Genomic DNA, 139,993 nt, shown 5'->3' with positions numbered 1-139,993 from the left:
GACTCCCATCTGCCTCTGGGCATGGAGAGGAGGCGGCTTTGGAGTCTCCTTCTCCATCGGTCCTGGGCAATGTTGACTCGGAGCTGTGGGGGTTTTAGAGCATCACCATCTGCCAGGTTCCTGCTGGGGGCTGGAGGCTGTCACCCTGAACACTTCTCTTTGAACCCCTCATAAACTGTGGGAACAGCAGAGTCTTCCTTCAAAGTCAGTTTGATACCAAGTGTTGGTACCAATTCCCTGGGTTTAGGCACCAGCTGAAAATTCCTGGGAAAGGCATCACCTGGCAGAGTCTTCTGGGAAAATGCTTCTCTAAATACTGAGGGGCAGCAGGCAGGGGTGAGATTCCAGCAAAGCAGGGTGTCCTCAGAGGCTCCAGCCTGAGCTGCTCATGTGTCTCTCCAAGGCATGTGGTTGTTGTTCCTTTAATTATTAATCCTTGCATTGACGTAATCAAATATGCCCAAGCCTTTAACAAATGCCTCAATGTAAAAAATGAAGAATAAATTTCTTTCCCTCCCTGAAAACTTGTTTCAATCCCATGACCAATTTTATTGCCGTTCTGCTCTAATTTTAAATATAACGAGAAACATTAAGGTTTTCAATTAAAAGATCCCTTCCTTCAGATATTGGAACATAGCCTGAAGTGCAGACCACGTGTGATATTTTTCATTGGGATGGTGTGGGCTAAATCTGATTCCCAGATCAAACACAGTCAGGCTCAGGCTTGCAGTTGGCCAGGCTGAGCTGTTCCACTTTGGGAAGAGCCTCAGCCTTGTTTGTGTTTTTAGCTGACTCCCTGTGTTTCTGAAATAAACCTTGAATTTATTCCTTCTCTTTTGTCAGCCTGGGAGTCTGTGGTGAGGGGCAAATGGATGTCATGATACCACCCCGGACTCATGGAATTTTTGGCTTTTGACTGATACATTTGTTTTTTCCCTTTTCTTTAGAATGAGCTGATCCATGGTCACAACTGAGGAGATGTTCCTTGTGCAGTGAGCTCAAACCTCAGCTTGATGCCATCCTGGAATCATGGAATTTTGGCTTTTGACTGCAAATATTCACTTTCCCCTTTTCTTTAGAATGAGCAGATCCATGGCCAAAACAGAGGAGATGTTCCTTGTGCAGTGAGCTCAAACCCCTCATTTGCCACAGTTTCAGTGTTGGCTTCACTGGGCACCACTAATGTGAAGTTTGGGTCACAGGTTTTTTCATGTGTTCTTTTCCACAGACCCTAAATCTTGCACTTGTCCTCCACCCTAAATCTTGCAGGTGGCCCCATCTGAGCCTGTCTCTTCCCCTCTGGAAGGGTTTGCAGCTGGGCAGATGCTCAGCCCCAGCAGCAGTCGGTGTTTGCAGGAGCGAGGTGCCAGCTGGGCTTGCTGGGGTCAGCATCGTTCCCTCAGCCTTGCAGGAGCTCATTTCACTCCTGGTGGGTTTTGGTTTCCCAGTGGAAGTGGCACCACTGATTTTACTGTCCCTGAGCCTGCTCAAGGTCTGTTTCTCATGGAAACATCAGGTTTGTGCAGATGAGATGGAAAGACAGAGACTTCCAAAAAGCACCAAGGGAAAGGCATTTCAGGTGAGAGGAGCTGGAGCAGAGTCTGGATCAGCCCCTGGTCCCACCTGCCTTGCCCAGAGCCCCCAGACTGTGCTGGTCCTGCAGGAAGCACCTCTCGTTCCCAGCAGCTCAGCCACCCTTCCCCAGGCCCGGAGGGGTGGGAAGGGCCCCGGGGCAGGGACATCACCCAGAGCCAGGCAGTGGGGTGGCACAAACCCATCCCTCAGGGGCAGAGCTGGGCAGGATCTTGTCCAAACACCACATCATGCTCCTGCTCCATTCCTTTTCCAGCTCACTGAGGCTGCTTGGAAAGCCCAGAGTGGCTGAGCTCACAGGAGAGCTAAATTTTCCACTCTTGAGCCAAAGAGTGTTAACTTCGTCTTTCCTGAACCCAAGAATGTTAACTTCTGCCATTCCTGAGCCCAGGAGTGTTAAGTTCTGCCATTTCTGCAGATTTTGATGTGTCAGGATGCATCTTGTCTCACTCCATCAGGTTTTTTGGAGGCCACACCACCTCACTTGCTCTGGATTTGGGTTAGGAGAGCCCCTTGCTGCCTCCCTCATTCTGAGTTCCCACATCACAGAGCAGGGGTTCGCTGTTCAGTCCTGCTGGCACAGCCTCCCTCGGACTGAATCAAGGAATTCCTGATTCCCAGAGGTGTTCCTGTGAGAACCCTGCTGTGCTGCATGGAACAGGACCCCAGGGATCTGCTCTGGGCAGACAATGGCCTCTCCAAGTGCAAAAAGGTGTTCAGGCCAAGGAAATTGCCAGCTGAATTCACAATGAATCACCCAAATTACAGCCCTTTAATAAAGATTAAAAGCAGAGAGAATGCAACACACTGCAAACCTATGGGCAGGGGTTGGTCTCCTGAATCCAAAGGCAAAGCTTTGAAACCCATGTTTGCTTGCACAGGGAGATTGTTTTGGAGAACTTCAAAAGGAGTTTGGAAACAAACAAAAAACTAGTTAAACATGGGGAAGCTGATAATCACAAATTTTTCCTTTTTTCCCCTGATTTGTGAATTAAACTGCATTCCTGCCACATGGATGTGGCTTTTCCCCATCAAAGGCTTCTGCCTTCCTTGATCCTGCCCAGCCCAGGACAGGCTTCAGCCTGATCTTGACCCTACTCAATGCCAGGTTGTCCTCTAAGGAGAGACCCCTTCAAAAACTGAAAATCTGGCAAAAAAACCCTGCTTCACCTGTGTTTGAAAGGCAGAAATCAGCATCAAATTAATCTTTACCAGGTCTGCTGTGAGGGGATATGATAATGAAAAATAAAAAGCAATATCTGGGTTCCAGATATGGAAAAAAAGGGGTTTTTTTCTTTTCACAGTTGGTGAGTGTGCAAGACACACTGAGAGCCAGAGCTGGGCAGGACCTTGGAGGACTGTCCATGGACAAATGACAGGAATCCCCACTTCCACTGGCAAGCAGCTTGGAAGAAAAATGTGAAGGAGACCTAAATCATCCTGTTTCAGGACATAAATCAGCCTCTAACTGACAGTGGGAACAGAAGAGCCCTTATTGATGGGCCGAGTTAGGTTCTCCAAACATAAAAGAAGAATTGAGGAGCTGTGAACTGACAGCTTTAACAAGTGCTGCTGCTCCCTGGCTGCTTGCAGCTGCAGTCTCAGGAAAAACCAAGGTCAGGTAGCCAGAGCCCCAGTTCCTGAACTGTCCATCCTGCTCCCTCCTGCACACACTGCCCAGCTCAGACTCCATTTCATCCTGGAGCAGAGATCCCAAGGGTTTGCTCTTCCAACAGGTTTCAGGACAAGTGGTTGAATAAGCCCAAAATAAAGTCTGTGAGAGGAAGAGACAAACTCACTTCTGCCATGTGCAGAGACAACATCACTGCCCAGCCCAGCATGGGGCTTCAATCCCTAAAATCACAGATCCAGTGAGGCTGGGAAAGGCCACAGCCAGGTGGATTTCAAACCCTTCTGGGCATGGACACTCACCCCTGCCCTGGGCAGCTGTGCCAGGGCTGGACAATCCTTTCCCCAAGGCAAGTTTTCCTGCCAGGCTGGTGGGGGCTGAGGGAAGGAGCTGAGAGTGCTGGCTGAAGATTTGAAGGCCATAACTCCATAGAAAGCAGGTCCTGTTGGCTCTGCTGCCGACAGAGTTGTTTCACTGTTTTTTCTTGCCTTCAACTGAGTCAGACAGAGCTGCAAAATTCCAAATTGCCTCAAATCAGGAAAAGCTTCAAGTAAAACCCCCCAAGGTTTTGTCCCTGCAGTCTGCTCTGCTGCTGACGTGCCCTCCCTGCCCCACACCTGCAGGCCTGGCTGCATTGGCAGGGCTCCTCCAGCTCAGCAATTCCCACCTGCCAGCCCAGCCACGTCCCTCCATCCATCCAGGCAGGAGGCAAAGGCAAGGAGAGTCTCAGCAAAGAGCCCGCCCTGGGCTTGCTAGGGTCAGCATCGTTCCCTCAGCCTTGCAGGAGCTCATTTCACTCCTGGTGGGTTTTGGTTTCCTAATGGAAGTGGCACCACTGATTTTACTGCCTATCCCCTATTCCTGATGCATTTTTCAGGCTGTTGGTGTCTTTTCCTCTTTCAGAAGGACACAGAGCCCACATTTAGGATGGAGTGAGCCAGACTTTGTTACAAGGCCCAGCAGCCACATCCCGCTGTGTGTGGTTTTCCCATGTCCCTGTGTGGTTTTTCCATGTGCCACCATATTCTCCTTCCAGTGCAGCCAAACCAGTCCAAGCCCAGCTCCAGGAGCCCTGTCCTGGGGCCACCAGTCCTGCTGGGTGGCCCTGACAGTGCGGGACAAACGTGGCTCTGAGCTGGGAACCCTCAGCACTATGGAAGCTCAGTCCCTGAGCCCAGGCACTGCCCCCTCCATCTGAGATCAGTCACATGCCAAAGGAACTTGGCAAGTATTTCCCATATTTTCTTGCATCTCCGTGCTTCCCAGCCCACCAAGAGCCAGGGGAAGGGGTTGGTACCAGGCTCAGGTGCTCAGGGCAGCAGCCCCTGCCCAGGAATGGGATCCTGGCACAGAACAGGGACCTGGTCCCAGTGCCCAGCCCTGGCTGGGGGAGTGTCCCCAGAGGGAAGGAGAGAGTTTGGCTCCCAGTTCACAAGAGAAGGAAAACAGCCATCCATGTGCACTGGGAACAGCCCAGAAACCCCAAATCCTGGGCTGATCCCAGTGTAATGGCAGGGGTGGCACTGGGTGGGCTTTAAAGTCCCTTCTTACCTAAACCACTCCATGATTCTGTGATTCCATAACACCGTGTGGGTTTCAACCACATTCCAGCCCCTCCGTGCTTCCCTCTGCTGTGATTTCGGGTGGATTTTTGGATCGCTGGGGCCGTGGCAGAGGCTGCTGTGCCCTCGGGTTCCTTTCTGCCCCTCGAGCCCTCCCTGGCAGCGCTTGCAGAGCCGCTCCTGCTCTGCTCCGGTGCCCGCGGCCCCGGGGCTCGGCGCAGTCATTAAAGCGCTCTTTGAAGTGCAGCTTTTCTTCCCTGAAATGCAAGGCACGATTTAGCGCTGCCCCACTGTGTCACTGCCCCGGGGGGGACCCCGCCCGCCCCTCCTGTGCCCCGGGGCGAGCACACGGGGAGCAGAAGGGAAGGGTTCAGCCTGGAATGGAATATTTACGTGCCACACGGAGCCGAGGCAACACATAAAATAAAACCACCTCGCCAGCGATGCCAGCGCGCGTTTGCAGCCGGGAATGTCTGTCCCCTGCCCCCGCTGCCCCAGCGGATGCTGCGGGATCGGGTCCGTGCTGCCGGGATGTGCCAGAAGCAGCACTGCCTCCTTACCTTGGCTTCTCGTCTCCATGGCGATGCTGTGCGTCATCCTCCGAGCGCCGCGGCATCAGCCCATGCCAGAGCTGGGCTGCTCCGGGGATGGGATAATGGCCTGAATTGTGGCCTTGCAGGGCCTGAAAGGAGTCTGCAGGAAACAGGGAGAGACTCCCTGAGAGCCAGGAGGAGCAGCTGGGCAGAGGAGCTCAGAGAAGAGACCTTCCCCATGAAGTCCTCCCAGCCTGGATTTCCAGAGGGATCATCCTTAGCTGGGAGTGTGACCCTGAAGAAAGACCTGGAAGGACTCCCAGGGCAAAAAGGCTTCTGGAGGTGGGTGGGGGGAGAGGCTCAGGATCAGCAGGAGGTGGGAAGCCCTGGATGGGCTGGTTCCCATGGTCACCCCTGCTGCTCCTTCCCAGCCCCTTCCCAAAGCTCAGCCTGAGCCCAGACCCCAGCTGGGCTCTCCTGAGCCGCAGCCCAGGGCCCTCATGTGGGAGCTTGGGAGGTTTTCCCAGGAGGATTCAGAGGCCAGGCAGGAGCAGCCCCAGGGATGAGCACAAGTTTCCATGCAGGAAATGCCCCAGCCAGGACAGTGCTCAGGAATGATCCCCTGGCCTGCTCCAGGGGCAGAGAAGGGAACTCCCCTCCGCCCCCCTCTCCGAAGGATTACCCAAGGAGACATCAGCAGGACAGCCTCACAAACACCTCCTCCCCAGGAGGGTTTTTCTTCCTGTGCTTGTTCAGTGAGTGACAAAAGGTCTCAGGATTTTGCCACAAATAATGAAAAACAGGTGCAGGAGCAGGTTCCAGTTCCAAGACTCCTTTGTGATTTCTGGCAGCTCCCGAGGCTGCCTGGCTTTGGACAGAGCACGACTGAGGCTGCTAAAAACACAAACCTGCTCCTGCAGGGTTTATTTGGATTGCAGGAATCCTCAAGTTCAAGGGAAAAGAGGCAGCACTAATGGCATGGGATAATGGGATGGGATAATGGGATATGATAGGATGGGATGGGAACGCTGCTTAGATGTCTGGCCGTGCCCAACCCTCCCCCAGGGAAAGGCTGGGAAGATGGACAGACCCCACTGCTCCAGGAGCCCTGCAGAGCCCAGTGGAGGGGCTGCAAAGTCACCTCCAGCGTCACCTCCTTGCTCCCCACCCCTGGCACAACACAGAGGTGACCACGCCGAGGAGGGATTTTGTCACCCTGCCACCCTGTCCCCCGCACAGGCAGTGCCAGGCCCTCCATGGGGACAGCTCACCACAAAGACCAGCTGCAGCTGGGGTTTGCTCCTGTGCATGCAAAGAAACCCTCAAATCAAAGGCAAAGCCCTGTGCCCACCTGGCACCCCGAGGAGTGCCCAGAACCTCGGGGTGTCTGTCGGGGTGTCTGTGCTGCCCCTTCCTTCCCCACGGCTCTGCCCAGGGCAGGGCTGGGGCCCTCCTGCGCCAGCAGATCCCAGCAGGAGCAGAGGAGCTTCTCAGCATGGCATGAGATGGAGTAGGATAATGGGATAATGATGATGGCTCTTCACCTTGCACCTGGCCTGCAGGCAGATGTGGTGTGTCCACACTCACCAGCCTTAATGCAGCCCCCAGGGGAGAGATGTTCTGAGGCAAAACCAGAGACAAAAAAAATCTGCTAAACCCCCAAATTTGGGATGAAGAGCTTATTAAGGGGTCTTGGAAGGGAGAGGAGAAAGAAGAAAGATGTGATGGGTTTATTTGAAGAAGACACTGGGAACCACTGTGGTTGTCCAAGGCTCCATCCACCCCCAGGCTGCTCCCTGCCTTTATCCTTCCCTAAATCACCTCCCCTCAATCACCAGAGAGAATTGTTTGAAGGAATTTTAGATTAAAATTAAAGAGTGAGAGCTTCTCCCTCCTAAAACCTCATTTTGGGTTAATCCTGTATTTATCCTAAATGTGAATGAATCAAATAGCTGAAGGACAAGGACGTGAACAATGAGTATCATCATGGAGAGGTTCCCATTAGCCTGTGTGGGATTACATCCATTCCATTATGTGCTGGAGAACGTGGATTAACCCTTCCTGTGCCCCATGAGACCCTGGGAATCCTCTCTGCTGCTGTCCCTTGCTGGCCATGCCCTGTGCTGGAGGAGCAGCTGGAGGAGAGCAGCCCATGGAGAACCCCTTTGGGATGGAGAGGCAATAAATAACACAGTCCTGGCAGGTCCTGAGGGGGAGCAGGGCAGGTGGCAGGATGGGGGGAAACTGGAGAGAGAGATGGGAATAAAATGAAGAGGACAAGCAGGTGCCAGTGTGCCAGTGGCACCTTTGCCTCGGCTGGCTGGTCACCCTGCAGCCAGGCAGGAGCTCCTCAGGGATGGAGGGGGCAAGAGGGGCCAGCCTGCAGGAGAAATGCCTTTGAACATGCCTGGAATGTTGGTAAATGCTGTTGGACACATGTGGAGTTGTAGTTTGGGGAACTGCTGGTCAGAGGGGATCCTTCACACAGGGTCCACCTGTGGAGCTTCCTGGAAACTCCTGCTGAAACTGCTGGAGGAGCCCAGAGGAGGCTCCAGGATGAGCAGAGGGATGGAGCAGCTCTGCTGGGAGGAAAGGCTGGGACAGCTGGGAATGCTCACCTGGAGAAGAGAAGCACTGCTGGGAGGAAAGGCTGGGACAGCTGGGAATGCTCACCTGGAGAGGAGAAGCACTGGGGTGACTGAATTGTGACCTTGCAGGACCTGAGGGAGCTTGCAGGAAACAGGGAGAGACTCCCTGAGAGCCAGAAGGAGCAGCTGGGCAGAGGAGCTCAGAGAAGAGACCTTCCCCATGAAGTCCCCCCAGCCTGGATTTCCAGAGGGATCATCCTTAGCTGGGAGTGTGGGGGCTGCAGGGATGCCCGGGCTGTGGGACGAGGCCGGCGGGCACAGCTGAGCGTGGCCAGCCGGGGCTGCAGGGATGCCCGGGCTGTGGGACGAGGCCGGCGGGCACAGCTGAGCGTGGCCAGCCGGGGCTGCAGGGATGCCCGGGCTGTGGGACGAGGCCGGCGGGCACAGCTGAGCGTGGCCAGCCGGGGCTGCAGGGATGCCCGGGCTGTGGGACGAGGCCGGCGGGCACAGCTGAGCGTGGCCAGCCGGGGCTGCAGCCGTGCCCTCCCCAGGGGAACGCAAACGCAGCGCTCTGTGCAGTGCCCTGTGCTGCACGCCCCGGCCAGGGCAGGGCTCTTCCCTCCCCATCTCCTGCTTCAAACATCATTCCCGAGCCAATTCAACCCTCACTTCAGTTCAATTGGAAAAAAACCCCAAACTAATCCAAAGGAATCTTTTTGCACGACCTCAATCCATTTAAGGCGGGATCTTTTCCAGAATGATAGAAGCCATTTATCATTAAAAAAATATCTGTGTCATATTATTGCCTCTGTGACTGATGGCATTACAGACGCTGATGGACCATTAGATGTGACATCACAGATTTCTGTTATTTAAAGGGACAAAGCCAAGTTAAATTTACCAGTCAGGGGGATGAGACAGGGAACAAATCCGCTTCATTAAAACTGCTCCTGACTCCTGTCAGAGTGCTGTGATTTGTTCAAATACACATAATTTCCTTTCCCATTCTGTTAGTACTGGAGAGAGAGACATGGTGTCAAAATCCAGATCAAAATGATGGAGCGCTGCCAGAGACACCCAGGGTTTGTCATCCGGGGCTGCCGATCCCTCCAGGAGCTGAGGAATTGTGAGGAGTTGTGTCCTGCTGCTCCCCAGGCTCCCCCAAACCTCCCCAGCACCCACCTGGCTGCAAAGCCTCTCCTGGAAAAGCCTCAGGGGAGCAGGGAAAAACCCCCAGTGTTTTTTGCTTAGCTGCAGAAACATTCCCTGATTTCTGGAGCCCCAGCATGGAGCTCGTGGGGCTGGCACAGGCTGCAGCTGGAGTCAGGATATAAAGTCAGTGAGCCAAAGGGAGCAGAAATGTCTGATGGGATGGAGGTGGGAAGGAGAGTGAAGGACCAGGCTGCTCAGAGGCTGCAGCACTTCATGCTGTGAGGAAAATAATGAACACCCCAAATGAGAGAGGACCACAGTCTGTGGATGCTGGGAGAGGCACAGAAAGAAATGTGCCATGGAGGGTCCAGGGAAACAGCAATAAAGGTGCAAGTAAAGATTTTCAAGAGTGGTTTAGGAAGCTTAACTTTCCTTTTATGCAGGACTTTAATTTGCATGGGCTGCCAGTGAGATCTGAGCTACAGAGAGCCTGACCTCAGGATATTTAAATACCTCAAACACAGTTTGGGCTCCGAGGATGGAAGGTTTTCACTCTGAAGAAGTCCCCCAGCATGACCAGCATCTTCCAAAGCCTCTGGCCAGGCTCCTGCAGATCCATCCCGGGAGCCTGAGCCACTGCAGGAATGGGATTGGAGGCAGACTGCAAGCTTTGCCCAAAATCCCATTTCTGGAAGTGAACACAGCTCAGTTTGGCTAAGGAGCCGTCTGGACCAGGAGCCAGGCCCTGAGCAAGGCCCAGCACAGGCTGGGGGCTGGAGAGGAGGGCAGGAGCAGCCAGCGGGGATCCAAACGGAATCACAGGCTGTGGGAGAGGCTCATAAAACATGGAAAAGGAGAAGAAAGCAGCAGCAGGGAGCCCCCAGCCCAGAAGGGAAAAGAGGCAGCACCTGCAACCTGCACTGAGCCATCAGAGCTGTCTGGCACCAGCCTGCCAGCACCCCTTCATCCACGGCAAACACATTTCCCAGCTGGAACTGACAGTGGAAATCCCTGGGCAGCTGTCCTGTTCCAGTTTCCACCTCCTCTCACTCCCAGCTGGGATCACCCCTCTGCTCTGCCCGCACCTCCCCTGGCAGTCACACCAGGAAAGGTGAAGGGCACCAGTTTCTGCAGTTTAGGGGGAAAGAAATGAAGTGGTGGCAGCATCACAAAGAGCTCAGATGTTAAAGAAAATAAATAAATTTAAAAAGAAAACTTTGGAAGAAATGAAAGGGAAACAAATCCCGAAGCTGGGGCTGTTCCTGTGAGGGGCACTCTTAAGAATGAGCAGCACTGAATGAAAATGGATTGAGGGAATAAGAGCAGAGACCAGTCCCAGTCATGGAATCACAGAACAGCCTGGGTTGGAAGGGACCACAGGGATCATCAATCTAGCCCCTGTCCCTGCACAGACACCCCAACAATCCACCCTGGGCATCCCTGGGAGCTCCTGGAGCTCTGGCAGCCTCAGGGCCATGCCCATTCCCTGGGGAGCCTGGGCAGTGCCCAGCACCCTCTGGGGGAAGAATCTTTCCCTGAGATCCAGCCTGACCTGCCCTGGCCCAGCTCCAGCTGTTCCTGTTCCTGTCCCAGGGAGCAGAGAGCAGCACTGAGCAGGTGGAACCCAGAGCCCTCAGCAGCCCCTGCCCAACCCCAGCAGCTCTCCCGTGGGTGTGGTGCCTGGGTTTGGAGCAGGAACACTTCTCCCAAGAAGCTTTTGCTGGAAGCAGCTTCTTCAGTGGGCAAGAGATGGGACAGGAGGGCACGGGGTGGGGAAGGACCTCAGGAGCCCGAGGGGTTTGGCTACCCCAGCCCAGGGTGGCACAGTCCGGGAGCTGGGGTAGAGCCAGGGTGGGAGATGCCAGCAAGGAGCTGCTGGCACCATGTGCCGTCCTCTCGGTGAGCTGGGACTGGCACCAGCCGGGGCTGCAGGGATGCCCGGGCTGTGGGACGAGGCCGGCGGGCACAGCTGAGCGTGGCCAGCCGGGGCTGCAGCCGTGCCCTCCCCAGGGGAACGCAAACGCAGCGCTCTGTGCAGTGCCCTGTGCTGCACGCCCGGGCCAGGGCAGGGCTCTTCGGCCCAGCCCAGCCCGGCCCTGCCCGGTGCCAGGGACGCAGCAGCACGAAGGGACAGTGCAGAACCAGTGGGGGTGCCCAGCACAGAGGGGTTTGGGGGCACAGGAGGGGCAGGGCTGAGAAGGGCACTCTGGAGCCCTGACCTCAGGATGGCCAGGGAGGGAGCCGGGCACAGCACTCTGCCCCAGGGCCCAGCTGGATTTTACCCCTCGGTGAAGCAGCTCCCAGGAGAGGCTCCCTGTAATTCTGCAAGGAGAACAGCTAAACCCTTCCAGTGAAAGGGCTCTTCTTTTCCATTCCATGCCTGCAGCCAAGGAAACATTTCCAGCTCCATTTGATCTCCCCTTATCACCCAGCCCAGGATGGACAGTGCATTCCACTCCACTTTCCATGTCCATTCATCCAGGCGTTTTCTCCTCACAGGAACCCCCTGGCCCATCCCTGGCCAAGGTCCAGGGTCCCCAGGATTGCTGTCCAGTGCTGTCCAGCAGGGACAATCCCTCTCCCCTCTTCTCTTCCACAGCCAGCTCAGCCCAGTGCCAGCACCCTGGGAGGGAGCTCCACACCAAATTCCTCATGGGAAGCTCCTGGCTCCCTCCGTGGTGGCATCTCCTCTCCAATGGGACACCCTAGTGAGTTGTCAAACCCCTCCAAAAGTCCCCTGAAGACCCTCCCTGGGTGGGTGGGTGGGGGCTGGGAGTGCCCCTGGGCACAAGGCCCTTGGGCACCAGGACATGGAGCCCATCTGTGATCCTGGATTTCCTCAGGAGGCTCCATCCCCCAGGAGCAGCAGCTGTGCAGCACCTGGAGGGGCACAGAGGGCAAAAAAAGGGCAAAGAATCAAATGTGACTCACTTCAGGGTCTCCAGGATTTTGGCTGGCTCTGGCTTGGAGCTGGCTCAGTGCAGTTCTCCCCCTTGTCCCAGTTCCTGCCCAGGCTTTATTTTGTCATCCCCAAAGTACAGAATGAACAGAGAAGCTCTGGAGGATTCAGGCACTTGAACACATCACAAATGTGCTGCTTCATAAATCCTGGTGTGGCTGAGGGCTTGGAGCTGCAGGAAAGGATTGATGGATGGGTTTTTCCATTCTTATTAAGCCTAAAAAACACTTTCCCAGGAGCCGTAAGGCCTTGAAACCTCCTTCCTCCTGTCTTTGGGACACCGAAGGGAAAGGAAAAAATAAGAATATTCCTTCTCCTGCAATTTCCTCAAGTGGACACGGAACAAATCCCCTCAACTCTGGAAGGTTTTGTCTTCACACTTGTGCAGGTGGGGCTTGGTCAGGGAATTCCTGCTGTACCTGGGGATCTGAGGGAGGGCTGGCTGTGCCAGGCTCTCCATGGACACAGGACCCACCTTCCTCTGCCCCTTGGAGACAGAGCCTGGAGTCCCAGGGCTGTGATGGATAAAGCTTCATCCTGAGCTCATGAGCCAGCAACATCAGTCTCCCAAAACTTCATACTTTTGTGCCTCCAGGTGAGGATAGAATGTCTCCAATCCCTCATTTCCAGCAGAGCAGGGAGGATGTGGCTGCAGTCCCAAACTGTTGCTCTGGGAATGGTGTTCATGACTCAGCCACCTCTCCTGGTGTGGAACTGGACAAGAATTAAACCCTCCCTTGTCCCTTTACCACCTGCAAGGGCAGCTCTGAAGGGTCCATTTTGCTCCCAAATTTTTGCTGCTCTTCTGTTCTAAAATTGGAAACTGCCATGGCCAGAGATGGTTGAAAAAGTCACAGAGGCTGAAGGCTTTTCTTGCACAAATCACTGCAGAGTCTCTGCAGCTAAAAAACTCCTCTGAGACCATCGAGTCCAACCACCCCAGCACTGCCAAGGCCACCACTGCCCCATGTCCCCAAGTGCCACATGCACAGGGCTGTTAAACTCCTCCAGGGCTGGGGACTCCACCCCTGCCCTGAGCAGCTGTGCCAGGGTTGAGTAACCCTTTCCATGGAGGAATTTTCCCAGTATCCACCCTGAGCCTCCCCTGGCCCAGCCTGAGGCCGTTCCCTCTCCTCCTGTCCCTGTTCCCTGGGAGCACAGCCCGACGCCCCGGCTGTCCCCTCCTGTCAGGAGTTGTGCAGAGCCACAAGGGCCCCCTGAGCCTCCTTTTCTCCAGGCTGAGCCCCTTCCCAGCTCCGTCAGGAGTTCTCCAGCTCCTGTTTGTTTCCACCTGGATAATCCAAAACTCATTAGTGTTGACTCAGCACCTTCACTCAGTGACTGTCACAGCCTGGGGTCTCTGAACAGCCAGCCCTTAATCTCTTGGGATTTCACCCACACAAAAGCCTCAGTGAGAACCCTCAGCCACTTGTCATGGGTTGATGGCACCTGGTGGCCATGAGGCTGTGCTGAGCTGTTTGGGCTGTGACAGGTTTGGGAGTGACAAGAGACAGAGAACTCAAAGGAAAATGTCCAATCTCCCAACTGATCCAGTCCAGCTCCTATTAGAAATGCAAGGAAAGTAACCAGGCATATGCAGGTAGCAGCAGGATGATTTATTTTATTACCCCTACAATTATTATTAGAGCTCAGAAGCTCCTGAGGCACAGCAGGACTATTGGAATAAAACATGGAAGCAAAGTGCAGAGAAGGAATGGAATAGAATAGAATAGAATAGAATAGAATAGAATAGAATAGAATAGATAGAAGTGAGGTATGCAAACACCCCATGCACCAGGAAATAGTGTGATCCAGGATTAACAGTGTTCTGGAAATGGGAGCCTTCCTTGGGAAAGCCAAGGAGCAGCTGTTGGAACTGAAGAGTTTAAAGCAGGCAGCACAGAACAGTTCTGGATTTTGGAGGGAATGCCAAGACTGGGGGATCACAGGGAGGAGAGTTCACCTTTGGTCACCCTGGGGTTCTGCTGGAGATGGAGCCTGGATGGATGAAGCCAGCTGTGACCCCAAGCTGCCTCTGCAGCCTCCTCCTGACCCAGGGCTCCAGGGGGTCCCTGGAAGGGAACAGGATGGGGGTCCTTGGGTCAGGAGCAGAGGTGAGAACACCTCCCTGCCTTACCTGCATCCCCTGCACTCGGTGCTCCCCAGCCTCGCTGGGCTCCTGCTCGCTCCAGGGGCCATGGGGATCCTCCCAGATTTGCTTGGGTATCCATCCAGGATCCTCTCCCATCGAGTGCCCTGGAGCAGCAGCTCAGCCCAGCTCACTAAACTCATCAAACCCATCAAATTCATCAAACTCATCCCACACCTCCCTGTGGCCTGAGCAGCTGCAGGGCTGGTGGTGCTGATGCCTTAAGGAGCTGGAGCAGAGGCTAGATGGAGTTCAGAGGAATAAGGTGGATATTTATTGAAGGGCCTTCAAAGGCCAGCCCCTGGCAGTACCCGAGCCACAGTTGTGCCTCTGCCTGGATGGCTCCAAGATAGGAGCAAAAGAGGGCTTGGTCACAAGATCTTACATTTTTATTAGCTTTAGCCATTTGCATATAGGAGCCAGCTGTCCAATTAATAGCTTCAAATGATGAAATTTCATCCTCCTTGCCCGCCCTCCTCTTCTCACGTTGTTTATGCTTTGGGCCTGAAGTTTGAAGAGATTGTCTTTGAGTCTCCAGCTAGAATGGGATTGTTTTGTCTTCACTACTCTGTGGAAAGATCCCAGGAACACTTAATATAAAGCTAAAAGCTGCACACCAAAACAGAACAGAAAAACTTAAACCCCGAGGTATCAGTGCCAGCCCAGGCAGGGGTGACACCCACACAGAGCAAAGGCCACCACAGGTCACCTTGTGTGGCTTTTCACCCCTCCAGGAGCCCATGGCCTCAGCAGGGCCCTGACTGCTCAATGCTAGGGATCAGAAAAGGAGAAGAGATGGAAAACCAAAGGGCTGGGACATCATTCCTGCAGCAGAAGCCTGGGGTGGTTCCAGACCTGAGCCTGTAGAGCAAGGGACTGAAACAGGACAGGAAAGGAAGGACTGGCCAAGCAGGACTCTCTTGGTTATCCTGGACAACCCCAAGCCTCTCTTGGCTCCTTGTTATCCTCTCCTGGTTATCCCACTTTTCTCCCTGGGTTTCCAGTGCGGGCCTGAACCTGCTGAGCTCACAGCAAAGCCCCTCCTCCTCCCAGCCGAGCTCAGGCAGACGTGAAGCACCTCTTTCAAAGCAGGGAAGACATTTGGTTTTGCAGAGATGTTCCTTGTGCTCTGCACAGGAGGATGTGGTTGGGAGGGTGGTTGAGAATTCCCTAAATCCAAATTCTGAAATGCATCTGCCATGGAGCCCCAGCTGCCCAGGGCAAGGTGTTTACAGCAGCTCCTTCACTGGCTGGTGGTTTCTCCCTTCTCTACATGTGCCAGCAAGACTATTTCTATTTTTCAGTCAAGTCTCCATCAGTGTTTTTGCCTTTTTCCTGAGTTTTGTTGGATTTCAGGACCTGCCAACGCAGGCTATCAGTAAAGCTTTCCTCAGCTCGTTGATGTGGTGCTGAGGGCCAGGTCAGGGTGGGGTTGTCATTGCAGCCCTTCCCTGCTGGCTGATCCAACAGGAGGCAGAGAACTCCAGAGTTCGCTCCTGGCCCTGGGATGTTGGGCAGGGCTTTACTTTCAGCTCAGCTGCTGCTGCTGCAAGCTCATCACACTGGGGTGGATTAAGGGCTCAACTCCATTGGTTTCCCAGGGAATCAGGTCACCTCTGGAACAGCTGGATTTCCCAGGAAAAGAGGAGGCTGTGCTGGGAAGGGCTGGGGGCGATTGCCCCAGTTCAGTGAGGATGAGAGCAGGTACAGCTGGGCCAGGGAGGTCTCATCCTTTGGCCAGGCACCAAAAGCAGCCTCAGCATCTGAGCCCACAGGCAGCAGCCTCTGGAAGGAGCAGCAGACAGGTGTCCACGTGCAGAACGTGCACCAGGAACCGGGAAACCTGACCTGCCTGGCCTTAACGGGGCTCTCACACAGAACTGAGGCAGAGGACAAAGTCAGGAAACGGTTCAGGCAAAGACCCAGAAGAAAGAGAACTGCCAAAGGTGCTGGCATTGCCAAACTGCAGTGGGAAGGGTGAAGGGCAAGGACTGAACCCAACCCCTTCTTCCAGAACTCAATGCTGAGCTCTGAGCAGTGCTGCAGCTGTGGTTTCCCTGTGCCTTTAACTGGAGTTTTGTCCCGCAGTCACCACAAACCCCTGTCAGGGTGATGAGTGTGAGCACTAAAGGCTTTGCATTTTTAATCGAGGAGCAGAGCTCTCGCTGAAGGGAAGCTCTGGCCGAGCAGCCCTCCTGCCTTTGGAGCTGGCTTTGGAGGGGAGCTCAGTTTTGCCTCGTTTATTCGTGTAGAATGTGCTGTGCCCGCTGCTCTGCACGGGGGGCTGCGGCTCCAATCCCACCCAGCAGAGCACCGAACTCAGAGTCCCGAGCAAAGCCTGCCCAGCCGAGCTCCTGGGCTGCCCAAACACTCCCCAGACAAAGGTAAAGCCATGCTGTGCCACCGCCCTCCCTTCCTGAGGAACTGATGAATAATTAATGCAGCCACTTAACTCCACTTGACCCCTATCGTTAATATTTACAGCCGAGGAAAGGCAGGGCAGGGCTGGGGATCCTGCCCTGGTGTCACCAACCTGACACAAAACTGGAATAGAGATGGTAAACAGCCCCCAGGCAGCCCCTGGGCCTGCAGGATCCAGGCTCCCAGAGGCTGTGCCCATACAGGGGCTGCTCTGCACCATCCCTGGCAGAGGTGGCTCCAGGAGGGCTTTGGAAAAGCCCAGCAGGGTGGTCAGGAGAGGGGAGAGCAGACCCAGCTCTTGCAGCTGCTTTCTCACTCACACCATGGCATCCCAGGCCTTTCTCCCAAAGCCTGGCCTTGGTGTTCAAGGTTTAACAGCAGCAGAACGAATCCATGGCCAGCAGAATTCCAGGGAGCACTGAGGGCACAGGAGTGAATCCAGGCCAAGGGGATAAAGCCTCACAGCATTGCTTTGTTTGGGTCAATTCCTTGGCTGAAGAACACTGGGACAGGACCAGGGCACACGAGGGCAGCCCCAGCAGGCAGAGCTGGGGCTCAGGAGCTGGGACCATCCTCCAGGAGCTCCTGGAACCCTCTGGAGCAGGGCTGTATCCACTTGGGATGTGTGTGAGATCCCGGATAACCTGGAGCCACAGCAACACCAGGGTTTCTGGGGATTTTTCTGGGCTCCTGCCCGTGGAAAAGGAGCTGCTGAATGTCCTGGAGCTGCCTCTCCTTGCTCTGCACAGCAGATTTACAGCACAGCCCTGCGAGGACAACTCCCTGTCCTTGGGAAGAACAGGCACTGCCTCTCCTCCTCCTCCTCCTGCTGGCCCAGCAGCTCCTTCCCTGGCTCTGAGACCCTTTAACAAAGCCCCAGCCCTGGCTCTTCCCTCACCTTCCCCAGGCTCAGCTTTTGTCAGCCCAGCTCCCCCAGCCCATCCCTGCAGAGCCAGCCCAGCAGCACCAGAGCCAGGGTCACTCCAGCCTCTGGTCCCCTGCTTTCCCTCATTCCCAGCCCCTGAGGCACCAAATCCCTGCTCTGCCTCCCAAACCCCTCTGCTGTGGCCATCCCCATCCTCCTGGGCTCAGGTCCCTGAGGAGAGAGGGTTCTGGGAGCCCTTCCCTGGCCCCTGCTCCTGCACACAAATGTATTCCCATGCTCCCAGAAATCCACATCATTAACCATGATGAGATTAAACATTTTCAATTTCACAATTTCCAAGTGCCCGAAGGCTCTCAGCTCCCTTTGTTTTCCCTCTCCATTCCCACTCCTACAGCCCAAAGGACCCTATTTAGGGCAGACCCACCCCTGCTGGCCTGGCTGGAGGGACCTGGCCCTGCAGGGCTCCTGGAGCTGTTTCTCTCTCTGGAACACAGAAAACAGCTCCAAGTGACGCCGTTCATGTCACCAGTCCCTCCCACCCTCCACGATGCTCCTTGAGGCTGGAATTTTTGCACAAGGTTTTTGGTTTGGTTTCATGTGTTTATTTTCTTTCCCCCCTTGGAAACACAAAACTGCTCCTGATAAATGCTGTCCCTGCTCTTCTGGCTCTTCTACTCGTCTCTCTCATCCATTTCCCCATTTCCACCACCCTTCCTTCCCCCTCCCTGCTGTGCCCAGGATTTTATCTCATGCATCATTCATCCCAGCTTAGTGCCTTCTTTTAGGGCAGCCTTCTGGGAGCTGCAGATCTCCTTGAGTTCCTGCTCTCCTCCTGCCTTGCCCTGGTTTGCACTTACACACACTTTCCCCGGAGTTTTCCTGGGAATGTTGCATCCAAGGCAGAGCAGGAAGGAGGAGAGCAGCCTCCACACACCTTGCAGCAAACCTGGGGAGACTTCCATGAGATTTTGATGTGCAGAGCCTGGCCTTGGGCTGGCAGCTCTGGCACTGACACATGGCCAGTAGGAGGGGCCAGGGTGACACTGTGGTGTCCAGCATGGTAAAACTCCAGGTGGAATTGTCCAGGAGCTGCCGGGAATGTTCCCCAGGCTTTGGGAATGCTCAGGGATGCTGTGCTGATCCTGCTCCCAGCAGCACCTCTGGGAACAGCCGCTACAGATCCCATCCTTGCACCTGCCAGTTGGAATTTTAACTGGGATCCAACACCCCCAGGCCACTGAGGTGTCCCTGCAGCTGCCACCACAGCAGTGTCCAGCACTGAAAGGGACAATATTTGCAGCCTGGATATTTCCATTGCATTTCTCTGCTGTTTGTGGCTGCCCCTGGATCCCTGGAAACCCAGGCCAGGCTGGGTGGGGCTCTGACCAAGCTGGGATGGTGGAAAGGGTCCCTGCCCTTGGCAGGGGCTGGAAGAGAGGAGCTTTAGGGACCCTTCCAACCCCAAATGCTCTGTGGCTCTACAGTCACCAGTGACAGTTCAACACAGCAGAAAACTCCCCCAAATTGCATTTTTGTGATACAAAAGACAGTCCCGGGGAGCACAAACTGAACGACAAACACAAACAGGAGGAAAAGCTTGGGAAGGGCTTTCCGGCCCCTTGGTGGAGCCTCCCAAATTTCTGTTGGTAACAGAGGTCTGTAAATGTCCCAGCTCTGTTCCTGACCCTCTTTAAGGGTCTAAAAGCTGCTGAGGAATTCCCACTCATGCTTTGGGCTGCCAGGAGAGCTCCAGGTGGGATTTGGGCTCTGGCTGGGAGGAAGGAGGAGGCAGAGCCATCCCCTCCTCCTTCCATCAGGAGATGCTCTGGGTGTAATTCCCTGGAGTGTGGAACGAGCATACGGCCAGAGCTCCTCCACTGGGCCAGAAATGCACACAAATTTCAGAGGCAGAACATGGCACATTACTGCTGAGGAGACAGAATGGATTCATCCCAGCAGCAGCTCCTCTGCTGGCTGGGGACTCAGAGAGCTCTTCCAAGCACTCTGTAGCTCTCGTGCCTTGGGAGAGTGGATAAATAAAAATAACTATAAATATAACTATAACAACTATAACTGTAACTATAACTATAAATAGATATAAATCTAGCAGGTACACACAGCAGCCAGGTGGTTTTCCACCTTCCTTTTGGGTTGTTGGAGGTTTGGCTGCTCTCCCCCAGGGGCTGTGGAAAGGCTGGAGCAGGGAAATCCATCGGTGGGGTGGGATCTGGCCATGGGCAGCTCCATCCCAAACACCCCTGGAGACGTCCTGGGAGAGCTGGAACTTCTCCAGGTGGGATGAGGCACGGGAGGTGCCTTTAAGGCAGCTCAGCCACATCCAGTGACAAATCCCAGGGATCAGGGATGTTTGGGCTTATCCCAAGGCTGCGCTGTGACTTCCACCCAAGGCTGGCATCCCGGAGGAGGGGGGCCCATCCAGCTGTGCCCAAAGCACATCCCGGGAGAAAAGCAGGACACCAGGAGTGCTCTAAGGTGGGCTGATCCCACCTGGAGCTCCAGGCCTGGAGGGCAGGGCAGCGAGACCCGGGGCAGGGATCAGCTCCAATCCCTTACTCAGCATTTGCAAAGCCCCACTCACTGTGGAGGGGATTTCAGATTAAGCTCTTTAAGCAACAAAGCAAGATTTCTCTTTTAAAGCTCTGCTTAATCCCATAATCCTGAGGGAAGGCCTCTCCTCCCCCTGGGGAAAAAGGAGAAGCAGGTTTTTTGCTGAGGGAGACAATAATGGCTTCATCCCCACAAAATCAGGTGATATTTGCTGATTAGACACAGAAGGCCTTGAGGGATTCTGGGTTTTGGATAACAACTTGAAGATTTTGAAGGAAAAAAACAGATACTCCCAAAACCCCCCTAAAACCACAGGAAGAGACAATGGGAAGGGGGAAAGGGTCCTGCTCTGGTGGCCTTGAGGTGCAAAGAGCAGAGCGGGTTTGCCTTGGCTGCAGGAGGGACTCAGGATTCTGTTATGGGACCGGGAGCAAAATCCCCAGTGCATGGCTGGGAACCATTTGGGACGGCCCCGGGGAAAACTCAGCTCTTACATGGAACAGCCCCCAGATATTATGGGATGGAAGGGACCTCTGGAGGCCTCCAGCTCAAGCTCCTCTCTCAGGGTCAGCCCGGGGGTCACTGGGGCTTGTCCAGGGCACAAAACCCTGCAGGGCCCGAGGCAGCCCCGCAGCCAGACCTGCCCCTGCACCCTCCCACCTTCCAGGGAATGATGCCGGGCAGGGAGGGAGGGACGGAGGAGCTGCCACCGCCCTGTGCAGGAGGTTTGGGATCTCCAGGCACAGTGAAAACAGAACAAAAGGAGCACAAAGCCAGCACAGCCCGGCCCTCGCTGCCTGGCTTTGAAGGCTTTAGATGGGAGATAAGAAACATCAAAAACTCACATTGTGTTATCAAAGGAGGAGTGAAGTCCGCAAACAGGTTAGAAAACCTGGAATCCTATTGATAAAAAATAATATCGAATCTCTAAACAATGTGAACACTCATTTTCTGTCTCACACTGATTCTGCTACAAATATTTCGGAGTTTATTCAGCACTACTCATAGTTAAAGTGATTTCAGCACTAATATCCAAAGGAAGCAGCCAGTGTGAGCTAGAAGCCTGTTAGAGATGTGGAGCAGGTGACTCCTGCCAACATTCCTCCAGAACTGCTCCTCCCTGGGTTCAAGTTGGGGGTCTCAGTCTGCAAGAGAGAAAAAAAATGCTGGGAGCTGCTTGTGTCAAGGGAAATGGAAACAGCTCCAATTGCAGGACTGCGGGGTGTTTAATGAGCTCCTTGGGCCATCCCACACCTGAGAAAGGAGCTGCAGGTGATTCCTCTGAGGAATCAGAGTCACAGAATCTCCGGGGGTGGAAGATCCACCGGGATCCAGCTCCCGGCCCTGCACAGCCCCCGGCACCCCCGGCAGCGCTGGCCAAATGCTCCTGGAGCTGCAGCAGCCTCGGGCTGGGACCTTTCCATGGCAATAAATCACATTTCTTCATGGTGGAAAAAGCCCCCTCTTCATTCACATCACTCCTTTCTATACAGTTTTACAGACCTCGTGTGGGACTGCAGTTGGTCAGGAGCTCTCTTGCCAATCACTTCAATGGTCAGTAACAAGTTGTTATCCTCTATTGATTGGTCACTCAAACCCCGGGGTGTACCCGCAGGAAAAGTTGTTTGTGAGAGATAGTTTTCATTTTTCTATTTAAGGTGTAAAACCAGTTTATACAGCTGCAGGTTGTTTTTTACCCAGGAATAGATTGTTATGTTAATAAACTGCTCCCACCAGGATTGCTTTCACATGGGAACTTGCAAAGGGCTAGCCTGACAAGGCCAGCCACTGATTTTAGGAGAGCAGGCCTGATTTCATGAGGTCTTTCTTTATAATTTTTCTACCTTACTGCAACACCTTTCCCTGGGGAAGACAAGTCTGCCCAAAATTCCATCACCCAACGCTGCCAGCAGCCTGTGCTGGTGGCCGAGCAGGGGAGAAGCAGCCCTTGTTGCCTCGCAGGAGGGTGTGGGGGTCAGTCAGGAAGACAAAAGAGGGACTGGGGTTTTACCTGCCCAGCCTGAGGCAGGAAAAGTTGTTTGTGAGAGATAGTTTTCATTTTTCTATTTAAGGTGTAAAACCAGTTTATACAGCTGCAGGTTGTTTTTTACCCAGGAATAGATTGTTATGTTAATAAACTGCTCCCACCAGGATTGCTTTCACATGGGAACTTGCAAAGGGCTAGCCTGACAAGGCCAGCCACTGATTTTAGGAGAGCAGGCCTGATTTCATGAGGTCTTTCTTTATAATTTTTCTACCTTACTGCAACACCTTTCCCTGGGGAAGACAAGTCTGCCCAAAATTCCATCACCCAACGCTGCCAGCAGCCTGTGCTGGTGGCCGAGCAGGGGAGAAGCAGCCCTTGTTGCCTCGCAGGAGGGTGTGGGGGTCAGTCAGGAAGACAAAAGAGGGACTGGGGTTTTACCTGCCCAGCCTGAGCCTGGGAAAGAAGAAAAAAAAAAAAAAGAAAGTCCAAGTGAAACCTCCAGGATCAAACAAATACATCTCCACTGCTCTGGCTCTCAGCCACGTGGTGGTTGGAGCTGGGATGGAGGTGTGTGAGGAGCTGCTCCCAGTCCAGAGGAGGGTGGGAGCCCCCCAATCCCTGAGTCCCACCTGGGTGTGCCCTGCAGGGGAAGAGGATCTGAAGCTGTTTGAGCCCAACTCCTCCCCCCAGGCTGTCCCCTCCTGTCAGGAGTTGTGCAGAGCCACAAGGGCCCCCTGAGCCTCCTTTTCTCCAGGCTGAGCCCCTTCCCAGCTCCCTCAGCTGCTCCTGGGGCTTCAGACCCTTCCCAGCTCCATTCCCTTCCCTGGACACGCTCCAGCCCTCAGGGACATCCCGGAGCTGAGGATCCCCATGGCCAGGATGCCCCAACAGCAAGGACTGCACCAAACCCGTTCCACTGCAGGACTTTCCAGCCAGGTCCCATTTCCATTGTTCCTTAGAGATGTGGGACCAGCCTTCCAGAGGGGGTCAGTGCCAGCCCGGGCAGGCATCGCCAGGTGCCAGTGAGGCTCAGGAGATGAGGATGGTTTGACAGGAGGCTCCAGCTTTCCCGGGAAAGGCACCCCGGGCTGCTCGTTTAACAGCTGATTATTGCTGCCTTTGATGCTCTCCCTGCTTCCCAACCAACACGTGTTCAGCACTGAGATGATTTAACAGCTGAGCCGAGCCCAGCCCCTGGCACAGAGAGGGAGTTTAGCAGTGCTTGATTTCCCAGATGGTGCCCCAGAGGTGAGGATTATGTTGTTATCAGCATCCCTAAAAATCCCGGTGATGGGAACAGCAGAGACATGGAGAGGATAGAGCATTTCTCCTGTCAGGATTTCACCACTTTTTTTTATAAGTAATTGCTGGTTTCTGAATGTTTTCAAGAGTTTCTTTGGCTTTTTGTTTGTTTTTGTGGGTTTTTTTGTTTGTTTGTTTGTTTGGTTGGTTTTTTTTTTGTTTGTTTGTTTGTTTTTTTTTGTTTCGTTTGGTTTGGTTTCGGTTTTTTAGGGTTTTTTTTTTTTCTTTGTTTGGTTGGGTTTTTTTCTGGAGTAATTCCTTGCAAATCTTCTCATTGACTCCAGTCTGTCCTGAAGCAATGGGGATTTTTTGGTTTAGAGATTTGTATTTGGAAGATGCCCCCAGTCACTGCTCCCTGGGGGTCTGAGTCCCCGTGCCCAGGTGGGGCATCCACCACCCCAGCAGCTCTAGAGGGCTTTGAGCCTGTCCTGAAGTGGAACGGGGAGAAGGTGGAAATACATCCTTGAGGCAGAACTCAGCTGCAAGGAATCCCAGAATGGATTGGGTGGGAAGGACCTCAAAGCCCATCCAGTGCCACCCCTGCCATGACAGGGACACCTTCCACTGTCCCAGGCTGCTCCCAGCCCCATCCAGCCTGGCCTTGGGCACTGCCAGGGATCCAGGGGCAGCCACAGCTGCTCTGGGCACCCTGTGCCAGGGCCTGCCCACCCTCCCAGGGAACAATTCCTAATTCCCAATATCCCATCCAGCCCTGCCCTCTGGCAGTGGGAGCCATTCCCTGTGTCCTGTCCCTCCATGCTGTGTCCCCAGTCCCTCTCCAGCTCTCCTGGAGCCCCTTTAGGCCCTGCAAGGGGCTCTGAGCTCTCCCTGGAGCTTCTCCTCTCCAGGTGAGCACCCCCAGCTCTGCCAGCCTGGCTCCAGCCCTGGGAGCAGATCTGGGCCCCCTCTGGACTTGGGCACCAGGGATGGGGCACTGGGTGGTGACAGCCATAAATCCCCTGCACTCCATGGGCTGGAATCACCCCCACTCTCCTTGGCCTCCATGGTTTCAGGGGTGGAGATCTGGCCTGGCAGCAGGAGCTGGGCTGGTGCCTGGCTGGGTCCCCTCCTCCCAGTGTCCCTGCTGGAGCCGGGGCCAGCAGCCCGGCCACCTCCAGGCCCTGCTGTGACTGCTGGGCTGGGCCAGGGAGGAGGCCCAGGAGAGGGGGCACCTGCTGAGCACCCACCCCGGGACAGCTCAGCTCCAGCAGGGCCAGGGCTTCCTTAGGAAGATTTCCCTGGGATTTATTGCCTCCCCTTCCTCACAGTGAAGGAGCAGAAATGTCCTGGCTGGTTGGGTCCCTCCCTCTGGCAGCTCCTGCCTCAGTTTGCAGGTGACAAAATGAGGACGATGCCCTTCCTTCAATTAATTCCCATCTCTTCTTCCTTCCCCCTCAGGGCACAGCAGCAGCTCCAACATCATAAATGATTTAGGAGCGGAGCCAGATGAAGCCAAAGCTGATGGATGACAGTGCTCTGCTTGGGGGAATGTTTTCCTGCTGGAGGTTTTTTGGAAACAAATATATTTATCCTCATGCAAAATTGAAACACAGCCCCCATTGCAGGTGACTCAGCCCTGAGTCAGGATCCAGTGGGAGCACAGCTGGAAGAGCCCATGGAGCAGCCAGGAGGGCACCAGGCTGTGCCAGGGAAGGGGGAACTGGACCTGGCACAGGAGTCCTCAGGGCTCCTCAAATTCTCCCTGGCTTTAAGAGGTTAAAATTATTTTTGCCCATTCTGCCCCTCAGGATGGAACTTCCTGAGTCTCCAGGTTGGCTTTGGAGGCACCAGGTCCCCCTTTTCAGGAAGTGGCAGCCAGGACACGCTCTGTGCCTTGGCTTTGGGCAAAACCCCCCAAACCAGGCTGTGGGCAGCTCTTTGGGGGCCGTGCTGAGGGCAGGAGGGAGGATGGGGAACCCAGCAGCACTATGGGCTGTGATCCAGATCAAAGCCTACGGAAAAGGGGATGGAATTACAGGTATTGAGTCAAATACACTTAGGGCAGCACGAGAGCATGGGCTGGTCCTGAACCGTGCCACTGGAGAGGTTCTCCCAGCCGGGACCTTCCACTGCCCTTGGCAGAACAGAAACCCTCCCTGAACACAGGTCACTTTTTCCTGGGGTGCATCCTATTCCCTGAAAGGCTCCCTGAGCAATCCCAGCCCCCCAGCCCAGGTACCAGCCCAGTTTAGCTCCACCAGGGGCAGTTCCAGGTGGGGCAGGGGGTGCTGCTGTCAGAGGGCAGCAAATCCCTGCTCCCAGCAGGGGCAGAGCCTCTGGGCCCGGCACAGCCGGAGCAGGATCCCAGAGCAGGGTCCCACAGCTCCAGCTGTGCCAGCCACGTCCCCAATTCCAGGTGTCCCCAATTCCAGGTGTCCCCAAACAGCCAGAGGGTTCTGTTCTGGGGCCTTGTGTTCTCTTGTGCCTCTGGAAGCGCTGGGTGTGAGCACAGCCTGGAGGGGTTTGGGCACTGGAAGATCCACCCTGAGCACCAGGCACTCCAGTGGAACTGCAGGAGCAAACCCTGCCCCAGCTGCTCTGGGAGCAGCTCCAGATGTGGCCCAGGTGGGTATCCTAGTCCCACCTGCCTGGCACTCGGGGCTGTGCTGTCCCACAGGGCAGGGGAAAGCCCCATTTTAGGACATGGCAGGTGCCAATTCCCATGGGAACGCCGTGGCACTGACCCCATGTCACCCACACTGTCCCCTGCAGTGCCCTCCCTGCCCAGCAGCCATGGGGAGGAGCAGGGAGAGGATGGAGGGAATGCAGAGACACACGGAGGATACAGAAGGATGGAGGGAGTGTGAGGACACAGGGGAGATCAGGAGATGGATGGAAGGAGCACAGGGAAGATCAAGAAGGATGGAGGGAACACGGGGAGCACCAGGGAGAGGAATGGAGGGAGCCCAGGGAGGATCAGGAGAGGCCTCTCAGCTCCAGTGAGTCCTCTCAGTTGGCCTTGTGGGGGTGGGACCCTGTGTGACAGGGACAGCAGGGACTGGGTGTCCTGGGGGGCTGCAGAAGAAATGGCACCAATACCAAGGACAGGGCAAATGCAATTTTCTTTGGAGCCCCCTGGACTCCAAGGGAAGGCACTGTCAGGGTGCTGTGGAGCACCTCACACCACGAGCTGATTCCTGTGGCAGCCCCAGGATCCTCCAGCACTGGGGCTCCTTTCCCAGAGCAGCTCCTGCAGCTGCCAGCGCTCCCAGGGGCCAGCAGAGAACTGGGATGGACTGGGAGGGTCCTGCCAGGGAGGTAGGTGTGGGATGGAGGGAATTTAGGAAAGAGGGAGAGGTGCTGAAGGGCTGGGATCCATCGAGGGGAATGTGCTGGGTCCAGGTGGACACCAAACACACCAAGCCCCAAAATTCCAGCTGATGGTCCAGGGTTAACTGGAGGCTGTGTCCAGGGCAGGGAACGGAGCTGGGAAGTGTCTGGAGCCCCAGGAGCAGCTGAGGGAGCTGGGAAGGGGCTCAGCCTGGAGAAAAGGAGGCTCAGGGGGGCCCTTGTGGCTCTGCACAACTCCTGACAGGAGGGGACAGCCGGGGGCATCGGGCTGTGCTCCAGGGAACAGGGACAGGAGGAGAGGGAACGGCCTTGGGCTGGGCCAGGGGAGGATCGGGGTGGACAGCAGCAGGAATTTCCCCATGGAAAGGTGGTCAGGCAGTGGAAGGGGCTGCCCAGGGCCCTCCCTCCACCTCCCTGGGGTGGAGTGCCCATCCCTGGCAGTGCCCAAGGCCAGGCTGGATGCAGCTTGGAGCAGCCTGGGACAGTGGAAGGTGTCCCTGCCCATGGCAGGGGTGGAACAGGATGGGCTTTAAGGTCCCTCCAACCCAAACCATGCCAGGATTCTGTGATTTTTTAAAAACATATTCAGGAAAGGCACCCACTATCCATCACCCACCTAATGTTCTCCCTTCCACCCCACATCTGTTAGGAAAGGGCTCTACAACATTTGTGCTTCTCATCTCCTTCCAATTAACCTCCCACCCTCCCTGACAAACCCTGCTCAGCAGCCACACCAGAGGTGCTCTAGGAAAAACTCCTTTATTTTCCTTCTGCTTTAGAAACTCTGTACAGCTTAAGAAAAGAGGCTGTTTTTAAAAAGCAATGGAACCCCCATGTCAGGGCTGCTCCATCTACAGCACCAGGCACACCCAGCTGGAGCCCAGCAGGGCTCTGACGGTCGGGAGCTGGTGTATAGGGCTGCTGGGAGTGGGATAACACTGCTCCTAAACCTCATTCCCAAAGCCATGAGGTTTGAAGACACTTGGAGAGGTATCAGAAGCTGCAGGTGGTTATCCATAGGGGTGCTGTTACACCATTCCCAACGTTTGGCTTCTTGGGAATGGGGTTTTTACAGGAAATGGCACCAGTGTGTAAAATACCTGAACCTGAACAAAGTCCCTAAAATGATGCTCCCAGCAGAGATCAGCTTGTGGATCCAGGTCTGGCTGTGGCCCTGATCCAACCTTGTGGGGCTGAAATCCCCTGGCATTTTTCCTTGGGGATGTGGAATGTTTTGCTGCCAGTCTCTCCTTACACAGGAGTCCAAGGAACCCTCTGGCCCCATGTCCCACTCCAAACATTCCCCACTGAGGAGATCCCAGCACTGCCCACCCCCCACCCCCGCTGCTGAACCAGTTCTGATTTATCTCAAGAGAAGAACATTATCAGTATTTTCATCCAGGAAGCCCTAAAAACAGGAGGGAAGGGTAAAATCCAGGCTGGACCCCCTTCCCAAACATCAGGATAATCCAGGTGGGTGGATCCAAAACGAGTGTCAGCCTGAAATGGGAGTCCTGGGAAGCCCAGGGTGCAGGAGCCCAGCCCTCAGCACCCCGAGGTGTCCCGTGCCTTGTTCTTCCGCTGGAATCTCACATCCAAGGGGTCGAATCCCCGTTCTCTGGCCCCAAAGAGGGCCCAGGGAGGAGTCCTGGCTGTGTACTCAGCTGCTGTGAAGGTCCTGGAGCCGCCGCTGCGCTCGTGCTCCCTGACCAGCTCCTGGAAACGGCCGTAGTCGATCCAGGTCCTCCACTCGCCATCCACCTGGAACTGCAGGAGAGGAGACAGTGAGGGACCACCAACCCCAGGGTGTGCTGAGCACCTGGGTGGGGACGAACTGGGATCCCCAGCTGGTGTTTTTGTAATTCTGCATCACATGGAGCTGCAGGTAAAGCCATCCAGAGGCTCCTGTAGGATACAGCTTCAGTAGGAAAACAGGAGGGACCCAGGAGCCAGCAGGGAACTGATTCTCCACCTCTGCTCTGCCCTTGTGAGACCTCCCTGCAGAGCTGCTTCCAGCTCTGGAAATCTCAGCACTGAAACAACCTCATGCTGCTGGAGCAGGCCCAGAGGAGGCCCAGGAGTGCTCCCAGCAAGGGGTGGCACTGGGTGGAATTTAAGGTCCCTGCAACCCATCCCAGGATCCTGTGGTATCTCCATGAGGGCTGCACTGTTGGATGCTTTGCTGGAGCCTTCAAAGTATCAGATCCTCCCCCACTTTCCAGGAGGGAGGCTCCTAAAATGCCTCCCCACGCCTTCCCAGGTGTCTGCCCTTGCCCTTGACACTTCCATGGGAAAGCCCTTGGTGTGGGGAGCTGGGAGAGCTCTGCAGGACAGGTGTGGATTTGGGGCCATGCCCAGGTACCCCTGAGAAGGGACCTTGCCAAGGTCACCTCAATCCCAGCATGGGACTGTGGCTCCAGGGCAGCCCAGCCTGGGACAATGGCCCAGGAGCAGCACCAGAGGCACGTGCCAAGGGATTGGGATGGATTTGGGTGACTTTGGATAGGGTAGGAGGGCTGTGGTTGGGAACGGGGGAGATGAAGAGGTTTAATGACACAAATCCTCTTTCCATGTGAAGAATGGCTCACTTTGACAAGCTGGAGCTGCATTTGTCTCCCAGACCTGCTCTGCCCATTTAGCCCCAGCCCTTGCTGAAGCCTCAATTAGGATTTATCTCAGCTAAGAGCTTATTATGCATTTCATCCAAAAAAAGAGGGAAAACAGACCGGCTCCTTGGTTATTGTGGGCTTTTTCCCCCCCAAACTTGATGGCTGTGCATTTCAAATGGCACTTGACTTTGTGCCCAAGAACTAAAAGCTTTTTTGGTTGGGAAAACTGCTGACACCCCTGAAATTCTGCACTCAGCCGTGGCTGATGCTCCTCCATCCCTGCCCATGGAATTACAGTGCGTCCCTGCCGGGGCTGCAGCCAGGAGGGGACACTGCAGAATCACAGCACTGGGAACCAGTCCTGGCATCAATCCAGGGGCCCAAGGCTCACTTCTCTTGTGCCAAGGTGGGGACGTGTGTGAGGCCACCAGGAGAGCAATGGCAGAGGAGACATCGTGTCACCTGAAAGGAAAAATCCTGAGCCCAAGGAGGATCAGGGCTCTGCAGAGCTGAGCTCCCCCCCAGAGCTGGGGAGGTGACAATGTCACACCTGACACCAAACTCTGCTCCCTCCGGGTTTGATCCATGAACACTCAGCAAATTAAAGGGCAAACCCCAAACCAGAGGATCCAGCAAGGCCTTTAAGGCCCAAGGGGGATTGGCCTCCCACTGCCAGAGGGTTGGATGGACACGGGGAGGGAATTCTCCCTACTGACGGTGGGGAAGGGCTGGGATGGAATTCCCAGAGGAGTTGTGGCTGCCCCTGGATCCCTGGCAGTGGAAGGTATCCCTGTCCATGGCAGGGGTGGCACTGGATGGGTTTGAGGTCCCTTCCCACCCAAACCCCTCCATGATTCTGTTCCCCGTTCCTACCAGAACAACCAAGCTAGGATCCATTCCAAAGCAGATCAATCAATAATCACCATTTTTAGTGCAGTGAATGAACCACAACACCAGAGGGGCAAGGGTGTCATGGGGAGAAATGGCTCCTGCTGAGGAGTAAATCACAAAACCAGAGTGGGGAAGAACAGCCTCAACTGCCCTACTGGAATTTACAGCTTGGATTTAACAATGTTGTGATTGTTCCACAGGGAACAAAAGATTTTCGGCTCAAAGCAGTTTCACAGCCTCCATTTAACAGGTGAGCCAACCCTAAACATCCCTGGCATCCCACCCTAACATGGGCAGGTGCTTTAGGGAACTGTTCACTGCCTGTGGAGCCCTTCAGGGTGATAAATACATTGACACAAGGTAAATGGCTGAGAGCCCTGCCCTGGTTCTTCCCTAAGCTGGAATCACAGAGTGCCACAGCTCCTTCAGCTGGCCCTAGGCTGGGCTGGAAAGGGAAACTCTCCCTCCCCGAGGGCCCTGCCCAGCACTGGGGTGACTCAGGAGCCTTCCTTTGGAGCTCCTGGAGCCCCTGAGCTCCAGTCCGCAGGGTCTCAACACCCACTGCTCTCCACAGATGTGGCACAGATGCACAGCCAGGAAAACCCTGATGGAATCCTGCAGATCCTCCAGGGCAAGGAGCACTGCTCCAGGAAGGCATTAATGATGGGATACAAGAGGCACAGGAATGAGGGGAAATGAAATGCCAGGCTGGGCCAGGCTGGACGGGAGCCCAGAGGTCCCTGGTGCCACCTCCCTGCTCAGGCAGGGCCATCCCAGAGCACAGGGCACAGCATTGTGCCCAGAGGGCTCTGCAGTATCCCCGCTGAGGGAGACTCCAGCCCCTCCCTGGGCAGCCTGTTCAGGGCTGGGCAGTGCCCAGGGCAGAAGTTCTGCCTCCTGTGCAGGGGCAGTTCCTGGGCTCCGTCCCTGCCCGTGGCTCTGGTGCCACTGCTGGGCCTGGAGCAGAGCCCGGGCCCTGCTCTGCCCCTCCCTGCACACAGGGACACCCAGGGCTGAGGGCCCCTCTCAGCTGGGGCTCCTCTCCAGGCTCAGCAGCCCCAGCTCCCTCAGCCTTTCCTGGTGTAAGAGATGGTCTGAAGTTTCCCTCATTTGCCTCACGACCATCACAAGAACAGAGAACAGGACCACTGGAGACCCTTATCGGAGTTCTGGCCTGGCTGAGGTGGATGCTCACCAAGGGATTGCTCACAGCTGTGCCTACAGCGCTTCCAGCAGGGCCTGCCAAGGGGCAACTCACCCTGTATGCTCGCACCTGCTTCATGACAATGGCCCAGGAATTTCCCCACCTCTCGGCCAAATGAACTTTCAGGGGTAACTTTGGTAGCCCCCCCACGGAAAATCCTTCATCTGCTCCACTACCATCGTGACGGATGGAGGTTGAAGCCCCCTCCCAAGGACTGAGACTGAGACCCCCGTAATTCTGGTATAGGGGTGCTGGCCTGACTGAAGCAGAACACTGCCAAGTGTTGCCTGCAGGTGTGTTCACTGGACCTAGACTGGTTTCCCATAAAAACCAGTCCTGAAACAAAGGGTCCCGCTCACTGCTGAGAACATGGACTGTCTGTACCCGTCTTCAATACCTGTTCCCCCTCAGCAATTTCAAGAGACTTATTCTCTATTGTATCTGTTCCCCCTCAGTGATTTCCCCCCTCAGCAAAGGACTATAATAGATCCCTGAGTTAACCAGGACTTTGAGATTCTCCCCAATGTCACAAGGTGAATTTCCCACCGATGGGAGCACGAGGATCTCGTCTCTACGTTTGGTAGCTATACGCCCTTACGCCCTCTCTCTCTCTCTCTCTCTTATCTCTTTTCTAATCCCTCTATTGCATTTGCTGTGGTCATTCAATAAAAGGTGTATTTGTTTTGATCAATACTGAAATCCCCTCTGTGTTGTTTTTTGCACTCTGAGATCAGCTAACAAACCATCACGACCTCCTGCTTGTATGAGCTGATCGTGACACCTGGGCACCGAGATGCTCCAGGCCCTCCTCATCCTCCCAGCCTGAGCTGGCCCCGCTCCAGGAGCTCTGTCCCTGCTGTGCTGAGGATCCAGAGCTGCCCCAGGGCTGGGATCCCTCCCCGACCTGCTGGGTCAGGACAATGAATTCATTAATTACCAATTCATTAACCCCAGGGCTCTCTGCTGGCCCAGGGACAGCTCAGGGTCCCCCAGGCCCCTTCCTGGCACCGCAGCAGGGCTGGAACGGGACAGCCCCGGGACAGGGCTGGGCTGGGCTGGGACAGGGCCTGTCCCTCACAGAGCCCCAAGCCAAACTGGGAGAGATCCATGGATCCATACACTCAGACTGGGATAGAACCATAGATCCACATATGCAAACTGGGAGAGATCCATACAGTCAAACTGGGATAGATCAATAGATCCATGTATCCAAACTGGGATGTATCCGAACTGAGATATATCCATGTATCCAAACTAGGACAGAGCCATATATCCAGACTGGGATATATCCATATATCCAAACTGGGACAGATCCATATATCCAGACTGGGATATATCCATGTATCCAAACTGGGACAGATCCATATATCCAGACTGGGATATATCCATGTATCCAAACTGGGACAGATCCATATATTCCTACGTCCAAAGAGGGATAGCTCCGTATATCCGGACTGGGATATATCCATCCACGCAAGCTGGGATATATCCATCAGAAACGAATTAAATGGAGAGCCAGGTTCCCTGGAAGCATCTGCAGAGCCGACTGAGCCCTCCCTTTGCTCCTGAACTGCCAGGAGTGGCCCTGACCAGGACAATTCCATCACTCCTCTTTGGCAGTAGATTCACAGCTGCTCTCGCTGCAGCAGGAGCAGCTCCTGAAATCCATCAACATTCCTGAAGGAGAAGAGCCACGCTCCAGATTGCTTTTCTTATCAACATATTTGCAGAGGCAGTTTGCGGGGGTGGGATCTTGTGCACAGATTAAGGACAGTCCAGGAGGACCATGCACTACATTCCTCCAGACATGAGCACCGCTGAGAAATAATCCCAGGTGTATCTGACAGGATAAAATATGGGAGAGAGGCTGGGATGTGACACAGGGAATGCTGAGGAATGGATGCAGCTAAAACCAATTAGTTTGTCCTACCAAGGGTAATGTTGTATTTCCCTCAGAGCCAACCAGGCTGGCACAAGGAGGCTCCTCCTGAGCCACTCACTCCAGTCCTGCACCACACACATCCAGAGGATTTTCAGGGAAGGACTGAACAGCACAGGAGAGTGGAGCAGAGCAGGAGGAAAAGAAAGAAAAGGCTGTGAGGGGTCCTGCAGACCCCATCCCTGCAGGGCTGGAAGCCCAGGGTCCATCCTGGACGGAGAACTTCTCTCCTTGGAGCTGTGCTGCCCTCCAGGATCCCAGGGGAGCACAGGGGGAGTGGGGGAGACCCCCGAGCTTTGGGGCTGCCTCAGCTCCACTTTGGTGAGAATCCTACAAACAGTGGGGCTGGAAAACTACTCCAGGATCACAAAGTCCAACCAATCCCAGCACTGCCAAGGCCACCACTGCCCATGTCCCCAAGTGCCACATCCACAGGGCTGTTAAACCCTCCAGGCACAGAGACACTGACACTGCCTTGGGCAGCTGTGCCAGGGCTGGACAACCCTTCCAGTGAGAAATTTTCCTCCCTGAGCCTCCCCTGGCCCAGCCTGAGGCCATTCCCTCTTGTCCTGTTGAAGATTCAAGGATACAAAGTCCTCAAATCCAACAAATGGATTTTCCCTGGGGGATGCACAGGATTCAATGGTTAAATTCAACAATTTTCACAGAGTTTTAAGGACCATACACCAAAAATAACAATCAGCAGCCAGCAGCGGAACCAGCCCCACAAGAAAACCCACAAACAAACAAAAAACCCAACCCAGAACAAACAAAACCTGCCCCTTCCAAACCAAACAAAAATAACCACAGAAAAAAACCCACAAAGCTCCCCACAAAGACTAACCCTCAAAATCACAATAAACAAAAATAAAAGAAAACAACACAATTCCACCAAAAAATCCAAACACTCTAAAACAGGGGGAAAAACCCAAACCCAAATGAAATACCAGAAAGAAACTCTAAATCCCTCCCCCAAAAAATAAACCTGAAAAAACCAAAACCAAGCAAAAAACCCCAAATCAAACAAAAAACCTCAAAGCCAACCAAACCCCAAACCAACCCAAGCTCACCAAAACCATCAAAACAAAAATACAAACAAAACCCAAAGCAGACTAAGACTCCTCCCAAAGTAAACCAAACCCCAAAACAAACAAATGCAAAAGAACCCCCACAAGAAATCCCAAACCAAACCCAAATGGCACACAAAAGCAACCAACCAAACAAAACCCCAAAGCCACCAATGAAACACTTGGTGCACAGAGAGTCTGACCCACACCCACCTCTGGGGACACACGTCGTGGTTGTCAGAGGGACAGACAGACACTCGTGAGCTGTGCACAGGGCTCTCCAGCTGCTGGAACTGCAGTCCCACAGCAGCAGCTGGCAGGGGCAGATCCATCCTGCTCTGTGCCTGGCTCACCTGAACTCACCTTCCCAACCCCCAGCACAGGAACTTTCCTCCTTCCCCAGCCTCTGCCCTGGGACCATGGAGCACCCTGGGCTGAAGGAGCTGGGGGCTGGAAAGAGCTGGGGGGGCTGGAAGGAGCTGGGGGGCTGGAGCAGGAGCTGGGGGGGCTGGAAGGAGCTGGAGGGCTGGAGCAGGAGCTGTCAGAGCAGAGGTGACACCCAGGTGGGACCCAGGAGTGAGATCCCCCTGCAGGTGTGGCTGCCAGCCCTGAGCCCTGTGTCCATCAGTGGCCACTTCCCTGGGCACAGCATCAAAAGGGAAAATTATCTGGATGGCTCTGTCCTGAACTCCTCCATTTCCCTCTGGGGACAGCCCATCCCTGGGATAAAGCAGCAGCTTTGCACCTTCCCACAGGCTGCCAACAAACACAGCACACTGCACCACCTGCCAGCACCAGCTCCCCAAGACAAACAAATAATTCCCAGAATTATGACCCCTTTCTCACCTCATTAAGGCTCACAGTTATTTAAGGCTCCCCTTGTTTGACAGGGGAAGTGACTGGAGTTACTCAGCAAAACAAGGAGAAATATTGTGTGAAATTACACTGAACAGGGTCACAGCGCTTGGCAAAAGCATAGAAACTCCTGCTTTTGAATTATAATCCCAACCTCAAGCTTTAGGAGGGAATTGAACCAGTTTTTAAATTGCAGGTGAGGTAAGAGATGGTAATAATGGCTTTAAGATGAAGGAGGGCAGGGTTAGATGGGATATTGGGAAGGAATTGTTCCCTGGGAGGGTGGGCAGGCCCTGGCACAGGGTGCCCAGAGCAGCTGGGGCTGCCCCTGGATCCCTGGCAGTGCCCAAGGCCAGGCTGGATGGGGCTTGGAGCAGCCTGGGACAGTGGGAGGTGTCCCTGCCATGGCAGGGGTGGCACTGGATGGGGTTTAGGTCCCTTCCCACCCAAACCATTCCCTGACTTATCCCACAAGCAGTGAGATGACAGGCACACAGAGCTGAGTCTCTTCACATCCCAGTCCATGGGGCTGAAGGAAAACCAGCACAGGGACACAGCCCTGGGAACAACCAAGCCTTAAATCCCTCAGCAGCTCTGCAGACAGGATCTGGGAGCAGCCACCAGCACCACAGTTCCCATCAGTTTTAGCTGGGAGCAGTGAGCAGCTCTGCAGTTCCACCCTCAGTGACTTCAGCCTGTGCCCAGGAGCCATCAGAGGTGTCAGGGCAGAGGGAACTCCTCCAGAGGCAGCACATGGAATGCCTAGAGATGGAATTCACTGTTCTGGAGATGGAATTCACTGTTCTGGATCCCCAAAGAGTGGGACAACCTGAACTGCCCTGCGCTGAGCCCAGCAGAGCCACAGCCCATGGAATCCTGTGCTGATCCCCCTGACCCCGGGGCGCTGTTCCAAGGGAAGGTTCTTTATGGCAGATTTGGGGTTTTTAATCCCTGCCCGGCTGCCAATGGAGCCAGGACTCCACCTGGCAGCTCCCACTCCCAGAGACAGAAGTCAGACAACTTCAGCACAATGGAGAGCTGCTTATCATCACTGACAGAGCCAGGCCAGCAGAGCCACCTTCCTGCTGCCAGGAGACAAGGAAGAAAACCTTTGGGAATTCCATCATTCCCTGCTCACAGCTGCTCTAAGGAGGCTGCTTGGCTGCTGAGACACCTTGTCCACACCTGGGGTCGCCTGGTCCACAGCTGGGCTCCATGCCGTCCCTGCTCTGCTACAGATCCCAGGATGTTCCATCTCTTTGTGACCCTCTCCTCCAGGCTTGGTTTCCCTGTGGTGCTCTCCCTGGATCACAAGGACAGCTCCCACTCTCTGAAGGACAGAGGAAGGAAGGAAGGAACTGAACGTGATGGACTCTTTGTGCCTGATGCACCCTTGTCAGGGGATGTGCAGCTGTCAGTGAAGTGCTTCCTCTTCCTCCCTAAATACAGCTGGGATGCTCAGCGTGGGATGCTCAGCATGGAACACTGCAGTGCCTGTCCCTGAGCTGTACCCGAACCGGGAGGAAAAGGCCAAGTCCCTCCTGGCTGGGACGATTTTGTGGATGAAGGACAGGGATGGGCACCTCTGACCAGGCTGCTCCCTGTCCCCAACACCTGCCCTGGGGTGCTGTGACACCCCAGCACTACAGCCACACAGAATCCTGGGCTGGTTTGGGCCCATCCCATCCCACCCCTGTAGGGCAGGGACACCTTCCATGATCCCAGGCTGCTCCAAGCCCCACCCTGGCCTTGGGCACTGCCAGGGATCCAGGGGCAGCCACAGCTGTTCTGGGCACCCTGTGCCAGGGCCTGCCCACCCTCACAAGGGCATTTGGGTATGGGAAATGAACGTATTGAAGGGGTGTCCCCAACAGCCTGTCCCTTTGTGGATGCCACGGTGCCCCTGCCATGCTGGGAAACACAAGGCTATCCCAGACCACATCCAAGAGGGAGAGAATCCAGCTGGTGAGGCAAGGGAAGGCTGGAGCACAGAGCTGCACCTGCAGCACGAGGGAGTGTCTGGAGCCAGAGAGGGACACTCTGCTTGTGCAGTCTTGGCTGTGGGCTGGAGGGAGGTGGGTGTTGGTCCCTTCTCTCAGAAACAAATGACAGCACAAGCGGAAATAGTCACAAATTGTGCCAGGGGAGGTTCAGGTTGGATATCAGGGAAATTTCCTCACTGAAAGGGTGGTCAGGGCCTGGCTTAGCTGCCCAGAGCATGAGGTGGAGTCCCCATGCCTGGAAGTGTCCCAAAGGTGTGTGGATGTGGCACGTGGGGACATGGTGGTGGTGCTGGGTGGCCAGTTGGACTTAATGGTCTTGGAGAGCTTTCCCAACCAAATCCCAGCCTGTCTGATTAATGAAGGCAGAAAGGGCTGATGGCAGCAGGGTGCTGAGCCCACCCTGCTGATATCACCCTGTGAGCTGAGACCTCCAGACAGAGCAGGCACTGGAATTTCAGGGGCATTCCCTGAGCTGTGCATTCCCCAGTGAGCTGAAATCAGCCCTGGGGTCCCAGGGGTGCTCAGACATGGAACCCTCCTGTCCTGCCCCAGAGCTCTGGGACCCCGGTGCCTCAGCCTGCCTGAGGGCAGCAGCAGCACTGACTGAACTGGTGCTGTAAAGCCCCAGGGAGCTGGAAAACAACCACCTGCTCCAGGGGGGAAAGGGTTAATGAACAAAATGGGGTGGAAGCTTCAGGACAAGGACAGGGTGGAACACACATGGAAAGTAAATCCAGCACCTTAGGGCACAGGGATTTAGTCCAGAAATTACCAAGATATTGAATTTCCTTCAGAGAAATCCCTGTGAGGCAGCTGCAGCTCCTTCTCCCTTCTCAGGAGCTCTTTTGGTCCTCCTGAGGGTGCACTGAGTGTCCCAACCAGGAACAGCAGCAGCCCCAGGCCTGTTTCTGGTAAAGGTCCCTGAAATTAACTGTTCCATTAGAAAGTTGCTGCTGTGTCAATATCTCAGCCCATTAATTCCAAGTGATGCCATAAATCCCATTTTTGTGACCATGGTTTATGGGATTTACTCAAAAGCAAAGAAAATTACTCAAGAATTCAGCACTGTTGCTAGAGAATCAAAGAGGATGGAGCCCAAACACCAGGCAGCTCCCAAAGAGGGATGGAAACCAGGGGAAGGCCAGGAGGAGGATGCAGGAAGGGCAGGGAAGAGGAGATCCCAGCCAAGGGAAGGCTGCACCCAGCTCTGACTGTCCCCACTCATCCCTCAGGCTTCAGCAGAACCCACCCATCCCTGGCAGTGCCCAAGGCCAGGATGGACAGGGCTTGGAGCAGCCTGGGACAGTGGGAGGTGTCCCTGCCATGGCAGGGGTGGCACTGATGGGCTTTGAGGTCCCTCCCCACTCAAACCAGACTGGGATCTGAGGAGCTGACACCCAGTGCCCCAAAGCCATGGAAATGCCAGGAAGAGATGGATCCTCAGGGCATGGGGAGCAGGGCACAGGGGCTGCTCTCTGGGATGATCTTTAGGGCTGTGGGAAGGGTAAGTGAAATCCAACATCTTGCTGTGAGGATTCAGTTTTTAGGACTTTTTGAGCTCCCCTGGGATGCAAAGCTCTCTGAGGTTCAAGTGGGACCCATCCTCTCCTGAGGGCTCCCAGGAGCACCTCCCAGAGAGCAGAACCCACTGCTGGCCAGCAGGGAAAGGGATGTGTGTGTGGGAAGGGACCTGGAGGCTGAATAGGAGAGTTTTAGGACCCTGAAGGCCCCCAGGTGCCCCAGTTCCCATCTGGGGGCCACCCCGTGACCTCCGGAGAGAGAAAATAACACCAGACACACACCCTGCAGTTTGCTCTCCTTAAAATCCCTTTTCTCCCTAAATCCCTGCCCTTGAGAGAGAGAATGCCCTCTTGCACTGTCACCCATCACAAGCAGGTGCTAATCAACGAGTCCCATCCAGCCCAGGCAGCAGCTGCGGGAGGGATTATTCCTGACATTCCCAGACCCCTTCCTACAGGCTGGCATTCAATGACAGCATTAAACTTATCAGGAGCATTGTTTGAACACCTCCAAACTCAGACCTAGGAAAACACAGTGAAATAAATCACATTTCTTAATGATTTTTATCACACTCTTACTGCAACTCCTTATTTTTTAAGGACCCCTTTGATTTTGCAATTACTCCAGTTTGATCAGTCCCAGAGCACAGGTTTTCCTGCAAATAATAGGCACTGACAGATTACATTCTCCACTAGAGCCTGAAACTCAAAAATTAAACCCTAATGGAAATAAATTTATTTTTATTAGCTATTTTAGCACCGAGGACAGATTGCTTCCCACAGACACCCTCTGCTAATGGCTGTGGAAGTAGAAGCAGCTGTTGAATTCCTCCTGGACAGGTACCAATTTATTCTCTTTGCTAATGGTGTTACTTAAATTCTGCCTCAAGAAGGCTTCTGCAATCTGTTTGTTTGCTTTCCTGGACCTTACAATGCAAAAGGAGATTTTGCTTTCTCAGGAACAGTTGCCAGTGGCAACAGCCAGGAGTGAGACTGTAAATAAAGCCAATTTAAGGTGAGATCAAACACAACCAGTGCCAGGTGTGCTAGTTTTCTCTGCTCCTTCCCAGCTGCTCCATTTGCAGATTCCAAAGTAGGTTTAGATTGCATATTTGGGAGAAATTCCTTCCTGGGAGGGTGGGCAGGCCCTGGCTCAGGGTGCCCAGAGCAGCTGTGGCTGCCCCTGGATCCCTGGCAGTGCCCAAGGCCAGGCTGGACATTGCGGCTGGGAGCAGCCTGGGATCATGGAAGGTGTCCCTGCCATGGAATGGGATGGGCTTTAAGGTCCTTCCAACCCAAAGCATTCCAGCAATTGACAATTTCATCACATGCCCAGCTGGCACATTATTATCTTTTTCTGCTGTCCTTCTATTAATCTTTTCTGAAGCTCAGAAAGCAAATATGGACTCATTATTTTTCATTTCCTGCATCCTTTAATTTTTTTTTTTTTTGGCATTTCACTTGTATTTAATTTCATTTCCTTTCCAGTACTTGAAGGGGAGTCAAACCTTCCCAGCAGGACCTATTGCAAGGGCTGATGGATTTAAACAGCAGCAGGGTCGATTTCCATTGGATATAAGAGAATATTTTTCACCATGAGGGTGGTGAGGCCCTGGCAGAGGTTGCCCAGAGAAGCTGTCATGACAATGCAGACCCTGAGGGGCTGGAGCATATCCAGGGAAGGGAATGGAGATGGGAAGGGTCTGGAGCCCCAGGAGGGGCTGAGGGAGCTGGGAAGGGGCTCAGCCTGGAGAAAAGGAGGCTCAGGGGGGCCCTTGTGGCTCTGCACAACTCCTGACAGGAGGGGACAGCTGGGGGGTCGGGCTGTGCTCCCAGGAAACAGGGACAGGAGGAGAGGGAACGGCCTCGGGCTGGGCCAGGGGAGGCTCAGGGTGGATTTTGGGGAAACTCCTTCCTGGAGTTTGTTGTCCAGCCCTGGCACAGCTGCCCAGAGCAAGGATGGAGTCCCCGCCCCTGGAGGAGTTTAACAGCCCTGTGCATGTGGCACTTGGGGACATGGGACAATGCAGCCTAGGCTGGGGCAGTGGTTGGGCTTTTCCAACCTAAATGATTGTGTGGTTTTCTGATTCAAATATAGTGATTCTGCCTCTGGAGAGGTGGCTCAGAGCAACAGGAAAATAACAGAGCATCCCTTGGGTCTGAGTGGCATCCAGGGGTGTGAAGGGCTGGAATCCTGGGGCACACCTTGGATTCTCCTGGCCAGTGACTGGAGGGGCTTGGAAAGCTTTGGAATGGGCTGCCCAGGGCAGGGGTGGAGTCCCCATCCCTGGAGGGGTTTAACACAGGTGTGCACGTGGCACTTGGGACATGGGTCAGCAGTGGCCTTGGCACTGCTGGGCTGGACACAAAGACCCAGAGGGCTTTTCCAGCCTAAACCATTGGGGATAACTCTGGAGAATAAGGCTGTTAGAAGCAGAGAAGGCAGCTGTGCCCTCCCCAGGCAGGCTCACCTTGCTGTGGGCCAGCAGCAGGCAGTTGGAGTGCTCGTGCTCGCAGGCGATGCCGTACTCCGGGAGCAGCCGCGCCAGCTCCTGCACAAAGCTCACCACCTCCCCGTGCCATGGCACGTTGGCCATGGTCAGGCTGCTGGCAGAGCTCTCTCCGCAGTAGGTCACACCCTGGGGACACAGGGAAACAGGACAGTCAGCTCAGCAACCCCAGCCCCAGCCATGCCAGCCACAGCAAACCCTGCAGCTGCCAGCTCTGCCCCCTCACACCCGATCCCATGGCAAGGTCACAGATCTCTAGATGGCATCAAAATGGGTCCCTCCCGCAGTGACACATTCCCAAAGCACCGTGCCAGGTGTCCCCAGCAGTGACTCAGAGGCTGGGCTTGATCCTGGAACACTGCTTTAACAGGAAAAGGCAGGATGATCCCGAGTGACCAAGGGACCTTGGAGAAGGTCACTGGGGCTGGAAACGTGACAAGTCTGGAAGAGTCTCATGGCAACCAATGCCATGTCAGTGGGACAGTCCCAAAGATCCTGTTCATGTGCCACAGAGCTCTGGGCCTTTTCCTTCCAAGCCCAGGCTGTGATATTTCTGCCGTGCCCTGCCTGTACCCAAACCCAGCAGGTCCCTGGGTGGGCTGTACCCATCCCATGCACACGGAGCTGATGGGCACTGGGAGCATCCCTGGCACAGCAGAGACCAACACAAAGCGCAGTCCCTCCCTGGTGGGAGCACTGGAGCTTTGGGAAGCAGCTTCTGGGTAATGTTCTGGAGGCACCCCCAGAACTGCCCCTCAGAGGTGACATCATTCAAGGACACCTCCCCTGCAGATCCCAGGGTGTCAGAGAAAAGGGGCTCCTGCTCCAGCTCCCTCCCCAACCCCCCCCAGCCAGGCATGGATGGAGAGCCTGGAGCAGGACTCGTGTCCCTCTGTCCCCACACAGAGCCAGGACACGAGTACTGCTCAGGGAGTGGAACACCTCCAGCTCTCCCCCACTGCATCCACCACCCTCTGCCTCTGAATCCAGAATTCTTGAGGCTGGAAAAGCCCTCCAGGATCACCAAGTCCAGCTTGTGACCGGTCCCCACTGTGTCACCCAGCTCAGAGCACTGAGTGCCACATCCAAGCCTTCCTTATCCAGCTACACCATTCAGGGACCAGTTACTCCTAATCTGGAGATGTCATCACCTGAAACTCCTAAATTACTGATTTAGTCTCAGCCATGACCTCAAACTTGCATTTCCTTCCTTCCTTCCTTTCCTTTTCCTTCCTTCCTTCCTTCCTTCCTTCCTTCCTTCCTTCCTTCCTTCCTTCCTTCCTTCCTTCCTTCCTTCCTTCCTTCCTTCCTTCCTTCCTTCCTTCCTTCCTTCCTTCCGCAGTGCATGACACAAAACTCTTGGACAGCATCCTTCCGTCCTTCCTTCCTTCCTTCCTTCCTTCCTTCCTTCCTTCCTTCCTTCCTTCCTTCCTTCCTTCCTTCCTTCCTTCCTTCCTTCCGCAGTGCATGACACAAAACTCTTGGACAGCACAGAACGCTGAATGTTCCTTGCCCTGTAATTTGCCCCACAGCACAAGCAGCTCAGTGGGTGGTGAGCACTCAGTGTCACCCACTTGGGGTGCAGACCCTGCTCAGCTTTAGGGTGTCTTTTAATGTCTGCTTGAAAATAGTTCACAGCCAGGATCACGATCCCCATCAATTGCTCCCAATCAAATAATTCACTGCCAATTTCCCACCAATTCATCTGCCATCCCTGAGAGGAGATCACACACCATATCCCAGGGCTGGTCACAACCCTGGTGCCCAAAGGGCAAACAGAACAAAGGGCTTTTCCTCCAGACACCACCCAGCCCCTCTGCCCCTCTCTCTGCCTGGTTCCAGCCCCTCTGCTCTTGGGCTGAGCTCTTTTATTCCAGTCACAAAATCTCATCAAGCACCAGCGTTTACAACACAGTTTTATGGATGTGTCTGGCCTGCTCCTGGTTTTCCCCCTGGGAAGAAGACTTTGACCTCTTTAAACGGAATTTGCATCCAGGTTCATGTGTGGCACAGCCATGGCACCTGCTCCAGCTGCCACCATGCTCCCAATTGCTGATTTACCTGCATTTCCCTGGACACAGAATATGCAGACACATCTTTGCCAACACTTTCAACCAGAGCACAGTACACACACAGGGCTGCAGGAGCAACAGCCTGCTGCTAATTGAGAACTGTACAAGTTTTGGAAGCAACTACTTTCTCACCCATAAATTTATGAGGGACTCCCCCCATTAATCTGCCCAAGCACCATAACTCAGAGCCAGCCAGCAGGAAGATTGACAGGCCACAAGCCAGGGAGTGCTCACCAGGGATGTACATTCAGGCTTTTTTAGGCCAGCTCTGTAAGTCTGAACCCAGAGTTGAAACATGTTTGTTCTCTATTAGTCAGTGTTATATCAGAGCAGCCAGCCACGCAAATCAGGGGTTTGGATCCCCAAAGTTCAGCTGGAGACACACAGCAATATTCTCCCCACACTCATTATCCAGATTATGATTTGAGCAGCATGAAAAATGTATGAGTATAGAGGGGGAAAATTCTTCAGAAGCTCCAACGTGATTCATGCTCTCAGTAAACTACAAAGGTATCGTTTACAAGCAAAGAAAGCACAGAGGCAAATGGAATAAGTGAGTGCTTGGCTGGCTGATTAATTCCTAGCACAAATCAATGGGAATCAGCTTCCAGCACACCGAAGGAAAGCAGCTTTCAACTTCCCCAACTTCTTCAAACTGGAGTTAATTAACAGCTGATAGCACTTAAAACCCATGCGGAGCTGATGAGGGCGGTCACGTTCTGCTTTGCAGTAATACATGAAGACAGTTATTAAGACATCAAGAATTAAAAAGGAAAGGATCCCATTGTTCACCCAGAGCTCTCTCCCCAGCCTCCCTGCGGCAGGAACAGCAACGATTCTGCCTCTTAATTACCTGCTTAATAAGGGTGCTTTGAGCAGCCTAATCCACAGAGCTCTGGCCAAGTACCTTGAAATGCAGAAGCCTTTGAAAAGCATCCCAGCTCTTCCTGGTTCTGCCAGGATGAATCCAGAGCAACTGTGCTGGGCATGCTATGGAGTTCACAGAATCATGGAATCATGGAATAGCTTGGGTTGGAAAGGACATTAAATCCCATCCCATTCCACACCCTGCCATGGCAGGGACACCTCCCACTGTCCCAGGCTGCTCCACTCCACAATGTCCAGCCTGGCCTTGGGCACTGCCAGGGATCCAGGGGCAGCCCCAGCTGCTCTGGGCACCCTGTGCCAGGGCCTGCCCACCCTCCCAGGGAACAATTCCTTCCCAATATCCCATCCATCCCTGCTCTCTGGCAGTGGAAGCCATTCCCTGTGTCCTGTTCCTCCATCCCCTGTCCAAATTCTCTCTCCATGTTTCCTGCAGCTCCTTCAGGCCCTGCAAGGCCACAATTCAGTCACTCCAAAGCTTCTCCTCTCCAGGTGAGCATTCCCAGCTGTCCCAGCCTTTCCTCCCAGCAGAGCTGCTCCATCCCTCTGCTCATCCTGGAGCCTCCTCTGGGCTCCTCCAGCAGCTCCAGCTCCTGCCTGTGCTGGGCCCAGGGCTGATTTTCAGCTGTAATGGAGCTGAGTGAGCTCCGAGCCTATGCCAGGCCTATTGCTGCTGCTGTGGGAAGCAAGGGAAGCACATTCCTGCCCCAAGGACCTGGCTGCTGCCCCGGGATGCACACAGCCAGCAATCCCTTCAATCCCCAGGGCTCTGAAGGAAACAACTACAGCTGACAGTGCTTTGTTTCTCCACTCACACTCCAGACTTCCCGATTTAATTACTGAACAAAACAATTCTCTTCACTCCGGGCCCACAAATTATAAATTTAATTGAGGCTCGTACAAATTAGCAGAGAACAAAGTGTAGGCCAAGCTGCTGAGTGACAGAGACGCTGTTTAAAATTCGGGCCAGCCGTGACCCCAGACAAATATAAAAAGCCTCAATGCCACGTTGATTGCCATCTCTGCACTGAAAACACTCCTGAGCTGAGCAGCAGCACTCCCCAAATTACTGCCCCAAAGCCTCACACACGTCTGCTCCTGCTGCAGTGGGTTCAGCCAGGATTCAACTCCTTGGCTGCTTTTAATCACCAAGTTGCTTCAAGTTGATTTAACAAAGGCCATCAGCCCTTTGTGCCACCTCAGTCTGCAGGTAGGACTGAGGATGGTTGGTTGTACAGCACAGCCCCAGTATCCCCCAGCAGCTCTCCAGACCCCCCACACCTGCAGAGGGTGCTGCACTGCCTGGAAATGGGCAGAGATTCCCTGGAAGTGAAAGCAACTCCTCCCGGGAAAGCTGAACTCAAACACAGGACCAGCCTCTCACCCCAGCTCTCCACATGAGCCCTGTGAGGATGGAGAGAGGAACAGCCACTGCTGAGCCACCCCCTCAGCTCCAGGGTCACAACCATGGAATTATCCTGGGTGGAAAAGTCCTCCAGGACCACCGGGTCCAACCTGGGACTGATCAGCTGGAGAAAAGGAGGCTCAGGGGGGCCCTTGTGGCTCTGCACAGCTCCTGACAGGAGGGGACAGCCGGGGGGTCGGGCTGTGCTCCCAGGGAACAGGGACAGGAGGAGAGGGCTGGGCCAGAGCAGGGGCAGGGTGGGCATCAGGGAAAATTTCTTCATGGAAGGGATGGTCAGGCTTTGGAAGGGGCTGCCAGGGAGGTTTGGAGTCCCCATCCCTGGCAGGATTTAACACCTGGGAACACTGGCAGTGCTGGGAGTGTTGGATTCAGTCCTGCAGGTCCATCCCAACCCAAATGATTCTGTGATTCTCTAACAGCAAGTGTCCAGTGCTAGTCTTTTTTCAGGTGTGGAAATCATACATTGTTTGGGTTTATTCACAGCAGGCACCAGAATGGGTGATCCAGCTTCACCTCTTCATCTAAATTCCAGCTGGGATGGTAGCAGGATCCTGAATGGGTGTTGGACAGGTGGGGGCAATCGCCTCTTGCTGCATGCAATTAAAAACTCATTAAGGCACAGCTCATTTTCCTCATTATTTTAAGCAATTAAACAGTCTTTACTGTTTAACTTGACAAGAGTGAGCAGACTGGGACAGACACCTCCCCCTGGCCCTTCCTTGCACACATTTGCTTGGTCATTTCAATTCTGCAGCCAAGCCTCAGGTACCAGAGCAGGAGCTGCAGTCCCAGAGCAGCAGCCTGAGCTGGGCTGGACACTGAGATTATCCAACTACATGAAAAAAATCAGCAGGGAAAGAGCTTCCTAGTGGCTGAAAACCTTCACAAAGGCTTGGGAAGATTCTGTGCCATGACCTGGATCCCTGCTGTGCCCCAGTCCTGCCCTCAGACACCATGCCATGGACAGCCCTGGGACAAAGAGCCAGCCTGGCAGCTTTGGGTTTCTTCCTTAAATTCTGAAGGACAGGGGGAAGCAGGAAGGCTCTGCTCAGGCTGGAGCTCACACCACTGCTGTGAGCTGGGTGCCAAAGCTTCACCCTGCCCAGAGCAGCTGTGGCTGCCCCTGGATCCCTGAGAGTGCCCAAGGCCAGGTTGGACACTGGGGCTTGGAGCAGCCTGGGACAGTGGAAGGTGTCCCTGCCATGGCAGGGGTGGCACTGGATGAGCTTTAATGTCCCTTTCAACCCAAACCATTCCATGATTCTAGAATTCAGCAAGGACAGACTCCTAAGACCAAATCCGGTCACTGACCCAGCACTGCTGAGGCCACCCTAACCCATGTCCCCAAGTGCCATGTCCAGTCATCTTTCACATCCCTCCAGGGATGGGGACTCCACCACTGCCCTGGGCAGCTGTGCCAGGGCCTGGCCTCCCTTTCAGTGAAAGAATTTTCCCAAAATCCACCCCGATCCTCCCCTGGCCCAGCCCGAGGCCATTCCCTCTCCTCCTGTCCCTGTTCCCTGGAGCACAGCCCGACCCCCCGGCTGTCCCCTCCTGTCAGGAGTTGTGCAGAGCCACAAGGGCCCCCCTGAGCCTCCTTTTCTCCAGGCTGAGCCCCTTCCCAGCTCCCTCAGCTGCTCCTGGGGCTCCAGCCCCTTCCCAGCTCCATTCCCTTCCCTGGACACAAAAATGCTGCACATCAAAGAAACCTCTGGCTTTCATGGAACCCCAAGAGGGTACCATGGGAAGAAAAGGAGTTCTGGCACATTCCAGACTTAAGTACAACCATCAGCTCTGTACAAGTGTGACAGTGACACACTGGCATTAGAACAGATTAAGGCAATAAATCAATTTGATGCATTTTTAATGACTGAGTCTCCCTTTACTATTGGCTTAAGTGGGAGAATGGGGTCCCACAGAGTTACAGCACTGTGAGGCACTCATGGAAATGAGAACAAGGATTAAGCCCTGCAAGAATCTAAATCTCTCTCCATCCACCCCATGAGGCTCTCTGGAGCAACGCTGGATTAGCTGCCTTCATCTGAAATGGATGTCATTTATCCCAAGTCTTCAGCCAGAAAATCCCCAGGCCCAGCCCCACTGTCAGGCAGAGCTTTGCAGAATGTCCCCATCACTCTGAGGGTTGGTTTGAGCACCACCTGGTCCTTGGATTTTACCCTGGCACACTGAGGGGCTGGAGAAAGGAATGCTGAGGCCTATCCACACCCCAAATATGCTTTGTTCCCAAAGGAACACAAAAAATGATTTTCAATCAAAAAGACCAGGTCTTTTGGGGAAAATTGCCAAGTCCCAAATTCTGTGTGATCAGCACAGTGTGAGACTGGACCCCCAGTGACACCATCCCACTGCTGGATTCTGGGCATGTCACCCAGCCCCTCTCTGTCCCAGCTCACAGGGGATCTGTGTTCAGAGCTCACAGAACAGGGTTCAGAGATCCAGGAATATCTCTGTGATGAATATCCCTGTCCCAGCTCCCACAAACAGGGTTCAGAGATCCATGAACATCCCTGTCCCAGCTCCCACAAACAGGGTTCAGAGATCCAGGAATATCCCTGTTCCAGCTCCCACAAACAGGGTTCAGAGATCCATGAATATCCTTGTCCCAGCTCCCACAAACAGGGTTCAGAGATCCAGGAATATCCCTGTGATGAATATCCCTGTTCCAGCTCCCACAGACAGGGTTCAGAGATCAGATAAATCCCTGTCCCAGCTGGAAGAGCACCAGGAGTACACCTGTGACCACTCATGTGTTTCCTTGGCAGAGCAAGGCAGGATTTTTCCAGGGCAGAACTCTGGGAAAGCAGGATTGTGACACTGTGAGGCAGAAGGAAGAGCAGCCCGTGCCTTGCAGGGACAGATGTCTGCCCTGGACATTTCCTGGGGGAATCCCTGCTGGAACATCAACTGGCACCTCCTCATCTCACTAATTAACATTAATGCCCCGGGCAGAGCAGCCTCAGCAGCACCAGGCCCACAGACTCTGCTCCATCCCTGCCCTCCCCTCCCTGGCAGGATCCTGCACAGCCAGGGAAGATGGAAAACCGAGGGGTTTTCCCCAAACCAAACTCCAAACCCAAGCTGGGATGAAGCTCCCAACTTCAGCAGCACACCCAGAGAGAAAAACTCTCCATGCTGACAGAAGGTCAAACCTTCACAGCAAAATCCAGGCTTTTTCTTCATAGCAGCAGTAAAAAAAGGTTGAAAAAAATTTAAAAAAAAGGTTAAAAAATGAAAGAAAGCTTGAAAAAATTATACAAGAGAAGGAAATGAGAAAAGAAAAAAGAGAGTCCAGGAGCAACAGAATGCACAAACAGAGTTGCACAAACAGCTGTGCTGCTCTGCAGGAGCTGCTGGGTGAGAATGCTCAGAGCACGTGGGAAGATGCCTTTTTTACAAGTTTGTAACTTTTTTTACAGTCTATATTTACTGAATTTATTAAGCCACGATAAAGTCCCTCCTCCCTGCTGTATCTCACATCTGCTGGCTGGCAGCCCTCAAACCCAGCCAAACACAAACATATCACTGAACCTTTCACCTTTCCCCTGGCAAAACTCGAGACCAGGATGGGAAGAATCCTACCCCAAACTACCAGCTGAACCTGGAATATTTTGTTTCAACTGATAGCTGACATAAAGAAGGAATATCTATTTATCTTTGTTTTCACAGAAATACAAAAAAAGGCCAGAGAGTGATGAATCTGTTGGGCAGAAATCAAGGCTGGCTGGTACAAAGTTTGGTTTGTGGCACAGGGAAACCTGCTCCACAGGTACATACAGGATACTAGAAAACATCACCTGAATGTGAATTATTGTTCACTAATACTAAAAGCAAGAGAGGAGTTTCTTATGCATCACTTCAGAAGAATTTTACTTACTCAGAAAGTTTAGACTAAAGGCAGGGGGGAAATGGGGACAAAACAACGGAAAACAGTGCTGGAAAAACTAAAACAGCTCCATGCAGCTCACCTTGACCTCAATGAAGTCTGGTTTCCCAAGGGATATCAGGTCAGCATAAGCTTTGAGTTCATCCACGTTCCAAGCTTTCACCAGGGTCAGCCTATAAACTGTGCGCTGTTGCTGGAACAAAGGAAAAATCCTATTAACATCCCATGCTGACCCAGGAATGAAGGAAAAATCACAGTGACATCCCATTCTCACCCAGGAACAAAGTAAAAATCCCACTGACATCTCATTTTGACCCAGGAAAGATGTTCCAGTCTTGCACACAGATTCAAACAGGAGAAAGAAATTAAATCGTTATTTTATTCCAAGAACTCAGAGATTGAAGCAAACCTGTTCCTTTAGGAAATCTGCCCTGTTCACCTGGGCTGAGCCAGCTGGTGCCACACAAATCCTCCCTCTGCAGACCTCAGAGCCCAGACATTTTGTTTGTACAGGAGTTTAACTCACTGGCACAATAAGCAGGAAATATCTGTCTCTCCTGGATTTGCTTCCCCAGGCACAAAACCTCCCCGTGAGTTACAGGTGTTTCATGCCTCCAGCTGGATCATCTGCACAGGGGACCCTCACAGAAACACGGAAGGATTTATGTTGGAAAAGCCCTCAAAACATCGAGTCCAACCTTGACCCAGCAGTGCCAAGGCCACCACTGAGCCATGGCCCCAGGTGCCACATGTACAGGGCTGTTAAACCCCTCCATCACCTCCTACACAGCCTGGTTCTGTGTCTGACAACCTTTCCATGAGAAATTTTCCCAAAATCCACCCTGAGCCTCCCCTGGCCCAGCCCGAGGCCGTTCCCTCTCCTCCTGTCCCTGTTCCCTGGGAGCACAGCCCGACACCCCTGGTTGTCCCCTCCAAGGGGAGATGTGGAGAACATTCCCAGATCCAACTCCCTCCTGGGAAGGGGACAGAGTTTCTCTGCTTGGAGTTATTCTCATTTGCCCTCCAAGGGCTGCTCTCCAAAGGAGACACTAGTGACAAAAGGCCTCTCAACACAAGCACTTGACCATGGAACAAATCCACTCCTCACTCCTCACATCCGCTTGCTTCCATCCTTCCCCTCCCCTTCATCTTCTACTGATGTTTTATTTCACTTATTTTTGGAATTTATTTTTATTTATAGAGCAATTTTTCTGGCAAATCTGCAGTTTAGATGAACTCCTTTGCTGTCTCTGCACACTGTGGACTGGAAAATGTAAATGCTGATCCCAGTGTGGGCAGCAGGGCAGGGATTGGGATTCTGCCTCTGTGCTCAGGTGAGACCCCACCTGCAGAGCTGCCCCAGCCCTGGGCCAGCACAGGCAGGAGCTGGAGCTGCTGGAGGAGCCCAGAGGAGGCTCCAGGATGAGCAGAGGGATGGAGCAGCTCTGCTTGCTGGGAGGAAAGGCTGGGACAGCTGGGAATGTTCACCTGGAGAGGAGAAGCTTTGGAGTGACTGAATTGTGACCTTGCAGGGCCTGAGGGAGCCTGCAGGAAACATGGAGAGAGACTTTGGACAGCGGATGGAGGGACAGGACCAGGAGGAAGAAATTCCTCCCTGTGAGAGTGGGGAGGCCCTGGCACAGGGTGCCCAGAGAAGGAACATTTTAATCTTTCAGATCCCGACTGCCACATCAGTGAATTCTGCCCTGCCTATAAAAATCAATGTTTCACTCACCTAGCACCATTTCTGTGTGTTCCATGGAGGGAAAAGTAATATCTACACCAATTTGCTATGCAAACCTTCCAGGTTATTTACTAAGAAATAACTAGAAGAGAAACAAATGAACACCAGGAACATCTTCCAAGTATGTCAAGAACTAGACCAGCTGACCTCTACCCGTGGCATTTAAGCAGATATTTAAAGAACAAGAAATTCTTCTGATTTCAATGGATTGGCAAAAGAAAGGTCAAGAGACAAGCAGGAAATCAACTGTTAATTACTGAAGAGAGGAGAACAGTAGAGGAGCTAATACAGAAAAATAAACATGGTTTTTGCACATAACAGAGGAAGAAGAAAGTAGAGGGAAAAGATCTAAGGAGGAAAATCTGCAGTGCCCACACCTCATCAGTCCTGTGGAATTACTGGAGACCAATTAATGAATTAATGGGTCCCCAAAGGGCAGCTCCCAGTGGGGAACAAGTGCAGCAGCTTCAAGGCACCAGTAAATACCAGTCTGTATTTAACATAACTGGTCCTGTTTCACAGCAGCCCCAGTGAGAGCAGCACATCCTCCCAGGCAGGCAAGTGGGGCCTTCTCCCATTTAAATCTCCTTTTACTACTCTCCAAATCACATCCCAGCTCATTTAGAAGTTTAAGGTCAAGGACTTCATAAAACTAAACATGCTATGAGTAAATTAAAGGGCTTCTTCCCCCAGGGCAGCACTGACAAGGAATAACTGCAGCCTCTGTGTGTGCCCCTCTGCAACACCTGAACTACCCCAGAACCTGCAGGAACTCACCATGGCTGGGCAGGGAAAGCACTGAAAGAAACTGAAACTCTGCCAAAGGCAGACAGCAAACAGGTAGAAAAATCAGAAATTAATCTGGAGAAGCCTCTTTCCAGAGGGCAACATCCCTGCAGTGTTGTTGAGCAGAGAAACGCTGGTAGAAGGCACAAATCAAAATGAGTAATATCCCAAAACGTTATCTGGGAGCAATCCTTGCAGACTGCCAGCAGTACAAACAGCCAGGCTGTTTTATTCATGGATTATTTGTATTTGTTGTACAATAGGGCCCCAGGAGATCCTCTCATAAGCACAGCAAAACAAGAAATAAAGAGCTTAAGCCGTGAGAATTTAACGATCTAAAGCATCAGGATATAAAAGCAGCCCGGGATGCTCCACACTCCATGCTTCCAGGAAAAGCAGCTGTTGCTCCACTCCAGTCAAGAGGAGAACACAGAGGAAGAGGAGTCAGTGTGAGAACAACCCTCCAGATGGGTGCCAGTGAAGGCTGTGGGTCTGGTGTGTCTCTGTGCACAGACCAGTCTGACACGGAGGGGCAGCTCACAGGGTCCCAAAAATGCAAGCCAGGAACAGCCTCCTGTTCCTGAAACTCCTGAGGGCAAAGGAGGGCAGAACTAGCCAGGAGAACCCCAGCCTTTTCCCTTTGGGCAATTCCTGCTAAAATCCTTCCAGGCTACCCCAGGAAGCACTGCAGCCCTTCAGTGTCAGGACAGGGCACCAGGGAAACACAGCCCGACCAGGCTGAGGGGACGATCCTCAGGATAAAGAATCCTTCCACTGGGTGGATCTGAGATCCTGGTCTCAGCACACACCGACTGGCCCAAACCAGTAATCATGGAATCACAGACTGGTTTGGGTTGGGGCCTTAAAGGGCTTCAGTTTCAGCTGCTGTGGGCAGGACACCTCCACTGGAGCTCATGGCTGGAGCCAGTATCCAAACATCCTCAGAAAATGAGGGGATTTTGTCAGAGATGTGGCTTCACTCTGCACTGGAGGCTCTTCTTGTCCCCCTTGTCCCTGGGAGCTGTCACAGCTGCCAGGGCTCCCTGACTGGCTCATGCTTCCCTGCCTGTCCCCTTCAGAGGCTGGCAGTGCAGGGTTACGGGGCAGCTTTTTGTGGGGACAGCAAAAGCAGACTGGAAGCTGTGCCAGGGCAGGGTCAGCCTGGATCTCAGGGAAAGGCTCTTCCCCCAGAGGGTGCTGGGCACTGCCCAGGCTGCCCAGGGAATAGGCATGGCCCTGAGGCTGCCAGAGCTCCAGGGATGGCCAGGCTGGGATTGTTGGGGTGTCTGTGCAGGGACAGGAGCTGGACTGGATGATCCCTGTGGGTCCTTCCAGCTCAGGACATTCTGTGATTCCATGGAAAAGACCAAACTTTCTGTCTCGGGGTGTCTCATGCCCCAGTCCCACACCAGCAGTGCCCATGGTCAGAGCTCAGAGTCAGGACTGGGATCACCCCAACACGGACACAGCTCCTACCCCTGAGCTGAAGGCTCAGCTGAACCCCAGATGAGTCCCCAGGCTGCTGCACCCCTGCCCACCTCCAGCAGCTCCTCCTGGAACACACCAGGCTCCCTGGTCCAACCTGGAGAGCAAGGGGCCAGCTGCCATTGGCCAGCCGGGAGCACAGGGGCAGCACTGACTCTGGAGCCTCTTCCCAAGGCAGGGACACTATCCCTGGAAGCCATCCTCACATCCTCTAGCCTGTCTCATGTACCAGTGGATTCCTTTGCTCTGGCCCAGCCCCAGCCCCAGCCAAGGACACCTCACCAGAGGACTCAGTGTCACTCTGACAAAGTGCTCCCTTCCCACTCCAATAACCACGAGGGATTGAGGCTGCTTCTTTTTTATAATTTCTTTTTAATTCCCTCCTCCTCAACATTCATCTTTTCCTAGATCAAATGTAATTATTCTTCATGAAACAGCCCAGGTGTAATCCCAAGAGGAAGAGGGAACACATCACCTGCAAAGAGCAGGATGCTGGAGGGACATGGGCTTGGCTGGGGCAGGGGAGCAGCTCCCTTCTCCAAGGCCCTTACCTTGGATCCTGTGACTTGAACTCTTTTGTTCAGGCAGAATATCAATGTCCTCCTGTTTGGAAATAAATAGAACTACACCCAGATTTTTGTTTCAACTGCTGGCTTAGGCTCAGGTATCCTGAACACTCACATGGATTTCTTAGGTACTGATAGAATTATTTTATTGTCATTTCATCCACAGACTCCTCCACAGAAATCCCGATTTTTGCAGCTAATGAATCTCAACATTCTCAACAGAAACACAGCACAACTGGATGAAAAAAGCACTCTCGGGGGGAGGAAACGATGGTGCCAGCTCTAAACAGAACCTGCCCTTTGTTTCACACAACTTCACAGCCCTTTCAGCACCGGATGAGGAGCAGGAACCACTTCAAAGGCAGCTCCTTCCATCAGGATTTTCTTCTCTCTTCAAGAAAAGGCTCCACTTGCAAAAAACCCCTTCATGACACATTCTCCGAGCTTCTGAGCTGGCAGGAGCCGCTGTGCCCGTGGCACGGGCGGTGGCTGCAGCCCGAGCCTGCCCGGGTTATGCAACGGCTCCCAGCGCTGAATGCAGATATCAAAGCCATTTTCACACTTGGAAATTACTTGTCACAGCGTTGTAGATCGGGGAAAAAAAGCCCCTGCAGCCAAAATCTCTTCTCCACAGCCGATAAGGAACTGCTTTATGCAGAAATCTCACCAGGGAGAAAAGATCCAAAACACAGCCCGAGGAAATCTCAGATCCCAACGCCCCCCAGATTGCACAGCTTTCCAAAGCCTTCCAGTTCACCAGAAACAGAGCCCCTCTGAAAGGACTGGAGGTCACTCCTGCCTCTCACAAATCCAGCTCTGCTGAGCACCCAGGAGCTCTGCAGGTCACAGAATTCTGGAATGATTTGGGTTGGGGGCATGTTAAAGTGCATCTCATGGGCAGGGACACCTCCCACTGTCCCAGGCTGCTCCAAGCCCCAGTGTCCAGCCTGGCCTTGGGCACTGCCAGGGATCCAGGGGCAGCCACAGCTGCTCTGGGCACCCTGTGCCAGGGCCTGCCCACCCTCCCAGGGCACAATTCCTAATTCCCAATATCCCATCCAGCCCTGCCCTCTGGCAGTGGGAGCCATTCCCTGTGTCCTGTCCCTCCATGCCTTGTCCCCAGTCCCTCTCCAGCTCTCCTGGAGCCCCTTTAGGCTCTGGAAGGGCTCTGAGCTCTCCCTGGAGCCTTCTCCTCTCCAGGGCAGCACCCCCAGCTCTCCCAGCCTGGCTCCAGAGGTGTCCCAGACCTGGGAGCATCTCCATGGCCTCCTCTGGACTCTTTGCAGGACCCATCACACTCCAGAGCACCACCAGGGAAGGCTCAGTGTCCTTGGAAAGATACAGATGAATCCATTCTTGTGGCAACCAGGAGCCTCCCTCTACACAGGGGCTTCTCTCTGCCCTGGGCGCATCCATTACCAGATGGATGTGACTGATGGGGAGTGAGTGTCACCCCCCTGTGACAGCCACTGCAGGGCCAGGGAGGGCTCAGCTGAGCACATTGCACAGCTCAGGAGGGATTTTTCCCCTCACAGCTGAACTCAGCACAGAGCACAGAAGTTTTCAGCTTTCTTTCTTAAGGCAAATGAGCATTAAAGCAAACCCCGAGGAGGCTTTGCTGCGTAGGAACCCACAAACCCACGGAGCATTGTTCCAGCAGCTGCCAGTAATACCCAGGTGAGTGCAAGTGCAGCCTTTGTCTCCGGTGCTAAAAAGGTGCTCATTAGCATAGGCTAATTAACACATTAACTCTGCTGTGAAACACCAGCAAAGCTCAGAGCAGGAGCTCCAGTGCTCAAGAAGTCAGTGCTGAACCCAGGCTCCACCCGAGGCTCAGCTCCAGAACCCTGGGCTTCATCCAGGACCTTCCTGTTGTCCCCAGATCATCCCCAGGATGGGGACAAAGCCACCCTCACCCTCTTGCTGGACCCTGCACAACATTTCACTTCATACCAAGGACCTTCTTTGCCTCCTGTCTGGGTGTGAGGAAAAGCAAAACCAAATTACTGATACTCAAGTACTTGGGGATGTGGATTTTCCACGATTCTGGAGTTTCTGAAGGTTCAAAAGCTGGAGATGGATCATTGGGCCCTGTGTTTTCCTGCCTGCAGTGACCCAAAAGTTACTGTGAACTCTGAGCTTAACTAGAATTGAGACATTTCTAATTCAGCCTGGAGTTTTCAGTCACACTGCACTTCCAAAAGGGAGGTTTTCTTTGGATTTGGATAAACTAAGTTTAGTACTGTGTAAAACCAGCAGACAATAATTTGTTGTTACATGGGTATAACAAAAATGTCAAATTTGGGTATTTAAAGTAGGGCTCCGAAATGACCCAAGACTTGTGTTTCCTGGTATGTCCAAGCACAAAAATATCTCTAGGTGCTCAACTTTTCTCATCTGATATTTAAAACCTTTCCTCAAAGCAGAGGGAATGTGTAGCACCTCTGCTGGGAGGTGGAAAAGGATGGTCTTTAAAGTCCCTCTAACCCAACCCATTCCACGATTCCGTCATCTGAGTGCTAATGCCAAAGAAACTGGGATGTTTCTACAAAATAACCCCAAACTCACAAAAAACAAACATCAACCCCAAACCAAAACATATCTACCACTACTTTTCCATGCAAAAGCCATTCCTGCTCCTTGTGAAGGAATCAGGCAAAAAACTAATTAGAGAATCAGGAAAAATACAATTACGAGGTGATGTCCACACGATGAGGACTGGCTCTGCATCTTCTCTTGAACCTGGAGCCCGAGGCAGTCCCTTTAAAGCACTTTTTAATTCTTTCAGCTTTAATATCAATGTGTAAGAACCAAAATTGTCTCTCTGAAGTATAATTATTGTGAGGAGCCAAGCCCGATCTCAATATTAAATTCCTTGTTCTTCCAAGGCCTTGAAGATAAGATGAAAACTGTCCTGAATAATAATTAGGAAAACAGCAAAGTTGGACTTTTGGTCTGCATCAGGTTTTTTATCACAGAACACAACTGCCCTGATATACCCCCAGCTCTGAAATCCTGCCTAGAAAGAATAAGAAAGTCCTGCAGTGAGATGAACTCATCAGCATTAATTCCCAAGCTGGAATTTTACACCAGAAAAGCCCCTCAGCCTCTGCACAGCCCTGCTGATGTGTGAAGCAAAGGAATGAGGGATCAGGACTGGAAACTGAGGAGAAAAACCACCAAATTTCACTCCCTCCACACTCACTCTTCCTGCACTTGCTTGTAATCTACTTTATTACTTCACACTTCAGCAGAAATTAATCAGATTATTGAAAAACCTCTATAAATAAAACAAAGTACAGCAACAGCTTTGTTTTGAGAGCTGAAAATGTTGTTCTTAAGTAAATCCAAACCATGACTGTTCTTCACCCATTTTCCATGGAATTGCTTTTAACACACTTGCCCTTGGAAATCAGCACCAACAACATTCCAGTGATTCTTTCTTTCCTTTCCATATTTCCAGTGCAGTTTCAAGGAATCATGTAAAATTTATACCCAGGGAAAAAGAAGCCCAATGCAAAGGGACTTAAAATAGAACAGCACAAAAACAGATCCTATCAAATCAGCAGCAAAACCCACTTCAAGCTTGCTGTTTAACAGGCTGAGATGGTTCTTCTCCCAGGAAAGGGTGGATGTTTAACTCCACAGAGGCAAGAAAAGCATCAGCAGGAGCCTGGGATGCCACAGGCACAGCACTGCCAGGCTCCAGCTGGGGCAGGGAGTGGAACAAAAACCCCTTCCAGCAGCAGAAGTGCTCCAGCGAGCTCCCACCGCAGTCCCTGTGACTTTCACAAGACCCCAGGCAGCAGGCCGGCCGGGAATGCTGCTCTGAAAGCTCCCAGGACAGGCAGGATCAGGACCTCGTCCATCCCTGGGCTGGAGCAACAGCTGCTGCAGCAGCAGGGACCTGCCAGGCCCATCCCAGGGGACAGGGCCTTGTCCTGCCCAGCCGCTGCTTTGCCTCATGGCAGGAGCTCAGCCAGGCCTGACCTTGGCTCCAGCCCATCCCTCCCTTCCCTCAGAGCTGCTGGCCCTGGAGAACCCCCAGCTCCTTCCCCTGAACACAGGGATGGCTGCTCCTCTACTGCCCAGGACAGGCCCTGCTGCAAGGGCACACGATGGGGGACACAGACTGGGCTCAGGGGGGAAAAGCCCTCCAAGGTCGAGTTCAGCCCCCAGCACTGCCAAGGCCACCACTGACCGTGTCCCCAAGTGCCACATCCTCAGGGCTGCTCAATACATGCTCGTGTCTGCCCAGGTGTGGGAAAGAAGAGGCTTCACAGGGGGATGAGCTGAAGGCAAAATCCAGGACATGACCTAGCCTCCTCTCCTTTCACATTTCCCAAAATGCCCCAGACACAGCTCCAGAGCCACATTCTGATGCTCCATGACCTGGTGTCTCAGGCTTGGCTCCTTGGCCAGGATGAGGGAGGCCTTGGAGAGGCACCATGGCAAAGCTGTCACCTCATAGTGACAAACCTGTCACCTCAGGGCACAGTCAGACCCCAGCAGTGCAGGGAAGGTGGGAGAAACACAATACTAAAGAATAAACTACAGGGGAGTTCCAAAGAAGGGGCTGGAGTGTATCCAGGGAAGGGAATGGAGCTGGGAAGGGGCTGGAGCCCCAGGAGCAGCTGAGGGAGCTGGGAAGGGGCTCAGCCTGGAGAAAAGGAGGCTCAGGGGGCCCTTGTGGCTCTGCACAACTCCTGACAGGAGGGGACAGCCGGGGGGTCGGGCTGTGCTCCCAGGGAACAGGGACAGGAGGAGAGGGAACGGCCTTGGGCTGGGCCAGAGGAGCCTCAGGGTGGACATCAGAAGGAATTTCCCCATGGAAAGGGTGCTCAGGCACTGGCACAGGTGCCAGGGAGGTGGTAGAGCCCCCATCCCTGAAGGGGTTCAAAGCATGAGTGGATGTGGGCACAGGGTCAGTGGTGGCCTGGGCAGTGCTGGAGGAATGGCTGCACTCAGCACCCTGGAGGCTTTTTCAGCCTCAGTGATTGTGTGGCAGGAGGAAGTCTGCCTCTAACAACAACACATCAGCATCTTTACACAGACTGGGGAACGTGAAGAAAGAGCCCCAGAGTGGCATGTGCGTGGGCAAAAAGGAGTTGGGGGTGAAGAGCAGCTCAAAAAGAGCAGCTCAAAAGGAGCAGCTCAAATCCAGCCCCACTGAGGCCAAGGCCGGGGCCAAGGCAGGAACTGAACATTCCCAGAGCCACCCCGGGCCCAGGGCCGGAGCCCAGGCTGCCCCACAGCACTGCCAGCTGCTCAGGAGTTTTCAGCCATCCCAGTTATTTATACACCCAGCCAAAGACTTGGATGCTTCCTCACACATCATCTCTGTAGTTGGAAATCTCAGCCAGGAAAACAACTTCCCACTGAGATTTCCCAGGGGCCTGAAGGAATAGTCTTCAAAATCGCTGTGTTTTGCTCAGCAGTAGGGCATACAGGAAAGGAGAATAAACTGTATTTTAAATAACCCTGTAATACTGAAGGGTTGAGGGAGTAACGGAAGGATCAGCCTGGAAGAGGGAAAGTTTTGGGGTGATCCATTTGTGGCCTCCCATCACCTGAAGGATTCCACAGGAAGGATGTGAGGGACTTGGGACAAGGGCCTGGAGTGCCAGGACAAGGGAAATGGGATATTGGGAAGGGATTGTTCCTGTGAGGGTGGCACAGACAGGAGCTCAGCCACAGCCTGGGAAAGGGTGACTGTATTTATGGGAATAGTGACACTCGTTATCCTGGGAAATAACAAACCAGCAATGCAACTTCCAGTGATGAAAGCAAGAGATTAAACTGCCATAAAAACATAATTACCTCGTTAAAAAACACTCTCGCAGGCTGTGAAGCAAATGATTTATATTTTTCTTCTGGGTTTTGTCCAAATCATCTAAAAATAGATCTGAAAGCCCCACCAGGATTGCTAAAAATCCTGCCCAGTTGACTTCACAAGAAGCAGTGTAAACAAGGAGCCTGACATAAATTTATCTTATTGATTAAGCAATCCTTGCAAACCCAGTGCTTTTGTAAAGCCTTAATTCAAGAGTTGGGCTCTAAAAGAACAATTATGGGCTTTAAACATCTTAAGTGCCCATTCTGGTAAATAGGTGAGCTTGAGCTGGGGCTGAGGGAACTCCTGCAGGTGCTGGAGCAGAGATAAAAATCCCAGCAAAGGATTGACTCAAGTCCTGGTGTCTGGGGATCCACAGTGCAAGGTGTGCTCCACCTGAGGAGCCTGCTCAGGGGACACCTGAAATTCCAACACCTCACATTACAGTACTCCTTTAAAGACCCAGTGTCCATGAAATGCCTTCAGATCCTGCTGCTTCCACAGCAAGCTGGACTCAAAGAGCCCAGAGGGAGATCAGAGTCCCCAGGATTGTTAAGCAAATTCCAACCCTGAGCTAGAAGGACATAAAAGCAATGATGCAAACACACTCACATTTGTACAGCTCTGTAAACAGTTGTTTTCTATTACACGTATTTATTATGGATCATCAACTCTCCAGTTCCAGGGCTCATCACCCCCAAACGCTCCAGACCTGCTGGGTTTAGCACTAAGCACTTACAGATCGTTTGCACTGCAGCTCATTTGGTTCTTGCACCAACAGATTTTGTCCCCCTTGTCTTGTCACTCTCTGCCTGTGTAAAAGTCCCTCTCCCTCCTTTTAAAAGGCCTGTTTAGGCTCTGGAAGGGGCTCTAAAATCTCCCTGGAGCCTTACCTTCTCCAGGTGAACATCCCCAGCTCTCCCAGCCTGGCTCCTGGAGCATCTCCATGGCCTCTCCTGGACCCACAGTTCACATCTTCCCTGGTAATTCTATGAATTACCACATTATAACCACAATTATACGAATTTCTAGGAATTCAATGAAATATGCCCCAGAAGCTTTGCAGCTTCAGAGGGGACTCAATCCTTGTGCTGCAGTTCCTGCATTTCTCCCATTGCCAAATCCAATAGCAGCTTCATCCAAGAGAACACACAGGACTTGGCTCCCAAGTGCACAACCTGCAAGACAACAGCCTCCAGAGGGGTGACTGGAGGGAGGGAGCAGCCATGGAAACCACAGATGGGCCACGTGGTCTGCAAGGTCACAGCCAGCACTTAGAGCCACCAGCACCCAGCTCCCACCCCCAGCTCCCCACGGCCTGGTGGGGTCGACAGGAACAGGGCCAAGGCACCCACATCCCCATGGGACAAGGGAAGCAGCACACCTTGGCATGGGCCTGTTTATTGCCCAAAGCCACCTGACCAAGGAAGTTTGGGATCTCTGTGACCCCGAGGAGCTGAACTGGGAGAAGATCAGCGAGCAAGCACTGAAGGCACGGCCCTTCCCTGAGCACTGCTGCCATACTCCTGCTGCAGGATCCTGCCCTGAAGGTCCCAATGAACAAACCAGGTCCGGTCCCCTTGGAGCCAAGCACGTGGGTGTCACCCTGGGGCAGGAGAACCTCCCCAAGACCATCCAAAGGACACGTGGCACTGAACAGCCCTGGGCACCCCGTCCATGTGTCCCTGTGTCTGTGTGTCCACATGTCCCTGTGTCCCTTGACCGTGTGTCCCTGTGTCTGCGTGTCCCCGTGTCAGTGCAAGCCTGGCTGCCAAGCACCCCTGCACACAGCCCATCACAGCCACCCTTCAGGAACGGATTTCTCCTCCTCCAAAGCAACATCCTCCTGATTCTGCCTTTCCCAAACCCGGGAGGGTGTTCCCACAACCACCACATTCCCAGAAAATCCCTTTCCTTGCTTCTGTCTCAGTTAGGCACTCCCCATTCCAGATGAGCAAACACATCACTCCTGCAGATGTTTTGTCAACTTGTCTTTCCTGAAATGCCAAATGCAAGGATCCAGAGGAATGGATTCAATGAACCCATTAAATGCCTCTCACCTGTGAGAGCTGCTGGGGTTTGCTCAGTGAGGAGAGAAATCCAGATTTAATGCATTTAGCAACTGTAGTGTGATGCACTGCCCTGCACAGGCCCAACCTGAGCCATTCAGCCCCATCAGCTCAGCTTCATAATAAAGGGCTCAAATAAAACCTTGGCTAGAAGCAAAGTGCAGCCCCAAGTTTTCCCTGCTGCCACAAGCAGAATTTTAGGGTTGTTCTTTCTTTCTGGAGAGTTCCCATAAAAACACACACAGACTCAGCCTCCTCAGGGGGCCTGTCCATGCAAACTGCTCTAGTTCACAACCAGAGAACAAAAATGTGACCAAATGTCCCCGAGGCCACAGAGGCTGCTGGGGGAGCTGGGAGCTCCCAGAGCCAAGTCCAGGGCAGGAAACAGCCCTTGGCTGGTGGTTGGGTAATAAATAACCTGTAAGGGCAACAGAGACTGGTTTGAACCAAGCTTCTTAAAAGCCAAGGCTGGCATCTCTCAGGCAGCTTCTAGAAGAGCTCCAGGCAAAGGAGAGATGCTCTTTAACAGAGGGTGAGAACTGCAAATGCTCCTGACATTTCTGCAGCAGAAATGCTGGGCAAGCTGGAGAACATCTGCTGCCTGAGGAGGGAAGGGATGAATGCAGCTGGAAGGGGATGAGGAGGAGGAGGGCCCTGTTACTGCCACTTCCCAAGGCCATGGGAGGGGGCAGAGGTGCTCTGTCCCAACCCCGAGGTGGCACTGGCACCCTCTGCCAGGCAGGAATGAGAGGAGGGGCTTCACCTGGGATGATGGCTGGGGGAGAACACAGATTCCACCCCCTGCCTGTGCCTGGGGCTCTCTGGGTGGCCAGAGAACCCTCCCTTCCCCAGCCTCACTCCCTGCCTCCCCAACGTGCACAGGACAGCAGCTGCTGGAGTAACCCATCCCTTTGCCTGGATGGTATGAACATCCCTTTGCTGGGGTATGAACATTGCCCCCCTTCCTTGCCTGCAAGCAAACCAGGAGGGACTAGCACAGCCAGAGCAATGAGATTTTGGTCCCTCAGCAGCCAAGCACCTTGCTGAAGCCTGGTTTGGATTGCTGTGAGGACACTGAAAGGACAGGATGGGTTTCAGAATAGTAACTCCATATTAACATCATACCTGTGTCACACTCCTCAGGCTGCATTGCCCAAGGCTTTCACCACAAGTCTCATTAGCAATCCCATTAAAACAAGAACACAGCTGGTGAGAGCATTTACTGTGCAGAAGAGTCAAATTCTTCTAAATTTATAGTGGCAAAATTGATTACTGATTCTAACATCTGTTGCAGATTTTACATTTAAATTCTCCTTAAAAAGTCCCCCCTCTCAGAAACATCAGACATGGCTCCCCTCCCCCAGGAGCCATGTAAATCATCTCCCTGCAAATCAAATCTGTCTTTTCATAAAAACAATTGTCCCTGTCATTTGTTACAAAATAATCAGCACTAAAACCTGCTGAGGATATAACTCGATGTATTTATGCTGTTTGTAATCACACAAAGACAAGGGTAACTTGGAAGACAGGATAATGTTGGGAAAAACAAAGAGTCAAGTAAATAGCAGCAGATGCAAGGCTGGGAATGTTTAAATATCAAACTGGTCTCTTCATCACCCAGAAATGTAACAAGAGCTACCTGTGAACAGTGTGAAAATGCAGACCTGGAGACAGCATTGGGAGATGGTTTTGTATCTCGTGCCTTCCCCTCGACAAACCATTCCTAGCACCTGCCAGCAAGGAACATCCAGCCACCAAACCCAGGCACTGGCAGTGTGTGATATCCTAGCACAGGCAGAGGGAACCATTTCCCTTCTTGATCTTTTTTTAATAAAGGAAAAAACCCAGGTGTCTGCTCCACCTCTCCCAGTAAGCCCTGACCCTGCTTCTCCAGGAAATCCTAATCCCCTTGAAGCAGAAAGAGCATGAGGGCAAGGTTACATCCCAGATCTGCAGCAGTGCTGTGTGTGATGTCTAAAGGCACAGCCTGAGCTCCTGGCAGTGCCAATGAGCTGCCTCCTCTGCTTTGTGACCCTCCTGGAAGGACAGGGTTCTGCTCCATCATCAGTTCCTGCAGTACCATACCATCCCATTAACCTCCAGGGCTCATTCCTGCTCTGTGAATGGCTCCAGGCTGTTTGAGAGGACATTGGCACCTGGCCCCTGCAGGTCCCAGCAGCTTGGCTCTGCCTACCTGGCTCTGGCAGCACAGCAAGTCCTGCCAGGCCAGCCCATGCACAGGACAGGATTCATCATGAGGAGCTCAAGAGGTACAAACAGAGGAGGTGAACGCCACACCAGGGCTGGAAGATGTTCCTCAGAGCATGAGTGACAGCAGGGACCTTCAGCCCAGAGCTCAGCAAGCCCATGGACACCCATGAACCAGCAGCCACTTATTCAAGAGCTGTTTTGCTCACCCTCGGTCAGGAGGAGCATTCCCAGCAAGTCAGGGAGGGATCCCAGCCCTGGGGGCACCTCTGGGTGCTGTGTCCAGCTCTGGATCCTCAGCACAGCAGGGACAGAGCTCCAGGAGCGGGGCCAGCTCAGGCTGGGAGGATGAGGAGGGCCTGGAGCATCTCGGTGCCCAGGAAAGGCTGAGGGAGCTGGGGCTGCTGAGCCTGGAGAGGAGCCCCAGCTGAGAGGGGCCCTCAGCCCTGGGTGTCCCTGTGTGCAGGGAGGGGCAGAGCAGGGCCCGGGCTCTGCTCCAGGCCCAGCAGTGGCACCAGAGCCACGGGCAGGGACGGAGCCCAGGAACTGCCCCTGCACAGGAGGCAGAACTTCTGCCCTGGGCACTGCCCAGCCCTGAACAGGCTGCCCAGGGAGGGGCTGGAGTCTCCCTCAGCGGGGATACTGCAGAGCCCTCTGGGCACAATGCTGTGCCCTGTGCTCTGGGATGGCCCTGCCTGAGCAGGGAGGTGGCACCAGGGACCTCTGGGCTCCCGCCCAGCCTGGCCCAGACTGAGACTCTGTGAAGGCAAAAATTCCCCTCAGAGCTGCTGCCAAAGGATGTGAACCATGAACAGGACGTGCTGCTCTGTCCATCACCATCTTCTACCCAGCTGTTTTCCCAGTGTTTGGGTAGAAATCCACAAGCACTTTGTCACACTAGGTCACTGCATCCCCATTCCAGTTCTCAACAGGGGATTCCCCTTGTCCCAGCCAATGCCCCTATTGCTTGGGAAAACACTTGGTGATTTATGGACACCAACCAGGACAAATTCCCAAAGTTCCTCAGTCACCTCAGGGTGACTTGGTCCAGTCACCCTGAGGGAAACAGAGCCCAAACCTAACACCATAGGATCCCAAATCTGACTGGGGGAGTGATGAGAGCTCACAGACCATGGGTTGTTTTCTTGCTCAGTACATCTGGTTAAAGGTATCTCGGAAAAAAAGCATCAACTCGATATTAAAACCTCCAGGGATGGAAAATCTCCCCTCCTGAGCTGGACCCTCATCATTGGTTGGCAACCCATTCCTCACTGGATATCGATTAGGAAGCAGCAATGGCTGGAAGAAACACCTTTTAGCAGAGATTTCTCATCCTGATGACAAGACAAGGATTCACATCGTCAGTGCCTGCCCCAAGAGCTTGTCTATCAAGCCAAGTCATCTCTCAATCACTCTCACAAACTCAAGGCTGTCAGAAGGTGAGGCTCCAAAACTCAAATGTGGTGTTTGGGAAGGGCACAGTCTAAATTGCACATGCTCATGTCTTTCCTTTCCCTCTCCATTTAATTTCAGGAGTAGAGGAATCAGGACAAGAAACAAAAAGCCTTTGGGAGTCCACCTGCTGTTTAACATAAACTCCTCTCTCAAAAAGTGCTTCTCAGCACAGAAAATGTAACATGAATATCATTTCAATGATAGCAGCTCTAGAAAGGATCAAATTTGCTCCAAGTAGCAGTGGACAAAGGGGGGGTTCATGTTGTTTGCTGCAGAGAGACATAGCACAAAAGCTTTTTATCTTTTCTTCCTGGGCTTCCTTTGAAAATGGATGTAGCAACTAATCCCCGACATGTTGGATGAGGCTTGTCAGATCATCCTGGGAACAATTTGTTATTAAATTCACCCTTTTACTGAGGCTCAAGAACTTTGTGCAGAAGTTCAGTTAAAAGCATGAAATCCATTATCAGCATAACTGGGCCAAGGCCAGGCTGGATGGGGTCTGGAGCAGCATGGGCTGATGGAAGGGGTGAATTTAAGGTCCCTTCCAACCCACACCATTCTAAGATTCTGAGTTCTATAAGCACCTCACTGGGGAAAGAGGTTTGAAGCCCATCTTTGCCTAGGCCCTCCCACATTTAACAAGACCTGGGCTTTGGCTGGAGGAAGGAGAACAGCCAATACAAACATCCTCTCTCCTTTCTCACTTAAAATCATGTCCTTCCCTCTTCCTTTCTCCCATTTTTCAGTCTGGATTACCAAAGCAGAGGATTATTTTGCCACTGCAGCCCCAGGCAGGGAGCAGGGAGAGAGCAGGACCAGCACCTCCCAAACCCCACAGGGGTGATCACAGCAGGTACAACTCATGTTCCCATAAACCCCCTTTGCTCACTTTTATTTTTCAGTATGCCCAGCTCAAAGCTGCCCATGACTGCTCAACAGTGACTCAGATGAGCTGCAGTGCCAGCTCCCCTCCACCTGGGAAGGACTGAATCAGCCTGGAAGGGTTGTCAGGCACTGGGAAAAAACTGGGACTTGTATTTGTTTCCAGATAAATTAACAACACCTTCCCAACACAGTGCAGCAGCATCCCACAGCCAGCCTGGAGAAGGGCCTGTATGTCCCAGGTGCTTTGGCTGTCACCACCTCCCATAGTCACAGTCCCACAGAACAGCTCCTGCAGGGCAGCTGGGAGGGGAACAGAGAGCTGCTGCTGCCCAGGAGCACCTGGAGGTTTTGGGTACCAGAATCCTGTGTTTGATTAGTGCAGGGATTGTCCCCTGTGCTGGCACCTCCAACCCAGAGTCAGTCCTGGGCCTCTCAGGACAATGCAGACCCTGAGGGCTGGAGCGTGTCCAGGGAAGGGTCTGGAGCCCCAGGAGCAGCTGAGGGAGCTGGGAAGGGGCTCAGCCTGGAGAAAAGGAGGCTCAGGGGGCCCTTGTGGCTCTGCACAACTCCTGACAGGAGGGGACAGCCGGGGGCATCGGGCTGTGCTCCAGGGAACAGGGGACAAAGAGAAATGACCTCAAGCTGTGCCGGGGAGACTTAGGCTGGATATGAGGGAAAATTTCCCCATGGAAAGGCTGGTCAGGCATTGGCAGGGGCTGCCCAGGGAGGGTTGGAGTCAGTCCCACCCCTGGAGGTGTCCAAGGAAGGGCTGGGCATGGCACTCAGCTTGGACTGGATGGGCTGGGAGGGCTTTTCCAGCCTCACTGATTCTGGGATTAAGAGAAAACCAACAAACAGCAGCTTCCCCAAGAGTTCCTGCTGTCCCCACATGTGATGCAGCCTCGTGCAGCTGAGCAGGGCTGGCAGAGCAGGGTTTCAACTGGAACAACCATTAATTGGCTCTTGTGTTATCAGTGTTTCAAGGACCCTTCAAAGTGCAGTTGCTTGGAGGAGAAAATGCACCTGGCTAGTGGAGCTGCTTTCTCCTCTCCTCTTCACCTTGACCAGGGTATTTTTAGCTGTATGGACAGACTTGCCAATACTTTCACCTTCAATTGTTTGCAAGGAAACTTCTCCCAGTAATGAACACTCAGGGTCAAGAGAGGCAGCAGGAAAGAAGTGATGGGCAAAAGCAACTTCCCAAAAGGCTTTTTCAGTATTTTGTGCCTTCAGTATTTTAGCTCCACTTCTTCCCACAGATTTCCCTGTTCACAGATAATTTAGTTTGCACTTGATTTCAATACCCTCAGAGTTTGGCCTGAGGTTTTGTACAGGAGAGCTGCACCTCCACACACAAAGCACCTGACCATGCTGCCCACGTTCCTTTGCAGCAGATAGTGTCACTCAATTCCTCTGAGTCTCACAGATCCACTAATCTAAGTTCCTTTGGCAGAGAATGGTCCAACACCATCATCTGAAAAGGCTGGAAAGCTCATTATTCCTACAAAACCTCATTATTCCAAAGCAACAGTCTCTCTTGGCTGTTCACCCCAGCAGGTAACATGTCAATGGCTGCCAGATCAGTAAACACAACCCTGGCTCCCACCAGAGCCAGGAGCAGGAACAAGAGAGGCAGACATGCTTGTGAGGCACTGTTCTTACCCACTCATGTGCTGCTGGGCCCAGGAGTGCTTCATTACTGACTCCAAAGCTCACCTGTCAGAGCCTGAGCTGACACCACCCCAGGGCCCCAGGCACTGCTCAGCTGAGTCCAACACACACAGGGCAAAGCCCCCTTGCTGCTGTGCTCAGATCCCCTGGGCTGGGCCAAGCTTCCAGAAAAAAGCAGATTTCTCTGGGGCAGGAGGGTGACAGAGCTACCAAACCCCAGCACACACATTTTAATGTCCTTCATGTGCTGCCATTTCCAGGGAGCCTCTGAGAACCAGGGCAAAGGAACACAGGGGATTTACAACTCTTGCCTGAATTTCCAGCTTTCCTTCAGCAACCTGTTTTTAGTGTAACCCCTCTGTTAGGAAATCTATTATTTGATAATCTCTTCATCCCTCACAGCACCTTTTATTCACAGCATTTACTGCCCCATTTGACACACACATTCTGGTCTGGAAAACCACTCAAACCTGCTGCACTTCACACACCTGAATGCCCCAACCATGGAAATATACTCCCAACACACCCAGAACCCACTCCATGGTCCATCTTAGAGCCTCTCAAGTCTTCTACTTCTGCAGAAAGTAGAAGCAGGTTAAGGTGAGAAGGAAGAAAAAAGGGTGGTGAGTCAGCAAAGTGTAGAAGGAAGGAAAAAGGCATTTAGAAGTCCATTCTTAAGTGGGTACCTTTTCAGCTAAGGCCTTTAAGCTGTCTAGAAACCTCTGCCAGAAGTCCTTGAAGAGGGGTCTGTCAATCCTCCTCAGGCTCTCCTTGGTGCTGGCATCCACACTGACGTAGAGCTGGGTCACAGGCTCCAGCCTCCTGTGAAGGGAAAAGGGAATTGCTGCTTTCACAAATATGCAGCTTGAGTTTGTGCTCTCCTACAAAAGCAGGAACAGGAACTGGACAGGATTTCCAGGGAATGTTCATCTTTGTCAATGATCCTGGAGGGATTTTCCAACCTCAGGGATTCTGTGACTCTAAATTCAGCCAGTTCCTACTGCTGGACATGCTGAGGTCCCCTGACCTGCAGCAGGATCATCAAGGACATTTTTGAAGGGATAGCAAAGCTGTTTAGAAAATAAACCCACACACAAACCACAACTGTGTTCTCCTTCCACAGAAATCCTGGAGCAGAGCCTTTCTGGTCACAAGTGCTGGTCCCAGCACTGGGACCTCCTGGAGAGACTAAACCTCCTTTGCTGTGGGAAGAGCCTGGCTGGAGGCTGATCCCTTCCATAAATGCCAAGGGAATAAGGGAGAAGCAGCAACACCACAGTCCATCAGCAAAAAGATCAAAGGGATTAAGAACAGCCTAGAAAGAAGCTCCCTCAGAATCCCAGGATCACTGAGGTTGGAAAAGCCCTTCAATGTCACCAAGCCCAGCTTGTGTCTGATCCCCACCTTGCCACCAGCCCAAGGCAGTGAGTGCCACCTCCAGGGGTGGGGACACTCCTCAGGATGGAGACAGAGCCTTTCCCCTGACAGAGTGACAAAGGCAGTGAGTGTAACACACCCAACCCTCGTGGCACCTCCCACCCCGGAGGCTGCAGCATCAACAACCACGTCCCAGTGTACCACAGAGCTCCCAGCATCTGGGGACAGCATTTTGGGAGTGTTTTGTGTGAAGGCTGTAATGAGCAGGCACCAGTCCCAGCTTCATTTAGTTCTCTAGAGAGGATAAGAAGAAATTAGAAGCTATTGTTCAGCTGCCAAACAGTGCCACCTAAAAATACAATGTCACCCAAAGGTGACAGGGACAAGAACTGGCCAGAGTGAGACTGACCAGAGCTCTTTGTGTCCAGAAAAATCCACTTACCATGGATACTCAGTCAACCATTGGAACACATTCTCTTGAGTGTGTATTTAGACAGCAAAACGAAATAACCCAGGACAAACTGAACATTTCAGGTTAAAATCTGTTTTGTAAACAAGTTTGTCTGGACTGGCAACCCAAAGCCACAGAGTCCAAAATGACCAAATGTTCTGGGCCTAAGTAAAGTGCTCAGTTTCCAAGAATACTGAGGCAAACTCTTTCTTTACTCAGTGCTGTCTTGGCTTAATTAAAAGGGGCCCTAGTGAAGTTGGAGCAGGTGCTTTTCAAAAGAGGGGCTGAGAAAAATCATCTCTTCTCAAACCCAGGGACAGGCAGGAGACAGACTCACAGCATGGGGGAAATGAAGGAATTAGAAGTGATCCAAGGGAGGGATTTCAGCCCCAAACAGGAATGGCCCACAGGGCTCTGCATGGCTGGGATCCAAGCCCAGGTGAGCTGGGCACATTCTGCCAAGGGGGAACAAGGAGAGGGCAGCCAGGGGTGCAGTGAGAACAAGGACAGAGACTGGTGTTCCTGGGACAGCTCCAGTGCAGAATAACAGCAATTCCAGCTGTGTGGTACCAGGATGGATTTGCTAGCTCAGATACCTGAAGTGAAATCCAGGAGACCAAATCCATGGCATTTACACATGACATGGGCAGGAATCCTGAGCTGAAGTATTCAGCTGAGCTGTGCCATCAAATAAATCCACTTCAGGCCTCCAGCCCTGAGGTGGCTCCACCAGGCAGGCAGGACAGAGCCCACAAGGACCAGGAACAGCAACACCAAAAATTAGCATTTGCTGGTGAGCATTAATAATCATTTGCCCATTATTGGCATTATTATTGATCATAAAGGCAAACCCACACACAAGAGGTGTTCACAGCCAGGGGTCAGAGACAGGAGCCAGGTACAGGTTCAGCAGGAGCTCACCTGGTATAAAACCTCCCTCAGTTTATTGTGAGTCTGTGGCAGGTAGAGTTGCAGACTGAGGAGAGGAGAAGGAGAAGGCGGCCCAGGGGGCACCCACTGGAGCCCCTGTCGTGAACCCAGCAACACCCCAGGCCACACTGCCCTCTCCCAGAAGGGGTTGGAAGGGACCTTAAAGCTCATCCTGCCACGGCAGGGACACCTCCCACTGTCCCAGGCTGCTCCAAGCCCCATCCAGCCTGGCCTTGGGCACTGCCAGGGATCCAGGGGCAGCCACAGCTGCTCTGGGCACCCTGTGCCAGGGCCTGCCCACCCTCCTGGGGAACAATTCCTCCCCAGTATCCCACCTATCCCTGTCCTCTGGCAGTGGGAAGCCATTCCCTGTGTCCTGTCCCTCTAGCCCTTGTCCCAAGTCCCTCTCAGCTCTCTTGCACCAGAGGTCACCCTGCCTATTGCAGGATGAACTTTTTGACTACAGCTCCTCTGCTGACAGCACAGAACTGAGCTGGGTGCCTACTTCAGTTCCCATATTAAGCAAATCATCTGCTTTGATGAGCCAAAGATCAGTTGCAATTTTTAAGACAGCAAGACCAGCATTTTATCCCCTTCTTTTTTTGTTTCTTTTTAAAAAGATTCAGCAGATCCGAAAAGTGCAGCTTCAAAATAGAGTATGTGCTCTCTTTTTAAACTGCTATATTTAGGAAGGAGCAATTTCTATCTACCAGGCTCATAATACATGACTTAAAGTAACTTGATTACACAATTATTCAATCATTTGGAATGCCTTTGTAGTGTATAATTACTCACTCCCAAACTGCCTGCACTCCCCCCTCAGAGCCAGATTCAGACCACGAGGAGTGCAAAGGAAGCTGTCCCAGGAGCACAGAGGAGGAGCTGGAATGAGCTGGGTGAAACCAAGGCCACCCTGCCCACAGCTCTCACAGCTCTAGGGCTGGACTTGCTGCTGTTCTCAACTGCTGGATGCTGAGCAGCCCCAGCCTCCCTGGAGCTGCATTTCCCCATGTGCTGCACTTCCTTTCTACACTTTGGTAACAGCAGCCTGGATGCTCCAAAGCATCAGAAAAAGGGATTATTTTCCTTTGTAAAGACTCCAAAAGAGTTCATTGATGTGTTTGGAAGGTTTCATTCAAGTCCCTCTGAGGGAGGTAAAGCAGATCCCACTTTGCTGATGAACATGTGCTTGTCACCCCTCCTGATCCTGCTGGGGATGCTGGGCTGGACAGAGCTGTGGGTTGAGTCTTTACAGCTGCTGCTCTGGGGTCAGACAAAGATCAGCCTCAAAAGCAATCTCTGAGCTCAGTCCCTGCTCTGGCTGGCAGAAGGACAGAAACTATTCCTGCCCCAGGCACAAACCTCAGCTCACTCACTGCTCCCCTCCTGCCACTCCTTCACAGGTGTCACATTCCAGCCTCTCCACTTCCAGCAGCAATCACAGCTTGTTTAGGAGGAACAGAAAAAAATCAGACTGAGGGAGAGAAAGGGCTGAGAAGGAGCATGAGGAGACTGAGGTTAAAAGTAGATGCTGAGGGGGATTTTCATTGCCAGTGCTCGTGCAGAGCTGACCCTGAGGGGCACTAAATGGGACCAGGACACAGGTCAGCACTCCAGTGTTTCAGGAGGAAGTTCAGGAGGAATTTCCTGCAGCTCTTACCTGATCTCATCAGGGAACTGGGCATTGGTGACCAGGAAGGTGGAGATGCCGTGCTGGTGCAGGAGCCTCACGAAGTGGTTGATGTGTGGGTACATGATGGGCTCCCCCACCAGGGACAGGGCACAGTGCTTCACTGCCAGAGCTTCCTCCAGCCGAGCTGCCTTCACTCCTGACACGCCTGGAAAGGGGAGAACACTCTTACATGAACAGTGCATGGGGCCCTGGGCAACCTGCTCTGGGGGAAGGCGGCCCTGCCCATGGCAGGGGTTGGAACAAGATGATTTTTAAGGTCCCTTCCAACCCAAACCCTTCTGTGGTTCTGTAACAATTCCCCCTCCTAAACATCTCTATCCAAAACACAACCTGGCACAGGAGGGCTGAGAAGAGCAGCTGGAGCCCTCCCAAAGCAGAGGGGACATCAGGCCAGAGCCAGGGCCCAGGGAGCAGCTCTGCAGCACCCAGAGAGCAGCACCCAGAACCTGGGGCTGGGTGTGCTCTGGACACTGCTGAGAGCAATGTGCTGGTAACACCTGAGCCAAGATTAAACACTCAAGCCAAGCTCTCCACTGCTGAGACCTTGGGATGCTGCTGAGTGCTGAGACACAAACACATAGGGCAGCTCAATGCCACTCCAAGCAGGTGTGTTAAGAAAGCAGCCCAGGTCATGGCTGTGCTGCTGCTGGTCCCCGTGGGCCTCCAGGAAAGGCAGCTGAGCACAGCTCCCCAAACACTGCAAGGGACTGAACCCTGACTGGAAACACAGAACGTGCAGCTCCACAGAGGATCAAAAGAAAACCCAGCACACGGCACAGTCCTGAACAGCCAGAGACCTTTCAGAAGGAAAACACAAGGAGCTCAAATGTAGCATCCATGTGAAAACACCATCTGAGTCCCACTCCTGATGCCCACGGGAGGGAGGGGGAGCTGGATGCTCCTCCAGCCCACCCACACCTGACCAGGTGCTCAGGACCCTGGATGAAATCAGCTGCCTCCAAACCGGCTTTTGTTCCAAATCTGTCACTTCACACTTCCCTGACGTGCCTTGATGTACTCAAATCCTATCTGAGGCTTTAGATTGGGGGTTGGTCTGTTTTAAAGATAAAAAAATAAAGTCTGGAGTGTGAATCCAGGTCCTCAGCTCCCTTCTCTTTGCCTTGACGCTGCAGTACAGAAAATTACAGCTCTGCTGCAAAGCCCAGATAAAAGAGGTGTTTGTGGATATTGCTCCAGCCTCACGTAGCAAAGCTGGTTTGGAATCAGAGCAGGGCTCAGTGCATTTTCAAGCAGCCAGGCTCAGTCCTGAGGAAGTGACAGGACTAATGGTTATTCCATAGAAACCTGACAGCACTAAATGAGAGCTTTATTGGAGAAGAAAGCAGCATCTCCAGCACACACTGAGATTAAAGGACTAAGTTTCATATTTCTAAAACTACTGTAAGTCAGTTTTGGAATTAATTAATTTCTCTCTCTCAACATTTTGCATTTGGACTCTAATAATTACCCTTCCAGCTTTATAAGCAGAAGAACAAAATCCCAACATCCCCTAAAGTTTGAGTGGAACTTTCCCAAAAGAGTTTACACTAAACCTGGTACATCCATCCAGAGCAGGGAGTGGGTTTGTACACAATCACTTGAGCACACAAATCACCAGCCAGGCAGGATAAACTGCCCAGGACTGGTGTATTCCAGGAGGGCAGGGACTCTCCTGAATCCCCATGGCTCTGTTCCTGCCATCAGCTCCCAGCAGAGCACATCTCCCTGAAAAAGCTGATTCCAGCTGCTCCACTAACTTGGAAAAAGACAACACCCCCTGGCACAGCACCCTGGGGAGGCTGGGGGCTGACTCTGGTACCCCTGTAAGGACCTGAGCAGCACCACAAGAGCCTGGGGGCCAGGGGGATGAGGGACCTGCTCTATCCATGCTGATCCATGTACTGGGTACTCTGTACCATGGGTACTCTGAGGATTTCCTGGGACAGGTCATGCATTTATCTTTGGCTTTTTTCCCTTTATTATCAGACTCCCACTCTCCCATTCCTGAGTTATGTTTCCATCCTGTGTGTGCCCTTTGCAAGGGCACAGAGATTTACAAGTCACTCCCCAGAAAAATGTATCCATCAAATAAACTTCGCAGCCTCACTCCCTATCAGTGAGGTGTCTCTCCGTCATTTAATCCATGAGAGAATTATGGAGCTTTAATGGCTGTGCTCTCCAAACCCAGCACAAACTGTGGCAACACTAAAGCAAAAGATGATTTATCATCACCCATAGCCACCCAGAGTATGAGGGCTCTCCTGTAGGGTATCCTAAAGGATAAAGTGACACAAGAATTCTGTTCCTTCAAAGGAAATCTCATTTTTACTGCAATGGGTTGAATGAATAAAGCATCAGATGAGCTCACCAGTTTCTCTGGCCCATGGAATGGGTGTGTGGATGGATCTGCCTGCAAAGCTGTGGGACTGGGACTGGAAAGAGCAGCACCAACTTATTCAAATGGCTCAGGGAGGAACCTGAGCAGCACGCCCAGACACTGCAGTCCTGAGGACTCCCTAGCTAAGACACTTCCCATGTGTTGATTCCCCAGAAGCCCAAACAGTCTATATCAGGGGCCAGGGTCCAACACCTCAGCCCTGCTGGGACACCTCTGGAGTCCCTATGTGTGCCCAGCCAGTGCTGCAGGATCAGACACATTAATGCTGAGAAATGGAGATGGAATCCAACCATCCCCCAGCACTGCAAGGTCACCATTAACCCATGTCTCCAAGTGCCACATTCCACACAGTTTATAAACCTCTCCAGGGCCGGGGACTCCACCTCCCTGGCAGCTGTGCCAGGGCTGGACAACAAATTCCAGTGAAGGAATTTTCCCAATATCCACCCTGAGCCTCCCCTGGCCCAGCCTGAGGCCGTTCCCTCTCCTCCTGTCCCTGTTCCCTGGGAGCACAGCCCGACCCTCCCCCCGGCTGTCCCCTCCTGTCAGGAGTTGTGCAGAGCCACAAGGTCCCCCTGAGCCTCCTTTTCTCCAGGCTGAGCCCCTTCCCAGCTCCCTCAGCCCCTCCTGGGGCTCCAGACCCTTCCATGCATCCATTGCCTCAACCATGGTGTTTCTCCTGGTGCCCCTGGAGTAAAGCCCTGCCCTGAGTGTGCCTCTCACCCTCCCCAAATTTCCCTGCAGAGCTGCTGAGTGGTTTCAGTACCACCATGCCCTGGGGCAGGGGATGTTTGACACAGTGCCAATGACACCCCAGGCTCAGGAGTGAGGTTTCATTGAGCTGCTGCTCCAAACCAGCCACGTGAGGAGAATGAAGCCCATGGGGCCCTAACCAGAGCTATTTTTCCATCCATTATCCAACTGCAGATATTGAGGCAGAGCAGCTCAGCTCTGCTGACAGAAGGGCTTTGTGCCTGTCACATCCTGGATCCATTGGATTCTCTTTTGAGCACAGCCAACCTAAACAATCGGGTTCCCAAAATGACAGCCAAGGCCAGGGCTCATCCTGCACGTTTTATGGCTGTTCCACTCCATTTGTGCTGCTCGAGGCAGCTGGGGAGAGCAGAACCTGGAGCTGTCCTGTTAAACTGGCCAGCCCTGCCAGCACACACAGCTGACCTTGGCACAGCAACCAGATCACCACATTTGGGAAATAAAACCCCCAGCCCTCTCTACAGTTATAGACACAGAATATCAAACTTCCAGGGAATTTCTGTGGGAAGCAAGCTGCAGTGCTTTCCAAAGATGCTGTGGAACCGGAGCTTCAGTCACAACCACTGGTACTGAATAATTGCTGAAAATCAAAATCCCCTGCTTGCTGCTGTTTCCTTATTCATAAGACAAACACAACCCAGAAGCTCCAGGGTAACACAAAGCTGGGTGTTAAGGCTGGCAGTGTATTTCTTGTCAGGTAAGAGGCTGATTGCTTTTGCTTCCTACCTGCCCTCACCCCTCCAGAGGAGCCAGGACCCCCCATCATCCAGGCTGGCTTTAACCACTGTGGAAGGCTCTGTGCACACAAGGGAAAGGAGTTGACAACTACCAGGTTGCACCAGAGGCAACTCCACTCTACTCCCTCCAGGCAACAGCACATACTCAGTGGCTGAACCTCATTTCAGAAGGCATTAAATGTGCCACAGCAGTTTCTTCTCCCCCATCCTCCTGATTCCCTGAGCCTCAGGCCTCCTTCCCAGAGGTGCAGAACATTCTCACCTGCTCTGAAGATGTCACTGCTGGTTATCCTCTAACAGCACCAGGGGTGGGGACAAAGGAGAAGTTACCTTTGAACTGCCTGATCATGTTCTGGTGCTTCTCGAGGGCCTCCTGCAGGATCACTTCAGGCTGGTCCATCTTCCACCGCCACTCGGTGCCCACAGGGTTCGTGTGGTGTCTGAGGGAAGAGAGGACAGTCACCCACTGCCACCTGGAACCCACCTGGAGAACTCACCTGCCACCTAGGGACTTTGGCATCAACAGCATTCAAAGCAACAAAAGATCCTCAGCAACTCCTGCTGCTGCCCCAACCTTTGGATGCCACCTCTGAACATCTCTCTTACACCCCTCTCCTTCCAGGCTCTGGTCTCCCAGAGGGAGGAATGGGCCTTGTGGATAATATTACACTTTATACAAATATTTTGAAGCACAGGTGAAAGGTTTCTAAGCCAATATAATGTCTGCAAAAATGTCTGTAAAGAAAGGGAAACTGGCTCTGCCTCCTGTTCTGCCCACAGCTGCACCAAGCTCTGGAGAAGGGAGGTCCCAGGCCATTTTTAGTTCCATTTCCAGGTACCAAGCACCACCCTGAGGACAGGATTTGTTGCTACCCCAATCTTTGTGTGGTGCTCTGGTACCAGGACAGATGAGGGCAGGCTCCTCCAAACCCCCTGAAGAGAGCAGGAAGCCTGTCCTGTACCCAGGATGCATTCCTGGGGGATCTGGGTCATCTCCCAGATTTTTATCTCCCTGACCCAAGCAGATTGCAGGGGAAAAATCCCAGATCTTCCATCTGAGGAACAGCTGGGTCACACTGGGGTGGGAAGCCAACCTTGCCTGGAAAGGATCACTGTCCCCATATTCTGTTTTCTTGGAAAACAGCAAAAGCCAACCCAGTTAAATCAACCCAAGCATCTGCAAGACCCATAGAGTTCCTCCTCATTTCTTACTTTATTAGCATGAGAGGATCATCCAGCCCTTAAACATCATCTAAGGAAGTCAATGAAATTCTGTGTTTTCACTCTGTGTTCTCTCTCCATCTTTTCCTCCTTCATCCCAAAATATGCTCCAAAAGTCCCCTCAGTTTTTCCCTACCACTCCCCTGGCAGCCCACAGAGTTCGTTAAGAGCAGCACATTGTGCAGGGTCTTTCACAAAAGCTCCTGGATTAACTCACCTCTGGACAGGAAAACAAGGCCAACCAAAACACTCCTGACACTCTGTTTCCAGCCAGGTGACCTCTGCTTCCTGTAACCTCTCCACCATCCCTGGATGTTGGATTACGCCTTGTTCTGACCCAGAGATGGGGCTACTGAGAGGTGTTTTTAAAACTTTTATTCCATTTTTAGTCTCATGAGAAGGATGGGACAATACAGATGTTATAAGCCATGCCATCACAATCAGAAGCCAACTATTTCCTAATTACAATACACTGTAAGTGTTCCTTGGCCTATCAGCTTTAGCCACACCATGCTGTAAATGCCTTAAAGCCAATCATCTAAAATTACCTCTTGTGGGTCCCAGTACAATCATCTTTCATAGTTCTATTTCTCCAAAGTATCCAACCTTATTTGCAAGGCCATCTTTTGAAACTTGTTTCTAGTTCCATTTGTCTCTCAACAATATCTGTCCTACTCCATGGCATTTCCAAGTCAGCATTTCTTATTCCAAAGTTTACATACATGCACACTGTGTGAACCTTCTATCAAGCTTTGAGAATTCTCTACAAATCCATTTCCCACATTTCCCCCTCTCTCTCGAATGGAAAAAACTTTTTTGATGGCCTTGTTCATCATTTGTCATGTACAGTAAAGTACATAAGGCACTATTACTAACACTGTCACTACCACAATTAATGCACATGAACTGTCCAGCCCTGGGGACACCTGGGAGGTTACAGTTGCATTCAGCCTTCCAGCTCCAGGGCATCAGGACAGGATTCCCAGCCTTTAACAGGAGGGAGAAGGGACAGGGGAGCACTTTCTCAGGATGAGGGGGCTGGTCCAGTCCTCACTGGAGACAAGAAAAAGGCTCCCAATGACCTCTGGACAGGGGGGAAGGGGTTCAAACCAAAAGAGAGTAGGTTTGGGTTGGACATCAGGAAAAAAAATTCCTCTCTGGGAGGGTGGGCAGGCCCTGGCACAGGGTGTCCAGAGCAGCTGTGGCTGCCCCTGGATCCCTGGCAGTGCTCAAGGCCAGGTTGGACAGGGCTTGGAGCAGCCTGGGACAGTGGGAGGTGTCCCTGCCCAGGGCAGGGGTGGAATGGGATGGGATTTAAGGTCCCTTCCAACCCAAACCAGTCTGGAAAGGGTTGTAACTCCAAGTGAGAAACACCTGCAGCTGCATTGTCTGATAGTGCTAAAACACAAACCCAAGCTCAATAAAATCAGGCTTTTGGCCCAAACATTTCTTCATCCACTTCAAGAGCAAAGATTCCAACACTGTTCTCAAACTCACCACCTCAAGGATCCTTTAAGCCAAAACAGCTTTTTGAATTTCACTTTTATTTCCCCATCTGGCAACATGGAAAGTTTTCTGAATGTCAGCTATAAAAGGCATTTATAAAACTCTTCCATGTTTAACTGCAAAACTTGTACCTTGTATATTTAATAGGGCCAGCTGGCAGGAAATCAATAGGCTCTGGGTGCACCCTGGACAGCTATTAGTGTCCAACAGGCCCTGCATTCTTAACACATCCTACTGTTTAATAAACACACCAGGTCAGGTCTACAGAGCTGCTTATTTGGCAAAAGGAGGTTCCCTGACAAGAGGAGGATAAAGCAGTAATGCCTTGAGCTCAGGAGGTTGTTTCCCAGTCCCAGCACAGACAGAACACCAGAGCCACCTGCCCACTGCCACCAGGCTCTGTGACCTCCCACCACCCACCTCTGGCTACACCAGCACTGAGCAGCAATTTGTGTCAGGGATTCCTTCCTTCCATCCCAAAGTAACACAAGTAAAATGAAATCTCCCCAAACCCACACACAGCAAAAGCTTGATTTTAGCAGAGATTCCAGGTGTGAAACAGGTTTGGTGTGCTGCTTCAGAGACACCTCAGTGCCACAGCCCCACTGTGGCAGGGAACACAATGCCCTGGAATTCCCCCAGCCACCCAGCCTGCTCCCATCCAGCTTCCCTGCAGTCTCAGCTCACCTCTGAGCCACCAGGAGCCTGGGACAGCATTCCCAGTGTCCCTTGCAGGTTCTGGGACCCCTGTGAAGGTGCAGCTTCCTCAGGGCTGTGATCTGCCTCCCCAGTCACTTCGGGGCTATTTTAATAAATCAGCTTTTGCTTTATACATTCTGCAAATGGCTGTTAAGAGGTCCTGAAGGCAGATGCAGCTGAGGTATAAAGTATCATTCACCGCAGGCATTGACTGAGCCAGGGTGATACCTGGTGGGGAACAGGAAGGTGAGGAAGTGCTGGTGGCAGTGACATGAGAGGACAGGGCACACCATTCCCAGGGAGGGCAGGAGCAGAATAAAAATAAGAAGAGTTCAAGAAGCAGTCTCAGTGAATTCTGAGAGCCAGCAGGGAGATTCCAGAGGAGAGGAGCTTAAGGCAAAAGAACTTCATGAGAACTGGTAGTTTTGGAAGACCTATTAAGGCAGAAGTGCAAACTGCAGCAATAAAAGGCAAAGACAAAACAACAAAATCAATCTGCTCTTCTGCAGCCTCGTGAGCCTCCAGCTGCAAACAAAAGAAGGAGCACAAAAACACAGGGGCACCAGCAGAAAGGGGAAGGCAAAACATCAGCCATGACCAGGAAAGGACACAAAAAAGAGATCCCAAGGACTCTCTCTGGAATGATGGAAGGAGAAAGAGGGAGACCACAAAAAAAAAGCGTGGGCAATGCACAAGCCAACCATGTTTAATGTTCCTGCTGTACAAAATGAAACCTGGCTGCTCCTTTTCTTCTGCACCTCCTGAGAGCAACAGGAGGAGCCCAGCCTGGGCTGGGCAGAGCCCACAACTGAGACACAGAACCTGAATTTAATGTTTTCCCTAGGATGGGTGAAGTCACCCTGGAGCAGGCTGGATAAATTGGATGACAGGACCAGAGGGTGCCAGGGGTGGCTTAGACTGGATATTAAGGGAAATTTCTTCATGGAAAGGGTTGTAACAGGGCAGTGGTGGAGAGGTTTAAAAGCCCCATGGACGCATCATTTGAGGACAGGGTCTGGTAGCCTTGGCAGTGCTGGGGGAACAACTGGACTCAAGGATCTTAGAGGGCTTTTCCACCCAAAAGAATTCTGTGATTCTCTTCCAATTGAAACCTTAAAGATGGAAGATGCCCCATGCTGAAAAGCTCCATCCTAACTCTGAGATGCTCCCTTTTTAAAGAGCAAAATCTCTGGAAAGGCAGGTGATGCTTAGCGTCCTGTGCTTGTGTCTACCCATCCCACCCCATCCCTGAACCCTGCTCAGCACAGATTCCCAGACCATTCCAAAACTCACCTGGATGGCAAAATGTGCAAATTCACTTTCAAAGCCCCCAGCCACTGCCCCTCATCAGTGATTGCTGGACCTGGCACCATCCCCTGCAGGGACACCCAAGGCCCAATGTGGACATTTCACAGCCCATAATCTGTTTATATTCATTACTGAGGCCATAAATTTGGGAGCTGATTGTAACAAGTCCCAGGACCTTCAAGAAGTCCAATTCCAGGAGAACACAAAGTGCTATTTTTCATAAAATGAAAATTGAGAGATTTCAACCCACACATGAACATTTTCTCCTAGAAATGCCTCAGATGACAGAGCTGGCAGAGCAGCACATGAAGGCTTTTTTTTTTTTACCAGGGGCAAGAACTGGGCACATTGATTCGCTTTCCCTCACCCCATTTATTTGGTCAATTCAGGAGCTCCTGGCAGACAGACAAGCCCAAAACTCAACAAACCAGTGAAGAATCCAGTGTGAGAGATGAACCTTGGTCACAACAGATCCTTTCTGGAAACAAAACCACAACCAAACTGAAACCCTGGGAGAAAAGGGCAGCTGCTGGGCAGAACCAGGACTGGGGGCTGGACATGCACAGAAACTCTCTGAGCTTTCAGGCTCAGCTTCCAGGTGTTCCAAACCTGCAGTGTCCACTCCTTTGATATCACTACTCCCCATTTCCCTGAGGAATTTACCCTCTGGAATCAAGTTAGTTACTGAGGAGAAGCTTTTGTTTTCATCTGTTTTTGGTTTCTTCTTAATTTTTTAAAGACCTCAAGTACTTCTCCTATGAGAGATTATTAATTTTTAATCTCTGTATTTTGCAGGGCTTACTGTGATACCTGGCTTTTGGCCACCCACTGATTTAGTGTCTGAACACAACTTCAGTTGCTGCCTAGAGGCAAAACCTGAAACCTCCATGCACAGGTATAAGCATTAAAGTTATAGCAGAAGAAATACGAGCCAATTTCTTCACAGGATATTTCACTCTGTCTGGTTTGCCTCCTCCTCAGATGCAAAAGTAATAAACCCTATTAATTTAAATCTTATTTAGCTGTTCCATCTCTCCACAATAATTGATTGGGCTTTGGACACTGAGCCAAAAATCCTCATCAAATCAGGTCTGCCTGGTGCCTGTGCTGCAGGGAGGTGTCACAGAGCTCCGAACCCACACTTGCTCTAATTGATTAAAAGATTTGGTCACTTGCACATTTCCATTTAGGCAATTAAGCTAAAGAGACACAGCCTCAGTGAGAGCAGCTGGGAGCAGGGATGGAGAGGGACAGACTCCCTTGGAGGACAGCATTATGACTGGCGATGTTGCAGTAACTCAGGTGTGGGGTGTCCCCCTCAGTGCTTTTGATAGAACAGCCTTGGGGGACACCAAACAATCCACCCTGGAGAATCATGGAATATCCTGAGCTGGAAGGACCCATAGGGATCATCCAGTCCAGCTCCTGTCCCTGCACAGACACCCCAACAATCCCAGCCTGGCCATCCCTGGAGCTCTGGCAGCCTCGGGGCTGTGCCCATTCCCTGGGCAGCCTGGGCAGTGCCCAGCACCCTCTGGGGGAAGAGCCTTTCCCTGAGATCCAGGCTGACCCTGCCCTGGCACAGCTTCCAGTCTGCTTTTGCTGTCCCCACAAAAAGCTGCCCCGTAACCCTGCACTGCCAGCCTCTGAAGGGGACAGGCAGGGAAGCATGAGCCAGTCAGGGAGCCCTGGCAGCTGTGACAGCTCCCAGGGACAAGGGGGACAAGAAGAGCCTCCAGTGCAGAGTGAAGCCACATCTCTGACAAAATCCCCTCATTTTCTGAGGATGTTTGGATACTGGCTCCAGCCATGAGCTCCAGTGGAGGTGTCCTGCCCACAGCAGCTGAAACTGAAGCCCTTTAAGGCCCCAACCCAAACCAGTCTGTGATTCCATGATTACTGGTTTGGGGCCAAAATCTGTCAGTCAGGACCAGCCAATTCCAGTGATATCCAGCTCCCAGGGAAAGCAGCTGCACTGCAGCATTATTGCCAAAGTGAGGAAGAGAAAATAAACAGGCTCCTTGGCCTTTCCTTCAGCCATCCAGGGACAGCTCGGTGCTTGTGCAATTGGAAACATTGGCAGAATCTACAAATGTCAAAATCCTCAAAGAAAAGATCAAGAAGAAAGAATCCCAGCAGCCTTATCTGCAAGGCAGCAAGCAGAGCTGCACGAGGAGCCCAGCACAAAACCTGCATGAGGAACATTCTGCCAGAAGCAGATCAAAACTTGCATTTCACATGTCTGCACCAGCACAGATGGCACCTGCTGCTCAGGAGCTGCCTTGTTTATCCTGCCCAGCCATCAGGGCCTGCAGTTCCACTTCAGTCTCACACACTGAGCAACCTGCAAGGTGTGGGGGATAAAACAAGTAGCACAGATAGGCCTGACTGCAGGGTTTGGGAGCAGGGGTGGCACAGGATCAGCAAGGATTGAGTGTGAAAAGGAGGGAGGGAAGACCCCTCTCACAGCTACGTGAAGGCTGCAGCAGTCTAGGCACACGAGCTGGAAAAGTCACCAAAAAGAAACCTTCTTTCAGCAGCAGCTCTGATTTAATGTCTGGGGATGAGCCTCAAACTGAGCCTCACATCTTCCAACTTAAACCTTCCAGTTTCCAGGGGAGGCTGAAGACAGCCAGCTGCATTCCATACGGGAGAGTCCAACACCTGCCACCACCTCACCCAGAGCAGGGAAATAAATTAATCAGTGCTGAAACCTCTGAGCTCAGTGCCCTGGGAAACGGTTTCCTTGCACTCAGGTTGTAGCCAGCAGGAAAATCAGCACTGTAGCACTCATTGTCATCAGGCTGCTGCTGCCAGATCCCTCTGAAGTGACAGGTGACAGTGACAGGATGACGAGTTAGACACACAGGGAACAGTGCCACCTTCTCTGCATCTCTACACTAATGGACTGATTTATCAATTATTGATTAATCTGTCTCATTTCTCAGTTTCTGCACTCTCCAGTTCACACCTGCTGGATTTCCCTGATTCAGCCTATTCCACATCCAGGCTGCTGCCAAAAAATCCTGAATGAGGGCATTTGGAAGAAAAACTGGGAAATGCTCTGTGGAGCAATGCTGGGAACAAAGGCCCTCATCCTGCTTGCTGTTTAGGATGTATCTTGTTTGTGGGGACAGAAGGACAAGCACAGGCAGGGCAATATCCCTCCCAGCACAGTCCCACTGCAGGACTCCGTGCACACCACGTGGAAAACAGACACAAGCAGAAGGTTTTCCTTCCAGGCACTGCTCTGCTCTGAAGCAAAGCAGAAGCTGCACATTAAAGGCGCCATTTGCTGCCTCCTTCCCAGCCAGGAAAGCCCATCCAAAGCACCCAGAAACCCTTTGGAACAGACTTCCAAATGCAAACTGCACAGGATGCCCAGTGTCCAGTGCTCACATTTAACATGGGACACAGCCTTCAAGATGTCCCCAAGTCCTTTAAATGCCCCCATGAAATACCTGCATCATTAAAGCCCGAGGACTATGAAAGACAGAAAGGGGCACTCAGAGGAATTTGGCTGGTTTTGCACGGAAATATTATCACAGAATCCCAGAATGGTTTGGGTGGAAGGGACCTTCAGGCCCATGTCATTCCACCCCTGCCATGGCAGGGACACTTTCCACTGGCTCAGTCTGCTCAGGGAATACTCACTGGGATGCTGGACCACCATCCCTCAGGCTGGGGGATGGAATGGGTGTTATTGGCAGCCTGGGGTAAGGTTTTAGTCCCAGAGGAAGTACAGCTCCCATGGGATGATTTAGCAGGCTGGAAAACAAAAGCGCTCAAAGCACAACCTCCCTGTCCTCCCACTCCAGGCGCTCTCACGTCACTGTTGGCATTTCTGCTGAACCTCAGCCTCTCTTCCCAATCCCATCCTGCACTCCCCCAGCCTGGCACACACCTCCCTTGCAAGCCCAGGCAGGAGTGAGTGAGTGAGTGAGTAGTGCTAGAGAAGCTCGGATCCAGCACAGCTCCTTTCCTTCAGGAATTCACCACAAAGTCAGCACTCTGAGGAAAGGGGAGACTTTCCTGACCAATGGGAAGTCATTGAGTTATAGACAGGTTGTCCTGCCTGGAGAAAAGGAGGTTCAGGGGGGCCCTTGTGGCTCTGCACAACTCCTGACAGGAGGGGACAGCCGGGGGGTCGGGCTGTGCTCCCAGGGAACAGGGACAGGAGGAGAGGGAACGGCCTCGGGCTGGGCCAGGGGCGCCTCAGCAGGAATTTCCCCATGGAAAGGGTGGTCAGCACTGAAGGGGCTACCCAGAGGGGTTTGGAGTGCCCATTCCTGGAGGTGCCCAGGGAATGCCTGGACATGGCACTCAGCACTCTGGGCTGGGGACAAGGTGGGGATCAGGCACAGTTTGGACTGGGTGATCCTGGATGGCTCTTCCTACCCATGTTTCTGAGATTTATCAGCTGCTGTTTTAGGAAGGCAACAGGTACTGACTGATCACTTTTCACTTGTTTAGAGCAGTGGAATTGGTGGGGGTGAAGGTACTTTAAATATGGAAAATGGTCCAATTTCCAAAGACACTGCCATTGCTGAGCACCTCGGGGGGATCACACAGCACACCCAGCCCATGGCCCCCCGAGCGCAGCTGGCTGTGTCCCACAGACCCCCACCCTGGCCAAAGCCCACGGGTGCCTTACCTCCAGCAGAAGACACACTTGTTGGCACAGGCCAGGCTGGGGGTGGCCTCCATGCAGCGATGGCTCTCAATGCCATAGAAGGTGTGCTTGTAGCAGCCCCCACGGCCCCGCAGCATCGACTGAAGGCAGGGAAACACAGGGAGTGTTAAAAACCCAGCTGGGGCCAAACTGACGGCACACACTCGCACACCCCCCACACACAAACACACAGCAGGAAAGTTAAAATTCCCCATCTGGAACCAAACTGAGGGCAGCCATGGATATGCTCCCTTTCAGCCACCCGTGACTTTAGTTCCAAGTCCAGCAATGCCCTGAGCAGGGCTGAGGGACACCAGTGCCACCTGCCCCGAGAAAGTCCCAGCCCCCTATAAAATGTGAGACTATACATGCAACCTTTCAGCCAGACTGCATTTGGGAGGTCAAACTCATCCCAGTGTTAGAGGAGAAAGAGCTTTAAGCTCCTCAGTCCCTTCTCTGGCACACCCCAGTACAACAATGTGCTCTCCTGCAGCTTTTCAGCCTCAGCCCATGAAGAGCAGGTGAAGCCTCTTGAGCTGCAGAAAGTGTTCCTGGAAAAGCTCACTCAGGAGCAACAAGGATGCATTTCAACGCTGTCCTACTGAACACTCCATTCTTTTCATTTATCTGGCAGAGTATTTCTTGCAGCACTAAATTAAATAAATGCCCTGACCTTATAAGCTCTCATTCACAGCCAGTAGTGGCTCCAGCAGGATGCTGCACTTCCCTTCCCAGCACAGCCACAGCAGCTTTCCCAACAGGATTCAACTCCTATTTATCATGCAGGCTGCTTGCAGGAAAGGCTATCTTTCATTAGCTCAGTTAAATAATAATAAATGAGAAAGAAACTTTACTACTCTCAAGAGAAAATCTGAAATATAACACAGCAGCTTTCAATCTGCCTTCCTCTTCCTGGAGAGTCCTGGTGATCCAACAGCAAGGAGCAGCAGGGAAAAATCTACAGCTACTCCCTAACTGGCTGTACAGGTGGATGATTTAATGACATGGAAAACGCTGTTAATTCTACCCATTCTTCAAATGAGAGAGACTTCAGGAGATTCACAAATTCAGGATATAAGTTATATTTGGCCTTTCCTAAGGCAAACAGACTCTTCTGAAAACATACAGGGTTTCTGTTTTTTCTGGAATTTGACAGAACCCAATCTTTTCCATCTGAGATACCTCTATGAAACTCTACTCAATACTGATCCTGCCAGCCCTGCTCCTGCTTTCCTCTGATACAAATCTCCACAAAGGCTCCTGAAGGCTCTCACACACTGGTGTGAACCTGAAGCAAAGCCACTGCCTGGAACCAAGCTCAGCTCATTTTGTTAGAAGACTTTACATTCAATTCCTGCTTAAGCTAAAAATAGTGTGAGCCCATCTAAGCACACACAGCTGCTATTTATTTTGTGAAATGGCTTTACAGTGCTGCATTAAAGCTTGGATCTTTCATAAAAACAGGTTCTCTGGCTTTCTCAGTCACAACATGGAAGTTTGGCAACTTTTTCTTTAAACATTTCATGATCATGTCTGCCACTTACAATGACAGAAAAGGAAAATGGGTGTAAGAGTGACCAGCAGAGCAGCAGTGGGATCAGTGCATCCCACACACTCCTGACAGCCCAGGGTGGGCTCTCTGTGCTGCTCAGGAGAACAAGACTCTTGATAAAACAGTTCATTGACACCAGGCACTGCAATGAAAACTCTCTGCAGCCACCCTGGGATGGCATCCTAAGGGCTGTTTCAAAAATAAACAAAGTTAATCATGCAGCAAAGGAGAGCTCAGACAGCCAGGACTGATCACTGCCACAGCACAGGAATTACAGATGTGCTGGCATCTTAACGAGGTGTTGATTCCAGAGGTTCCCATCCAGAGATTCTCAAGGGTGCATTCTCAAGGGTGCAGGATGTTGCAACATGGTGGGTGAAGGGTCTGGAGCCCCAGGAGCAGCTGAGGGAGCTGGGAAGGGGCTCAGCCTGGAGAAAAGGAGGCTCAGGGGGCCCTTGTGGCTCTGCACAGCTCCTGACAGGAGGGGACAGCCGGGGGGTCGGGCTGTGCTCCCAGGGAACAGGGACAGGAGGAGAGGGAACGGCCTCGGGCTGGGCCAGGGGAGGCTCAGGGTGGATTTTGGGGAAATTCCTTCCTGGAATTTGTTGTCCAGCCCTGGCACAGCTGCCCAGAGCAAGGATGGAGTCCCCGACCCTGGAGGGGTTTAACAGCCCTGTTCATGTGGCACTTGGGGACATGGGGCAGTGGTGGCCTTGGCAGTGCTGGGGGAATGGTTGGACTTGATGATCCCAGAGGGCTTTTCCATCCTTAAGAATTCTCTGATCAATATTGCTCCCCAAATGTACAACACTAGAGACTTGTGAGATCCAGAGGGACCTGCCAAGGACAGCTGAAACCACACCCACCCTGAAGGGGCTGCAGTTTATTCTCCAGGGCCCTGCTGGGAATGTTTTTAACTCTGAAAACTGCCTGAAAAGATACTGAGTTCCAGCTCCTCCAGGAGCCACGTGCAGGGCTGGGAGGAGGCTGTGTCACACAGGTGCACTCATATCCACAGGTACTGTACACAGCCACATCCACACTCACCCCAAAGAACAGGGAAATAATTAGCAATAGTGAAATCATTAACGCCTCCCTGTGGAAATCTGATCTGATAAATGCTGAGAACCAGGGGAGCCCTGACTGTCACAACCCAGCCCCAGCACAGGGGGTTCAAACAGCCTCATGTGCCTGCTCAGGTGTGGCAGTGGCTGTGCTATCCCTGTTCCACAACATCACGACAGGGATACAACCTTCCCACTCCTCCCTCACGTGGATTTCAGTAGGCAGAAGATGTTTTAACAGACAGCAGAACAACAGCAAAAACCAGAAAAGGATGTTCCCAGCTCTGTGCCACAACTCTATTCTCACTCTTTGCAGAGGAATTTTAACAGCTGGAAATGCAAGGTTACAGCTTGAATGATGGAATTTGGGTTTGTGCAAATAATAGCACATTTTAAAATGATATTTCATCAGGAAATTGGAATACCTGAGCAAGTCTCTAGCTTTGTTTTTATTTAGGAAATGAGAAAAGGAAACAGAACGTACCTTTGTCCATCGGCAGAGCTTCACCCCAGAATGGCTCCCAATGAGTTTATAACCTGAAAACAAAGCAGAAATCATCAAAAAGCTGAATTTAGCCTGCAAAAATTGACACACAAAATATACCTGGGGGTACCCAGAGTGACTGACACCGTGGACTCAATGCTGCTCTTCCCCTCTGGCCCCAAGGTGACACACCAGCCATGGCAGTGCCACCCCAGGGACCTCAGCCAACTGCAAATGGTTTCTTTTAGTGGGACAGGGATTGATATTGCTGAGTCTGGTTTGAATCAGGGTGCCCAGGGAACTCCTGCATGGACAGGATGGCAGAGCCTGGCTAACCCAAGGAGCAGGACAGGGAACCAGGAGCATCTCCCTGGCCCCAGGCCATGACCCTAGAACAGCCTCCTACCCAGCACCCAGGATCCCTGTCCCAGCCTGCAGCACAGGAGCTGATTCCCAGTGCAGCTGGGAGGGCACAGGAGGGAAACACAACCAGGGCTCAGCCTGAACCCTACCTGAGCCTCACCAGTTCCATGGTGAGGGAGCTGCTCCTCCACACCCAAAGGAAAGCTGAGCTCAGATCAGCTCCTCATTCCTCAGCCAAAGTCAACACAATTCTATTCCAATGGGTCCAGGACGATTAATTGCACAACGTTCATTAAGCACTAAGTGCTATTATTACCCAAAATGCCTGAGTGGGGTTATATCCCTCTTTGAGAAAAGTGCTTAGAGGCCAATATGTCTGAAGGATTAAAAGTCCCTTCAAAATCAGCATAAAAATAAGAGGGATTTGAGACTCCTCGAAGTGTCCCTCACAGTGGCGTTCACACCTCACTGGCCTGGCTGTCCCCAAACTCAGCACCTCCCAGCTGCCTGCTGCACCTTCCTGCTGCTCTTATTAACACTTTCAAGGCAAGGAAAAATATCACATTTTAGCTATCAAGTCTTCTTCCTGCCAACCAGTACAAACTTAACAGGGAAAAAGCCTTCAGCTCAGCAAACTGGCCTTCAGCTCCTCCACAGCAGCAGCACAAGTGCCCTGCCCTGCTCGTCTGTCCCTGAGCTGCTCTGGCACAGCAAGGTCCCAAAGCAAGGTGAGAGCAGCTGCATCCTAAAGTCCCTCACACCTGCAAGGACACCGAGCCAGCCAGGAACTGCAGGAGCAGCAGATGCCACAGCAGCTGCAGCAGGCAGAAATCAAACTGTGCACACAGACAGGGCTAACAGGGAACCAAACCATGCTCTGCTCCTGCCACTCAAACCCAGCAGGGACCTGCCCAGGCTCCTCTGCCCACTTCACCTGGTGGTGCTTGATCCATCTCCTCGCACTGGAATACACAGGCAGAGTGAACTCTGCTGCAAGAAGGCTGGAGAGGGACTGGGGACCAGAGATGGAGGGACAGGACACAGGGAATGGCTGCCAGAGGGCAGGGCTGGATGGGATATTGGGAAGGAATTGTTCCCTGGTAGGGGGGGCAGGCCCTGGCACAGGGTGCCCAGAGCAGCTGTGGCTGCCCCTGGATCCCTGGCAGTGTCCAAGGCCAGGCTGGACACTGGGGATTGGAACACCCTGGGACAGTGGAAGGTGTCCCTGCCCTGTCCCCTTAAGGTCCCTTCCAGCCCAAACCATTCTGGGACTCTGTGACAGCCCTTCTAAGCCAGTCCACGAAGCCATGTGCAGTCCTGGGACACCTTTACCTCAGACTGGCTCACACTCAGAGGATGCTGGTGCAGGTTCCAGAGGCACAGCCACACACACACAGAGCTGCATGTGGCTGGAACCCAACACCTCCCTGCCCTGGCTCTGTCCTGCCTCTTTCTGTAGCTTTTCCCTGCAAACAGCTTGTCCAGAAAGGTCTAATCTCAGCTGAGACCTCCCTGCTAAAATGTGTGTCCTTACAGGATTTGTGGATGAGAGCTGAAAAGGTGCTGCATTCCTCCCCTTTCAAACACAGCTGTCCAAGACACACTCTGCTGCTGTCACCCAGCACAGTCCAAGCCTTATTTTTCCCATTTCTCCAAATCCAGCACCACCAGTCATATAAGATTATTCTCTCACAGATCACTTGTCAGTAACAGCAACATGGCTGCTTTCAAATGGGTTTTGCAGAAAAATTACATTGGAAATAGGACATGCCCACCCAGATCTGCTACTGAGCTGTTTGAGGGAAGAGAGGAAGCAGCTGAACTGAGCAAGGTGCCAAGCTCCAGAGCTCCAGCATTTTCTCTTAGGTTCCTTAAATCAACTTCCACCACGTGGAGCACCCACAGCTTCCTTTAAAGGCCAAGAAAATTGAACATGTTCAACATCAGTCTTACAAACGCCAGCCAGCTTTGGGGATGAGAGAGGGGTTACTCATCTCTGTCACTGCCAGAAGTCCCAGCTGTGGTGACAGGAGGGAGCAGCAGAGATGTGCAGAACCCTAAAGCCACAGAACTGGGTCCTGCACCCTGTGGGGAACTGGGAGAAGGTGTGGTCATCCAGCACTAGGTGCTAGCCATGCCAAGCTTCTTACACTTGGCCATCAGAGAAAATACCAGAGACCAAGGCTGGACACTTGCTCCCCCGCTGCTGCCAGGGAGCAGAGACTCTACAAGACTGCAAAGCCTTTTTTCAGCACCGGCTGCACTGCTGGGAAGGAGGCAGCAGAGCAGTCTGGGCCAAAAGAAAGGACAAAAGGCTAAGCAAGAAACTGGGAGTGTCTCAGAATCACAGAACTGTTCTGGCTGGGAAAGCCCCCTGAGATCATTGAGCCAAACCATTCCCCAGAACTGTCCCATGTCCCCAAGTGCCACACGCACTGGGCTGTTAAACCCCTCCAGGGGTGGGGACTCCATCCTTGCTCTGGGCAGCTGTGCCAGGGCTGGACAACAAATTCCAGGAAGGAATTTCCCAAAATCCACCCTGAGCCTCCCCTGGCCCAGCCTGAGGCCGTTCCCTCTCCTCCTGTCCCTGTTCCCTGGGAGCACAGCCCGACCCCCCCGGCTGTCCCCTCCTGTCAGGAGTTGTGCAGAGCCACAAGGGCCCCCTGAGCCTCCTTTTCTCCAGGCTGAGCCCCTTCCCAGCTCCCTCAGCCTCTCCTGGGGCTCCAGCCCCTTCCCAGCTCCATTCCCTGCCCTGGACACACTCCAGCCCCTCAATGTCCTCTCTGTAGTGAGGGCCCAAATCTGACCCCAGGATTGGGGTATGACCTGAGCAGTGCCAGCACATGGGGACAGCACATCCTTACTGCAAAGCTTCAAATTAAACATGTGAAAAACAGTGATCAAAGCCAGCCTGAGGGTATCCAGCCCTGTTCCCACACTGCAGCTCCTGATGAGCCTTCTGGAAGCTCAGACCAGCTCCACTCTTCCCTCAGCTTTGCCACAACGTCCCTGTGGCTCTGCCAAGGCCAATGGTGTTGAATCCAATCCTCCTGATGGCCCCGAGTCTGGAGCTGTGGGTGCCAGGAGTCCCTGTGAACACATTTCCCCCTTGCTCTGAAGGGCTGTGACTCGTGACCAATAACTCTAAGTGCATATTTGGATACAACACCTTTCAAACAATCCAGTGTTTGATGGACCTCCTGTTCCCCACCCCTGTGTACCTTCAGACACTACAGCTGAACAAACCAATCTATTTATTATTTCCACAGTCTAATATGCAAAGGATCCCTTCAGTTATGAGCAGGCTCACAGTAATCAGGTCAGCCCCCAACTGAAGGACAAGAACATCTCATCTGAAGGCTGGGTATGAGTTGATCCTGGTCTAGATGATAAATTTTAGATGATCTAGAAGCTTGCCAAACTTCACTGAAATTAAGTGTCACTTTTATAGACGTGAATTAAGCTTTTAAACAACCTTTGGGGTGAAATGAGCGTTATCAGGCAGTAACACCAGGCTGAGGAACATGTGGTGATTGCTCACCCTGACAGGCCAACTGGAGTTTAATAGAGCACAGAGGGATGTGGAACTGGAGAGATGGCCAAAGTCACAGCTCCTGACTGCTCCAGAAGCTGGGGCAGGACTGTGTTCAGCTCTTTGGAACCACACTGCAGCATTTCCACTCCATCCTGGAAATAAGAGTTTAAAAGTCCTTTCTCTGAAACTCAAAGAACTCATGGAGGAAGCCAGCTGAGCGCTCAGCACTGAGCCAGGACACTGCTGCCCGTATTCCTAGGGCACATTCCAGTATCCAGGTGCTTTGGATGTGGTTGCCAGTTTACCACTGGCAGACACACATCCAGTCTTTCCAAACTCCATGGACATGGGTGAATTATGTCCTTAACTGAGCAATTCTGTTATTTTTGAGAGCAGAGCAGGTCAGCTGAATTTCTACAAGCACAAGTGTCGCTATCAGGAGCTGTGTCATGTCCCCTGCACTCTCTGAAGAGCTGTGCTGAGTGGCCTTCACGGACTGCAGACCATCCCCAGGTGGCAAAATGTCAAAAAAACCCCCACAGACACTGAATCCCTGAGGATAGAAAAAACCTCCAAGGTCATCCAGTCCAAGCTGTGTCCCATCCCCACCTTGTCCCCAGCCCAGAGTGCTAAGTGCCATGCCTTCCTTGGGCACCTCCAGGGATGGGGACTCCAAACCTCCCTGGGCAGCCCCTTCCAGTGCCTGAGCACCTTTTCCATGGGGAAATTCCTCCTGATGTCCACCCTGAGCCTCCCCTGGCCCAGACTGAGGCCGTTCCCTCTCCTCCTGTCCCTGTTCCCCGGGAGCACAGCCCGACCCCCCGGCTGTCCCCTCCTGTCAGGAGTTGTGCAGAGCCACAAGGGCCCCCTGAGCCTCCTTTTCTCCAGGCTGAACCCCTTCCCAGCTCCCTCAGCTGCTCCTGGAGCTCCAGACCCTTCCCAGCTCCATTCCCTGCCCTGGACATGCTCCAGCCCCTCAGGTCTGCATTGTCCTGAGGGGCCCAGGGCTGCCCCAAGCACTGGAGGTGCCCCAGCAGTGCCAGCACAAGGGACAGTCACTGCCTGCTTGACACCTCCCAGTTCAGATCTCTGCATCACCAGAAGTTTGCTTTGACCCAAAATCCCAAAGCAAAAGATTCAACACTGAAAGAAAGAAGGAGATCCATGGTTAAAAAAGCTCCAAAAATCACAAGGAAAAGACTGAGCCATCCTTCTCCAGGAGTGCAGGCTCTGGGAGCTGGGAAAGCCAGTCCAAGGCCTCCCTGTGCCCCCAAACTCTGCTGGTTGTCACAGGGCTGCCCTGGAGCAGCCAAGTCCAGCTGCCACCTCTGTGTGGGGCTAGCCAGCACTCTCCTGCAATAAAACCACTGCTTTGAGGCAGGGATTATCTGCTAGAGCTGCAGCTCAGGGCAGTCTCGCACTAGCAGAAGTTTTACAGGGAAGAAATTCCCAATTTCCTGTGACTCTGAAGGACTGCAGTTTAACAGGGCCAGAGGTGAAAATCAGTGACAGCAGAACCCATCCCCACCACCTGTAAGGACCATTTTCCACACTGAAACACAACCGCTGTGCTTGAGTCACCATCCAGACAAAGAATACTTGACAATTAACAATAACAGTAATAATAATAATAACAACAACAAGAAATGCCCCTGGTGAGGCACCTGTTCAGATTACATCAGTATTTTATACAAATCTAGGAAGAAGGGGACGCTGGGAACTGGAATTTTTCAGATTGCCCAAGCATGACAAGAGACACATCCGGGTTCATTCCTAGAACTGCTCAACCTTGAAGAAATTCTTACCAGGTCCACCAAGACCTATTTTAGATTGTTTCTTTGTTTGAAAAAAGGCTCTTAAAAATACAAAAGGGTTGTGATTTGGGAAGGATTGCCCCCACGAGCTGAAAGCAGGAGTGAGACAGAAGCAGGGACAGCAGGACTGTCCCTTGTTAGCACAAACCCTGTCCCTCCCAAAGGGATGGGAGGATTGGTCTCCCAGCTGCCCCAGATCCCTGGCACTGTACACAACATAAACATCTTGAACACTTTTAAGACACAGTAAAGCCTCCTGGAGGCAGTGAAAGGGATTCAGCTGCTGCACAGACAACCCAGAACCAACCTAGAGCCAGGGAAATCAGACTGGCAAAACTCAGGGCTGAGAATGCCAGGAGCTATCACAAGTTCCAACCTCCACAGCTGATCGTAAGAGACCTCCAGGATTCTCAAAACCTGGTGTTTTCCTTTGATTCAGATGTCTCTTTTAATCCAAGAGCACCTTTCCCTCTGAAGCACAGGAATATAAAACCTCCCACGGCCAAAGGAACCATTTCCTGTCCAACGATGCCTTTGCCAGAAACAGCCTCAGTTTCTGTGTCAGCCACTGATACCCCCACCTGCACCAACACCAGAGAAAACGCAGCACAGCCTTCTGTATCTGGCCCCTTTGTCCAAAAGCACCACCAAAGCATCCCAAAAAGGGATCGTGGGCTGGTTTGGGTTAGAAGGGACCTCAAAGATCAACCAATCCAACTGGCCATTCAGCCATTCCCATTGGAATGGCTCCCACTGCTAGAGGGCAGGGATAGATGGGATATTGGGAAGTAGGAATTGTTCCCTGGGAAGGTGGGCAGGCCCTGGCACAGGGTGCCCAGAGCAGCTGGGGCTGCCCCTGGATCCCTGGCAGTGCCCAAGGCCAGGCTGGACATTGGGGCTTGGAGCAGCCTGGGACAGTGGGAGGTGTCCCTGCCATGCCAGGGGTGCGGTGGGGTGGGGTGAGATGAGCTTTAAGGTCCTTTCCAACCAAAACCAGCCTGGGATTCTGTAATTCTTTATTCACAGAAAAACATAGGAAATCTGCAAGCACTTGGCATTTTTAAGAGCTGTACCTCAGAGTCAGCTTTGGCTGAAGTCTGGAATGGGGGGTTCCACCTGCACAAGTCTCCTCCTGAAGCACCCAGCACACACCCAGAAGGTAACAGACAGAACTGCTGACTGCTATGAGCTGCATCTCTTTTCTGTTTTCCTGAGACACTTTTCAGTCATTCAGGGCACATTCCTTTCTCCACACTTCCATTTGTCTGAACAGTCCCCTTGTGTGGGGCGAGTGTCACATTACAAAGAAAGGACAGCAAATTTTATCCTTGCCTGAACATATCCTGTACTTTGTTCCAGCTTAGACTTAATTTCAAAGCCCAGTACTCTCCAAAGCCCTGCCAAAACCCAAAACAAACGTAAAAAAGGATGCACTTCAAAAACTGTGTTTATTTTTATTTTCCTCTTTGTTATACATGGGATTATTCTACCAGCTCTGGTAACACATGAGAGAAGAATCAGCCCCCTAAATGTGATTTATCCATCTCCTCTGCTCTTGCTCAGGTGCTACAGCTGTGCCAGCACATCAGAATTGCAGTCAGCTCTCCACCAGCTCCTGGCAGCTCTCACACAGCGGGGCTTAAGCATCTTCTGCTGCCTGGACTCCTTCCTTTCAGCTGTGTGTTTGCCCTTTATTTACAGGCATTTCCTAAAGAATTGATCTCTGTGCCTGGGTTTGGTCATTGTATTTATTCTGCTCACCACGAGTAATTTCTTAGCTAGCAAAGTAATTTTTAATCTGCCCACAGCCAGTATTTGATTTCTGTGGCACATTCTGGGGACTGCACCAGTGCCACCGATCCCGGAGCCAGCTGTGGGCTGCTAGTGCCACCTGGAGTTAAACAGCTCCTCCCAAAGCCTGCCAGCTCCCAAACTCTGGAGCACAGAGCCTGCAAAGCACCCAGCCAGCAGCACCAGTACAGTCTGTGCCATGGCTTGGGATCCCATTTCCACACACTGACCATTCCAAAGGCTCAGCACAGAGAGCCAGGCTGAGCTGGGCACAAGAGCTGCAGGAACTGGGAACCTCAGCCCAAGATGGGCCAGCAAAAGCCACCAAAGCTTTTAAAAACCTCAGCTCCAGGTTGGTGAGCACTTGACAAGCCCAGCCTTCAGTATTTTTCTGAAGTCAGCCTCTTGCCTGCCCTTCCCCACTAAAAGCCACAGGCCAAAGCACAGCTTTAGCTGCAGCACAAAGTCAGAGCACAACAGTTCAAGTGGCTGCTGAAGCCCAGACTATTTCAGATAAGAGCTGTCTCTTAATGCACCACTTGTCTTTGGAGACAAGTAAAATAGAGGTGTCCTGGGCACCCTGGGGATAATTTGTAGCCTTCCTTAACCAGCAAGGATAGAACCAACTGGACTGTAGCAAAACTGTCCTTGTGGGACAGAATAATTCATCCAATGTCAGCAGGGTCAGCCTTTGGCATCATTAACCCATTCCCAGTGTGCTGCCAGGCAGGGAAAGCAGGGATTTGTTTGGTTACAGCAGGAGAGAGCAAAGCAAAGAGCATGGCAGAAACACAGTGTGAGCAGCTTCAGAAATCCTGGAATCATTGAATGGTCTGATCTGAAGGGACCTAAATCCCATCCAGTCCCACCCCTGTCCTGGCAGGCAAGACCTTCCACTGTCCCAGGGTGCCCCAAGCCCCATCCAGCCTGGCCTTGGGCACTGCCAGGGATCCAGGGGCAGCCCCAGCTGCTCTGGGCACCCTGTGCCAGGGCCTGCCCACCCTCCCAGGGAACAATTCCTAATTCCCAATATCCCATCCAGCCCGGCCCTCTGGCACTAGGAAGCCATTCCCCTCTGGAGCCTCCCTCAGCAAACACTCAGCTCTCAGGGCTTGGGGCTCACTGCTCCTATTCCACTCCTGCCCCGCTAAGGGAAGTGCGTCAGAGCCGACCTGGGGCTACTGAACAACCCCTGTGACATGACAGGGCTGATGGAGGCGGCTGGCACTGAGACACATCATGTCTGAGCTCCAAATAGCTCAGGCAGGCGGTGAACAATCCCTCTCCCAGCTGCCAGCATCCAGCAGGACGTGGCTGGCTTCAGTCAGACCATCAGCATCAATAAAACATTTGGCAAATCCGGGAGCAGCTGTGACTAATGACGGCACCAACCCCAGCAGAGCACAAAGTCATGGTCAGCCCCTGAGTCATGAACAGACTGACTGGAAGGGACCACAGGAATCATCCAGTCCAGGCCCTGGCCCTGCACAGACACCCCAACAATCCCACCCTGGCCATCCCTGGAGCTCCTGGAGCTCTGGCAGCCTCGGGGCTGTGCCCATTCCCTGGGGAGCCTGGGCAGTGCCCAGCACCCTCTGGGGGAAGAACCTTTCCCTGAGCTCCAGCCTGACCCTCCCCTGACACACAGAAGGGTGTTTTGGTTTTTTGTTTGTTTTACAGAAAAAGAAAACCCCACTGTGTTTTTCTCCTTTCATCTTTCCTATTGAAACAGCAGCTTGAGACTTCCTCTAAAGCTCACCAAGGATTTAAATGTACTTCCTGAGAAATCAGGAACACTGGAAAGGCTCACCAAACATACCAAATCCTCCTGGCACCCAGGCCAAGCAAAAGCAACTTTCAGCCCAAAAGGGATTGTGTCAAAAATTTACAAGCAACCCCAAAAAGCAAATGTGAAACTGGGCTGCATTCACCAAGCACCACAGGAAATGTGACCATGGAAAGCTTGTTTCCATTTTATTTCATTTCTTTCTGGCTACCTGGACACACAGAATGGGTGAAACGCTACCAGGAGCACTGCAAACCCAACAAACAACCACTGCCAGCCTCTCCCCCAGTGCACTGGCACCCACCAAACCCTCAGAGCTGTGCTGCTGTTTCAGGAGGAGCTGGGCACTGATGAAAATGGAACTGTGTTGCCTCTGGCTGGGACTTTCAAAAGCAGCTCTTGCAGAGTATCAAGGTATCTGCAAGTAGGCAGCTCCAAGGGCTCATACCTCTGCAACCCAATGGGGAGGCTAAATTTAGCCAATATTCAATGCCAGGCTAAAATAAAAGCCTTTGCTTAACTACTGTTCCCTTTACCTCGAGGAAGGTAAATTGCTTTGAAGGTGAATCCACAGTGAGCACTACCATGGTCTGAGGAGATGCTGCTCTAAGGAAAACCTCTGTTATGCAACTGCAGTATCAAAGAACAGCTCTCCCTGAACCACCAATACTCATTTTGCTTCTCTTGGGCTAATTATGCCCTCAGGGATACTCTTGAAAAGACACTGAGCCTACACCCAAAGACACCAGTTGGTGCAAAATAAATGAGATAATCTTTTGACTACACTGCACTTGTTATTTTAGGGGGAATGATGCTGAGGGAAGAAGGGAATTATTTTATTTTTGTAGCCACAAAAGCCTTCCTGGTGTGTTATTTACAGGAAAAAATGTTATATGACATAAAAAAACCCCAATGCAGCTTCTCTTTTTCACAGCTGAGTGACCACTGAAGAATTTGGTGAGCAGCAGAGGAGGGAGAGCTGGGAGAAGCAGCTGGGCTGCGAGGATACAACAGTTCAGAGTCTTTGAAAGTGCAGATTTATGTAAGCAGATCCTACCAGTGGCTCCAATACTGGCACTACCATGAGCACTGCAGAAGGGAAAATATGGACCCACTTGTCTGGATAATGAATTCCTGTCCCTGGAGTGCCACAAGGAAATCAGAGCTCTCTGGGGAGCCTTCTTTGGGTCAAAAGAATTATGGTAGTAAGGTGACCTTCTCTCCAGCACTGCTTTGTTTTCCAAATGTCCACTTTATACAAAAGCACAGTTCCATTCACACCCAAACCCAAACGAGCAGGAGTGAGACTGAGCCAAGGGGAAATGCTCCAACCACCACACAGAGCACAGGGCCAGCACAGAGCACTGCCCCCATCCCCTGCTCTCCTTAGTAGTAACTGAATAAATAAAAACAAAAGGCTGCCACCTTAAACACAAAACCAAGTAAAATATAAATAAAATGCAGTCAAATACATGACAAACAAAACCAAAGTAACTGCCACCACAGCCTTCAGGAGTGAGGCTGAAAAGATGGACTGGTCCAAGGCCTGCACTGGCCCCAGCGAGCAGCAGCTCCCTGGGGCCATGAGGAGAAGGCAAAGTCTCTGCCACTCCTTGCTGAGCCCTGGGGTCACTCCTCACACCACACAGTAAAAGAACGGCTCTTTGCTTCCCAGCTGTGCCAAGGCTAATGCCAACCCAGTGATCAAAGCTGGCAGCCACGGGCAGAACACTGCAGGCACTGCAAAGCTCAGGCCAAAGAGCAGCTGAGCCCGGAGAGCAGCAGGGCTGGGCTGCACAGCTGGACTGGCCCAGGACACGCCAGAGCCCAGAGCTCAGCCCTCAGTGACACTGGGGCATTCTCAGGAGCTTCAGGAGAGCAGCCCAGGCCAGCCCCATCCCTACAAGTGCTGAATAAATGTGAGGATGTGGCTCCTGAGGTCACGGCTTAGTGCTGAACATGGTGGTGATGTGGTGTTGGTGGTTGAACTTGATGATCTTAAAGACCTTTTGCAACCTTAACAGTGCCATTATAACACTGATTTAGCAGCAAGGCAAGCACACTCCACCCCAAGAGAGAAAAGAAACCGGACTAAACTCCCTTCAGCCTCCATGTGAGCAGCAAAAGGAAGATCCCATCAGTCTCCTCCTGGCTCTGCCACTCCCAGCTGAGGCTCCTGAACTGCAGGGCTCAGTCTGGCTCTCCTCATGCTGGTCCTTTGTTTTAGAAAAAGACATGAAATCCACTCCAACTGCTCTCATTGGAGAGCTGCTGATCTAAACATCTAGTGGATGGTTAAAATTAGTCTGAACTACTTCCTTTTCTGGAAACAGTGTTTCAGCAACAAATCAGAGTTTGAAACTGAGATAAAAGCAAGGGACTAAGTTGCAAAACAGATGCAAAGCTGATCTTTAAATACTCCCTGACAAACCTACACTGTGGGAGCTGCAGAGTGTGGGACCATGGACACATCTCTCAAGCTGCCCCAGCAGGTACATCAAACCCTGGGAGCTCCAGGCACCGCATGAGGAGCTGCCCAGGAGCCAGCAGTGTCCTGGGGACATCAGGAAGAGCATTCCCAGCAAGGCAGGGAGTGATCCTGCCCCTCTGCTCAGCTGAGGTGAGGCACATCTGCAGTGCTGTGCCCAGTTCTGAGCTTCACAGCTCAAGAAAGACCAGGAGCTACTGGAGAGGGTCCAGTGGAGGCCACAGGAACAATTTGGGGTGTGGAGCATCTTCCTGGTCAGGAGAGACTGTGGGAGCTGGGCCTGGTCAGTCTGGAGAAGGGAAGGCTGAGAGGAACCCCATCAATCCATAAAATATCCCCAGGGCTATCAGAAGATTGTGCCAGGCTCTGTTCAGTGGTGCCAGTGACAGGATGATGAACAATGGCCATGAACTAAACCACAACCAATTCCATCTCCACATGAGGAAGAACCTCTTCCCACAGAGTGGCAGAGCTCTGGAACAGCTGCCCAGGGCAGGCCTGGAGTGTCCCTCTATGGCCACAGCCCAAACCCCCTGGGACACATTCCTGTGCCACCTGCTCTGGGGGACCCTGCCTTGGTGCTGTTGGACTGGGTGATCTCCAGGGGCCCTTCCAGCCCCAGCCATTCCGTGTGTGCTCTCCTGTCTGTGGGTCAGGCCTGCCACGAGGGCCCAGGGCAGCCCCTGACCCCACAGAGCCCCTCTCCCACTGCTCTGCTCAAAGGCAGCTCCAAGGCTCTGAGCTGTGCCCCAGCTGCTCTGGCAGAGCCTCACCTTGTTTAGTGAGTGCCTCCCTCAGGGCCGGGGTGATCATCTCTCTCCTCTCTGCTCCAGCAGCTCCTTCCTGCAGCTCCTGCTCTCTCTGTTGGAAGAATTACAGGGAATTACAGCCAGTTAGAGCCAGCTTCACCTCAAACACTGGGGCACAACCACACACCTGCTGGACTAAACCGAGCCAAGTGCCACACAGCAATTCCTACTTCCCTCTAATCCTGCATCTCATTCCTCTTCCCAGCAGTAACTTAGGATGGTAAACTGGAAAAGGAACACCCCCAGCACACCAGATTTGTCCCACTGACACAGCCGTAAAATTCCCAAGGATATTTTAACAACCAGGCTGTGAAATCTCACCCAAGAGTGACTCCAGGTTTTTTAAGCCCCAGTGTTTCATGAGTGCACAACAACTTCACAATAACCAAACCACTATGTGCCTGGAGTGCCACTGCTTGGGAGAATTCAGGGAGCACCCCCAGCACTTCACACAGCAGAGGAGTCCTGGAGCATCCACCAAAATTCAGCCACTGCAAAGGCCTGCAGGAAAAGGCTGCTCCTCCTACCCACAGCCCCTCCAGCAGCAGCCCATGGAAGTCTGGCTTCCAGCTGCTTCCACACACAGCTAAGCCCTGGACAGGAGCTCCAGATATTGGGATAAAGTCATAGGCAGGAGAAGCAAACCCTGGCACGTAACAAGTGGTGACTCCCCTGCTGTGTGAGTGTCACTGCTGAGACTTTATGGGTATTTATTGTTTCATGTCTGCACAAAGAAGCATCAAAGTGGAAATAATTACTTGGATATTTCATGCAACTTGTAATCTGTCAGTCCTTTATGGCTTTTATTGAAGGAGTTATGGATAAACAACAAAAACCAGCAGAGGACATTTTGTCTTGACAACACTGAGGCGATTTCACATCCAAGCCTCTTTTGTGCCAAAGCCATGGAAAAGTTAATGGAAATGCTTTCAGTTTGAGTCTCCTCACCAACTGTCAGCATCACTAAGGAAACCAGTGCTCCTGACTCGCCAAACTGCTCTTCATAAACAGGGAAAGGAGTCTGCCTGCTCCTGCACATGAACAGACTGCTTCTGTACCTGAGCGAGAGCTCACAAAATAAAAGGTGCCTCCAAGAAAAATACATTTTAATATTAAAACCCACACACACAGAAGTTCAAGGACAAAACAGAGCTCCTAATAAACACTTGAGAAGGAAATAGGAGAGTAAAACATTTAGAGACAGAGAATATTACCTTCCCTACTCATTTTGAATAAAACTACCCACAGCATCAGGGATGTTGTTCAGAAATGTATTTTTCAACAGCCAGTAACACAACATGGTCCTTTCTGAACGAGAAAGCTGCATCCACCTTCTACTTCCTTCCATTCAGCTTCCTGAGCCTTTAGGCAGGACTTCACTGGTTTCTGTAACATATCAAAACTCTCCTGGAAGCCTACATCTAATAATTAATTGCCATTTAGTGGGTTTTAAAGCTCATTTCTGGAGCCTTGATCTTAATTTATCAGCAAGATTCTTCAACAGTAAAATATTAATATTGCTGGGAAAGCTTCATGCATAAGGAAGAAAGGAGATAATAGATAAAAAACTTCATCTTCCAAGTGTTAAATAACGAGCTTGTCCTGCCACAAGCCATCACTTAACGCAGGCCACAGGCAAGGCCCTGCCACAGCACAGACTGAGACCTGGGCTAGAGGAAGGAAGCCCTGCCCATGGCAGAGGAGTGGAACTGGAGGAGCTTTAGAGACCCTTCCCACCCAAATCACTCCCTGATGCTGTGATTTGGGAGCCTCTCAAAGTCCTGAGCAGGATTTAAACATGGACACCTCCTGGCCTGTGCTTTACCATCTCAGGCCAGGTCAGTCCTCCCAGAAGAACTAAATCTCCTCTATGGAGCACACCCTAATATTAAAAATGCAGTCATTGAATTAATTACAAATGAGAGACCACATCCAAGAAAGCCTCCAAACACAGTCCTTCTGCAAGGAAAACATTTGTATTTCTACCTCCCTGTCACTGCAGCACTTGAGAAAAGCACCTCAATAGAGCAACATTCAATTCCTTCCTGGCAAGGCAGAAATACATTTCAATTATCATTTTCCCCTCACAGAGGGGATCATAATTCTCCCTGCCCACACCCTGATGTGAGAGCCTGTAAACAAAACCATGCTTTGGTTTTCCCTGCCCTGCAATACCTGAGCTGTTCACTTTGGCAGGGGATTGGTTGCACGTACTCCTGGTGGGAAATGGAATTCACTGCACAGGGATTTTCACTTATTTGCTTAATAAACCTTTCAGATCTGTTATTGAGGGTTGGAGAGGAGGGAAAAAAAAGTTAACTTTGCACAGAGGAAACTTCTCCAGTTGTGGTGATTTAGTAGAAAGCCCTGCAGTAAATCCAAGGCAAATCACTGTCTTTCCATAACAAATCAAGCAAGCAGTGACAAGAGCCAGCTTTTCAGGCCCTTGAAATACTTCACTGCCAAAAACTGGAGGTGCAGCTCACAAAGAAGAGGGCCAGAGATGAGGAAAACCTCTGGATACAGCCCGATTCCTTGGAAGGCTCAGCAGAGCTCTGGTGCAGGCTGGAGGGGTTTGGTTGTGAATGAAGGCAGCTGAACCTCAGCTGTGATCTCAGCTCTGCAGCTGAAGGGAAAAGGAATCCCTTCCCTCTCCCTCTCACACAGGCAGCACAACAGGCAGAGGCAGCATATTCCCAAGGCAAGGAAAACACAACTTCCACGGACCAAGAGCCCCTGACAAACATGAGGGCCTCAGCATTCCCTGCCCCAGGACAAATCCCAGTCCCAGTGTTTCAAAGGGCTTCCTCCAAATTTGCCTTCCAAACTCAGCCCCAGCCACCCCCAAAGGTGACCACCAGGATGTGCTACTGCCACTTGTCCTCCTCTCTGAATTGCCCTCTCCAGTTCTCGCCCTACTTTGGGAAGGACCTTGGGACACTTGAGCATGTCCAGAGGAGGCAACGAGGCTGGAGAGATTTATTTAAGGTGTTTAGGACATGGGTTGGACTTGATGATCTTGAAGGTCTCTTCCAACCTGCTGATACTGTGAATTCCGTGATTCTCCAGGATGCTCAGGTGCCCAACACCTCCCTGTGTTTCCCACTTTATCCATCAAACACTCTTCAAACTGATTGTGCAGGGGGTAGAAAAATAAAAAAGGCACTGAAACTCCACACAGAGGCTGAGAGAGCTGGGGCTGTTCAGACTTGGGAAGAGGGGGTTGTGTGGAGGCCTCACAGCACCTGCCAGGGTCTGGAGGGGACACAGGGAACCCAGAGACGGACCCTGCATCAGGAACTGGAGGGACAGGACAAGGAGTAACAGGTTCAATCTAACAGAGGGGAAATTAGGGTTTGATATTATGGAGAAATTCTTTCCTGTGAGGGTGGGCAGGCCCTGGCACAGGGTGCCCAGAGCAGCTGTGGCTGCTCCTGGATCCCTGGCAGTGTCCAAGGTCAGGCTGGAGCAGTCTGGGATAGTGGAAGGTGTCCCCAGACCACAGAACAAGATGGGCTTAAGGTCCCTTCAAACTCAAACTGTTCTATGATTCTCTAAATTAACTGAATTTAGCACTTTTAGCTTCATGGCTCTATTTACTGATGTGCCATGGCAGGTCAAAAAAAGCTCCCCCAAAAGCTTTTACTTTCAGAAAAAAATTTACACCCAATTATGACTCAACTTCTTTTCCACTTAACCTCCCAGTGGTCAGACAAAGGGAACCCCTGGCCTTGGCATGATTTACAGCCTCATCCATTTACAAGCTCCAGGATCTTTTCCCAAAAGAAAAGCACAAGCATTAAGCAAACAGGAACATACAGGGCTGGAGCCAGCACTAACAGAACAGCACTGAGAGAACGCTGGCCAGGCTGTCAGAAAAAGCTGCCTGCAAGAAGGATTAGTAACACTTCCCCAGGAGCTGGGGAATGAACTGTTGAAGTTCATGAATTACATGAATGACAGTTGACGTTCACGGAGCAGAGCTCTGGAAGCAATGCCCCAGGGGCAGCAGGACAGGCAGCAATGCTGGCAGCTCCTCCCCTTGCTCAGCCACCTCTGGCAGGGGCACCACTGGCAGAAACCACGGGGGATCTGGGGAGCTGGTGGGACACCAGGCTGCCCACAGGAATGCCATTCCTTTCCTTACAGAACAACCTTCCTGGAAGGCTGAAACACATGGGGAAATGGGGATAGGGAGCCCACTCTACAGGCACCCCTGAACACAAGCACAGGAGCAGAGGGTGCACTCTGGGGACTGTCCTCCTGCAGGGACACAGCTGTGGCTGTCACAATTCAGCTGTGACAGGCAGAGACAGAGCTGCAATTTGCTGAGCCCAGGGATGAGCACCCTGTCAATCCCACAGCACCCCGGCCCTCGCTGCTGTCAGTCATCAGCAGAGACAGCCAGGAGCTCCTGCAGCAGAGAGGAGACCTGAGAACTCAGAGTGAGTGAGCTGTGAACCAGCAAGCAGCCCAAAAGACAGAAAATCTTATTAAAAACAGCTGCCAGAGTCTACATAATCACAGGCTACACACCCACCTCAGCACTGCCCAGTGAAGCACAAAGAGCTGAGAGCAGCACAAGGAGTAAGAGGGGAACGGGGCAATGCAGCACCTGGCCATGCCTGAAACATCAGCTGCCTGGGCCAGAAGGGAAAATTGGGGCAGGTGCTCTCAAAAAGTGGCTCTAAAGTCACAGAATCATGGAATGGATTAGGAGACCCTAAAGCTCACCCTGTTCCACCCCTGCCATGGCAGGGACACCTCCCACTGTCCCAGGCTGCTCCAAACCCCATCCAGCCTGGCCTTGGGCACTGCCAGGGATCCAGGGGCAGCCACAGCTGCTCTGGGCACCCTGTGCCAGGGCCTGCCCACCCTCACAGGGACAATTCCTTCCCAATATCCCATCTCTCCCTGCCCTCTGGCACTGGGAAGCCATTTCCTCTGTCCTGGCACTCATCCTCCTTGTAGATTCCCTTCAAAAAGGGGAAAGACCCTGAGAAGTTCTGACTGATACCAAAAAATCAAAAAAAAAAAAAAAAAAAAAAAAACACAACCCCAAATTCCAAAACAAGACTTTTCTCTCCTGAAGTAGAAACCCCTGTGAATTTTAAATAAGGTGGTGGAATCCCCATCTCCCTCCCTATGCTGTAGGATATAGAAGGTCTCTGGTGTTATTCTGAGGCAGCAGCTCCCACCTCCCACCTAAACAAAGGAAAACAGACCTGCAGCTCCATCCTCACGGGGGAGGGGGGAATTTTCCATTTCCCTTTGTCTGAAAAGTCAGTGCTGAGATTTCTGGACACTTACAGCATTTAAATCCCAAACTCCTGCAGACAAGCAGTGACAGGAGCTTATGCTGCCATCCAAGTGCATCAGCCTGAAAGGGCACTGAGCATCTTCCATGAAATGCAGAGGCAAAAATGATCACACCAAAGTAATTTTCTTGTAGATTCAACATCTTGAGCCCAAGTCCTCAAGGACAAGAAACCTCCCAGGTCACAACTTTCCAATATATCTGCAGGGCTGCAGTGTGTGTTTAGAGTGCTGCACTGAGCTCCAGCAGCACTGCTCTGCTGTAGGACAGTTTTTACAAGGTGCTGCTGAAGCACAGCTCCAACTCACACACTGCTGAGGGACTGTGCCAGAGTTTGTTTGATTTGGGAGACTTCCTTGGACAAGCCAGGAAGGAGATTGATTTTCAAAGGCACCAAAGGAGTCAAAACTAACAACGTGTCTGTGTCTACCCAAAAGGGACTGCTTATACTTGAAAACTGAGCCATATTTTCACATTTTATTTCTTTCTTCTGTGCTACAAAAATCCCAACTGAAGCCCAGTTAACACAGTTTAACAAGTGTCCAAAACGCCCAAATTCAAACCAGTAAGATTTTCCATTCAGTATCTTCTGCTCTCTCACACAGAGCAGGCAGCACACATCCTTCCACACTGTTGCCATCTTCTGCAGATTCTTTTTTAAATGGCTCTGTAAAGACTTCTCCATTCAATTTATTTCTTTTCCATGAGTTCAGGACTAAAAGAACATTTAATTTCAACAGCAATTTTTCAACTGGTCAAAAAACCACAAAATCCTGGAATGGTTTGGGTTGGAAGGGATCTTAAAAGCCCATCCAGTGCCACCCCTGCCATGGCAGGGACACCTCCCACTGTCCCAGGCTGCTCCAAGCCCCAGTGTCCAGCCTGGCCTTGGGCACTGCCAGGGATCCAGGGGCAGCCACAGCTGCTCTGGGCACCCTGTGCCAGGGCCTGCCCACCTTCCCAGGGAACAATTCCTACTTCCCAATATCCCATCCATCCCTGCCCTCTGGCAGTGGGAGCCATTCCCTGTGTCCTGTCCCTCCATGCCTTGTCCCCAGTCTCTCTCCAGCTCTCCTGGAGCCTCTTTGATCTAGGGAGAGCTCAGAGCTCCTTCCAGAGACTATTCTCCTCTCCAGGTGAGCACTCCCAGCTCTCACAACCTGGCTCCAGAGCAGAGAGGCTCTGCTGCTTTGATTTGTAGAATTTGGAGACATCCGCTCAAATCTGTCATTAACAAGCAGAAAACTTTAAAAATGCACAGCAAAAAGAAAACCACCTGAGAAATGGAGCACAAAGTTGGTAAAAAATGGTGAACAGGAGGGCTGGGCTGCTGCAGGGTCAGTCCTGACCATCTCCACCAAAGGATGCAGTCAGGAAAAGGCTGCAAATAAACACTCAGAGCTCTCAAATGCCTTTACCAAGGAAGTCACTGCCACACCACGACTGCAGACTGCACATCCAGACACAGGTTACATAAAAGTTATTTGTGGGGGCTACCCTTTTATCACTCAAAAGCCTTACTCAGAGAATGCCTCAAGATCTCTTGTAATTTGTTTAGCAATTGTAATCCTTTCCATTAGCCAGGGTTTAGAGGAAAAAAAGATTTGAACCCAGGAAACGAGAAGGCTGAAGTGTCCCTATGGCAAATCCTACCATTAATGACAGACGTAGTCCTCAAGAAGTTAAATTTAATTTCTTAAAGCTCATTTTAAAGTGTAGACTCACATTGAATTCTGAGACAGAGTAGCACAGGTCGGAATCTGGCCCAGAGCAGCTGCTGCAGATAAGAGCACATTTTTCATAAAGGAATCCCTCACCCTTTAAAAGCTGAAGCTTTTTTTTTGGAGCTGTTCACATCAGTTTGAACTGAAAGTCACATACTCAATTTTTTTTCCATTTGGTTAACATATCAATGATTATTCCTTCCTCCTTTAAAAAGTTCTTAGCTGTAGCACAAAGTTGCACATGACCCTTGGTCTGTAAACCTTAGGCCTTAAATACCTCATTGCCTACTGCCCCACTCCAACCAAACCCAGCTTCCTTAAGAGTTCCTTCACCCAGGGCCTACAAGGTTAGAGCTTCCACAGCAGCCCCAGCCTCCAAGGACTACCAGGAAAGGCTGGAAGGGTAGGATTTACAGTGGCTAACCCAGGGTGACTTTTCAGGGACCAGTGCCAAAGGGGCCCAGGGCCACAGAGGGACACAAACCGAACACTCTGGGACAGGCTTTGGTTCCTGTAAACTCTCAATGTGTTCCTATCACCCCCCTCTCTCTTTACATTGCAAACAGCCTGTCAGCATCATTACACTGCTTGTTGTAGAAAACATGAGCATCCATCTCAAAATTGCATCAACAAACATGCTCATTTGATTGCTTCCAAACCCATCAAACAAGGAATCAGGACATTATTATTGCTATTACTCATGCTTGAAGTTCAGAAATGTGAAGGCTAATAAAGTCATTCCATTCCCGAGGAATGAGTGTAGATGGATCTGTCCTTTCAACTGATCTCCCAGCTGCGGGAGATAATCCACACTAAGAACTGGTGTCCCTGTGATTAATGGCACCTTGCAGGCCATAAACATCATCAGAATTCACTTTCCCTGACAAATCCACATCAGGGGAGGAAAGCTGGAAGAAAGGCAAAGTGTGCCACAACTGCAAAACTCCAAAGTCCACCTTGTTCTTAATGCATTAAAAACCATCAGCACATATTATGAGATTTGGTAAACTCATGTGGAATTTGCTGTTGGATCAGCTACCAGGTAACACATTACCAATATCTACCCAACCCTGCGTCAGTTTGGGCTCAGACTCAGTGTGCAGAAGGCACCATCACCATGAGCTGTGAAACTCCACACTCAGCAGCTCTTCAAAAATCCATCTCTTCTCTAGCTCAGTCTGTAATAGCTATAACTCAGCCTGGCAGAGAGGTTCTGGCATTCCCCTGGAACTGCTGAATCTATCTGCCTGGTCCAAGTGCCTGCAAGAATGCAGTACCTGCTTCAAGCCCCTTGACAATACTTTACAAACCTGCAGAATTATGGGGGGGGGGAAGCTGTAAGACAAATCTCAGCCATGATTTCCATCAACAAGACAAACAACAAAAGACAGATGCAAAATTAAATGAAGATGAGCAGCAGAGATGTGAGCAAGGATTTATTAGATCCCTCTACAGCCTCACTTTGCCATTCCAGAAAAGGCGGACAATAAGGAATTTTGACTATCTGTGCCTGCCTTACCTGCTAGTGAGCCTCACAAGAGCCAATCCATGCAGAATAGATGAAAGCTGGACCCAAAACCATTTCAAATTAACTACAACGCACAAATCAGAACCTGCTGTTCCACATCCCATAGGCAGAGGGGTGAATACACAACAATGACATCCATAGAACTCCTGCTGGAAAGCGTCAGGCTCATTCCAGACCCAAGGAACTCTGAGGAGGAAGAACTGTCTGTGACATAACCCTGAAGATACCCAAGTTTCTCTCAGACTTACTCAGCTGTGTGTGAGCAGTTTAGATCCCAAAGCCCAGAGCACTTGGCTTTGTGGGCAAGGAGTCTTGTAGGACAAGACTTGTAGTACTTGTAGGTTAGGTCAGCGTAAAACAATAGTGTCACACCCATTTTACACAGTTCAGCATGCCATGAGAGTGAAAATGGCTAAAAACGGCCAAAGGCAGAACGACTCACCTGGTACAGGAAACCTCCCAGTGCAGACTCAGAGCCTAGAAAGGGCACGGGACTTCAACAGAGGTGCCCTTATGCATACTCAGAGCAAGCTCTCAGCCCCACACCAACACTCTCCCCCTCAGGATTTCATCTTCTGCAGGAGGGCAGTGTTCAACTCACAGCAGAACAGCTCTGCCAGCTCCTCCAAGGAAAAGGTTCAAAGGATCAACACCTGCAGGTTCCAGCTCCAGGTGAGTGCCTGTGCTCAGGCAGAACTGCCCCTCTGATCAGGGTGGCACTTGGGTCACAGCCACAGCAACCTGATCTGCACAGAGTCACAGTTACTGCAGAACACAAGCACACCCAACACTCTCCCTGCTCCAGCAGAGCACCAGGAAGGCTGAGGAGAAAGCAGTTTGGATCCTGCCTCAGCCAAGGCACAGACAGCAGGGAACTTCTCCTGCCTGTGTACAAACCCACACCACACTGACCTCAGCACTGACTTCTTCAAGGAACAGCAGAAAGTATTTTATTGCTGTGCTCAGGATTTATTTGTAAACTGGCCTATGATACGTGGTTTTCCTGGGTTACACTGCTCCTGGATCACGATGTTGCTACATTCTGTCTGTCTGTCAGGGGAAGCTCAATGCCAATTCTTCACAGGAGCGCTGGCTGTCACCACTGCCCGGCAGGGCAGAAGCACTGCCCAGGAGCTGCCGCAGCACCCCGCTCCCTTTTGGCCGCTGACCTCTAGTGGTGAGCGCAGGAGAGAGGAGACAGGAACAATGTTAATGCTCTCCATGAGGAACTGCGGTCCTTTCTCCCTCCAAAGGGAAGCCAGAAGGTTCCCCAGCCTTCCCTCACGAGCTGCAGAGCACAGGCTGATCCCGGCTCCGGGGCAGAGCCCTCTCAGAGCAGCCAGCCTCGCCCCATCGCTGTGGGGCTCCTCTCCTCACAGAGCTGGCTACAAACAGCAGCGTTGATTTACCTCCTTCCCCTCCCTGAGGGAAGGAACAGAGATCCTCATGCTCCCTTTGTAAGCTCCTGCTCTCCAAGCACACACCCTCCTGTGAGCGTGGCTTCAGGTAGCCCAGCAGTGCCACCTCAGCACAGAGCACCAAGGACATTGCTGTATTTTCACAGAGTCACAGAGCAGTTTGGATTGGCAGGGACCTGAGACCGTCTCATTCCACATCCCTTCCACAGCTAGAGACACTTCCCACTGTCCCAGGCTGCTCCAAACCCCGTCCAGCCTGGCCTTGGACACTGCCAGGGATCCAGGGCAGCCACAGCTGCTCTGAGCACCGGGTGCCAGGGCCTCATTTTGGGAAAGAGCTGTAAAAACCCCACAGTGCAGACACACCCACGGTAAGGAAGTCATTACAGTTTGGTGAGAAGGGCATGGACAGCAGCTCAAGGGTGCACAATGACAGCACCATGCAAAGGGCACTGAGAGCAAAGGGGGTCAGCAGATGGGCTCAGAGCACATCACAAGCCACCCCTCCCCACCTGACCAACAACGGCTCAGCCAGCAAAAACTGGGGAGCACAGCAAGGCCCTGCAGCTGCTCCCTGTCCCTAGTGCTTGGTATGAGTGAGGTCAGTGTGACACATCTCAGCTCAGACTGAGCACAGGAAAGGGACACCAGCAGAACCACTGGGAACAGACCCAGCAAGAGCCTGGGATGGAGGAGGAACTGGGGCTGTGTGACAGGCCCAGTGTCTGAAGCACAGACCTCACCCTAGGGCAGCAGTAAGCAAGGCAAGGTGCTCTGGCAGCTGGGTGTTCCTGCTGCACCTGCAGCTCTGCCCCTGTCCTCACACCTGCATTTCAGTGACAACCCACAGGCAGTACAGGAACAGGACCTGTGTTCAGCCACTGCACTGGGAATCTCAGTGCAGAGATTTGCAGCCAGATCCAGTGTTAGCTCTGCAAGTAGATCTTCCCTCAGACTGGAAGTCACAGGTTACCACTGCAGCATTTTCTTGGTGAGCAAGCCACAGAGTCAGTCTGTGACTACACCCAACACTCCTCCAAAGATGTTCTTTTTGGGGACAGGCTCTTCAATAGCTCATATTTTACTCTCCCTCTAACCAAAACCCACAGATTCAAACCCAGCCAGTTATATTTTAATCAATCCAGCTGCTCAGTGAACAAGACCTGACTATTCCATACCCCCTCTAACAGCAGTACCTTTGCTTTCTTCATGCGGCCCATGATATTGCCAAGATCTTCAACATCAATGACGGAATCTGTACTTCCAGTTTCCTCCTCACTACTGGTTTCAAACAATTCCTCTGCCTGTGGAAGAGAGAAGAGAAAAAAATTAAGAATTTATCTCACTGTTAAATGTAAGTCTAAGCTAACCAGTGAAATGAGCTCTCCTCATCAATAAGGACCACTCAAAACAAGCAATAGCCTACCAAAGACCTGTAGGATGGATATGGAACCCTGAACCCCTTTAAACCCAAGTGCCTTGCTGACAGCAAGATTTATTCCTCCTGCTCTGCAGCAGCCAGCACTCCCAAACCCAGCCAGAAGAACCACGTACTTTCCTATAAAATTCAACCCAGCAATAACTTCCAACCCACAATATATGGCTCAAGGGAGGATTAAAGTGCCATAGCAGCTCTGGGTCTTGCACTGGAGAGCAATAGAGAGGATTTCTTAGTCAAAATCTGCAATCAATAAACACTCCAGAAGAGAGAAATTATTACAGGCAGACACACACACAGGACATACAGGACTTGCTCAGGTAACACACCCCAGCTGCCTTTGGAAAACCCTGGGATGCAGGCAGAGCAGCTGAGTTTCACCAGGTTGAAGTGGAAGCAGGTTAATGACTCACAGGGAACTGAAGGGTCCCCTTGGCCCTGGGACAAGGTAAAGGCTCTGCTGAGAACCCAGCCTGGTTCCCTGGAGCATCTGTCCCCAGCCAGGAGCAAAACTCCCTCATCACACAAATGCCTGGCTCCATCACTAATTCTTTGGTCCCTCTTTCAGATGGCTCATTCTACTTGTTATTGCCATGGGATCTCAGCTCTCCTCTCCCCCTGCTCCAGAACAAGAATCAGGCTCCCACAGCAGCCCTCTGGACTGCAGGAAGAAGGGGAGAAGTCAAACAGTGCTCCAAATAAAATAAGGTCTCAAGGATTTTGGCTGTACCTCAGTATTGTCCTGTTCTGACGTCCCATGGTCATGGTCCCAGCTTTCCTTGCTCTGCTTCCCTGAAGATTTGCACTTTCCCTTCTTGCACTTCCCCCTGCAGGGCTTCTTTTCCCCTCTGCAGAGCGCCTGGAGTCGAATGAGGAATTTGGTTTTCCAGGCCTCAAAGTCAGCCTCAATGCTGCCGTGCTTGCTCCGGGCCACATTGCTGTCCCCCTCAGCCCGAGCCATGATCCTGCTGGCACTGAGCATCCACAGCCACCTGTCCATCCTCCTTCCAACCTAGGGCAGGAGGAAGGGTTGGAAAGGAGATCAAACCAGGACCAAGTACAAGCAGCCAACCAGAAAAGCAAGGATCAGCCCTGGGAAGAGCCAGTGAGCTGCAGGGCAGGAACCTGGGGAGTCCCTCTCAGGTTCTGGCTCAGCACAGACACAGGGCAGCCCGAACAGCACCACAGCCCCTCAGACTCCACTGGAAAATTCCTCTGCCATCCCTGGGGTGAAGGGATGGGCTCTGGGAACAGACTGCCCTGTGTGGTGCTTGTTGGTCAGAACGGTCATGTGTGTGACACACAGCCCCAGCTCTGAACACAACCTGTGACAAGTGATGCCATTTTTCTGTGTGAGATGATACCAATGACCAGACAGAGATAGTGCCACAGCTCACATCAGGGAATAAAGCTAAAACCCACATCATAAAAAGGAGCTACGTTTAGAAGGCAGCAAGAGTTTACAGTACTGTGCCCTCAGGTGATTGCAGAAAGCTTTCAAAGCTGGGAAATGAATTCAGTAAGGATTTACCAAATGTGCTACCACACTTCCCAGTGCCTGTGGGACTCATTTCCCATTTGAAGTCCAATTGCTTCAGACCTGAACTGCCCAGGTGGCCAAGAAGGCCAATGGCACTGTCTTGTACCAGCAATGGTGTGGCAGCAGGACCAGGGCAGTGACTGTCCCCTGTGCTAGCACTGCTGAGGCACCTCCAGTGCTTGGGGCAGTTTTAGGCCCCTCACCCCAAGAAAGAACCTGAGGGGCTGGAGCGTGTCCAGGGCAGGGAATGGAGCTGGGAAGGGGCTGGAGCCCCAGGAGCAGCTGAGGGAGCTGGGAAGGGGCTCAGCCTGGAGAAAAGGAGGCTCAGGGGGCCCTTGTGGCTCTGCACAACTCCTGACAGGAGGGGACAGCCGGGGGGGTCGGGCTGTGCTCCCAGGAAACAGGGACAGGAGGAGAGGGAACGGCCTCAGGCTGGGCCAGGGGAGGCTCAGGATGGACATCAGGAGGAATTTCCCCATGGAAAGGGTGCTCAGGCACTGGCAGGGGCTGCCCAGGGAGGTTTGGAGTGCCCATCCCTTGAAGTGTTCAGTGATGTAGTACTCAGAGCTCTGGGCTGGGGACAAGGTGGGGATCAGGCACACTGTGGGTTCAGTGATCTTGGAGGTTTTTTCCAAGCTCAATGGCTCTGAGATTCTGCCCATGCCCTAAACCGAGGGCCTCACCCAGTCAGCACAACATCTGCAATTCCCACACAGACCACCAGCCTCATTCAGGTTGGATGCACTTCGTGCAGCTGAGGCTCTCGAGGAGCAGAAGCCAAGCAGGGAGCTCGAGGGACACTCACTGTGTTGTAGTGATCCACATAGTCCGAGTTCCCCAGCCCGAACACAGCATATCTCAGGCCCTGCAGGAAGCTTTTCCCAACACGGAAGTCATTGGCTGCCTCTTCCAGCCACTTGCAGAACCAGGCTGCGCTCTCCGGAGGCTGCCCCTCGGTGTAGGTGGCCACCAGGAACACACAGATGTTCCTGCTGCTTGTCTGGTCACACAAACAGGACAGGAGGGAAAAAGAAATCACTGCATTTTCCAGAACCTTCTTCTAAAGCAAAGAGTTACAACAGCCAGGCAGCTGGGAGAAATCAAAAGACAAGGCTGTCTCCTGCTGGGGTGGGATGGCACAGGTGACAATCCCAAGGGTGCTGAACAACCTGCACGGCACCTTAAATTAACAGAGAGAGGTCAGGCTCAACAGGGACACAGCGACAGAGAAAAGTGGACATCCAGCCCCATCAGCAGCTTCCTGACCCAACTCCTTCATCAGGGAAGTGCCCCATGGATAAATATTTCAAACTCAACCTCACATTTACAGGCGTGTTAGGGGCAGTATCAAATGCTGGCAATTCCTGAAGGAATTCCCAGCATGCAGTTTCCAGCAAAACTTTTTGTTAGGATTAATTAAAACTCTCAAGGAGCAACTATCAACATTCATGGAAGAAACACCCATCAAGGATTACTACACATAAATATACCTCACAAGAAGTTTCTATCTCAAAAGCCTCTAAAGGCTGCAGAAGCATCACCACCTTCTTGTTCTGGTTCTAAACCTTGCCCAGGTGTACAAAGCACCTGGGGCAGCCACTCTCACCCAGCTCACCCCTGAGTTACAGAACTGGCTCACAAAGAGTCACTGTCACAGCAAAATGTTCAACTGGTGCTTTGAAATTCTCAAAATGTAGGTATTTTCTGCTGAGGGGTGATGGGCTACATTTGCATAGGCAGGGAAGCAATTCAACACAAAGCTTTGGGGATTCTCAGAACAACAGGAGAGAAATACAAGAGGGAAATAGCCTTGACAATCCCAGGAAAAACTTGTACTTATTACTGGTGTTTATGCCATACCCACCTCCTCTACTAACCCATCTTCTGGATCATAGTCTCCCATGTTAATGACTTCCACAGGCAAATTAAGGGAAGTAACAGCTTCAGCCAGAGCTTTGGCAAATCTCTGAACAAAGAAAAACTGGAAGTTATCAATTACTTCAAGCCACATGAGCCCTGCTGTGCCCAGCCACAAGACTTCTCCCAGCACAAGAAGAATAATGAAATAATGACACAGGAGGCCTGGACACTGGCACTGCAATTCCTCACATTAAAACAAAGATGGAGTACACTGGCTGAGAGTTACAACATTACAATGTCACAGTTACACACACAAATTACATTTCTTCATGAGAAAACACCAAACCCAGCACTTCTCTCTATAAAGCCTTGCTAGAAAATTAAAATTATAGCGCAAGAGTTAACTTCTAGCTTTATAATCAATATCTACTGCATACCTTGCTTAAGGGGAGGAGGAAAATTGTTATTTTTATTTAATTTTTCACTTATCTTGCATGTTGGGCAATGATTGTAAGAAGCTAATGAATGTGCTAATGAACTCCCAGATCTATACCCATGGCAGTGTTTTAAGGTAAGCAATGTTCTCAGATCCCAACAATATTTCAAAGCAATTTCACAGATGTGCAATAAAAGTACAGATACCTTTGCTGTGCCAGTCTGAGAGCCATAGAAAATCTTCACTCCAGCAACATGGACCCTCTGCACCTGACGGGGGGCACATCCATTTCCCATTTTGTCTGATGTTCCCTCGGGGGAAGAGGATTTCTCATGGGATTTCTCACCCTATGAAACAAGAGCTGTGTCACATGCAGTCCCTTCTCCAAGGGCTGTCAAGCCAAGAACATGTAAAATTCAAATCCTGGAGCCACTCTCAGCAACGGTCAAAGCATTTTGGTTCCTCTCATCTCCAGACAAAGACACCAGAACCCGTTTTCCTGACCTAAGTCACGCTACAATACCCACTTGTCTGGGAGGTAGCAGGATCCAGGTGAACCTCCCAAGTCCTGCAGCAGATCTTCACCCACCTGAAGGAGGAGGTTTTCAACTCCTGAATGGCTTAATTCCTCCCATCCCAAAACCAGCCCAACCCTGTCATTAGCATCATGAAAACAGGAAGGTGCAAACACTGGGCACAAGCAGAGGGGCTTACCTGGAGTGACAGAGCAATGCAGGGGGACACATTCTTCCAGGAACAGTGTGAGGTGTGTCCTGCTGAGCTCTGCCCCAACGTCAGAGCAACAAGAGCATTTAGTGACCCACAGACACAAACAAGTCAGGCTGAGGATCATAACCAGATAACCAAACTGCATCTGGGATTTGCAACACCCTCAGCAGGCCCACAGCAGGTGCCTTTATCCAATAACTACTCACTTCCACCCAGGTTTTTGGGGTCTTCTCAGAGAGAAGTGCTGACAGGCTCAATTACCTTCCTTTTGGTTCTGGTGGTGGTGAAATGAATGACAATCCAAAGGCTGATCCCAAAAGCAATAGCAGAATAGATGTAAAATCTGTGCAGCCATATGGACACCAGGCAAGTATGGAAGTAGCTCCACATATCCATTGAGACATCTAAAGCTGGAATGTCACAGGTTCCTACAGAGTGAATATGGAATGAGTACACACAAAATAATCACACAGTACCCACAGCCTCACATCATCAGCTATTGCCCAGGCTTTGCAGAAAACAGCTTCTTGCTAAAGACAAGGCACTAAAATTGAATTAAGAAGCCTTCACCTCCTCAAGTGTGTCAGATGAGCTCCAAGCTAGCATTCCATACTGTCAGAGGGAAACTCGGGGTTTTTCCTTGCTAGGGCAGCTCTGTTACGAGGAAAAGCAGAAAATACTTGTGCTGTCCAAGTCTCTGAAAGGAAAAAATCCTCGTGAAACATCCAGTGGATCATACTGGCTTTAGTTTTACACAAACCAAACAACTGCAGTTCTCTGGAATGAGAAAGCTCCAGTCCAAGGGGGAAATCACCGGCACAGAACGTTCTGCTGAACACAACCCTTGCTTACACACATTTGATGCCACGCTGATTACCAACAGAGTTTCAAGGGCAGACTGAAACATGGATTCAATTAGAAACACTTTCACAGAATTCTGTGATGCAAGTGAAGCTTGATTTGGAACCACTGAGATGTTTCAGGTTGGTTCAGAACATTCAGGGCACAGTAAGCCAGGGTACAGCCAGGAATGCAGCACCTGCAGGGTGTCTGGGAATATCTATTTCATATGGAATATTTGGGCACTCCAAAAAGGCTGGTTTGTGATATTTATTGACTGAGGAACACAGCTAACACCCTTCTACTGTCATCTGCAGTTTAGATCTTGTTTTTGCAGATATCAGTCGAGAGCACGGAATCCAAGTATTTCCAAGAGGCTGGAAACTCGTACTGGCTGTTACTCAAGTTATCAGAGCAAAGGCTTAAGGGGATGCCCTTCAGCCCTCCAGCAGCAACACCAAGACTCACACTAGAGAAGAGCCACGAGCACTTGCCCAGTGTTCCCAGTTTTACTCAAACCAGCTATAGGGATTCTCTTAACCTCCATACAACTTCCTCAAATGCAACAGATGCTACATATATTCAAGAGAATTTTAGCTGCAAAACAGGCACACACACACGTGCTCACTATTATCCCCTACACAACTACACAGCCCCTTATGGTTATCACCCCACAAACACACACATACACCCCAGCTTCGTGCTTATTCCTCCTCTCACGGTTAATGCCCCCCTCTCCCCCAAAATGCCCCAAGGCTTTACCCCACCTTCCCTTGCCTCTCACGGTTATCATCCCACCACCCTCACAATTATTAAACACACCCCACCTCAGAGTTACTACGCTCGTACACCACTTATGGTTAACAAAACCCTCACGGTCATTACCCTCACCTCCCCCCACAGCCCCCTCTCACAGTTACCAGCGCTCACGCACACGGTTGTTATATCCCCCGTCACGGTTATTAGCCCATACACACGCTATTATCCCACAAACTCGGCTATTAGCTCATACACACAGTTATTACCCCACAAGCACGGTTATTATATCCCCCCTCACGGTTATAGCCTCCACGGACATAGTTATTACAGTTATTACCCCACGGACACGGTTATTCTGTTTCCCCCATCACGGCTCTCTCCGTCTCTCTCTCACACACACACAGAGCCATCACGCCGTCCCCTCCCGGCTCCCCCGCCCGGCACTGACCCCGCTCCCCGCCCGGCTCCCCTCAGGCCGCCATGCGCCGCTCCCGCCCCTTCCGCCCGTGCCGGCGCGGCCGCCATTCACTGCCGGGCCGGGCCGGGGGCGGAGCGAGCGGCCGCCGCCATGTCCATCTTCACCCCCACCAACCAGATCCGCCTCACCAATGTGGCCGTGGTGCGGGCACGGCGCGCCGGGAAGCGCTTTGAGATCGCCTGTTACCGCAACAAGGTCATGGGCTGGCGCAGCGGAGCGTGAGTGCCCGGGGAGGCGGCGGGGAGGCGGCTCGGGCCCGGCGTGGGGGCCGGGAAAGGGCCCGTGTGGGGACCCGGGTGTGACGGGGTCGTACCGGGCACCCCGTGTGGGGACTCGGTAGTGGCGCGGGAGGGGCGCCCGTGTGAGGACCGGGAAGGGCCCGGGGTGTGGGAGGGGGGTCGGCAGTGACCGTGCGGGGACCGGGGATCGTGCGAGGCCCCGGTCCCCCGATCTGACCCCGGGAGGAGGCGCGGGGCCGATAACGGGAGCACCGTGCCCGTGCCTGGGCAGCGACACCTCTGCGATGGAAGGTTCCAGCTGTGCTGAGTCAGCCCGGGACAGCGGGAGCTCTTTCTCCTCGCTGAACACAGCTGTGCTCCTGGCATTGCTGCTTTTTTGGAGAGGGGCTTTGGGCAAGGCATGGAGTGCCCCACAAGGGGCAATGGTTTCAAACTGACGGAGGACCGGGATGGATAGATGGGATATTGGGAAGGAATTGTTCCCTGGGAGGGTGGGCAGGCCCTGGCACAGGGTGCCCAGAGCAGCTGTGGCTGCCCCTGGATCCCTGGCAGTGCCCAAGGCCAGGCTGGATGGGGTTTGGAGCAGCCTGGGACAGTGGGAGGTGTCCCTGCCATGTCAGGGGTGGCACTGGCATCATTCTGGGATTAATCTGAGTTTTCTGCATTTGTCTTAATCTCTAGGGAGAAAGATCTCGACGAGGTCCTGCAGACACACACAGTGTTTGTCAATGTCTCCAAAGGCCAGGTGGCAAAGAAGGAAGATCTGGTTAAAGCATTTGGGACAGATGACCAGACAGAAATCTGTAAGATGGTAGGTTTCACACACCTTGCTTTATAAGATGTGAGAAGATTTAATCACGCAGTTAGGTTAGTTTGTACTGAAGGGCATTTCTAGAATGCTGCTATAGGTGAAAGGGTTGCTTGTTAAGAAATGGGTAAAAAGGAGCTGTAGTTCTTTTTATAGTTTTAAATTTGGCATATGCATGTGGCTAGAAAGAATTCTGTCTAACACACAACTTGCATGCACTGATGTGTCTGGACACAGCCAGCACTGAAGAGCTCCTTACATAAGATAAGTTATTAAGAATGCAGAGAAAAGAAGGGGATAGTTGCTTACTTCGGAGAGCTCACTTAGGTGATAGTAACAGATCTAATTTCTTAGTCCTTAATGGTGGGATATGAACTATGGACTTGCTGTGGTTGATAAGATTTCAGTAAATCTCTTGAGTCAGCATTGCCCTGGCAGCCAGGAGGGACATCCCTCTCCTGGGGTCACCAGGCCCAGTATCAACAGCTGGGCTAGGGAGAGGATTGTCCTACTCTGCTCTGGGCTGGGGCGGTTTTGGGTGCCACAATATAAGAAAGATATGAAGCTGTGAGAGTCCAAAGAAAGCTACAAAGAAGGTGAAGAGCCTGGAGGAGCCATGCAAGGAGCAGCTGAAGGCACTTGCTCTGTTCAGCCTGAGGAGACTGAGGTGAGGCCTCATCAGGGTCTGCAGCTCCTCCTAAGGGACAGCTCTGATCTCTGCTCTGTGTGACAGGGACAGGACCCAAGGAATGGCTGGAGCTGTGCCAGGGCAGGTTTAGGTTGGATTTTAGGAAAAGGTTCTTCCCCCAGAGGGTGCTGGGCACTGCCCAGGCTCCCCAGGGAATGGGCACGGCCCCGAGGCTGCCAGAGCTCCAGGAGCTTCAGGGATGGCCAGGGTGGGATTGTTGGGGTGTCTGTGCAGGGACAGGGCTTGGAATGAGGATCCTTGCGGGATCCCTTCCAGCTTAAGATATTCTGTGAAATCTGTGCTTCTCTTGCTGCTGTTTAATGTTTCTGGGGTGAATTTTTTTGTCTGAAACCTTTCCAGTGCTGTCTGTTGTAATGATTCACATTATTAATTTGGTTATTGTTTGCTACACTTCAAATCTCACCCAACCTTTCAAGCAGCTGTCAAATTTAACAAAGTTACTCGAAGTTGTCAAATTTAACTTGTCACTCTTCAAATCCAGGATGTTCACTAACCGGTTTCTGTGGATAAAACAGATTTTGTCCAAAGGGGAGCTGCAGGTGTCGGACAAGGAGCGGCACACGCAGCTGGAGCAGATGTTCCGAGACATCGCCACCATCGTGGCTGACAAGTGCGTGAACCCCGAGACCAAGCGGCCCTACACAGTGATCCTCATCGAAAGGGCCATGAAGGACATCCACTACTCCGTCAAACCCAACAAGAGCACAAAGCAGCAGGTGAGTTTCCTGAGGTATCCTGCTCCGAGGTGCTGCCATCTGGTGTAATTCCTCGGGTCTCAGCCACAGAGGGATCAGCAGAGCCCTGGGCTCTGAGGCCCGCACAGGGATTACTCAGCCATCTGACAGCTGAGTGCTGGAGAGAAGCAGCTCCTGAAACTCAGGCAATTTGTTTGCTAAGAATTCAGGAAGGGGAGAAAGAAAGGAAAAAAGCCAACAGTGATACCCTTAGAGCAGAAATAAAAGGTTTATGATTTATGCTAATTGAGGTGGTATATCAGGTTTGCATCTGAGCTGTGTGGGTTTGTGGTGTTTTGCAGTATAGCTATTTTATTTCAGACAGCTTTTAAGTGTTCAAAGTGATCACAAACAAGTCAGCCTCTTCTTGTTCATCTGTCAAAAGAGCGTGATAGCAACCTCCCTGCAGCAGAGCAGCAGTGACCAGCACTGAGAGGTGGCTCTGAAGCTGGGGAAAAGGTTTGAGATTTGGATCTGGGTGCTGGGTTTTAAGCAGGTGTACAAATGCTCTTTTTCTCCAACAGGCCCTGGAAGTGATCAGGCAGCTGAAGGAGACCATGCAGATTGAACGTGCTCACATGAGGCTGAGGTTTATCCTGCCAGCAAAGGAGGGCAAGAAGCTGAAAGAGAAGCTCAAGCCACTGATTAAAGTTACCGAGAGTGAAGACTTCCAGGAAGAGCTGGAAATGGTAAGCAAAAAGCAGTCCCTGGGGTTCAGGTTTGATTTGAATTACACATATGTATTTTACTAGGAGATTAATTCATAGATGGAAGTTGTTCAGATAAACGGAAGGCTTACCAGAGACCCTGAATCAGAGCTGCAGTTGGGAATTTTTAATTTCACACAGTCTTAGTGATGTGGGCATGGAAAAGCAGCCTTTGGTATCCAGAGGTTGCTGCTCCAAGCTGAGGAGTGCACAGTCAATTCCTCTTAGCAGTGATGATCCTGCAGCACTGATAAGTTTCTCTCATATTTGGAATGTTACTGTTACTTATTTGGTGGTTTCTGTCTGGATTTTAAGGATGACTAATTTTTTTTTTTTTTAGTGTGTGGTAAAGCAAAATTTGGTATTAAAATCTTCATACAAACAGATTAGAATCCAGCAATCCCAGCTGGCAAAGGCCATGTCCAGCATGGAGAACTGGAACTATAGAGCTCTGTGGAAAGATTGCTGCCAGACAGAGTTTGTATACTCTTCAGAGTCCTCCTCAGTAACTAACTAGGATTGTTTTAATGAAAGTAAATGTTAGGCCTTGGGTAGGGGTGATGAAATCCAAACGTTCTTGGCTGACTCATGAAATGTGGAACATTCCAGGTGTGCCTTATCGACCCAGGCTGCTTCAGGGAGATCGACGAGCTGATCCGCAGTGAGACAAAAGGGAAAGGATCCCTGGAAGTGCTCAGTCTGAAGGATGTGGAGGAAGGAGATGAAAAGCTTGAATAACAAAATCTTCCTGCAGCAGATCTGCTTCAACAACCTCCCCGCAGTGACTGGTGTAGCCAATCTTCTGTTAGCCTTCATGGTTTTTTCCAATCTCTTGCTGCCAAATATTTTCTGACACTAATCCTTTGGGATTTTTCCATGCAGTGTGGGTTGGGTTTTTTTATCATTTTACACTTGCTTGGTTTACAGATGTCTTTGCCTGTAAGAAGATTTTGTGTCAGAGTTGCACTAATAAGGACTGAGTTTGGGTGTGGTACAAGGTTACTCTGGCTTTTCTTTAGTTTCAGGGTTGCTGTTGAAGAGTGTTTGAGTGATTTGGTGCCAATTGTTTGTACCCTCAGGTTGTCAGTGTTGAGCGGAAGATTGCACTGTTCATGGAGGAGTGGCTTTGTATGTGAGGAGAGGGACCTCAAGAAAAGAGAGCTGCATTTTCTCTTCTAAACAGGTGCAGTGTGGATCATGTCTAGAAATCAGTGTCTTGGCAGCATGAAAACTGACTTAAGCTTCCATAGTTGGCTACTTGGTAATTAAAGTACTTCAAAGGACCATTCATAAAGAATTCCTTCACTGGCTATAGCAGCACTTGCTGACGTAGGGATGATGTTCTCCAAATAACTTATTTGTAGAATATATTTAGCTACATTAATAAAAACAAATGATCATCTATTTATATATTATAGATACAGAAAAAAATAAGATACTTATTTTTATTAATAGTAGAGGAGATATCCCTGGCTGTGGCAATGCTTTTGTAGGCTGAGGGAGTAGCCTGTGCTTGGGAGCTGCTGCTTTCACATGATAAAATGAATCTCAGGCAGTGGTGGCCTCTGGCCATGGAGCCAGACAGGCTTTTGTTGGACAGTAATTCCCAGCAGGAATTGTTTGTGTGTGCCCCTTTGCTTTTTAGTGCAACAGAACAATTCTGGCAGCTGTCCTTTATCCTCTGTCCTCTTTTTTTTTTTTTTGCTGCTCTCTAATCCATGCACGAAATTACCAGCCAGCTCCTGAGGCATGGGATATAGTTCTTGCTAATTCTGTTAAATCTTGCTGCAGCTGTGTTAAACAAATGATTTAAAGTTGAACTGGGGTATTGCAAAGAAAAGGGGAAGAGAGGACAGCAATGGGGGAAGGAGATACTAAAAATACAAACCACCAGGCAAAGCAGATATGGTTCAGTGACTAAAAGCTAAATCAGCAGGAATTTGAGGAGCCTTTAATATGACATTCCTGTTTCCATGCAGATAGCAGGCAGCAGGTGAGGAGCTGTGGGCCAGCCAGGGAGGAGATCTCTCCCAGGTGAGCCTGGTGCTCTTTGGTTGTTCGTGCCTTCCAGAGACTCCCCTCTTCTGTGACACTTAACAGAGCTGGGTTTGTGCTGCTGACCTTTCCTCTGCACCTTTAACTCATTGTGAATTTCCTGGAATTTCATCAGGGAGAGTGGAAATCAGCTGGAGGAGGGGAGGTTTGGCATGTGAGGTGGCTGCAGGGCTGGAGCCTCAGTCCAAGGCTGCCCCTTGGGAGTGGATTTCGGCAGCAGCCAATTTGTGTGCACTTGTGCAAGGCCGGGATCAATTTCTTCAGCAGTATTTTGGGAGGATCTGCCTCTCTAGAGCCTCAGTTTTGCTGAGGGCAGGTGAAAAAGAGATTCTTGAACCACTTTATCCATTTTAAAATGCTTTTGTTTGCTCTCAGGGGTTCAAAAGCTGCCTAGTAAATGCAGGGGTGTAGTGACAGGATATGCCAGGCAGACAGGGCTCAATGTGGACAGCTCTGTGTGCACAGGCAGCTCCCCTGGGTACCACTGCTGCTGCCTTCACGTGCCCCTCTCTCCAGACACACGTTGGGAAGCACTGAAGATGATCATGTTGATATTTAGCTTGTCACTGGAAATTAGCACTAACATGCAATTCATAAATATGCAAATAAGGTGCTGAGCAAGAGCCTCAGAGGATATTGTGTTAGTAATACCTGATTTCACAATTCTTTAATTTCTTGATTTGCTGTGTTTAACACCTTGAGCACAACAGAATGGCAGCAGGTTAAACATCTGGAGTTCCAGAACCTGAATCTAAGCTGATTCATGAGCTTGGTGCAAGGAAGGCAGTTTATTTATAAAGTCTTTTTCTGCAAATCCAAATCAAGGATTTTCTCTGGTAGAGGGAGCTTGAGTTTATTTATGGACAAATAAAGATACATGCTGGCATTTCTTGTTGTGTTTGTAGTTCAGCAAGAACGTATAGTGAGCATCAGAATAAAGCTCAGGATTGGTAACTGATTTGTCTTTGCCCGTTCCAACGAGAGCATAACTTCCTGCACAACCACGTCCTGGCTAATTAACTGGAATTTTCAAATAGGTGGGCAATTTAAATAAGCTGGCAGCTTCCAGGAGAGCACTAGTGGTGTGTTTGGGTACACATGTGTTTGCCCTGGAATTGCCCTGTTCCTGGTGGGGCCCAGAATGGTCCCTGACAGCTGCCACTGCCACGACAATGGAAGACAAAGCTGGAATGCTTCTCTGCCCCCCTCCAAGAGCTCATTAATCAGTTGTTAATTAAACTGTTCCCTACAGAAGTGTTGAGGAGGGGGCTGGGCCATGTCTGAGCAGGAGGCGCTGGTGGCAGTTGACAGTGCCACGGTGGCAGTTCCACAGTGGAACCCTGCAGTCACAACGCTGCGACACCTCCCGGGGCAGCAGGGCCTCGGCATCTGTCCTACAGGGACCTGGGAATGGTGGGCCAAGGGATGGAGGCCCCCGGCAGCACGCGGGGCCCCAAGGCCGACCTGAGCCAGCGCAGCCAGCAGATGCGTGTCCTCGTGGGCCTGCAAGGTACTGCCTCGGGCCGCTTGGGGACAGGGGGGTCACAGCCCCCTCGTCCCACGTGGTACCATCGGCTGCCTGATGTCCCCCAGAGCAAGGCAGGAAGATTTTCGCTCAGTCCTGCGAGGAAAAGCTCCGGCAGAACAGGGAGCTGCTCCCCAGCCTTAAGGCGGCCTTGCAGGAGGACTCCAGTGTCCTGGACTTTGTCCTGAAGGTACCAGCAGGTCCCTCCTGCTGCACCCCTGCCTGGTGCTGGCCCTGCACCCCCAGTTCCTCCAGGAGCTGGCAGCACAGGCCAGCAAAAGATGTGTCATTCCCAGGCTGACAGTGACCATCTTTGTCCCTCCTCTGCCCACAGTACAACAAACTCCCCATTAAGGATGCTTTCGGAGAGGGCCAGGAGCTCGTTTCAGCCACTGAGAGCCTGGAGGTAACGGCAGGGCTGCGAGCAGGGGCTGGGGCTCTGGAGACACTGAGAAGAACAGTGCATGGCAGAGGGACATGCTACCAGCACCAGGACAACCCTGCAGGGCTGCTGTGGAGGCACAGGGTGTTCATGTCTGGTCCCATGGGACCCATCCATGCAGCCCCTTTGTCCCAGCAGACCTCCTGGCTGTCCCACTCCCCGTGTCCTGGCACTGCCTGTGTTCCTACAGGGTGCAGTTGCATCCCTGGCAGAGATGCTGTCTCTGCCCTTCACTGCCTGTCCCAAGGTTGTGCCCTGGTTACAAACCCGTGGAGATTGAGGCACTGTGCTCACAGAGCTGCCTTTGCCCAGAGGCCTCGTGCAACGACAGAGCGCTGCTGCTGCTCTCTGATAACATCCCCATCTGGGCCCTGATCGATTTTATTGATCCCCAGCCTTGCTCCATGTTATGCAGAGTCCCTAAGCCCAGCCCAGCCCTGCCACCAGCAGTTGCCCACCCCTGCCTTACCCCATCCAGCCCCCAGAGCAAAGCTTTCCCAGACACCATCCTGTCAAACCAGTGACAACATCCTGGATCAGTGTCTCAGTGTCCCCAGCTCTACCTTAGGGGGAGTTTTCTGGGCAGCACCCCCTTCTCCTGCAGCATCCAGCCTGGAAAGTGGTCTCATGCCTATCCAGGTGGTCATAAAGAAGATCGAGGCCAAAGTCCATGACCAGGTGAAGGTGTGTGACATGCTGCTGCACCAGCTGAAGCAGTGGAGCCAAGCCAGGGATGAGCGCCAGAGGCACCTGCAGGATCTGCAGGATGCTGAGACGGATCCTAAGTGGCAAGAGCCACAGTTGCAGGTAGCTGGGAGCCCTTCCTGGTGTGCCAGCACCCATGGGGGCTTTAATCCAGCCCCTGCACCCCCAGCTGGGCACTGGGCTTGGCACACGTAGTCACTTTGTGTCTTCCCCCTGTGTCTGCTCCAGACCATTCGCCAGCTGGGCAATGACATCGAGAAGATGCTCATGAAAATTCACAGTGGAGAGATCGTGACCAACCTGTACCTGAGGCTGCAGGAAGTCCTGAGGAGGGTGAGCTCCTCCTCACTGTGCCAGTGTTTCACCTGCTCTCCCTGCAAAGGCACGGGGTGCCCAAGGAGCTGTGTCCCAGGGGACACCCTGCTGGTCCCTTCTGTGCCCTGTCACAGCACGGGGGACCCCGGTGGGTGACGTGCTGTGGCTCCCTGTGTGCCAGGAGCTGGTGTACCTGCCTCAATACCTAGACCTTCTGTCTGGGATGACTGTGATGTACCACGAGGAGCTCACACCCCGGACTAGCCTCAAAGCCAACGATGTCATCAAGGTGAGATAAGTGGGGCCCTTTCCCACCCCTCAGTGCCCTCAGACAGCACCACGTACCTGGGCCTGAGAGCCTTCTTTCAGCAAGGGGCAAAAGAGATGGAGCTGAGGTTGCCCACAGCACCCAGAGGCCTCCATAGGTTCTCCCAGGTCTCCCTCTTGTCCCCTGGGACTGGGGTCAGCTTGTCTGAAGTACCAGCCATGGCAAAGGCAGTGTGTCCCACACCCCAGACCACCTCACCAAGCTTCCTTCACAGCCTGTTTGCATGGACTGGGATCACTTTTGACACTAGGCATCCCAGGAGCTCATCCGGTATCTCAAATCACAGATTCATGGAATGGTTTGGGTTAGCAGGAACCTTAAAGCTCATCTCATTCTAGCCCCTGCCATGGGCAGGGACACCTTCCACTCTCCCAGGTTGCTCCAACCCTGTCCAATCTGATCTTGGACACTTCCAGGGATCCAGAGGCAGCCACAGCTGCTCTGGGCACCCTGTACCAGGATGTCACCACCCTCACAGGGAAGAATTTCTTCCCACATCTCAATCTAAACCAATACTTGAACCTAATAACCAATCTGTAGAAAGCTCCAACTATCTTTGGCAGCAACTCTTCCCTTCTCTGTTATGCTCCAGAAACTCATGGCTGAGGCGGGACCCCAGGTCCGTGTGGAGAAGCAGCTCAGGGACCAGTCCTTGGCTGAGCAAAGGAAGCACATTGAGAGCCTCCGGCACCAGGAGGAGAGCGAAAAGCAGCAGAGGCAGGTGAGCTGGGCTGTGGGGCAAGAAGGGCTGGGGCTGTGGGGCAGGTGAGCTGGGCTGTGGGGCAGGAAGGGCTGGGGCTGTGGGGCAGGTGAGCTGGGCTGTGGGGCAAGAAGGGCTGGGCAGGCAGGGCTGGGGGTGTGGGGCAGGTGAGCTGGGCTGTGGGGCAGGCAGGGCCAGGGGCAGGGGGCAGCCTGCAGTGCTGAGCCCCCAGGGGTGACAGTGACTGTCCTTGCAGCAAGCTGTGTCCATGCTCTCTGCAGAGCAGGACCAGAGCTCCTCGGAAGCGCTGGTGGGTGAGTGCCTGGCAGGGGGCAGGGCGGGGGGATGTGGACACACACACGGACATCCTGCCCTGCTCCTTCCCTGCCACCCCAGGTGCTGACGTGGAGGCCGCCATGGCCAAGATGCAGCGTGAGGCCTTTGTGACCGACAAGATGGAGAAGGCAAAGACTGCCCTGCAGTGCTCCTGCCTCTGGGTAATGAAAAACCCATTCCTGCTAAAACCTGGGGCTGCTGGAGCGCTGGGGAGCTGCAACCTCTCTGCTCCCCACCCCGTTTCCCTGCGCAGTTATTTGCTGTTCTCTCCCTGGAGCCCCACAAAGCCCCTCTTTGCAGGCAGGCACTGCCCCTCTCCATGAGCAGAGATTACAGAGCTCCATGGTGCTGTAACCCCCCGGAGATCCTGCTTCCAGCAGGAGCACCTTGGGCTGAGTCCTTGTGTCTCCCCTGGCCAGGACATCCCCAGCAGCATCCAGGCGCAGAGGAAATCCCTGGGGAACTTGCAGCAGCACATCAACGAGTGCAACGAGACGAAGAACGTGCTGAAGAAGACACTAGAGGAGCTGGAGTCGAAGCAGGCTAAACTGAAGTTTAATCAGCCCGTCAGCACCACCAGGTGCTGCTGGCCTCTCACAGTTGTGCCAGCCAGGCCACCACCTCTGGGGGGGACATGTCCCAACAGGCACCCTGACCTCCACCCCACTGCAGCCACGCACTCCTCCCGCACCGGGAGGGTTTCTGAGCTCCCAGCTCTGCTGCTGGCAGAGCACCCAAAGCTCCCACTGGGATCCAGGAGCTCCCTTTCTCCTTGCTTGGTATGGGAAGTGCTGCCAGCAGCATGGAGCTGGCCTGTAGTTGGGGATGGGGCAACCTGAACAGCTTTTGGAGCAGCTTTGGGGTGCCCCTGCACCTCTCTGCAGCTGTGTGATGTGAGTGTGGCTGCTCCAGGCTGCGGGAGGAGGAGCTGAGGGAGAACCTGAAGCAGGAAGAGGCCCGGCTGGAGCAGATGCGAGCCCAGATGCTGAAGAACCAGAAGCGCCTAATCGAGTTTGGGAACATCATTGACAACATGTTCCTCCGCTTGCAGGGCATCCCTGGCCAGGTACCACGGGGCTCCAGGGGAGCAGGCCCCTGCAGGCACTGCAGCACGGGGACACCTGGCACGGCCGCCACTGCCACCAGGGCCTGGCTGTCCCCATCAAGGTGGTTCTGTCTCCCCCAGGACTCTGGTGCAGTGGTGGGGCTGGAGCAGAAGCTGCAGCACTGTGAGCAGAAGCTGCAGTCCCTGAAGGAGAAGGTGGCAGCCCGGCCTGAGGACAGCACTGATGAAAACAGTGAGGTACGGGGGCTCCGGCCCTCAGTGACCCTGGGGACACACACAGGGCCCTCACAGACAGCCACCCAAGCCATCCTTCCTCAGCAAGGCCACAGGGAAGAGCCATGGAGCAGCTCAGCCCCAGATGGCACCAGGCACCCATGGTGCCAACCCATGGTGCTCAGGTGTGGCACTGTTGGGTTGCAACACCCACCTGCCCCCCAGCGCTTAACCCAGCTGTGTTTCACAGACTTTTGCCAAGGTCAGGAACCTTCTGGAGAAAAGAATTGCAGATGAAACACAGAACCTGAGGATTTCCTTTGAGGATGAAGACGCTATGGAAGATGGTAGGAGAGCACAGTGGGGACATGTCCCACAGTGACTGTCCCAGCCCTTGCCCCCTGGGATTTTTGGGAGTCCTTGCCTGTCTCCCACTGGCCCAGTGGACACCAACCCACAAATTGCCTCCAGGTCTCGAGGCTGACCTTGGCTGTTTCCAAGGCTTCAGACGTAGGTGGTGTTTTTAGGCAGGAGAGGGGGAGAACAAAGGCAGGTGGTGACAGGATGAGCACCAAGCCACTGCAGGAACAAGGAGAGATGTTGTGGTGCAAGAGGGAGCACCCTCATCTCCAAAATCACCTGGTTGTGAAGAATAATCAGTGCTTGGTTCTGCCTGTGGATGCTCCTGGAAGAAGCAAAGAGCTTTTGGCAGCTCACCACCTTTCTTTAGCAAAGCAGGAGCTGTGCCCACCACACTGCAGGTCCAGACCTTTACGGGAAGCCCCAGCAGTGTTGGAGATGGGCCACAGTGGTGGCATCACCAGGTCCCACAGGTCACCCTGGGTTGCTGGGGTGGAAAGGCCCATGAGGACTCTCCTGTATCCCACGAGCCCAACAAAATGTGCCAGCTCTCCCAGGGACATGGGCACAACCTCCAGACCCTCCCCAGCCCCTCCTCTCCACTCTCCCCTCCAGACACCTTGGATTTTGAGGACGAAGACCATGACTACATCCCCAGCCGGGAGGACATCAAGAAGCAGGGGCTGCAGCTGATCCGAATGAACACCAGAAGACGCAAGAAGAAGTAGTGGTTTCTCCGTGTGAGCTTTGAAGGCCTCAGGCCACCCCCTGTACCCTTTCCCCAGCAGGAGCACCTTGGGCTGAGTTTTCTCAGTCTGCTTTTCCCAGCAGTTTTAATAAACCAGATGTTCTTCATTCCTCCCAGTTTCATGGTAAGGCTGGAACAGGTGGTCCTAGGTTACTTCTGTCACTCACAACACGTTGGGGTCCATCCTGAGCTTGGTTTGGAGGTGGGGATGGGCTGGATTAGGGACAGGTTCAGCCCCTGGAGCAAAGCTGGGGCTGGTCTGGCTTTCTCCCCCTTGGTGCTGTGGGGCCAACACCTTCCCAGGATCTCAGGGGCTGCAGCCTGTCTGAGCCAGTGATGGGGAAATGTGGGGAATGGCTGAGTCCTGTGGGGTCCCAGGGTGCGAGTCCTCATGTCCATGCATGGGAGCAGAAGAGCAGAGTCTACCCGGAAAGGAGAGACCCAAAGCTGAGCTGAGCCCCCAGCCTGGAGCCTCTTCCCCCACTGCTCCTGCAGGCATGTCCTGCAACTCCTGCCCTGACCCTGGAGCAAGCCCCAGGTGTCACCAGGGCTGCAGGAGGGTCTGGGGGTCAGCAGTGTCCTAGTGTGACCAAGGACAGCAGAGGCTGCTGCTCCAGGGTGGGATCTCTAGTCCTGCTGAGGGGCACCCACTGTGTCCCCTCTCCTCTCGTGCTGCAAATAGATGGTGCTGTTTCTCCAAGAACAGCTGGAACCAAGGGGCTCTGCCTGCACTCCTGGACAGAGAGCCAGGACAGGGACACCTTGTCCCCTTCCACAGGGGAATGTCAGGGTCAGAGCAGCCTTTCCCTGCCTGTTCTGCTCGGTCCCTGTGCTTTGTGCTGGCATCATCAATGACATCGCCACCGAGGGGAGGAACAGCTGCTGCTCCCAAGCCTCTCAGCACTGCTCCTGATGGGTCTTGTGGAATGGGCATTATCTTCACAAAATACAGCACAACTTGAGGTTTTTCAGGGAAGCTCCAGAAATAACATCACGTGTCAGTAAAGGCATCTCATGGAGCTTCCCAGAATCCACAGCCACAGGTGGGCTCTTCTGCAAGTAAAGACCAGGCTGTAATTGCATATCCATCTGTTCATGTCGTGTTCTTGTGTGCCCACCACAGCCTCACCACCCTCACAGAGAAGAGTTTCTTCCCAATATCCCATCTATCCCAGTTCTCTGGCAATGGGAAGCCATTCCCCTGTGTCCTGTCCCTCCATCCTTTGTCCCCAGCCCCTCTCCAGCTCTTCTGGAGTCCCTTTAGGCCCTGCAAGGGGCTCTGAGCTCTCCTTGGAGCCTTCTCCTCTCCAGGTGAGCTCCCCCAGCTCTCCCAGCCTGAGAAATGTGTCAAGCTCTTGGTCTGGTCTTTCCACACTGTCTCTGGGGAACAGGGAAGTGGGAAAAGGTATAGAAGAGCTGGAGCTGGCTGGAGGCTCCAGCCTGTGTCCCATTTTTCTGGCTGGAAGGTAATTCAGGGGTGGTTTAGCTTCCTTTACAGGAGGAGCAGAGCAGCAGCAATGCTGAGCTCCTCCTGGCCTGAGCAGGGGATCCAAGGACTACCTGCTCCATCAGGAGCATCCACTAGATGTGTTCAGACACTGCATCCCAACCCCTCGTCACAGCTGCCAGAAGAGGGAAGGGCTGTCACCCCCAGCCAGCAGCTCCCAGGCACAGCGATGGAACTGGGAGCAATCAGAATGACTGCTCCTGGCTCTGCTCCTGGCTCCCCTGGATCTGGGAGAGACAGGAATGGGAGCAATCAGAATGACTGCTCCTGGCTTCCCTGGATCTGGGAGAGATGGCACCAGGAATGGATGTGACAAGTGGAGAAGAGGTACTGGGGGTGTGGGGAAGAGCTGGAGGCAGTGCCTTGGTTTCTGGATTTGAAAAGATGGGAAAAGGTGGGGCTGCAGGGGCTCTCCCATAGGGGAAAATATAATTAATTATAGAAGGAATAAATTAATAAGTAGGGAAGGGAAGGGGAAAAGGGAAACAACAGGACTGATGTCACCTCAGGTGACACCTCCTTAGGTGTCAGGCATGGGTGGTACAGCCCAGGGAAGGAGATGAGAGATTTCCTTTTCTGCCCTAAGGAACCTTTATTCTCTTCCTCTGAGCTCGGCTGGAGCTCCAGCACGGATGCTGCAACCAGTGCCAGGACTGGTGAGAAACCAAAAATAGGACATTGGGGAATTGCATGGAAGCATTTGCCATGTGGAAATATCAATCTCTGCCTTGGGAAGGCTGGGTTTGAGTGGGTTTGGGACTTTTTATTTTTAAAGGTGTGATGAAAATCACATGGAATGGAGTGCAGGGAAGGGTGGGCACAGCTGGGGATGTCACTGGAGCATCAGTGCTGGGTTTTATCCTCTGGGAAAATGGGAACCGGGTAAATCAGCCAGTCTGGGACCAAAAGCAGAGGCTCTGTTGACTGTTCTGGGGAGGAAGAGGCAGCCAAGGGATCCTTCTTGGAGCTGCAATGGTGGGATGTGGGATATGGGAGGTGTGTGTGTCCCAGCCTTTGGGGTGAGAGCTGCTTCCAGCCAAGGAAGCACAAACATTTTCCATTCCCATGTTGCTAAGAGGGTTCATAGGAGGGGATGGGGGTGTTTGGCCTGGTGAAGAGCAGGAATTGGCATCACAGCCACAGCAGGGCTCAGCACCCTGGGCCAAGCAAGGTGTGGGGCTGAGGCAGTGCTGGTAAAGGAGGGAAGGACCACAAGGAGGTGGGGCCCATGCTCTGACCCTCAGCAAGGAAAGAAGTGGCTGGCAGCAGAGCACTGGGTGGGGCTGGCAGGTCCCATGAGGCAGCTTTCCTCCACAGCAGAGACCACGGACCACCTCAGACCATTTTGGTGGCCTCCTCTGGGCCTGCTCCACCAGCTCCATGTCTGTGCTGGGATGAGCTGGAAGCAGCTCCAGAGAGATCTCAGGAGAGCAGAGCAGAGGAGGAGCATCCCCTCCCTCCCCTGCTGCCCACCATGGGAGAAGCCCAGGAGACACTCGGCTTTCTAGGCTGCCAGTGCCCATGGCCAGGTCATGTCCCATTTGTCACCCACCAGAACCCCCAGCTCCCATCCATCCATCCACCCATCCATCCCTCCATTTACCCCTCCCCAGTCTGTGCTGGCCCTGGGGATGTCCCTGACCCTGGCCTCAGCTGGGCTGGATCAGCCCAAGGGCTCTGTGCAGAGGAGATGGGATGCAGGGGCTCTGTGCAGAGGGAGGGGATGCAGGGGCTCTGTGCAGAGGGAGGGGATGCAGGGGCAGGATATTGGGGTGCAGGGTGGGATAATGGGATGCAGGTGGATGATGCCCTCTGGGAAGCAACCACTGATGCAGCCCATCCATCCCTCTGCCCACTCCTCCTGTTCCTCCGCCCCAGCAGGTCCTAGGGGACCCAAACTGGGGTGACTGGGCACAGGTGCTGGTGGTGTCTCCTGGCAGGGCTCCCTCCCACTGTTGGGGGGACACAGTGGTGCCTGGGGGCAGCATGTGGAGGGCAATTCCATCCCCTGCTCAGGCTCTGTCTCCGCACTCCCATCCCAGCCCCACACCAGCAGCACACAGCACCCCAAGGCACATGAGATGAGATCACATGAGCTGCTGTCACATGAGCCTCCTTGTGCCCCCTCATCCCAGAGCTGGATCCCAAGAGGCTCTCCCACCACACCCCAAGCTAGGTGTAAGTGAAGCACAAACCCCCCCAATACCCATTTTGAGCCTTTTCCAAGGGAACAGGATCAATAGGCCACAGGGTAGGTCACTACCAGCCTCAGAACGTGGGTGCCCAGGGATGTGGGATGCCCAGGGCCATGGGGTGCCCCCATTCGGTGGAAGCCACAAGGGGTTGCAGACAAGCCAGGTCAGCCGTATTTATTGAGAACGGTTGTGGAGGGATAAAAATATTTCCACTACTCTATAAGAATTTATAAACCTATACTCTCTGATACGTTAATAAACGCCTCTAGGACCGTCATGCCAGGGGAGGGGCTTCTGTAAGAAAATAGCGAGATTAAAAAAAGGAAAGCACTAAATATTCCCTGTAGGGCCCTGCCGGGGGGGCCCTGCCCACGGGGGCCACGGGACCCCCGCTGGCATGGGGACACGGGGGGCACAGGCCGGGTGCTGCCCTGGCACCCTGCAGCCCCAACCCCCGAGCCCCGGCTGGGCACAGCCCCTGCCAGCCACGTCCCACCCGGGGGACCCCAGCTCAGGGGCCCTGATGGGGACAGGACATCCCCACAGCAGCCAGCTCCCACTGCTCCCACTGCTCCCAGTCCTGCCTGCATCCTCACCCTCCCCTGCGGGCTTTCCCGAACCCAGCAGGGGTTTGGATCCTTCTCCCCAGGGATGCTGCGAGAGGCGGCCAGGGCTCACCCTGGGGACACACAGTGGGGCTCTGCAGGAAGCAACACAGCTAGGGACATCCTTGGGGACACAGGGACACTACACAGAGCCCTGCAGGGTGGTGACATGGCTGGGGACATCCCAGGGGCACACACAGATGCAACATAGCTCTGTGGGAAAGCAACACAGATGGGGACAGTCTGAGGAGCGGGGAGAAGCTGCAGTGCTCTGTAGGGCAGCAACACCAACCAGGGCATGGTGGGGAACATGGGGACATGGGGGACATGGGGACACGCAGCAGCGCTTCGCTGGGAAGCAGCACAGATGGGTACATCCTTGGAGAATACACGGGTCTGCTGTGCCAAGAAGCAGCAGGGACAGGGACATCCTGGGCATACAGGACACCACAGAAAAGCAAGTGGCAGCAGGGGCTGAAATTCCAGCCAGGGCCGGTGCTGTTGCCATGGGGTGAGAGGTGCCATGGGCAGAGGACACTCATTATTGCTTTACAGGGCAAACATCACGGCAGGCTGGGGGTGCCCAGCCTCTGATTTGGGGTTCAAGGGATTTTCCCTGGCGACATTGATTCCCCAGTGCTCCTTGTGCCACAGCCCTGCTGTCACTCAATGGGGACAGGGTGAGGACACAGGGCTGGACACTGACAAGCTTCTGTCCCCCTGCACTGGTGCTGGCATAGAGCAGGATGGTCGCTGTCCCTTGGCTGTCCATCCCCTCTGTCCCCTGTGGTTCCCAGGACCTGCTGTCCCTCCATGCCAGCCAAGGGCAGGGGAACAGCCCTGTCCCCCACAGCAGCTGGGGCCTTTGGGGGGCTGGCACCAGTGCCCCCCTTTCCTCTTCCCTTAAGCCAGGGCCAAGCTGAGCATAAAGGCTGTAAGCAGGGAGCCCAGGGTGACACGGGGACAAGGGACACACTGTGGGAACCAGGCTGGCCAGGGCCCTCCCCAGAGCTGTGGAGAAATGGGAAACCAAAGCTTGGGGGACCAAGCTGTCCCTAGTGAGTGGAGAGGAGTGGGGCAGGAGGCCCCAGGTTGGGTGCCCTGTCCCTCGCTGTCCCCCCGCGTCCCCTCGCTGTGCCCTGGTGTCCCCGCGGGCGCTGGCTGGTTGGATAAGGCGATGCCGCAGCTTAAGGTGGTGGGTGGGCGTTGGTACCGAGTCTGGCAGCGGGGCCGGGCGGGTGGAGCGTGATGTAAACATTTCTGATCGGGGCCAGGAGAAGGAGGAGGAGGAGGAGAGACGGGCTAGTGCGAGTCCTTCATCTGCTTCTGGATCTTCTGGAGCATCTCCTGCATCCGCCGCAGCTGGAAGGGAGCAGAGCCGGGATCGTGGATGGTGCCAAGCCCCAACCACGCAGCTCTCACGCAAATGGACCTCGGGCTGAGCATCCCAGACAAACTGGGATCGGCAGCAGCTAGGGAGGGGGGAGGGGGGTACCCGTGGATACACCTCCAGACCCTGCTGGTTGGAGTAGCAGCTGCCAGGATGCTGCAGGAAGGGTGACTCACAATGGCTGTGCCGTCGCCAGGGCAGGAGGGAGTGGGGACGGAGGTCTGGGGCTCAGCCCGCCCCACACTCACCTCCTCATCCTTCTCCCGGATGAGCTTCTCCGTCTCCACGTCCGGCACCGGGGGGATCACGGGGATGGGGAAGTCTGTCCCGCTCTCCCGGGTCAGCTTGCTGTGGGCAGAGAGAGGAGGTGAGGGTGCTGCCCCAGCCCCCCAGGGACATTCCCCCGTGGATGCCCCAACCCCTGCATGTCCCCAGCAGCCCCTGACCAGCCCCATGGCCCCATGGCCACCATCAGAGTGTTTTTTTCCAAGCAAGGGAGATGTGAGTGGCCCCAGGCAGCCCCCAAATCTCAGCACCCCCAACCTGCCGTGTACCAACCAAGGGGGGACCCAGGGACTTCCTCCACACCCTCCCATTTTGGGAAGAATCCCACTGGGGTTGGGCTCTCCGTGGGCAGTATTTTCCCTGCTGCTTTAAAACATCAAAACCTCGGCATCTCCCCTCTGTCCCCTGGCCTCAGGATGGGCTCTCCAGGCACTCGACTGCCCTGCCAGCCCCAGGGATGCTCCACACCCTTTTCCCGAGCTCTGCTCCCATTCAAGCCCATTCCTGCCGGAGAGAGCCGCGAGCATCCCCCTGAGGCCGTGCCACCGTGCAGGACTCGGGCCAGCCCAGCCGATGGCTTCCCCATGGGCCCGGCACTGGGAGGGACCAGCCCTCCACCCTGTGGATGCCACGTGCCACCCCAGCGGGTGACAAGGCCAGGACACCAACAGCGGCTGGCAGGGTCATGCGTGCTGCCACGTGCCATCGCCACATGCCATGGCCAGCGCGGCCCCTCCGGGCAAAGGGGTGATGGACACGGCTGGGGCATGGGTGGGACGGGCCAACCCTGTCCCGGGCAGGACGGGCCAGCCCTGTCTGGACCAGGACGGGCCATCCCTGTTCCGGGCAGGCTGGGCCAGCCCTGTCTGGACCAGGATGTGCCATCCCTGTTCCGGGCAGGCTGGGCCATCCCTGTCTGGAGCAGGATGGGCCATCCCTGTCTGGAGCAGGACGGGCCATCCCTGTCCTGGGCAGGACAGGCCATCCCTGTCTGGAGCAGGACGGGCCATCCCTGTCTGGAGCAGGATGGGCCATCCCTGTCCCGGGCAGGACGGGCCATCCCTGCCCGTGGGGTCCCGCTGTGCCGGGGGCTGGGCCAGCGCCAGGGCCGGGGTTTGGCCACCTCGGGAGCTGCTTTGGAAGGCGCTGCCGTTGTCTCAGCTTTGGCCGTGGGGGACGTGGGGAGCACGTGGAGCTCCTGCCAGCCCCGGCAGCGACAGGGAGCTAGAGCCGAACAGCAGCAATGTGTTGAGCAGCAAAAGCTCTCAGCACCCCCAAATCACATCTCTGGGAGGGCAGCATGATGGGGGCTCAGTGCCACCAAACAGGGACACATCCCCCAAAGCTGGGTGAGCCGGGGTGACACCACCAGCACACAGTGTCCTTTGGCACCCCAAGGGCAGCTTGTGTGGGACAAGAGTGGGTGGCCACAGAGTCAGAGTGGATGGCCACAGGGCTGGCTCACCCCGAGGGCAGCTGCCTGGGCTTGCTCGGGCACAGAAGGACCAAGACAGCGTTGGGTACCAACAAGCACTTTTATAGAGGGGCCAGGGGGTGGCAGGGCGAGCAGGGCGAGGCCCAGCGCGGCCCCGGCCGGTCCTGGCTCAGTCGGCAGAGCTGTCCCCGCAGCACAGCCTCAGCACGGAGGGATGGCTCCTGCCCCGGGGCACACAGGGAGAGACACTTAGAGGTGCCTAGAGAGGTGCCTATAGCCACTGCCAGCCCCCCACAGCACAGCTCCACTGCCCCGGGACCCGCAGAGCCTCCACTCGCTCCCACACTGCTCTGACCCCCGGCTGGAAGGTCCCAGCGGAGGTCCTGCTTGTGGGGGCTCTCTCAGCACCTCGGGGTGGCAAAAGTGGATGTGGGTGCCGTGAATTCGGCTGATCCACGAGCAGAGCCCCAGCACTGGCTTTTGTTGGGCTCCTGCTCTGGTGCCGGAGCCTGCAAGGATACAGGGGCCCCCTCCCTGTTGGAGCATCCTCCCACAGCCAGCCCCAGGGGTTGCAGGGGATGCAGGATCCCCCTTGGTGCTGAAGCATCCCCCGAGACACACCCAGCCCAGAGGGGACACATGGTCCCCCTTGCTGCCAGAGCACACCCCTGGCCCCAGCCCCAGCCCTGGGGGCACATGGGGTCCCCCTCACTGCTGGAACATGCCCCTTAAACCAGCCCCAGCTCTGGGGAGATGCAGGGTCCCCCTGGCCACCAGGGCATTCCCCCAGCCACCCCAGGGGCACAGGGGTGGAGTATCCCAGCTAAGACAGACCCAGCCTCGGGGTTTGCAGGGC

General features: G+C 52.7%; 4 protein-coding genes across 7 annotated transcripts in view; 2 read left to right on the top strand and 2 right to left on the bottom strand.

The window, feature by feature from the left end:
- Positions 1–27,364: 27,364 nt before the first annotated feature.
- LOC121362977 (S-adenosyl-L-methionine-dependent tRNA 4-demethylwyosine synthase TYW1-like) lies at positions 27,365–119,743 on the bottom strand. 4 transcript variants are annotated; one of them, XM_041484934.1, is made up of 17 exons: positions 119,701–119,743; positions 118,224–118,350; positions 117,915–118,081; positions 117,131–117,271; positions 116,493–116,594; positions 115,434–115,628; positions 113,819–114,100; positions 112,847–112,954; positions 101,628–101,715; positions 89,078–89,130; positions 85,960–86,078; positions 76,902–77,011; positions 72,630–72,807; positions 68,898–69,033; positions 49,589–49,699; positions 41,181–41,348; positions 27,365–28,388 (listed from the first exon to the last, which is right to left on the bottom strand). In XM_041484934.1, exons 3-17 carry the CDS (start codon positions 118,047–118,049, stop codon positions 28,167–28,169), a joined length of 2,148 nt encoding a protein of 715 aa, XP_041340868.1. In that variant the 5' UTR covers positions 118,050–118,081; positions 118,224–118,350; positions 119,701–119,743; the 3' UTR covers positions 27,365–28,166. The 4 variants fall into 4 exon arrangements, with proteins under 4 accessions (XP_041340868.1, XP_041340869.1, XP_041340867.1 ...); XM_041484935.1 differs by having other exon boundaries at positions 118,224–118,307; positions 119,701–119,735; XM_041484933.1 differs by lacking the exon at positions 119,701–119,743 and adding an exon at positions 119,590–119,630.
- Positions 119,744–119,790: 47 nt separating this feature from the next.
- On the top strand, positions 119,791–125,868 carry SBDS (SBDS ribosome maturation factor). Its single transcript, XM_041484927.1, has 5 exons — positions 119,791–119,948; positions 120,651–120,780; positions 122,002–122,202; positions 122,745–122,909; positions 123,537–125,868. Exons 1-5 carry the CDS (start codon positions 119,821–119,823, stop codon positions 123,663–123,665), a joined length of 753 nt encoding a protein of 250 aa, XP_041340861.1. The 5' UTR covers positions 119,791–119,820; the 3' UTR covers positions 123,666–125,868.
- Positions 125,869–126,237: 369 nt separating this feature from the next.
- On the top strand, positions 126,238–131,743 carry CCDC183 (coiled-coil domain containing 183). Its single transcript, XM_041484914.1, has 14 exons — positions 126,238–126,492; positions 126,576–126,697; positions 126,842–126,913; positions 127,589–127,756; positions 127,883–127,987; positions 128,151–128,258; positions 128,890–129,018; positions 129,254–129,311; positions 129,394–129,494; positions 129,753–130,166; positions 130,256–130,399; positions 130,520–130,636; positions 130,863–130,959; positions 131,588–131,743. Exons 1-14 carry the CDS (start codon positions 126,393–126,395, stop codon positions 131,698–131,700), a joined length of 1,848 nt encoding a protein of 615 aa, XP_041340848.1. The 5' UTR covers positions 126,238–126,392; the 3' UTR covers positions 131,701–131,743.
- A 3,835-nt stretch (positions 131,744–135,578) lies between these two features.
- SEPTIN4 (septin 4) overlaps positions 135,579–139,993 on the bottom strand; it is a 12,883-nt gene continuing 8,468 nt past the window's right edge. The window contains exons 11-12 of the mRNA XM_041484943.1: positions 137,666–137,765; positions 135,579–137,389 (exon numbers count right to left, since the gene is read on the bottom strand). Coding sequence (XP_041340877.1) covers positions 137,330–137,389; positions 137,666–137,765 — 160 coding nt within the window. The 3' untranslated portion in view covers positions 135,579–137,329. The remainder of the gene's footprint in view (positions 137,390–137,665; positions 137,766–139,993) is intronic.

This window comes from Pyrgilauda ruficollis, unplaced genomic scaffold (genome assembly GCF_017590135.1).
Source record: "Pyrgilauda ruficollis isolate IOZ18807 unplaced genomic scaffold, ASM1759013v1 scaffold69, whole genome shotgun sequence".
NCBI classification, from domain to species: Eukaryota; Metazoa; Chordata; class Aves; order Passeriformes; family Passeridae; genus Pyrgilauda; species Pyrgilauda ruficollis.
The sequence above is the reverse complement of the archived record's forward strand: the minus strand, read 5'-3'. Positions and strand labels throughout refer to the sequence as shown.

What these genes read in the sequence shown, in the direction of transcription:
- LOC121362977 (XM_041484934.1), bottom strand. Translation starts at nt 118,049, where the DNA reads ATGGATATGTGGAGCTACTTCCATACTTGCCTGGTGTCCATATGGCTG. An exon ending in AAGATGGGTTAGTAGAGGAG is followed by an intron (nt 115,629 to 116,492) that starts GTGGGTATGGCA and finishes TTGTGTGACCAG; the next exon opens with ACAAGCAGCAGGAACATCTG. An exon ending in CATGATCAGGCAGTTCAAAG is followed by an intron (nt 72,808 to 76,901) that starts GTAACTTCTCCT and finishes TCCCCTTTCCAG; the next exon opens with GCGTGTCAGGAGTGAAGGCA.
- SBDS (XM_041484927.1), top strand. Translation starts at nt 119,821, where the DNA reads ATGTCCATCTTCACCCCCACCAACCAGATCCGCCTCACCAATGTGGCC. An exon ending in ATGGGCTGGCGCAGCGGAGC is followed by an intron (nt 119,949 to 120,650) that starts GTGAGTGCCCGG and finishes CTTAATCTCTAG; the next exon opens with GGAGAAAGATCTCGACGAGG. An exon ending in TCCAGGAAGAGCTGGAAATG is followed by an intron (nt 122,910 to 123,536) that starts GTAAGCAAAAAG and finishes GGAACATTCCAG; the next exon opens with GTGTGCCTTATCGACCCAGG.
- CCDC183 (XM_041484914.1), top strand. Translation starts at nt 126,393, where the DNA reads ATGGTGGGCCAAGGGATGGAGGCCCCCGGCAGCACGCGGGGCCCCAAG. An exon ending in TCCTGGACTTTGTCCTGAAG is followed by an intron (nt 126,698 to 126,841) that starts GTACCAGCAGGT and finishes CTCTGCCCACAG; the next exon opens with TACAACAAACTCCCCATTAA. An exon ending in TGCAGTGCTCCTGCCTCTGG is followed by an intron (nt 129,495 to 129,752) that starts GTAATGAAAAAC and finishes TCCCCTGGCCAG; the next exon opens with GACATCCCCAGCAGCATCCA.